The sequence below is a fragment of the Thalassophryne amazonica genome, chromosome 3, assembly GCF_902500255.1.
Source record: "Thalassophryne amazonica chromosome 3, fThaAma1.1, whole genome shotgun sequence".
Classification (NCBI taxonomy): domain Eukaryota; kingdom Metazoa; phylum Chordata; class Actinopteri; order Batrachoidiformes; family Batrachoididae; genus Thalassophryne; species Thalassophryne amazonica.
Window position 1 is genome coordinate 61067595 of NC_047105.1, and position 107674 is coordinate 61175268.

At 40.8% G+C, this 107674-nt stretch overlaps 2 protein-coding genes across 4 annotated transcripts in view; both read right to left on the reverse strand.

Moving 5' to 3' along the window:
- Positions 1–5504: 5504 nt before the first annotated feature.
- Positions 5505–98732, reverse strand: LOC117506834 (aminoacylase-1-like). Of its 2 annotated transcripts, none has more exons than XM_034166466.1 (15): positions 98675–98732; positions 48710–48850; positions 46195–46259; positions 40325–40429; positions 40134–40228; positions 39874–39950; positions 28768–28857; positions 12415–12471; positions 12246–12319; positions 12093–12142; positions 11085–11229; positions 10919–10987; positions 10667–10746; positions 5924–5984; positions 5505–5817 (listed from the first exon to the last, which is right to left on the reverse strand). In XM_034166466.1, the coding sequence occupies exons 2-15, from the start codon at positions 48834–48836 to the stop codon at positions 5653–5655; spliced, it is 1260 nt and encodes a 419-aa protein (XP_034022357.1). In that variant the 5' UTR covers positions 48837–48850; positions 98675–98732; the 3' UTR covers positions 5505–5652. The 2 variants fall into 2 exon arrangements, with proteins under 2 accessions (XP_034022357.1, XP_034022356.1); XM_034166465.1 differs by having other exon boundaries at positions 98578–98707.
- A 5544-nt stretch (positions 98733–104276) lies between these two features.
- The window catches only part of abhd14a (abhydrolase domain containing 14A), a 13713-nt gene continuing 10315 nt past the window's right edge, over positions 104277–107674 (reverse strand). For both annotated transcript variants that reach the window (XM_034166468.1, XM_034166467.1), the window contains one exon: positions 104277–104832. In XM_034166468.1, coding sequence (XP_034022359.1) covers positions 104650–104832 — 183 coding nt within the window. In that variant the 3' untranslated portion in view covers positions 104277–104649. The remainder of the gene's footprint in view (positions 104833–107674) is intronic.

The window sequence follows — 107674 nt, forward strand, 5'->3', positions numbered from 1 at the left end:
TCCAAGTCTTGAGGGTCCTGATGGTTCCCATCTCACTGTATGGTTGTAAGAATTGGACACTAACCAGTGACCTAAGGTGATGACTGGATGTCACTGGCACTAGGTTTTTTTTGGAGGATCCTTGGGTACAAAGGGTAACTTGACTAAGTTGAGGAGTATCACTTGGAACTAGCTTTGACATATTGGCTATGTGTTTCTCTGTGGATGAATCAGGACATATGTGCCTTAGTGTTGATGATCCCAGTGGCTGGAGAAGGTCAGGTGCAAACTCGTGCTTCACCTGGCTGTTTCAGATAGATGGTTGGTTTTATTGGGGTGGACCAGTTGTCTGCCTGGGTAGTTGCTATCCAGGAAACAAGGAGGCTCTGTGGTGTCATGGATGAGGTGACCCAGGACAGCAGCGAATGCTCCCAGACTTGTCTCAGCCAATGTTCACCAGAACGTAATCAGATTTTTTTTTTTTCACATTACACATTTTTTGCAGCTTATATACTCGTAGGTTCAGGTCACAGTGGCACATTGTTCACATTATACTGTCTTTGAATTTGGATACATTGTTTTTGAGTTATATTTGTTCCTGTTTTTGGGTATATATATATATATACAACCCCTGGCAAAAATTACCCAATCACCGGCCTCAGAGGATGTTCATTCAGTTGTTTAATTTTGTAGAAAAAAAGCAGATCACAGACATGACACAAAACTAAAGTCATTTCAAATGGCAACTTTCTGGCTTTAAGAAACACTATAAGAAATCAAGAAAAAAAGATTGTGGCAGTCAGTAATGGTTACTTTTTTAGACCAAGCAGAGGAAAAAAATATGGAATCACTCAATTCTGAGGAAAAAATTATGGAATCACCCTGTAAATTTTCATCCCCCAAATTAACACCTGCATCAAATCAGATCTGCTCATTGACATTGACCCTATGCCATGACATTGACCCTATGTGTCTTTTTGCAAGGAATGTTTTTGCAGTTTTTGCTCTATGGCAAGATGCATTATCATCTTGAAAAATGATTTCATCATCCCCAAACATCCTTTCAATTGTCCAAAATATCAACATAAACTTGTGCATTTATTGATGATGTAATGACAGCCATCTCCCCAGTGCCTTTACCTGACATGCAGCCCCATATCATCAATGACTGTGGAAATTTACATGCTCTCTTCAGGCAGTCATCTTTATAAATCTCATTGGAAAGGCACCAAACAAAAGTTCCAGCATCATCACCTTGCCCAATGCAGATTCGAGATTCATCACTGAATATGACTTTCATCCAGTCATCCACAGTCCACGATTGCTTTTCCTTAGCCCATTGTAACCTTGTTTTTTTCTGTTTAGGTGTTAATGATGCCTTTCGTTTAGCTTTTCTGTATGTAAATCCCATTTCCTTTAGGCGGTTTCTTACAGTTCGGTCACAGACGTTGACTCCAGTTTCCTCCCATTCGTTCCTCATTTTTGTTGTACATTTTTCGATTTTTGAGACATATTGCTTTAAGTGTAGGTCTCACTTTGCCACCAAAACAGCCCTATCCCATCAAGGTATAGACTCCACTAGACCTCTGAAGGTGTGCTATAGTTATCAACGGATCCTTTACTTCCTGTAATAAGGAAGGTGGGGTGATCAGACTTGTTTGTCCAAAACACCCCTTATCACCGTGTCAAAAATTTACCAGTTTTCCTTCCTTGGACCACTTATGATAGGTACTGACCACTAAAGACTGGGAACATTCCACAAGAGGAGCAGTTTTGGAGATGCTTTGACCGTCGTCAAGCCATCACAATTTGGCCCAAGTCCCTCAAATGCTTATGTGTCCCCATTTTTCCTGCTTCCAACACATAAACTTCCAGGACAAAATGCAAACTTGTTGCCTAATATATCCCATCCACTGACAGAGGCATTGGTCACCTGTCAGTGGTCACACTATTATGGCTGATCGGCGTGTATACACACACACACACACACACACACACACACACACACACACACACACACACACACACACACACACACACACATAGCAGTAAGTCCACCACCTGGTTGCTATGGGTAGCATATCAGTGTGATGTCAGCTCAGATAGGTTAATAGAAAACCAAGCAGGATGAAAGTGCTTTCTGATTCGTGACGTGTAGTTTCAGTATCATACCCTCAGGTCACCATAGTGAGTAATAGATGCGGCATTTTTTGGCTTATTGGCAAGATTACTCAGAAACAGCAAAATGGATTTTTATTAAACTTGAAAAGGTTAAGCCTGGCCTGGAAAAGCTTTGGAGCTGTGCAGTAAGTGCTCTCCAGAAACCATGGAAGGACATTTTTTCAAAGTTACATAACAGCGCCTACATTTTCCACTGCTAGGCATGCAGATGCTCGACAGCTGACCTGACAGGATGACGGCACCTATTTCTGCTCCCTCTGGGAGGAAGGATGTGGGTTCACCTTTTACTCATCTTCCTGACAGCCCCAAGTGCTGATACTGCTGTCATGTCCTGGGGAGAGAAAACGACTAATTACTGACTGCAGTGTCTTCCTGCCAGTTCTCCTTGGAGAGTCTCACTCTGTTAATTGGATGATAAGTCTAAAGGGAGCTTGACATTAAACGACCTTTACATCATGTAAACAGCATTACAAGTTCAAATTGAATGTCTCACTTCTCACTTCTATCTGAATAGGATGTCATTGCACAGTCTAAACCCACATCCCTCAAACAAATGTTGAATTTCTGTTCAAATAGTAGTTTGCAAACACACCTGTGTGTGGCTGAAAACTGTAAGCTGACTACAAACATCTCACTGATAAACTGTAGGCTTCATTTACAACTGGACATTTTTCTGATTCGGAAAAATTTGTCTTGACGCACACACACACACACAATAAATAAAAAATCCACTTATTTTTTATAAACATATGAAGCTTTCAAATTTAGTGCTGGACATCAGTCTATTTTTTTTTTTTTTTTTTTTAACAAACGTTGACTTATTTTAAATCAGTTGTGTACTTTTTTGTAAAATTCTTTCATTTTTAAAATCTGAAACAGTGCAGTACAAACACACACACACACACACACACACACACACACAGTATTGTAGCCTGAATTGTCCATGAGTACCAGGACCCTTCAGTTAACAAGGCTTCATACACAGGTTGATAGACCCATCTGTCTTTATGTTGTGGTCTTTTATGTAAAAAGATGCCAGTTTCTTCTTTCAGCTGCTCCCGTTAAGGGTTGCCTCAACAAATCATCCGTCTCCATCTTCCACTGTCATACCATCCATCTGCCTATCCTCCCTCACCATGTCCATAAACCACCATCTGCCCTTCCACATTCCTCTCCTTGATATGTTTTTTTAAACCAGCAATAAGTTATCCTAGTCTTCATTGCTCACTACTGCCCCTTTCCATGTCAGTCATGGCCTCTTCCCTCTACATGGTTCACCTTCTCTGACCCAAACGAACCACAATATTAATCCTTTACTTCCTTACCACCTCTTTTCCCTTCACCAACATGCCCATGGAAGTCCGCTCCAACCACCAGTCTTTCATACGCAGGTTACACTCTCCATCTCATCTAACTCACTCTAGAATCTTTCTCCATCTCACAACCTACCTGTGGGGCATATGCACTGACGACATTCATCATCACCCCTTCAATTTCCAACTTCACACTCATCTCCCTGTCAGACACTCACGTAACCTCCAACACACTCTTAATAACAGATTTCCTTTAGACTGACTCCAACACCATTTCACTTCTCACCCACACCATGATACAATAGCTCGAACCCATCTCCGATGGCCCTGGTCTTCCCTTCCAATTTTCCCCTTTTACACACAGAGTATCTACCTTTCTATTCTCCATATCAGGCGACTCTCTCCTTTACAAGTCAAACTGCCAACATTCAAAGTCCAGACTCTCATTTCCACACTTGTAACTTTCCTCCTTCCCCACTGCCTTTGGACACATTCTCCCTTCTTCACCCACCAGCAGTCCAGTTTTTGCTGGCACTGCTGAATTGCTGAGTTGAACACAACAGAAATAGTAGTGGAGGTAGAACGCCCTCATTTGGAGGCGGGGAGGGGGAGGGAGGTGCAAATCTTTTCATGTGGAGTGTTCTCATTCATGTTTGTTTGTGACCTGTATCCGGCTACAGCACTCACATCAGTCACATTCAAAAAGTTTAGATTTAAATCCTATGGAGGACCACTAGGGTGGTCCTGAAAAGCAAACTTCAACTTTTTCAATGTGCTTCATTTTTTTTTTTTTTTTTTGGTTCCTTTAGGGGTAAAAATAAAATAAATTGGGTAAAATTTCATGAGATTTGAAAAATATTAACCACTACTACCCGGCCCTTGTTTTTGTGACGTGCAAGTGACATTTTGAGTTCTGGACTGGATGCATTAGTTCATTAGCGACAGATTTTGTTACGTCGGCCTCAGATCCTATTTTTGAGGCCTTCAACATCAACATGGACTTCATCAAGGAGCCCTCAGAGTAGGAGAATGATTCCAGTTGTCACAGCATGTCCTGGATAACATTGCTGCGTCAATGATTTTGCTGAACGTGGAGTAGCACTTATCAAGGATTACAACCAGACCCTAACGAAGGATGAAAGCAGAGCCAACACCTGCTGCAAGTTGTTGAGTGGCATCGATGTCACTTCCTGGAGGCAAAGAAAATACATGTAGGAACCAAACGTCACTCGCCATGATGGTTTGTTTTCATCAAATAGGTGACATGTAATACATTATCTCTCCTGTATGGTCAGTTAAAGGAGAAAGGATTTTTTCAATTTGGATTTCATTTGTGAAAAGGTACATTACTGTGGCTGGTGTGCACTCAACCTTGCAATTTCCACCCCGCATGCTGCAGTGGTTGGAATAATCATATTGAAATAAAATTTTGCACAAAACATTTTTACATCAAGATGAACAATTTTGTCAGGAAACACTTTAAGAAAGTCATCATTTTATTTTTGGCATACTGTGGAGGACCAGCCTAGGGACCACATACGTATTTAACATCAAATGTGGCATGTTGACACCATGGAAACAACACATCTGTGTCACATGCAGGGAAACTAATCATTTTCATGTCACTTCAGCCAAGTGAACAGTGTTTAACTACATTTCTAAGATATCAGTAAGTGTGGCATCACATATTTGTCTATTCTAAAAGAAAAGAATGACCACAAAAATAATTAAATAATTTTATTTAATAAATTGGAATATACATATATATAATTATATTATATATATCTCTGGAAACTATATCAAAATAAAATTACATTTACAAAGTGGCAATCAAATGACTTGATTCAGTGGCATTTTTAAAAAAAATGAGTCTTAATGTCCTTTCGATGATAGTGGAAGTAATGTTTTCACAGTAAGTGATAATCATTTAAGACTGCATACGCACAGATGCCCTCAGTCACCAGCGTCAACATACTGCAATGAAGCTACTGCGACACGGTGAGTAACGCAAAGCTACTCCTACATCCTGAGAATTAAAAATAATCAAGAGTCCCAAAGACTAAGTGCTCAGTTTGGCAAAATGATATACATGTATTCATTTTTTTTTTCTTTGGTAATCTCTTTTCAACCTAGACAATCAGCCCAGTGAAATATGTTTAGCATTATCAATGAAGTTTGTTTAAATCTCATCAGGAAAGGCAGGAACACTGGCAAGTGCCGGGATGAGCCTGTGGTATACAGCGATGCCCTTCAGGAAGACTTTCTCGTTCAGATACTCGTTGTGATCGTGCAGCAGGATCGGCGTGCAGTTCATTGGGGAAAAGCCGATAGCAGGCAGACCCGCCTACATTCACAAAACAAATGTTAGCTTAAACAGAACTGAAGAGCACAATGAAGATTCACTGAATGTGTCTGAGGCTGTTCATGCTGTCGTCGCATCAGATACTCACAGCTCGGATAAAACGACTATCTGTGGCAGCCGGAAATATCTCTTTTTCCAAAGTCATATTCCTACAGCAGAAATATTCACATGAGATACGATCTCCATCACATCAATGTTTTCCCCTTATATTTTTGTCAGCTACAGAAAAATGGCTCAACATAAACACAGCATTCTTTAAATACTACAGTCTGCGTGGGCACATCATCATTACTGACATTAGCTGCTGAGGTGAATAACTGTAACTAAGCAAATATTTTGAACACAGCAGTAAAAACACATCAGAAAAGATGAAAACAGGTCAGCAAACATGCAGCAGTGACAATTCTGTGGCACCTATAATGTGCAAACAAATATTAAAGGAAAGAATCAGTTTTCAGCATATCAACACATGACAGAACTTTTTTATATCATTCAGTGACTAAAAACAACAGATTTTTGTTGATATGTGTTCCTGATTTATGTCACAGCAGGATGTAAGAAAATATAGCTCAGTGCCAGTAGGGGGCGCAGACCTGCCATGATTTGGCCATAGGAATTGGAAGAGCAACCAGTGACATGACAGAAAAACAGACATCTCAAAATATTAGAATATTGTGAAAAAGTTAAAAATCTTTTTTCAGGTATTTCAAAGAGAAAATTTTACATATTCTAGTTTCAGTACATTTGGATAATTATGGCCTACAGCTCAAAAATAAAAAAATAGAAAATGTGTATTTCAAAATATTAGAATATTTCAGCAGATCAGTTAAAAAAACATTTATAATGTAGACATGTCTAACTTCTGAAAAGTATGTTCATTTATGCACTCAGTATTTGGTTGTGGCTCCTTTTGAATGAATTCCTGAATCAGTGCAGTGTGGAGTGGAAGTGATCAGCCTGTGGCATTACTGAAGTGTTCTGGAAGTCCAGGTTGCTTTGCTAGCAGCCTTCAGGTCATCTGAACTGTTGAATCTGGTGTCACTAATCTTCCTCTTAATACCCCAAAGAGAATCTATGAGGGATCATCTATGGGGTCAATCAAGTACAGTAACACCATGATCAACAAACCAGTTACTAGTAGTTTTGGCAATGTGGGTAGGTTACAAAGTCCTGCTGGAAAAAATCAGCATCTCCACAAAACTTGTCAGCAGATGGATCCATGAAGTGCTCCAAATCCTCCTGGTAGACTGCTGGGTTGACTTTGGTTGACACTGCACCAAATCATCACTGACTGTGGAAACTTCACACTGAACTTCAAGCAGTTTGGATTCTGTACCTCTCCGCTCCTTCTCCAGACTCTGGGACTTTGATTTCCAAATGAAATGCTAAATTTATTTTCATCTGAAAAGAGGACTTTAGACTATTGAGCAACAGTAAAGTTCTTGTTCTCCTTAGCCCAGGTAAGACTTTTCTGACATTATCTCTGGTTCAGGAGGGGCTTGGCACCACAAACACAACACATGTAGTCCATTTCCTGGACACATCTGTGCATGTTGTTGTTGATGGACTGACGCCAGTCTCAGTCCATTCCTTCTGAAGCTTCCCCAAGTTCTAGAATCAGCTTTGCTCGACAATCCTCTCCAGCTGCAGTCGTCCCTGTTGCTTGTGCATCTTTACCGACCACACTTCTCCTCCAGTCAACTTTCCGTGACTATGCTTTGATCCAGAACTCTGAACAGCCAGAGCTTTCAGCAATGACCTTCTGTGGCTTAACCTCCCTCTGGACGGCGTCCGTGACTGTCTTCTGGACAACTATCAAGTCAGCAGTCTTCCCCATGATTGTGGTTGTGTACTGAAGCAGATTTGAGAGATTAATGGTATTCATACTGCATAAATACGTAGAGACTTGAAATAAAATATTCTAATATTTTAAGATATGCATTTTCTGTTTTTTGGGGCAGGAGGTTGTAATGATCAAAATTGTAATATGACTGAAACATGGTACTTTGGCATTTCCCATAATCCCCCTGTTGGCTCCCTGCACATCCCAGAATGCACCGCAGCGCCAGCAGAGTTCCACCGTCTCACAGCACATGTAAACAATGGAAAGCGAGGATGTGGAGGGCGTTGATTTAGCAAGTTCGCAGGCGATTATGATGCTGATATGTTGAGAGGGTTATCTGGAGGAGGTGTAGCACCTGTAATGGACTTCTGTGCCCCGATGTTGTCTTGTTGTCCATACTTCACGAGGTGTGTTCACATTGTGAGTGCTGAGCTCCTGACACCAGAACTCTGCTGAAACCGACCTCTCGCGTGAGTCACAGACCACGAGACGGCGCGAGATTCACAACTGCAAAATGGCGAATATGTAAAATTTTTGCTCTCTGAAATACCTGACAAAAATTTGTCCAAATATTTATTGTAATATAGAACATCAAATCACACTGCTAAACCTCCCTGAAAAGCACATTTTCATTCAGTTTATACTTTCCTATGTCATCACAGAAGTTACGTCTAGCTAGTTGAACATTTCCCTGCTCTGAACATTCTGGCAGCAAACACAAGAGATCTGTTGGTTCTGCTTCTTTTCTTTTTTTTTTAAAAGTCTTTAGAAAAACTAATTTAAGACATTTTAATACCAATTAAGGTCAGATTTTTGGATGAACAAATACTTTTAAGGATCTGCAGGAATCCTGGGCTTGTGTTCCTGCATTAAAATGATTTAGCAATCACAGCAAGTGTGCACCACATTGAGAAATGTAACTTCATTTACTATGTTAGTCTGATGCTCTTATAATTTCCACATTATCCTCTTTTACTTTGCATTTATCTGATGCACACTGTAACTGACTGATAGTTATGAATGGAATTGAAAGCTCGATTGCCTTGTAACTGCTTTTCTTTCTTTCCAACATTTCAATGTAATATACAGATTGTGTGAAAAAATTTTTTTAAATTTCTCACCATGAACATTAAACAGTGAATAACTGATAACAGGCAGCCAGCAGCTAAAGAAAATGTAACAACAAGAAATAAAAAAAGTTAAAATAAATTATAAAAAATAAATAAATAAAATGGGGGGGGTGGGAGGGAGCTAGGGAGGACAGGGGAATCAGCGGGCTACTTGGAGGCAGTAGCCGTGGATCTCTCAAAGAAATACAGTAAAGGATGCCACAAATTTGATTTTTTTTCTAAATACATACAGGACATTATATGTTTTACCCATTGTGCATGTGAAGGGGATGAGGAATCTTTCTACTTGAGTATCAGCTAAGGATGGGTATTGATAAGATTTTAATCGATATCGATACCATTATCGATTCCACTTATCGATCCAATTCCTTATCGATTCCCTTATCGATACCTCTTGTGAATTTTCTGTGTACTAAAAGGAGGCTTTAAAGGTTTTCTATGTGAACAACATTTTATTGAGTCTTAAAATAAATAAATAATAAGCTAATAGAAATGAGAAATTCAAGATGAGAAATTCAAGACTTTAAGCTTGGAATTTGGCAAGTTAATGTCCAGGGTCACTCTAAAAATAGCACAGAGTGGACCTGGTTTCATTTAATGCTGCAGCACTTCGGAGACTGTTAAAAAAAAAAAAAACAGAATTCCAGAAATTGACCAATGACGGACAGGACCAATACATTTGAAGGAATGTACCAGCAGCACATCTACACATTCAACAAGTTGGGGCAACATCTGGATATATGCGTGCCAACTTAACCTTGGACAAGTGCACACAATGAATAATCTTCAATGTAGTGTGAACCTGGTCAAGGGTAGAATCCCACAGTTCATTTGTAATGGTAAGATTAAGATCTTGTTCCCATTTGATTTAATAACATCTGCAGAAGGACACTGAAGATCTGAAATAAAATTGTCCAAAGCTGAAATTACACCCCTACAAGATAGCTTGAGCATTAACAAATTGTCAACAAGACTGTCTGGAGGTTTTTGAGAAAATTGTGCTGTATATAGTGCATATAGTGTTTGACCTGTTAAAAAAAAGAGTAGAGGCAATACCAAATTTGGTAGACAGTTGAGAAAAGCTTGCAAACTGTCCATGTCGATCTAAATATAAATCAGCAAAACATTTTAAAACTTTTCTGTACCAAATGTGAAAAGCTTTATCTGTCATTGAAGGAACAAATAAGTAATTTGCAGCAACTGGACTTTGAAGTGAGAAAGACTGGAGACCAAAACCTTTCCTTAAATGAGACCCAATTCTGATAGACTGATGTACTACTATATTATTACGAGGTAAAGACAAAGCAAAAGGAAGTGATGAACCTAAAGTTGCAGGTAAGGAAATCTTATTGTCCGCGTGAGACTCCATGACGACCCAGACAGGTGGTGTTGGTTCCAGGTAAAAGTGTTTCCACTACAACAGACGTACACCTGATATTTGCAGCCCAATAATAATATTCAAAGTTGACAGAGCCATACCTCCCATCATCTTAGGTCTCTGAAGAAAGCCCTCCTCAATCTTGGATGTTTACCATTCCAAATAAATTAAATAATTAAAGAATCCAGAGAGTTAAAAAAGGGATTTAGGAATCATAATGGGAAGACACTGAAACAAGTATAGAAATTTTGGAAGTAGCATAATTTTAACAGAATTAATTCTGCAGATTAAAGACACAAATAACGGGGACCATTTAGACAGTATTTGCTTGCACTCATCAAATGGGGGAGAACATTATCCTTAAACAAATGATTAAATTGTTTAGTGACACATATTCCAAGGTAACTGAAGTGAGCCGTAACTGCAGCAGAAAATGAAAGTTTTAAAAAAAGTGCCAGATTGTGCATATCATGTACTAACATTTCCTTGCAGGCACCACTGAATGCATTCCACCAAGGATCATTCTCATCTGTCGATGTCACATTCTGGTTCATGTGTTTCTGAAAAGAACAGCAGCTAATTTAGTCCATCTGACAGCAGGCATGAACAACGTTATAATTTCAATTTTTCAGTTTCAACTTATTTTCATATATATACCGGAAATCACAACAAAGTTGCCTCAAGGTGCTTCACACAAGTAAGGTCTAACCAGTTCAGTGTATTTACACCAACCTGAGCAAACTCATAAGTGATTCCTTCTCCTGCCTCCTGACACCAGCGACTGATCTGTTCTTCAAACTCCTGAAACAATAAATTTAGTGTCAAGACCGACACAGCACCATGTGAGACGGGTCACGCATACATCCTAATGTGCAGGAACAATTAAAAACTGGCCCACCTGTAGATTCACTGTGGGTGGTATTCTCAAATCAAAACTGACATCCATTTTAGGTGGGATGACATTGTACGCCACGCCACCATGCACCATGGTCATATTCACAGTGGTAACATCACCGAGAGTGAAACACTCGCTGGTATTAAGTCTGGAATTCGACACACACTTTAATACTTAAAACACACCACAAGTACAATGAAGTTATTTTCCGTGCAAGATCAAGGCTGGAAACATAGCGGGTTAAGAGACAACAAGTTCCAATATTTGGAGATTAAGAGTTTTTGTTTGAGCTGTGGAGCTGTGTTTTAGAGCACATGTCAAAGTGCAGACATTCAGATTTAATTTGTGTATATTTACCATACATTGTATATAAACTGGACAAACCCTCCATGACATCACACACAGGTTTTCCGAAGAGCGTTTCTGAAGTTCAAATCATGCGGCTCTGGGCGTCATGTTAGCAGTGCTTACTCCATCTAAGTCCAGGTAACCCATGAATGTGTAAAGAGGTGAAGTGTGGGTATGTCCAAATGTGAGCTGGTTGGGATGAATGAAATCCAAACACACCCTTATCTTAGAGTTACTGAACAAGCTAGCTAACAGGTTAAGCTTGGTTTGGGTGTTTTATGAACATGTATTTTTGTGGACTGGGCAGGGGATTTCATAATGGACAGCTTTGGAGAGGACATAAAAATATATGGCCAGCTTTTTGCCTCAGTAATCGTGGAGTAACAGCGGAGCCAAAGCCACAAAGCTACTGATACCTACTAATGGTGCTAACTTACAAATTAAATAACACAGAAATGTCACTTGAAGGAAATACTGGAGTACTGATTTCTAAGATTGCCCGTTAGTACAATTTACCACACAGTAAGACACATAATTTAATGTGGTGTCTTATTTTTGGAGTGGGGGTGGGGGGCCATTCAAGGAACTGCTAGATTTTCCATTTCATTTAACTGGACTGGAAGGCTGGGGTTCATATTTACTGGCATTTTACTCCAATCTCACCTGTGTTTTTCTTTCTCTCTGAAATCCAAGAAAGAGTTTATGACTTTGCGCTATTGAGAAGAGAAAGGTTAAAAATGGTCAGCCGTAGTCCTAATTAAAGACCATCTTCATGGGTTTTGTATTAACAATTCATAACACTAAATTTACACTTACCATTTTCTCAGCAGCAGTGTTCTCCACAAACCGAGAACCATGGCCAGGACTGCCTGGACAGTGAACTGTGATCCCTGGGTTAATAAAAATAAATAAATGTAAATCAATTATACATGAGAATAACCCTCAGGATTCCAGGGAAAGATGTGTGCTGTTACAGTTTACTCACACCAGGGGTTTCTCTCTCCATAGAAGACAGTAAAAGCCTCTGTAGGGTTGGCAAGTCCTACAGGACACACACAGATCCATAAATCACAAATTTTAACTTTAATTTGGGTAACTGTAAAAACAATACATCACAAAATGACAGATGTTAATGGTGGGACTACATGTATAAGTTTCCTGAATGGTTAATGCAGTATTTTTATTCTTTTTCAAACTAGGCCAAACCTTTTCTCCATTTGTGATTTACTTGTTTTTTTCCATAGTGCCGTAGATAAAAGAATATTTTTTATTGCAGAGGAATCCTTCAAATGGTGATCCAAGCACCAAATTTGGCACAAATACTCCCTAGACATTACTCTTTTGAAAAAGCAGTGTCCACTTGAATCTTCAATAGACAGCCAGATAGATGCTTCAATCATATTAAAAACTACACCACAGTATTTGTCTGATCATAAGGATTTTAAAATTTTTACCCCAAAACTCCATAAAATTCAGTCAGACAGTCCAAACTATACCTTGTTTGGAATCTCTGACCAGACAAATACACTGGTATAGTTTTCAATATGATTGGAGCATCTTTTCATCAATTTTGACCCCTGTGTAATTCATTAACTGACCCCTACCTGGCTGCCTATTGAAAATTCAAGTGGACACCCTACCTTTTCAAAAGGATAATGTCTAAGGTGTATTTGTGCCAAATTTGGTGCTTACATCATCATTTAAATTTTTTTTTTTCAGTTATCCTCTACACTATGTGGTATTGACAATAAACCTGACTTTTGACTTTGACTTGTTATGAACTTTGATCAGCTTTACTCCATTTGTTTGTGATTTGTATGCATCTATTTATTTGACTTTTAATGATTTTGACAAAAGCTACTTTTTAACTTCACAAATACTCATAGTGCAATTGAATACAACAATTAAGTACCGTATTTTAAGTATCGGTATATAAAGTTCTTTTTAAAAATGTAAAGCAAAGTAGTATTTAGTAGTTTTCTTTTATTTATTTATTTACTTGTATTGCTCATCCAAAAATAATCCAATCTATGACTTACGTAAAAACCATGCCTGATCTGATCCATGGCTTTTGTGATCTGTGACAACCCTAAATGCTACATAATAAGAAGACATTATTTCTAGGGATTTAAAAAATGACCTGTACAAAGTTCATGAAAATGTAGTCACAATATTAATATCAGTTAGATGCATGATGACCGGGTGCACCAGTTATGCCTCGTTTCTACATGCTGTCTGTATAACGTCTGTATTATACCCCAAACACCCTCTCCGGTTCAACCCAACACAGATGTATGAGCAAATGAGGTGTTACAATAAAAACCCACAGTGGGTTTTATGTACAGACCTGAGTTGCTATTGGAGCTGACACATGGTTGTCCAGAATCAGACAGAAAATCCTAAGTACATGTTAAACTTTTTTATCTAAATTATAAAAATCTTTAACCAATTCACCTGTGTGTGGCTCAATCTTAGAAACACACACATACTTCTACTCATACTTTTTATTCTGTCCATGGATAATGGGAGCAATGGAAATCCAGACCACATGCACAGTCACCTGTATCTGTATCCATGACGACAGGTCTTTTTGATCTATGATTTATAGTGTCATAAAGCCGTATGAAGTCGTTTACTGTTTCTGAAAGATGTTTCTGCAAGTGTAAATTTTCTTTTCTTGTTGCTGAAATCTTTTTTTTTTTATCAAACAGGGGTTCCAAGAAGCTACTGTTTACGAAACGTGACGTAACCTTGGTGGCACCCCCCCCCCCCACACACACACACATTTAATCATATGGGAACCAAGGATTAATTGCAAATCTGACAAAATATTATGAAATACAGATTTACTGTCTGATGCATTATTTTCTGGATGCAGAGTAGTGACATGAAAGCAGCTCTGTGCTCCACTCAAAGCAGCCTTGGAAGCAACACGTCTGGTTCAAAGAACAGAAACAATTTTTCTGAAATATCATAAACTGACAATGGAATGTGTGCACAGATATTCACATCAGTCAGATTATTTACACACTATTCACTTTGTGTGTTTTTAGGAATCCGCTAGCTTAGCGCAGCTACTAGCTCTTAACCGGTGTAGCATGGCGGCTTCTCCCGTCTCTCCCGCACTTTTCTGCTCTGGGTGTGAAATGTTTAGTTATTCCTCGGCCTCCTTTAGCAGTAATGGTACTTGTAATAAGTGTAGCTTATTTGTAGCTTTGGAGGCCAGGCTGGGCGAATTGGAGACTCGGCTCCGCACCTTGGAAAATCCTACAGCTAGCCAGGCCCCTGTAGGTGGTGCGGACCAAAGTAGCTTAGCCGCCGTTAGCTGTCCCGAGCAGATCCCGAGCAGCCGGGAAAGCAGGCGGGCTGGGTGACTGTGAGGAGGAAGCGTAGTCCTAAACAGAAGCCCCCTGTACACCACCAACCTGTTCACATCTCTAACCGTTTTTCCCCACTCGGCGACACACCCGCTGAGGAACAAACTCTGGTTATTGGCGACTCTCTTTTGAGAAATGTAGAGTTAGCGACGCCAGCAACCATAGTCAATTGTCTTCTGGGGGCCAGAGCAGGCGACATTGAAGGAAATTTGAAACTGCTGGCTAAGGCTAAGCATAAATTTGGTAAGATTGTAATTCACGTCAGCAGTAATGACACCCGGTTACGCCAATCGGAGGTCACTAAAATTAACATTGAATCGGTGTGTAACTTTGCAAAAACAATGTCGGACTCTGTAGTTTTCTCTGGGCCCCTCCCCAATCGGACCGGGAGTGACATGTTTAGCCGCATGTTCTTCTTGAATTGCTGGCTGTCTGAGTGGTGTCCAAAAAATGAGGTGGGCTTCATAGATAATTGGCAAAGCTTCTGGGGAAAACCTGGTCTTGTTAGGAGAGACAGCATCCATCCCACTTTGGATGGAGCAGCTCTCATTTCCAGAAATATGGCCAATTTTATTAAACCCTCCAAACCGTGACTATCCAGGGTTGGGACCAGGAAGCAGAGTTGTAGTCTTACACACCTCTCTGCAGCTTCTCTCCCCCTACCATCCCCCCAATACCCCATCCCCGTAGAGACAGTGCCTGCTCCCAGACCACCAACAACCAGTAAAAATCTATTTAAGCATAAAAATTCAAAAAGGAAAAATAATATAGCACCTTCAACTGCACCACAGACTAAAACAGTTAAATGTGGTTTATTAAACATTAGGTCTCTCTCTTCTAAGTCCCTGTTAGTAAATGATATAATAATTGATCAACATATTGATTTATTCTGCCTTACAGAAACCTGGTTACAGCAGGATGAATATGTTAGTAGTCAACACCCCCAAGTCACACGAACTGTCAGAATGCTCGTAGCACGGGCCGAGGGGGAGGATTAGCAGCAATCTTCCACTCCAGCTTATTAATTAATCAAAAACCCAGACAGAGCTTTAATTAATTTGAAAGCTTGACTCTTAGTCGTGTCCATCCAAATTGGAAGTCCCAAAAACCAGTTTTATTTGTTGTTATCTATCGTCCACCTGGTCGTTACTGTGAGTTTCTCTGTGAATTTTCAGACCTTTTGTCTGACTTAGTGCTTAGCTCAGATAAGATAATTATAATGGGCGATTTTAACATCCACATAGATGCTGAGAATGACAGCCTTAACACTGCATTTAATCTATTATTACACTCAATTGGCTTCGCTCAAAATGTAAATGAGTCCACCCACCACTTAAACCATACTTTAGAGCTTGTTCTGACTTATGGTATGGAAACGGAAGACTTAACAGTATTCCCTGAAAACCCCCTTCTGTCTGATCATTTCTTAATAACATTTACATTTACTTTAATGGACTACCCAGCAGTGGGCAATAAGTTTCATTACAGTAGAAGTCTTTCAGAAAGCGCGTAACTAAGGTTTAAGGATATGATTCCTTCTTTGTTATGTTCTCCAATGCCATATACCAACACAGTGCAGAGTAGCTACCTAAACTTTGTGAGTGAGATAGATTATCTCGTCAATAGTTTTACATCCTCATTGAGCACAACCTTGGATGCTGTAGCTCCTCTGAAAAAGAGAGCCTTAAATCAGAAGTGCCTGACTCTGTGGTATAACTCACAAACTCGCAGCTTAAAGCAGATAACCCGTAAGTTGGAGAGGAAATGGTGTCTCACTAATATAGAAGATCTTCACTTAGCCTGGAAAAAGAGTCTGTTGCTCTATAAAAAAGCCCTCCGTAAAGCTAGGACATCTTACTACTCACTAATTGAAGAAAATAAGAACAACCCCAGGTTTCTTTTCAGCACTGTAGCCAGGCTGACAAAGAGTCAGAGCTCTATTGAGCCGAGTATTCCTTTAACTAGTAATGACTTCATGACTTTCTTTGCTAATAAAATTTTAACTATTAGATAAAAAATTACTCATTACCATCCCAAAGACATATCGTTATCTTTGGCTGCTTTCAGTAATGCTGGTATTTGGTTAGACTCTTTCTCTCTGATTGTTCTGTCTGAGTTATTTCTATTAGTTACTTCCTCCAAACCATCAACATGTCTATTAGACCCCATTCCTTCCAAGCTGCTCAAGGAAGCCCTACCATTAATTAATGCTTCGATCTTAAATATGATCAATCTATCTTTATTAGTTGGCTATGTACCACAGGTTTTTAAGGTGGCAGTAATTAAACCATTACTTAAAAAGCCATCACTTGACCCAGCTATCTTAGCTAATTATAGGCCAATCTCCAACCTTCCTTTTCTCTCAAAAATTCTTGAAAGGGTAGTTGTAAAACAGCTAACTGATCATCTGCAGAGGAATGGTCTATTTGAAGAGTTTCAGTCAGATTTTAGAATTCATCATAGTACAGAAACAGCATTAGTGAAGGTTACAAATGATCTTCTTATGGCCTCAGACAGTGGACTCATCTCTGTGCTTGTCCTGTTAGACCTCAGTGCTGCTTTTGATACTGCTGACCATAAAATTTTATTACAGAGATTAGAGCATGCCATAGGTATCAAAGGCACTGCGCTGCGGTGGTTTGAATCATATTTATCTAATAGATTACAATTTGTTCATGTAAATGGGGAATCTTCTTCACAGACTAAGGTTAATTATGGAGTTCCACAAGGTTCTGTGCTAGGACCAATTTTATTCACTTTATACATGCGTCCCTTAGGCAGTATTATTAGAAAGCATTGCTTAAATTTTCATTGTTACGCAGATGATACCCAGCTTTATCTATCCATGAAGCCAGAGGACACACACCAATTAGTTAAACTGCAGGAATGTCTTACAGACATAAAGACATGGATGACCTCTAATTTCCTGCTTTTAAATTCAGATAAAGCTGAAGTTATTGTACTTGGCCCCACAAATCTTAGAAACATGGTGTCTAACCAGATCCTTACTCTGGATGGCATTACCCTGACCTCTAGTAATACTGTGAGAAATCTTGGAGTCATTTTTGATCAGGATATGTCCTTCAATGCGCATATTAAGCAAATATGTAGGACTGCTTTTTGCATTTGCGCAATATCTCTAAAATTAGAAAGGTCTTGTCTCAGAGTGATGCTGAAAAACTAATTCATGCATTTATTTCCTCTAGGCTGGACTATTGTAATTCATTATTATCAGGTTGTCCTAAACGTTCCCTGAAAAGCCTTCAGTTAATTCAAAATGCTGCAGCTAGAGTACTGACGGGGACTAGAAGGAGAGAGCATACGAGGTCTGTTAGAAAAGTATCCGACCTTTTTATTTTTTTCAAAAACCATATGGATTTGAATCACGTGTGATTGCATCAGCCAAGCTTGAACCTTTGTGCGCATGCGTGAGTTTTTTCACGCCTGTCGGTTGCGTCAATCGCCTGTGAGCAGGCTTTGTGTGAGCAGTGGTCCACCCCTCTCGTCGGATTTTTATTGCGAATAAATGTCTGAATGATTTGGAGCTTTGCTGCATCAATTTTTTCCCGAAACTGTGAGAGACCTCCAGGTGGACACCATTCGGAAAATTCTGTTGGCTTTCAGGGACGATTTTATGGGGATTACACAGATTAAGGAGTGCTCCAGCAGGTTTAAAGACCGCCCACAGCTGCTGAGAGCACGCCGCGTTCCGAGCGCCGATCGACAAGCTGAATCAACCAGATAATTTCCAACGTGAAGGCTTTGTTGATCCGGGACGTCTTCTGACTTACACAAAAATGGCAGGAGACGTGGACATCAGTACTTTTTCGGCACATTCCACTGTTACAGGAGTTTTTTTCATGGAAAGAAAAGCGGACGGATGCGCCACCGTGCCGCTCATGGCGCGGCACAAAACCACCTCCGTGTTGGTCTCACAGGATGGCTTTGAGATGGCTTTCAGACGGCTGTCGGTTTTTCAGTCGTGTGACTAACCGAGAAATTGTGGATGAGCCTGAACATGCCAGAACATGTCCTGTGAGGCTTCATCACAGTGTTGCTTTGCGCCATGCGGCTCTGCCGCGACGCGCGGAATTCCTCCGCACGTCTGTCTCAATGTGCCGAAAAAGTGCTGATGTCCACGTCTTACGCAATTCCTGTGCTAGTCAGAGGACGTCCCGGATAAAACACAGCGTCCAGTTTGGAAATGAACGGCACATTCCACTGTTACAGGAGTTTTTGTCATGGAAAGAGGAGCGGAGGAATTCCGCGCGTCGCGGCAGTGCCGCATGGCGCAAAGCAACGCCGTGATGAAGCCTCATCGCACGAAGGTTCAAGCTTGGCTGATGCAATCACACATGATTCAAATCCATATGGTTTTTGAAAAAAATAAAAAGGTCGGATACTTTTCTAACAGACCTCGTATTTCACCCATATTGGCCTCTCTTCATTGGCTTCCTGTTAATTCTAAAACAGAATTTAAAATTCTTCTTCTTACTTATAAGGTTTTGAATAATCAGGTCCCATCTTATCTTAGGGACCTCATAGTACCATATCACCCCAATAGAGTGCTTCGCTCTCAGACTGCAGGCTTACTTGTAGTTCCTAGGGTTTTTAAGAGTAGCATGGGAGGCAGAGCCTTCAGCTTTCAGGCTCCTCTCCTGTGGAACCAGCTCCCAATTCGGATCAGGGAGACAGACACCCTCTCTACTTTTAAGATTAGGCTTAAAACTTTCCTTTTTGCTAAAGCTTATACGAGTAGTTAGGGCTGGATCAGGTGACCCTGAACCATCCCTTAGTTATGCTGCTATAGACTTAGACTGCTGGGGGGGTTCCCATGATGCACTGAGTGTTTCTTTCTCTTTTTGCTCTGTATGCACCACTCTGCATTTAATCATTAGTGATTGATCCCTGCTCTCTTCCACAGCATGTCTTTTTCCTGATTCTCTCCCCTCAGCCCTAACCAGTCCCAGCAGAAGACTGCCCCTCCCTGAGCCTGGTTCTGCTGGAGGTTTCTTCCTGTTAAAAAGGAGTTTTTTCTTCCCACTGTCACCAAGTGCTTGCTCACGGGGTCGTTTTGACCGTTGGGGTTTTTCTGTAATTATTGTATGGCTTTTGCCTTACAATATAAAGCGCCTTGGGGCAACTGTTTGTTGTGATTTGGCGCTATATAAATAAAATTGATTTGATTTGATTTAATTTTAAATAATGCACTAATTCTGAAGTTTTGTAACAAACACACACAGATGCCAAAGGGATAATGGGTAAACTAGCCTCCGCTAACACTGATTGGTTGACTCATTCATTCGATGTAAAAACAAACACATTAATGTGACGTGTGTTGGTTTACATATAAATGTGCTTTTGTAAAATATGCCATTTTTTCATATGTAAAAAAAGCCATTTGCAAAAGCCAAAAGTGAAGTTGTGATTAGACAACCATCTGATATAACCTGATAATACTGCCATGAAGACTACTGGCCAGCAGAAGGCAGTAGAGACCGTGAAAACTTGCCAAAACAACTATTCCAAATAATCCATGTCTGTTACGTTTAATCTGCTTGCAATAATATGTTAGCAGTCTAAAAATTATCAGACCAAAATTTATCGGAAGATAATGGATCCGATGATGGTTTTCAACGTTATCTGAAAAGCTAATCCGATAATGAAAATGTTAGCTTCAATAATTAGCGGTTAGCAGATTAGCGGAACTGTGCCCACCACTGCTCAAGTGACATATTTGGGACATTTGCAGCATCTGTTATCTGCTGAGAGTAAAGCTGTTGACCAATGTGTCACCCCCCAAACACTACAAAGAAATAAAAACAACAGATGTTGTCTTTGCTGGACATGGCCAACTACCACAGGCATTGGATTTATGTGTATATTGTTACAGACTCTGTGTTGATTGCCCCCAACAATGTCAAGTGAATGGACACAATGCAGACTGCTTTTCAGGATCTCAAATGGGCGCTAATTTCAGCACCAGTGGTTGGACTGATTATTGTCAGCGATTCCATCTTCATTTGGGTGAATAGGCAGCCCAGTCTCACGTTTTTTTTCGTCCTCCCATCACAAAATGATTCAAATTTTCATGACTTTTTTTTTTAAAGTTCACTATTACTAACCCTACTCCTACCCCAACCCTAATCTTAACCATAACCTAACCCTACTCTTTCCCCTAACCCGAACTATAACCACCCCCGGCCCCTCCGCTGCACTTTTAAGTATGTGCAGCTGTCACGGAATGAATTACAATGAATTCATGCTGCCATGACGAAGATTTTGCACTTTTCATGACAATATGACAAACCCATAGATTAATGTATATTTCGTGCTGCTGAATCACGACAATCCGTGAGACTGGGTTGGAATAGGAGGGTGTCGTTACATGTGGAAACATAGGTCACGCCGCCATCCCGTTGTATAATTACCCTTTGAGGCTCCTTCCAATGGTCCTTGGAAAGCCTCGTAGTTCAGCCACTGTTACCACTATGATTAACAAATCATCACCCATCTTACTGGCATAAGATTGTGTATTACACATAGTTTCCTCATTTTTCTTGAAACATTCCCCTTTAAATCCAGCAACTCCACTTATGGTGGAGGGGGAGACTGATGATCATGATTTTCTTGCCATCATTGGAGTAAATACATCCCCAAGACCAGACTGGCAACATAGACCAAGAGAAAATGCAGAAATGAGTCTTGATGATTAAGAAGTGCGAAACACAGGTGCTTTACACAGGTGTCAGCCAAATTCCAGGTGACACACACGAACATCTAACACCGCTCACCTGACACGTGGAAAATGTGTGGCCATTCGCACTCTTAGCATGAAAACAGTGAGCAGGCAATCACTTTCGAGCTGGTGTGTCACACGTACCTAAACTTTGTTTAGGAACAAAGTAATTAAACACTTAAGTCAGAGAGAAAGGTTGTGACTCTCACACTCAATAACGCAGCTTAGCATATAAAGGGAAAAACACTGGCATTGATAGAAAGCCTAAACCTAAATAAAAATGTTTAGTTTCAGGTCCAAAATCACTCAAATCAGATACATGTCTGGACTCCATGGACAACGATAGCCGGCACATGTTTGTTTGAGACTCACGTTCTCCTGGGAGGCTGATAGCTCTCTGTTCTACAACCCCAATTTCAATGAAGCTGGGACATTGTGCAAAATGTAAATAAAAACAGAATACAATGATTTGCAAATCCTCTCCAACCTATATTCAATTGAATACACCACAAAGACAAGATATTTAATGTTCAAACTGATAAAATTTATTGTTTTTGTGCAAATATTTGCTCATTTTGAAATGGATGCCTGAAACACGTTTCAAAAAAGCTGGGAGAGTGGTATGTTTACCACTGTGTTACATCACCTTTCCTTCTAACAACACTCAATAAGCATTTGGGAACTGAGGACACTAATTGTGAGTGTCATGACTGGGTATAAAAGGAGCATCCCCAAAAGGCTCAGCCGTTCACAAGCAAAGATGGGGCGAGGATCACCACTTTGTGAGCAACTGCGTGAACAAAAATAGTCCAACAGTTTAAGAACAATGTTTCTCAATGTTCAACTGCAAGGAATTTAGGGATTCCATCGTCTACAGTTCATAATATAATCAGAAGATTTAGAGAATCTGGAGAACTTTCTACACGTAAGTGGCAAGGCTGAAAACCAACTCTGAATGCCCGTGACCTTTGATCCCTCAGGCGGCACTGCATTAAAAACTGACATTGTGTAAAGGACCTTACCACGTGGGCTCAGGAACATTTCAGAAAACCAATGTCACTTAACACAGTTCGTCTCTACATCTACAAGTGCAAGTTAAAACTCTACCATGCAAAGCAAAAGCCAAACATCAACAACATCCAGAAACGCCGCCGCTGTCTCTGGGGCTGAGTTCATTTGAAATGGACAGACGCAAAGTGGAAAAGTGTGCTGTGGTCTGATGAGCCCACATTTCAAACTGTTTTTGGAAATCATGGACGCCGTATCTCTGGACAAAAGAGTAAAAAGACCATCCAGATTGTTATCAGTGCAAAGTTCAAAAGCCAGCATCTGTGATGGTATGGGGTGTGTTAGTGCCCATGGCATGGGCAACTTACACATCTGTGATGGCACCATCAATGCTGAAAGGTACATCCAGGTTTTGGAGCAACACATGCTGCCATCCAAGCAACGTCTTTTTCAGGGATGTCCCTGCTTAATTCAGCAAGACAATGCCAAGCCACATTCTGCACGTGTTACAACAGCGTGGCTTCATAGTAAAGGAGTGCGGGTACTAGACTGGCCTGCCTGCAGTCCAGACCTGTCGCCCATTGAAAATGTGTGAAGCGCAAAATACGACAACGGAGACCCCGGACTGTTGAACAACTTAAGTCGTACAGAAAGAATTCCACCTACAAAGCTTCAACAATTCCTCAGTTCCCAAACGCTTATTGAGTGTTGTTAGAAGGAAAGGTGATGTAACACAATGGTAAACATACCACTGTCCCAGTTTTTTTGAAACGTGTTGCAGGCATCCATTTCAAAATGAGCAACTATTTGCACAAAACAATAACATTTATCAGTTTAAACATTAAATATCTTGTCTTTGTGGAGTATTCAATTTAATATAGGTTGAAGAGGATTTGCACATCACTGTATTCTGTTTTTATTTACACAACACCCCAACTTCAAAAATATTTTGTCTCCCACGTGAAAAAACCCCAACCTGTCACACCTGCCACTCTACGTAATAGTAATATCTATTTTTTTTTTATATTTTTTTATTTTTAATGATGAATATCATCATTACCAAAAATATGCCACTTAAAACCAGTTTTTGTAGTGTTGATGGTTCACATCACACTTACACCTTGTGAGAGATCCTTGTCTCAATTATGAGGCAGATGATGGTGAGTCCTATTGACGATGGTGCAAATGATTTTGGTACCGATCAATGTACAACCCCTGGCAAAAATTATGGAATCACCGGCCTCGGAGGATGTTCATTCAGTTGTTTAATTTTGTAGAAAAAAAGCAGATCACAGACATGACACAAAACTAAAGTCATTTCAAATGGCAACTTTCTGACTTTAAGAAACACTATAAGAAATCAGGAAAAAAAATTGTGGCAGTCAGTAACGGTTACTTTTTTAGACCAAGCAGAGGGAAAAAAATATGTAATCACTCAATTCTGAGGAAAAATTATGTAATCATGAAAAACAAAAGAACGCTCCAACACATCACTAGTATTTTGTTGCACCACCTCTGGCTTTTATAACAGCTTGCAGTCTCTGAGGCATGGACTTAATGAGTGACAAACAGTACTCTTCATCAGTCTGGCTCCAACTTTCTCTGATTGCTGTTGCCAGATCAGCTTTGCAGGTTGGAGCCGTGTCATGGACCATTTTCTTCAACTTCCACCAAAGATTTTCAATTGGATTAAGATCCGGACTATTTGCAGGCCATGACATTGACCCTATGTGTCTTTTTGCAAGGAATGTTTTCACAGTTTTTGCTCTATGGCAAGATGCATTATCAGCTTGAAAAATGATTTCATCATCCCAAAACATCCTTTCAATTGATGGGATAAGAAAAGTGTCCAAAATATCAACGTAAACTTGTGCATTTATTGATGATGTAATGACAGCCATCTCCCCAGTGCCTTTACCTGACGTGCAGCCCCATATCATCAATGACTGTGGAAATTTACATGTTCTCTTCAGGCAGTCATCTTTATAAATCTCATTGGAACAGCACCAAACAAAAGTTCCAGCATCATCACCTTGCCCAATGCAGATTCAAGATTCATCACTGAATATGACTTTCATCCAGTCATCCACAGTCCACGATTGCTTTTCCTTAGCCCATTATAACCTTGTTTTTTTCTGTTTAGGTGTTGATGGCTTTCATTTAGCTTTTCTGTATGTAAATCCCATTTCCTTTAGGCAGTTTCTTACAGTTCGGTCACAGACGTTGACTCCAGTTTCCTCCCCTTCGTTCCTCATTTGTTTTGTTGTGCATTTTAAATTTTTGAGACATATTGCTTTAAGTTTTCTGTCTTGACACTTTGATGTCTTCCTTGGTCTACCAGTATGTTTTCCTTTAACAACCTTCCCATGTTGTTTATATTTGGTCCAGAGTTTAGACACAGCTGACTGTGAACAACCAACATCTTTTGCAACATTGCGTGATGATTTACCCTCTTTTAAGAGTTTGATCATCCTCTCCTTTGTTTCAATTGACATGTCTCGTGTTGGAGCCATGATTCATGTCAGTCCACTTGGTGCAACAGCTCTCCAAGGTGTGATCACTCCTTTTTAGATGCAGACTAACGAGCAGATCTGATTTGATGCAGGTGTTAGTTTTGGGGATGAAAATTTACAGGGTGATTCCATAATTTTTTCCTCAGAATTGAGTGAGTCCATATTTTTTTCCCTCTGCTTGGTCTAAAAAAGTAACCGTTACTGACTGCCACAATTTTTTTTCTTGATTTCTTATAGTGTTTCTTAAAGCCAGAAAGTTGCCATTTGAAATGACTTTAGTTTTGTGTCATGTCTGTGATCTGCTTTTTTTCTACAAAATTAAACAACTGAATGAACATCCTCAGAGGCTGGTGATTCCATAATTTTTGCCAGGGGTTGTATTCTTGTGTATTACACAGGAAATACACCTGAGGAAGAGAGGACTGGCAGGGGTATGGTCACGGTATCGGATGAGGAGTGTGTGTGTGTGTGTGTGGGGGGGGGGGGGGGGGGGGGGGCAGCATGGCAGTTGCTACAAATGCATGGATATTTGGAAGAGAAAATGCAGGGGAGCAGAACATGACAGACCGACCCAAACCAGATCGAGACCATTGTCCAACATGACTTCCTATGAAAAAGTCATGCACATGTGCCACACGAACATATGCAAACATAGAAAGTGCTATTTAGCTTATTTACTTGTTTAAAGGTATATTGCAGGGGTGGTGGCCAAGTGGTTAATGTGCTTGGTTTCAGTGCAGAAGGTTCCGGGTTCAAATCCCACCCCTGCCACATTTCTCCATGTAATGTGGAGTTGCATCAGGAAGGGCATCCAGCGTAAAAATTGTGCCAATTCAACATACAGATCCACCTTGGATTTGCTGTGGCGACCCTGAGTACAAACAAGGGAGCAGCCGAAGGGACTTACTTACTTGTTTAAAGGTATATTCACTCATGTTACTCACAAATGAATTGGGTCTTGAATGAATAAAGATTGATGATGTTGATTTAACTGCACCTACATCTTTGCATTACATCATTGCAGCTCATTAAAACATATAATGTAATAATTTTAAGAATTATTTTCAAACCTGAGTGTATAATAAAATCATTTTATACAGTGTTTGTATTTTCAGGTGGTGTAATCTTGCATGATGGAATGTTGTTCATTAAATCTCAAATATTAAAACTTAATGATATGATTTCATTCAAGACTCTTCAATTAATGCACAAAGTGAAAAATAAACAAGTGCTATTTAGAATTCAAGAATATTTTACTGAGAGAGAAGGAAAATATAATTTACGGGGCTTGAATCATTTTAAAATTGCTGGTGCTTGGACGACCAGGAAAGGTTTCTCCATGTGTGGCCCTAGATTATGGAATAACCTGACGGATAAACTCAAACGATGTCCAAATATCAATCAGTTTACAACTCAATATAAAAAAATTGATGTTTTCAAGTACGATGAGTTTTGTGTTGTCAGTTATAATTGTGAACTTGTACAGTAACATTCATTTGTGTATGTGTATATATATATATATATATATATATATATATATATATATATATATATATATATATATATATGTGTGTGTGTGTGTGTGTGTGTGTAATTACGTATGTATGTGTAGGTGTATGTTGGTGTGTGTATACATGTATACTGTATATGTATGTAAATATGTATGTCGACAAAGATATGGTGTTCACTTGATATGTTTATGATAATGGGATTTGAGTTTGTGTTGTTAAATGTGTTTGTAGCATGGCCCAAGCAGAGGGTCACCCCTTAGAGTCTGGTCTTCTTGAGGTTCCTTCCTCAATACATCTGAGGGAGTTTTTCCTTACCACTGTCGCCTGTGTGCTTGCTCTGGGGGTTGGTAATGTGTATATATGTATGTAAGTATGTATATGGGTGATTCTTAGACTACGGGCACTTATTATGTCCTTTGATCATATTGTATGAAAAACAGAAAAAAGGGGAAATTTCACACTTTTATAGTTATCTTTACAATGAAAGTGTTTTAAGAAATTTGTTCTAGTAGTCTATGATGACTTTTTCACCTTTTTTCAGCATCAGTATATGCAAATATTGCCGTTTTGTGCTTGTCCCACACCCAGACTTTTGAACTTCAATGATAAAAATGAATGGTAAAAAAATGTTTTTTTCTAATGTTTTAAAATATCTCTGAATAAAATATCAGTAAAATAATCAAAACATAATTTGGGTATTCAATGTCATACAACTGTTGTGATTTTTTTTAAACAAAATGTAGTTGTCCCACACTATTGCCGTAATTTCCACCACAACACTGTAATGTCCCTTTAAACAGTTTGTATGAAAGATTGTTTGGGTAGTTTCTATGGAGATAAACAGTGACATCAGAGCACATGTATATAGCGCCAAATCACAACAAACAGTTGCCCCAAGGCGCTTGATATTGTAAGGCAATGGTGTGGTGGAAATTACATTTACAAGGCTAATAGTGCCCATAGTTAAAGAATCACCCATATATGGGTGGGCGTTTATAAGCTTTGCTTCTGCTCACCCCCTTTTTGGTCACACATGTCACTGTGGAATTGTCTTGTGCATCAGTTTTTGTTATTGATGAGTTATGTGCCAAATAAATAAGTTCAAGTTGTACACTCACTGTCATTGTACAGTCATTGTACTCCTTTTACTTTTTTGTCACGTGAGGGTAAGAGGTTACAGTTCTTTTGTTCCATTGCTAGACTGGCTAAAAGGTAGAGGAGGTGTTTGCTCTATACCTACTGGCTCGAGGTCTTCGGGGTACATACTCACAAATAGTGGTATTGGTAAGATGTGAAGCATTAGTATTTGTTAGTCTAGAGGAGGTGTTTATGTACCTTGAACGTGCTGTGAGGCAAGGGAAAGTGTATGTGTGACACTTGCAAACGATGCAGAGAGAACCACTCTTGATGTTTTCTATACTTTTGCATGACTTATGTTTTCTTACACCATTTTGAATGATTTTGATATTTTGTTTAACAGACTACGGGCCAAGTAATTACTTATGCTGGATTAATACCTTGGGTTGGATTACTTCAATTACTTACGTATTTGGCTTTTGTTAATTGGTTATTGTTTTAGTTGACATATCAGTAGTGGTAGTGTTGATCTCACGGATAAAAGGAGGGGTCAAAAAAGGAGGGACCTGTAGGGGACAAATTGATGTTTTCCTCTTGTCGTCAGGGCAGGGTGTAGCTGCTCAGGATCATCCCCCTCCTTGTTGATATAACAGTTTGTGTTCCTCCAACTTACGACTAAACATCAAATCATGACCCTGACTGGCTAACGGTCGTTTGTATTACGATTTTATTTTGTTGTGGCAGAGGTCCTTAAAATGAGTCTCTGAGAATGGAACGGCAGAAGGCTTGGGCGATACATTGCATACTGTGTCTTTTCTAGGGCTTCTCCAGATGCATCTGTTTTTGCTTCGATCAAAACTAAATCTCTCTGCATCGATATGTTTGACTCATGAATGCTCCATCGTCGCCCTCATTTTATGCTGACATTCATCACACAAATTCCACAACAAGCATGATGATTAAATATTTTTGCTTAAGTTATGTATATGAAGTTTAACATTACTTGCATGATAATTTTTCATAACAACGTAACACTTGTCCAAAGCTATGTTAACTGAACAATGGGTCGACAGTATTCAATCATTAATTCAAAAGAAAAAGTTATTTATTTACCTTCATCAAGTGCAAAGCCGACGTTTAACTTTTGGAACTCTGGGTAATTCACAAATGCTTCCATTCCCTTGTGGCCTCCAACCTCTTCATCTATGAATAAAACATATTTAAACTCTTCATCTATGAATAAAACATATTTAAACTTCATGTTTCATCAATTTTATTTCCAAAATCTTTCTTTGTGAAAGTTTTAACAGTAGAAAAACATACAACTGTTGTTAAGCAAGTGTGTACTTTTAGAGAACAGAATGCTTTTCGGCATTCATTACAGACACAGAGCTGGACCTCCCTATATGCTAACTACACACGTTGCATAGGACAAATGAAGAAAGACCCCACCTCACACTCATGTCATATCCAACGTCAATGACTTATGTCAGAATAATGTCAACTTTGATGCCAGAATGAAGATCAACTATCATTCGGGCCATAAGAAAAGTGGAGGGGTGGGCTCAAGGAGAGTGAATTTTGAGAACAGCAGTCAGGTAAACATATTCTTTCCTATCCATGTTTGACGTCTGCAAGTATAACAGTACTGTTAAAACAGTTAAAACAGGCCCATTATCACAACAAAGAATTACTGCAGAAGTTAAAACATCATTGTTCTGCTTGATTGATTTTAAGTTGTTACACAGCTGATGTGAGCTAAAAATACTCTTTGCTTTAAACAACAAGAGTGCTCCGAGAGCACAATATGCCTCGCTGGCAAATGCTGTTTTGTTAGAAGTGCTTGCTTCATTCAGATACCATTTCAAGGACTTGTACCATTTTCACAAAATTCATCCTAAATACAGTTGTATGCAAACGTTTGGGCACCTCTGATAATTTTCATGATTTTCCTTTATAAATCATTGGTTGTCTGGATCAGAAATTTCAGTTAAATATATCATATAGCAGATGACCACACTGATATTTGAGAAGTGAAATGAAGTTTCTAGTATTTACAGAAAGTGTGCAATAATTATTTAAACAAAATTGGGCAGGTGCATAAATTTGGGAACCCTTGTCATTTTATTAATTTGAATACATTTAGCACTAATTATTGGAACACAAAATTGGCTTGGTAAGCTCATTGACCCTTGACCTCCTTACACAGGTGAATCCAATCATGAGAAAGGGTATTTAAGGTGGCCATTTGCAAATTTTCCACTCTTTGCATCTCTTCTAATGAGTGGCAACATGGGACCCTTTGGAATAAGGTGCTGTGGACTGATGAAAATAAAATTGAGTTATTTGGACATAAGGGGCGGTATGCATACACCTACAGTAAAATTTGGAGGTGGTTCCATCATGCGGTGGGGCTGTGTGGCCAGTGCAGGTACTGGGACTCTTATTAAAGTTGAGGGTCACATGGATTCCAGTCAATATCAGCAGTGTCTTGAGAACAATGTTTATGAATCAGTAACAAAGTTGAAGTTGCGCGGGGCTGGATCCTTCAACAAGACGATGACCCGAAACGGGCTGTCCATGCTCGGAAACCAACAAACCTGACTGCACTGGAGATGTTTTGTAAAGAAGAATAGTCCAAAATACCTTCAGCCAGAATCCAGACTCTCATTGGAAGCTATAGGAAGTGTTTATAGAGCCTGTTATTATTGCAAAAGGAGGATCTACTAAATACTGATGTATTTTTTCTTTTGGGGTGTCTCATTTTATGTACCTGCCTAATTTTGTTTAAAGAATTATTGCACACTTTCTGTAAATCCTATAAACTTCATTTCACTTCTCAAATATCACTGTGTTTGTCTGCTATATGATATATTTAACTGAAATTTCTGATCCAGACAACCAATGATTTATAAAGGAAAATCATGGAGATCATCAGGCGTGCCCAAATCTTTGCATACAACTGTATTTGGGGAGTTGATTTCAGAATGCAGGCACCAGCTCATGAAAGTGGTAGTGTCTAGGCTTGTTAATCAAGGGCAGTGACTGGCACTGGCAGTGATTTGTACCAAGTTACATGAAATTTAATCTAAAAGTGTGAGAGTTGGTTTCAGAATGCAAGCAGCCAAGCATGAAACTGAGTCTACCTTTGTTAATCAAGGTCCATAACTCTGGTAAAATAAGCCCAACTCAAACGAGATTACAATATGTCTATCAGAAGTTGATTTCAGCATGGTTACACCCTTTTTGGGATGGACAGACAAACGGACAGAAACTGCAGTGACATAATCACCCTTGGGTTCCTTTGAATCCTATCCCCTACCTGGGGATAAAGAAACTAGGCAACAGTGAGGTGAACATGGAAATTCTCCACTTTGGATCATGTTTCAGTAAGTAAAGCATGTTCGGGGTGGATCCACATGGGGGGAACTAGGGGTTTGCTCTGGTAAAGATTGAAGTGCTGCTAGATTACTTTATACTTTGGACCAAAATACGAATTCTTTAAATATTATGTTCTGTGTAATTATGTCTGAGTCCCTTCAAACAACACATACTACAAACTTTTTTTTTATTTTAACATAATTTATAACAAAAATTCATTCTTAAAAACAATCTGAAATACTACAAATAATTTGAAAAGCCCCTAAAGAGAAATAAGAGCTGATTATCAACTCTAAACGTCACTCAAATATCTTTGATTTGTACCAAGTGGCTTGTGATCATTTCTCTAGGCCCCACTACATCAAAAATATTTTGTCTCAAATGTTAAAATGTTAGTGGTCAGATCACTGCTCACACATGGTTTCAACTTTTCAACACAACGTTTATGACTGTAAAATTAATGAAATTGGGTTGCATTGTATTCACTATATGAAATCGTTGCGTGAATACGTTTTTATGTCTACCTATGAGGGTCAGCTGAAAAGGTCTGCCTCCAACAGTTTTTTCCAATAAGCAATATATTGAAGTGAAGCTGGTATAAAAAAAATAAACCTTTACCTATTGACTATCGCTTCAGTAAAGTCAGGGAATAACCCTGTTGTGTCTGATGATTTGCGGGCGTTAATGCGGGATTTTATGGCCAGATATTGAGTTTTGAGTAAAACCGCTATTTAATCCAACATTAATGTCTGCAAATCATCAGATACAAGGGGGTTATCCCCATTCTAATCCAATTCCAATCCTTCCCACAAAGGGTGTGGACGGCTCATCAAAGCTTACTGTGGCAACAGCATCTTCGTGTCAAACTGGAAATTCTGTGAGCAGAATCCACATCACTACTTTCGTATGGTAGCTTAAGTTAATACATTTGTATCGTTGCTCTGCCAGTTGTTTTCTTTTCTTTCTTCCTTCTTCTTCTTCATGTTTAATGGTGGTTGGCAACCTCTCGCTCTCATCTGACAGCGCCATTATTGACATCTGCATAGCAACGAATGCGGACAGGGTGCAGAGTAATACATTAAATGTGAAATGGTTTTAATATTTTGCCACCCTTTTACGCGATATTTTGTGGTTTGAAATCTCACACGATTAACCAATCAGATTTGCGGAAAAAATGCAATTGGATTAGAATTTTGCTCAACATGCACATTAGTCGCTAAAAAATGCCAAGGTACACGGACATGCGTTTAAAACAATGTGGTGCTACTAAATCCCTCATGGCGGAAGGTTGTGCACCCATGAACATTCGTCAGACATTAAGTATTGTCTATGGTGATGCCTGTATGGATGTCAGTATAGTCAGGAGATGGGTAAGGAGGTTGAAGGGTGAAAATTCAAAGTCATCCCTTCAGCGGAAAAAGTGTTGATGACCTTTCTTTTGGGAGGGGACTACGATGGCACAGTCCTCACACAGAATCTTTGGAACACAGGAACAATGTCAATCTGTCACTCTTCAAGCAGGTTCATCCTGGAAAGGATGCAATTCTTCAGCATGACAATGCTAACCCACAGATGAGCAAACAAACACAGGACACATTGCAGTGGTTCAAATTTTACAAGGTCTTACCACAACCACTACCTCACCAAGGGATGAAAGAGAGATGGGCTCAAACTGCTCGAGCACAGCAGAATGTGCATGAGTAACAGACAGCTCAACATTACATTTATGCTCAGCATTCTGTCTGACTGATGAGACATTATCAAAGAAAAATTGAAGAAACTGCTCACAGGTCATAGTGGTAGCATCCATCGAAACAGAGGTACATGGGTTTACAACTGAGTTTATAGTGTGAAATAAAACTCTGGGACAATGACAACTGCTGGAAGTAATATAATACCGATCTTGAGCTTTTGCCTCCTTCACAGCCTTCTGATAGTAAGTTACACTGTCCCTCAGAATACTCAGAGACACTAGTGTGTCCTTTATTCACCTTCTTTCTGCCTGTCTGCAGCGTTGCCTGAGCGCACTCATGGCATTTAACCAGAGGTCGTAACTTGATTGAGTGTATTTGCAGCGAAAAGAGACAACAGAGTCCAGAATCACTGCGCATGTGGAGTGGAAAGAAGAGAGGATGTTTCTGGTTAGTAATACAGAAACCAGTCCATTCATGGCATAACACAGAGTCCATGAAGGCAGCAGCAAATTCGCCCGCTGTCGAGGAGGTGTCGAGGTGACCAAGCGACAGTGAGAGGAGGGAACAAGTGGCTTACCAGCAGATGGAGGAACAGTAAATTAAAAAAATAACAGGGAAGTGATCTGAAATAGCAATGTCTGATATGTCCTTAGGGGACAAACCGAGCCCATAAGAAATGACGATCCACTGATCCAAAAGAGTTTAAAAGCATTTTAAAAGTCAACAGCCAGCTGATTAGACGGACAACATACATGAATATTAAAATCACCACAGACCAGTTTGTCATAATTTTGGATAAAATGAATGAATGATTTATTCAGCATATAAAACACCTTATCAAAAAAAGAAAAGATTTTAGAGTAATATATATATATATACAATATATATATATATATATATATACACACACACACACACACACACACACACACACACACACACACACACACACACACACACACACACACACACACACACCTAATACATACTCATAACAGCAAATACAAAAAGAACAAAGCACACACCGTTGAGATTGATCAATGAACGGAATTTTCTCATCACAACAAAATAAATAAAAATGCACAATCCAAAAGAAATAATACCAAATCAATAAACTTAATTGTCCATACTGTAACGAGAGATTATATTATTATTAGAAAGTCTTTTAAAGCTGACTAGAGTACCGCATAATTTCATATATTCAGGACAGATGTTCCAAATGTTTACACCTTTTACAGAAACACAGTGACTTTCTACAGTAGTTCGAGTCTTTAATTTAGCAAATAATGTTCCTCTCAAATTAAAACTGGAATCCTTCATTTAATTGGCATTTAAAGTTATCGTTGAAGACAGCGGCCAGACCACTGCCACGTCTTGATGCTCGCTGGGAGCTGAAGCATGAACAGCTGGAGGGAGGAGCTCAGAAAAGGTGCTTTTTTCACCTGGTTTTAGCCAAGGCTCCATGAACAGGAGAAAGTCCAGAGCACAAGTGGAGAAAAAGCCATTCAGGATGAAAGACTTATTTGCAAGTGATCTGGTGTTGATGTGTGCCACACGAACAGAGTGCCCGTCAGTCTGCTGGGAGATATAACTGAGTGGGGGGAGGGTCTCCCGCACGCAGTCCTGTCCGCAGATCATCACAGGCCGGCAATGAGGAAGTGGAACCCAGCGTCGTTCGGGCCGGAGCCACCGATAGCTAAATGTCAGGGAATACCACACATCATAGCAGTCATATGGCGTGAAGAATCCGGCCAATAAATGTCCAGGAACATGTGTAAAGGATGAAGCCAGGTATGCTCTGAGCCGAACATGGACTCTTCCTCTCTTCCTACGTCTTCTGTGGTGATGACTCTGAGGTAACAGGCAAAGCGCCTGGCAAGTAAGCAGGTACAGAGAAAGGCAAAGGTGCCATCTTTGACTGTCTGCCAGAGCCAAGGACAGTCAGGTTTTCCACAAAAACGTGAATGTTGATGAGTCTGGCAATCATATACCAGGGGTGGTGACACATTCTGTACAAGTAGCAGAATCAGGAAAAACAATAACAAACTCAGTGAGTGTAGACGGCAAGCCACATACAATGGCACCATCTTGCTACTCCTCCTAAAACCATCCCCAAGTATTCACGGCCTTTGCCATAAAGCTCAAAATTAAGCTCAGGTGCATTCTGTTTCCACTGATCATCCTTGAGATGTTTCTACAGCTTAATGTGAGTCCACCTTGGGTAAATTCAGTTGACCAGACATGATTTAGAAAGGCACACACCTGTCTACATATAAGGTCCCACAGTTAACAGTGCATGTCAGAGCACAAACCAAGCATGAAGTCTAATGAATTGTCTGTAGGCGTCTGAGACAGGATTATCTAAAGACACAAATCTGGTGAAGGGTACAGAAACATTTTTGCTGCTTTGAAAGTCCCAAATGAGTACAGTGGCCTCCATCATCCATAAATGGAAGAGGTTCAAATCCACCAGGACTCTTCCTAGAGCTGGCCGCTCACCTAGCGAATGCAGAAGCACCTGAGTCAAAAGGTGATCAAGAACCTGATGATCACTCTGTCAGACCTCCAGCATTCCTCTGTGGAGAGAGGAGAACCTTCCAGAAGGACAATCATCTCTGCAGTAATCCACCAATCAGGCCCGTATGACAGAGTGGTTAGACGGAAGCCACTTCTCAGTAAAAGGCACATGGCACCCCGTCTGGAGTTTTCCAAAAGGAACGTGAAGGACTCTCAGACCATGAGAAACAAAATTCTCTGGTCTGATGAGACAAAGACTGAACACTTTGGTGTGAATGCCATGTGTCACATTTGGCAGAAATCAGGCACCATCCCTGCAGTGAAGCATGGTGGTGGCAGCATCATGCTGTGGGGATGTTTTTCAGCGGCAGGAACTGGGAGACTAGTCAAGATTGAGGGAAAGATGAATGCAGCAATGTACAGAGACATCCTGGAAGAAAACCTGCTCCAGAGCGCTCTTGACGTCAGACTGGGGCGACGATTCATCTTTCAGCAAGACAATGACCCTAAACACACAGCCAAGATATCAAAGGAGTGGCTTCAGGACCACTCTGTGAATGTCCTTGTCCAGACCTGAATCCGACTGAACATCTCTTGAGAGATCTGAAAATGGGTGTGTACAGACACTCCACATCCAACCTGACAGAGCTTGAGAGGTGATGCAAAGAGGAATGAGCAAAACTACCCAAAGATAGGTGCACCAAGCTTCTGGCATCATATTCAAGAAGACTTCAGGCTGTAAATGCTGCCAAAGGTGCATCAACAAGGTATTGAACAAAGGGTGTGAATACAAATTTACCAAAATTTCAAATACTTTTTTCATGTTGTCATTATGGGGTTCTGTGAGTAGAATTTTGAGGGGAAAAAAATAATTTATTCAATTTTTGAATCAGGCTGCAACATAACAAAATGTGGAAAAAATGAAGTGCTGTGAATACTTTCCGGATACGCTGACGGCGTGGGTGTGCGTGTATATATATATATATATATATATATATATATATATATAAAATAAAATCACAACATCCAGCCAGCATGGTATACACGTACAGTTCCTAAAATGCCGCCATAAAAACATTTAAAAGCAGTCACACTGGCCAAGGGAGTTTTCCTCTCGATCCCTCATAATTGAAATAAACTCCCCCAGAGAGATCAGTTCTGACAATTTCAGTTCAGTCTAAGTTATTCCATGTGGAATGAACAGCATATTTAAAAGACTTTTGTTGTGAAAGTGTCGTGACACGGACCCACAACAGGGGGCGGTAATGAACGGACAATGCGTGAACACTGAATCCAACAGAGGTAACGGGTATCGGTTGCGAACCGTGATCTCGTTCAGCCCTCTGTAATCAATGCATGGACGGAGTCCGCCGTCCTTCTTGCCCACAAAAAAGAAACCAGCACCCATCGGGGAGGTGGAGTTCCGGATCAACCCGGCAGCTAATGAGTCCCGGATGTAGGTCTCCATCGATTCGCGCTCGGGGCGTGAGAGGTTGTACAGTTTGCTGGACGGAAACTCAGCACCCAGGATCAAATCAATGGCACAATCATACGGTCGATGCGGGGGAAGCGTGAGTGCCAGATCCTTGCTAAAGACGTCAGCAAGGTCGTGGTACTCAGCCGGCACCGCCGCCAGATTGGGGGGGACTAAAACCTCCTCCTTAGCTGTCACACCGGGTGGAACCGAGGATCCTAAACACTCCCGGTGGCAGGTTTCGCTCCACTGAACCACAACCCCAGACGGCCAATCAATCCGGGGATTGTGTTTTAACACCCATGGAAAACCCAAAATCACTCGGGAGGTAGAAGGTGTTACATAAAACACAATCTCCTCCCTGTGATTCCCAGACACCACCAATGTCACTGGCTGTGTCTGGTGTGTGATTAGTGGAAGAAGGGTGGCATCTAGTGCCCGCACCGACAATGGTGACGGTAAGGCCACTAGAGGGAGCCCAACCTCCTTTGCCCATCTGCTATCCAGCAGATTCCCCTCCGACCCCGTGTCCACAAGTGCTGGGGCGTGAAGGGTTAGATCCCCACTCAGGATCGTGACTGGGATTCGTGCAGATTGTCGGGGTTTCCCCACGTGGGTGTTGTGACCCACCCTTAGCCCAGTCCCTAAGGACGAGTGCTGCTGTTTTGACCGTTTGGGGCATTCTCTCTGTGTGTGCTCGGTAGAGCTGCAGAGAAAACACTCTCCACGGATCAGCCTCCTTTGTCTCTGATCTGATCATTTTTTGGCCCTGCTCATTTCCATAGCAACGTCAGCAGGGGGAGCTGTTGTCACGTGGAGAGCCCTGGCAGTGGAGCGTGGGGAAGTCGGCTTCCTTTCAGACCCGGGAGGAAGAGGGACGGCTTGTACCTGACCACGCCCCTCGTCTCGCTGCCGTCGGTGTTCCGTTAATCGGTTGTCTAACCGTATAACCAGGTCGATAAGCCCATCTAAATCCCACAGCTCGTCCTTCGCCACCAGGTGCTCCTTAAGGACCAGAGACAGTCCGTTTACAAAGGCGGCGCGGAGCGCAACAGCATTCCAGCCGGCTCGCGCTGCCGCAATGCGGAAGTCGACTGCATACTTCGCTGCGCTCCGACGACCCTGCCGTATCGACAGCAGCACACTTGAAGCGGTCTCGCCTCTATGAGGGTGGTCGAACACCTGTCGGAACTCCCTCACAAACTCAGTATAAACCGTTAGGAGCCGTGAATTCTGCTCCCAAAGCGCCGTAGCCCAGGCGCGTGCCTCTCCTCGAAGCAAATTTATAACGTAAGCCACCCGGCTAGCGTCTGACGCGTACATGACGGGACGCTGTGAAAAGACGAGCGAGCACTGCATCAAGAAGTCCGCGCACGTCTCCACACAGCCTCCGTACGGCTCCGGAGGGCTTATGTATGCTTCAGGGGATGGTGGGGGGGTTCGTTGAACGACCAGCGGAATGTGTTTCTGGCACACGGTCAGCAGGAGGAGGTGCTGCAGCAGCGCCCTGAGCACGCGCTTCCACCTGGGCGGTGAGAGCCTCCATCCTACGATTGAGAACACTGCTCAGCTCACCCAACACGCCTCCTGCTGGCGCCTGTGCACCTCGCTCTTCCATTGGCTGTTCAAGCGATGGGTGACGCCCCTCGGGATCCATGACGCTGGCCGAGAAATCCTGTTGTGAAAGTGTCGTGACACGGACCCACAACAGGGGGCGGTAATGAACGGACAATGGATAAGCCAAAAGTAACAATTTAATGTTGTGAATCGCACAACGACGTACAGACAATAACAATATGGTGGACTGTCAATCATACACCAGGTGACGTGTGGGCAGGCTCGACGATAGAAGACGCCTGGCGAGAGAAGAGCTGGATCCCCACACAGCTTCCACCACCAACGGAGCTGAAGAACACCGGAGCCGCCAAGCCCTGCGCCCCAGGTGGTCGCTGTCTTCAGCAGTCAGACCCGGTACTGCTGGCAGAAAACAGAGAGTCCAGATGAGTGTGAGGTCGCACACTCAGTAATCCCACAGTCTGTATTCAGTAAAGGAGGGAGAACCTCCACCTCCAATCACACACTCGTGCAGCTCCTGTCTAACCACTTATCTGATTGGAGTGTGAAGCGAAGCCGTCGCTGATCACACCAAACGCCAATCCCACAGATAAGGCAGACACCACAGGATAACGGCTGCAAAAGAAGTTCAGATTATTACTCAACGATTTGAGTCAGCAGAGAAAATTACCTGAATGGTAGCTGATTTCTCGGCGAGGAGGTGGAGTTGCAGTCCGGCCTTTATGGTGATGGTGATGATGATGAATGAGTGACAGCTGGTGCTGAGAATGAGTGACAGCTGTAACTCCCAGTGGCTCTGGCGCCCTCGTGCTTGAAGCCCGCACTCCAAGCAGGGCGCCATCTGGTGGTGGTGGGCCAGCAGTACCTCCTCTTCAGCGGCCCACACAACAACTTTTTTTCCATGTTCTGTTTGCACTCTTGGGACCACCATCAGTAGAATAGAATGAGAGCGAAGACCATATTGATTTTGGGTTCTACACATGTAGGCAGACAGATAAGGAGGAACTATGGCAAGAATAGTTTATATATATATATATATATATATATATATATATATATAAAGGTAAACCAATGAGAGAGCCTGCGTACATAGAGAGATGGCCAGTTAGCAATAGCATACAAAATACAATATGTGCGATTTTCACAACCAGTTATAAAATGCAGGGCTTAGTGGTACACAGCATCTAATTTGTTAAAATTAGAATAAAAAAAAAGAAAGTGCTTACTGTAGTCAACCTATATGTTGTAATTTTTTTTGAAGTATCTGGTCAAGCAGAGTGTAGGCATGGCACCTTTTTAAAATTATTGGCTTAACACCGGTATTGCTAAAACCCAAATGATACCCAACTCGAATGTTTATACATCACTGTGTTCTGTACAGGTGTATTTATTCTTAGGCCAACAGATGAAGTAAGCTATTATAAAGTAGGGCAGACTGTAGTGGAAGCACAGGGGTATCTGGTGATTGTGCATCAATCGCAAATGATTTACATGTCTCATGAGTAGAATAGGAGAGCCCCATCGCAGAATTTTGCTTTGGGCCCCAAGAAACACAGAAATGATTAACGGCCATTTTACCTGGGACAAACATTAAATGCACAGTGCGCATCAGTTTCCTTCCTTCTGCCTTCAGTCTTCTGATTGCCTGGATGTACCTATATAAAACAAAAGTTGTGTGACAGAAAACAGATGAGACTCTGAGCTGACAGCATGCAGGAGAAGTGGCTGGATGTTAAAACAGCTTTTTCCTCAAAGAACATAGTTAAATGTTAACTGCACAATAGCACCAGAGCAAAGACCCTGTTAATAAGACAAGGTTGCAAAACAGTTATACCCACTGTATTGTTATACATTTCATGTCCTGTGATCCACGGGCAAAAATGTTGCCCTCTGCATCTTTGAAAGCACTGAAAGCATCATACTTCCAATGTTCCTGGGGAAGAGATTGATATCAAATCTGTTTTTTTTTCTTGTCTATTACAAGTAAAAAAAAATGGATTTCAAAACCAGAAACAGAGAGTCCCCATACCTGAAAAACAGGCACGACATCTGTGTGGGAATTCAATAAAATGGATTTCAGTGATGGTTTTGTCCCTTCCCAGGTCATGATTGACACAACTCTGTCTGGACAAATCTAAACAGAGAAACAGCATCACTCAAGAGCTCACTTGAATCGACCGACTTTGCTGTGCGTAGGTTAGCAACAAATATCAAATATTCATTGGCAGGACTTAGTCCTGTTCAGATTTACTGGCAACCCCTGTATTTTAAGTGGACATTAGGGCTGTTCATGTTATACAATGAAAAATAATACTTGTGAGAGACTTTGGGCCACATGTTGTTTTTGTTCCACTTGGGGTTTTATAGGTGCAGACCAAATCTGAACTCAATCAGACAAAATTTAGAGGTCCCTCAGAGTGACACATTTTCCTCTCCCTCCACTGTCAAGGCAACGTCACTCTAACGGGAGTAGACTCTGATAACATTATTTTTCTTTTACAGGTACATGTGATGGCTTCTAATTGCAAAAAGTGGTGGTTGATTGGTCACCCAGAGGAAAACATTACTGAAATTACTGGATTACTACATTGCTTGTTTGGGGAAAATTGTTGCTTTGCAGGGGACCCCTAAACAATGTCCGATGACAATAAAATTTGGCACAGATCTTTTATTTTATTAGTGGAACAAGAATAAAATGTGGCCCAAAAGATTTTGTGACATTTGACATTTTGAACAGGTCTAGTGGACATTTTAAAATATGCTCATAAATAAATGCAAATACATTTTGTATCATGAAAACATTTTTTTCAATAGCCCAAAGTTACTGAGCAGCAAAAACAAAACAAAATGCTTTCAAAAAGTGAAATTAAAAATACTGACATAAGATGTATGCTGGACACAGTTATTGGCAACCTTTGATGATATGCTGTAAAATTATTGCACTAGTGAGGGAACCCACCAAGACACCCATGTGAACTCTGAAAGAATTATAGGCTTCTGTGGCATAAAGCTTCATGGTGGAGTGACAAACAGAAGGTCTTTCTTAAAAGAAAATATGAAAATTCTGCTACAGTTTGCCAGATGGCACACTGGAAACTGAGGCATAGATTTGATCTGTTTTCTTAAATGAAAATCCACCTCTCTCCCACTCTAACATGAAGGTATACTTAAGTTATACTTCTTCCAATTCCTTGTCAGACATGTTAAAATGGACATATGTGTAGTGTGTGTATTCATATGTGTGTTTGTACACAGTAACCTTTGTTGAGTAAAATATACTCTGTCGAGATAACATTTGGTCCCAGTCTAAATAGAGTAAAATACACTCCATTATAGAGTGAAATCAGTTCTACCTTCTTGTGAATTCAAGTGTTTCTACTCCAATAAGAGTTGATTTTACACTGTGATAGATTTGATTTAGCACTGTGATATTTAACTCTATTTGGACTGGGACCACATGTTATCCCAGCAGAGTGTCTATATTACATGTGCTTAGTATGGATATATAGATAAGGTATAAACACTGGGAAAATATTTATTTAGTTTACTGTTGATTACCTTTAATTTATCTTATTTAATTTGTAAATGTCGATTCACAAAAAGGAAAAATGTAAAAAGGAAAAAAAAAAAAATCACTTGAAATGGGTTATATGTATATGCTTAAACATGTGTATGTGCATATATGAAAAGGTATAGGAGTATGTGTATATGTAAATATGTTTATATGTAGGTAGGTACAGTTGTATGTAAATGTTTGGGCACCCGTGATGATTTTCCTTTATAAATGATTGGTTGTTTGGATCAGCAATTTCAGTTAAATATATCATAGAGCAGAAAAACACAGTGATATTTGAGAGGTGAAATGAAGTTTATAGGATTTACAGAAAGTGTGCAATAATTCTTAAAACAAAATTAGGCAGGTGTATATATTTGGACACTCCAACAGAAAAAAATACATCAATATTTAGTAGATACTCTGTGCAAAAATAACAGCCTCTAAACACTTCCTATAGCTTCCAATGAGAGTCTGGATTCTGGCTAAAGGTACTTTGGACCATTCTTCTTTACAAAACATCTCAGGTTTGTTGGTTTCCGAGCATGGACAGCCCGCTTAAAATTACACCACAGATTTTCAATAATATTCAGGTCTGGAGACTGAGATGGCCATTCCAGTACGGTGTACTTGTTCCTCTGCATGAATGCCTTAGTAGATTTTGAGCAGTGTTTAGGGTCGTCGCCTTGTTGAAAGATCCAGCCCCAGCTCAACTTCAACTTTGTAACTGATTCTGGAACATTGTTCTCAAGAATCTTCTGACATCGACTGGAATCCATGTGACTCTCAACTTTAACAAGATTCCCAGTACCTGCACTGGCCACACAGCATGAAGGAATCACCTCCAAATTTTACTGCAAGTTTTTTTCTTGGAATGCATATCACCCCTTGTTATGTCCAAATAACTCAATTTTATTTTTATCAGTCCACAGCACCTTATTCCAAAATGAAGCTGGCTTGTCCAAATGTGCTTTAGCATACCTCAAGCGACTCTGTTTTTGGCATGTATGCAGAAAAGGGTTCTCTGCATTACTCTCTCATCCAGCATCTCCTTGTGCAAAGTGTGCTGTATAGTTGAACGATGCACAGAGACACTATCTGCAGCAAGATAATGCTATAGGTCTTTGGAGCAGGTCTGTGGGTTGACTACGAGTATGACTGTACTCACCATCCTTTGCTTCAGCTTATCTGAGATATTTCTTGGTCTGCCACTTCAGGCCTTAACTAGTACTGTGCCTGTGCACACTACAGCATAGAAGATGATGCTGGAGACCACAGAGTGATAAACATCTGCAACATATTTCTGCAGACATTGAAAGATCTGAGCCTCCTGAGGAAGTACAGTCGGCTCTGACCTTTCCAGTTTGTTGTCTATGTGGACACCCAGGTACTTGTAGTAGTCCATAATGTCCACCTCTGTTCCATTGATGGTAACTGGTTTCAAACGGGTCTTCCGTCTTCTGAAGTCCACCAACAGCTCTATCATCATACAACCCCTGGCAATAATTATGGAATCACCGGCCTCGGAGGATGTTCATTCAGTTGTTTAATTTTGTAGGAAAAAAGCAGATCACAGACATGACACAAAACTAAAGTCATTTCAAATGGCAACTTTCTGGCTTTAAGAAACACTATAAGAAATCAGAAAAAAAAAATTGTGGCAGTCAGTAATGGTTACTTTTTTAGACCAAGCAGAGGGAAAAAAATATGGACTCACTCAATTCTGAGAAATAAATTATGGAATCACCCTGTAAATTTTCATCCCCAAAACTAACACCTGCATCAAATCAGATCTGCTCATTAGTCTGCATCTAAAAAGGAGTAATCACACCTTGGAGAGCTGTTGCACCAAGTGGACTGACATGAATCATGGCTCCAACACGAGAGATGTCAATTGAAACAAAGGAGAGGATTATCAAACTCTTAAAAGAGGGTAAATCATCACGCAATGTTGCAAAAGATGTTGGTTGTTCACAGTCAGCTGTGTCTAAACTCTGGACCAAATACAAACATGGGAAGGTTGTTAAAGGCAAACATACTGGTAGACCAAGGAAGACATCAAAGCGTCAAGACAGAAAACTTAAAGCAATATGTCTCAAAAATCGAAAATGCACAACAAAACAAATGAGGAACGAATGGGAGGAAACTGGAGTCAACGGCTGTGACCGAACTGTAAGAAACTGCCTAAAGGAAATGGGATTTACATACAGAAAAGCTAAACGAAAGCCTTCATTAACACCTAAACAGAAAAAAAACAAGGTTACAATGGGCTAAGAAAAAGCAATCATGGACTGTGGATGACTGGATGAAAGTCATTCAGTGATGAATCTCGAATCTGCATTGGGCAAGGTGATGATGTTGGAACTTTTGTTTGGTGCCGTTCCAATGAGATTTATAAAGATGACTGCCTGAAGAGAACATGTAAATTTCCACAGTCATTGATGATATGGGGCTGCATGTCAGGTAAAGGCACTGGGGAGATGGCTGTCATTACATCATCAATAAATGCACAAGTTTACGTTGATATTTTGGACACTTTCCTTATCCCATCAATTGAAAGGATGTTTGGGGATGATGAAATCATTTTTCAAGATGATAATGCATCTTGCCATAGAGCAAAAACTGTGAAAACATTCCTTGCAAAAAGACACATAGGGTCAACGTCATGGCCTGCAAATAGTCCGGATCTTAATCCAATTGAAAATCTTTGGTGGAAGTTGAAGAAAATGGTCCATGACAAACCTCCAACCTGCAAAGCTGATCTGGCAACAGCAATCAGAGAAAGTTGGAGCCAGATTGATGAAGAGTACTGTTTGTCACTCATTAAGTCCATGCCTCAGAGACTGCAAGCTGTTATAAAAGCCAGAGGTGGTGCAACAAAATACTAGTGATGTGTTGGAGCGTTCTTTTGTTTTTCATGATTCCATAATTTTTTCCTCAGAATTGAGTGATTCCATATTTTTTTTCCCTCTGCTTGGTCTAAAAAAGTAACCGTTACTGACTGCCACAATTTTTTTTCCCCTGATTTCTTATAGTGTTTCTTAAAGCCAGAAAGTTGCCATTTGAAATGACTTTAGTTTTGTGTCATGTCTGTGATCTGCTTTTTTTTCTACAAAATTAAACAACTGAATGAACATCCTCCGAGGCCGGTGATTCCATAATTATTGCCAGGGGTTGTAGTACTGTGCCTGCGGTCTTCCATTTCCTCACTATGTTCCTCACAGTGGAAACTGACAGCAGAAATCTCTCACATAGAATTTTGTATCCTTCCCCTAAACTATGATGTTGAACAGTCTTTGTTTTCAGGTCATTTGAGAGTTGTTTAGAGGCTCCCATGTTGCTACTCATTAGAATAGATGCAAAAAGGAGAAACATTTTTAAATGGCCACCCTAAATACCCTTTCTCATGATTGGATTCACCTGTGTAAGGTGGTCAAGGGTCAATGAGCTTACCAAACCAATTTTGTGTTCCAATAATTAGTGCTAAATGTATTCAAATCAATAAAATGACGTGTGCCCAAATTTATGCAACTGCCCAATTTTGTTTAATTATTGCACACTTTCTGTAAATCCTATAAACTTCATTTCACTTTTCAAATATCAATGTGTTCGTCTGCTATATGATATATTTAACTGAAATTTCTGATACAGACAAGCAATGATTTATAAAGGAAAATCATGAAAATTATCACGGGTGTCCAAACTTTTGCACACAACTGTATGTATGTGTATAGAATAGATATATTAAAATCTCTTTGGTGTTAAAGATATGTTGATGTGGGTGCATTTATAATGTTTTGTTCATGTGGTTTTTGACATGTCTGGAATAAATAAATAAATAAATAAATAAAAGCTATAACTGTTGATGCAACAGACAAAGGCTGCACTGTGTGCAGTTTCTCTAATGACAAGCACAGATGTTTACAACACTTTCAGAGTTGTCATGGATGTTTTGATGGCTTCCAGCCTCCTTGCACAGTCGCTAGTTTTTGAAAACTGCCTACTCCAGACAGATGCACCATACTGGTTGCATTACTTCATGACTGACATGAATAAAATCCAAGGCTTATTCTGTGACTTAGAAATGTTCATGTATCTATCACCAGAGCTGTCCAAAGACAACCTGGTGTGAAAGTGATCATTTACTGTAAAATCAGCAAAACGTGTTGATAACAGCATCCAGCATATATTTTATGTCAGTATTTTTAAATTTTATTTTATGAAAGCATTTTATTTTTTGTTGTTGCTCAATAACTTTGGACTGTATGTGATAAAGGTGCCGATAATTCTGACAAGGACTATACAGGCCATACACGTTAAGCATAATAACAATCACAAGAATTTACCTCATGCGTTTTCATAGGTAACTCAAGCTCCTTTGCCATTCTGTTCAGGAACCCAAGAGCACCATCTAAAAGCAATGAGCACATAGCAAACAGCAAACTATTAGACACTGAAACACCATTGACAAATAATAGATAAATTAAATATAGTTAAACTCGCCTAAACAGTCATCGTATAAAACAGATATTCACACTCACTGGACAAAAGCAAAAAGTCCCAGTGCTTTTGTATAGTTTTCCATGTAATAAACACTGTATTTAACAGATTTTTACTCACATCGGACATCTCCTCATTGTCACCTCCTCTCTCCCCTGTACATTCATTCTCATGTAGATACATACACACACCACCTGTAAATATTTTTTTATTTTAAGTGTGTTTCTTTACCTTTATTTTTTTATTTATTTATTTATTTTTAACCGTTATTATTTAAGTGTTTTATTTATGTGTGTGCTGATTTATTTATTATGTGCCTTGCCGGGAGTGTGCAAAATTTCGTTATGCCTGCATAATGACAATAAAGATCTTGATTGATTGACTGATTGCTTGATAAACGTATTGCCCCATTGTAATGTATTCCATTAAAAACCCCTCGCATGTACCGGACAGAGCAGTCAGGACGTGCCCAGAAACAGAAGTACGAAATGAATTTCAGCACTGATACTTGCTGATTCGAAGAAAGTGGGTACCATATTTCCTTGATTCAAAGACCAGCATTTATTTTTTTCAAACTGTGCTCAGATATGGGACGTAAACAAGGCAGGGTGTAATTCAAGGCCGGTGATTATTAACAAAATGCTGCTTGCTGCCTGTACTGTAATACAGTGTTAAGTTTCACACATATCCCTGGGCGTAACGAACCAAACCATTTTAAAGCAGAGGCCTCTGCTTGGCTCTCCGGAGCCTGACATACACCTGCTAAATGACGCAGACCGCAAAGGGCTGTGATTTGTAATTTTTACATTTTCACTCCTTCTTCTCCCATCATATTTTAAAAGTTTTTGCAGTGCGCACACCGATTAGAATTTGATCATGGATCAAATACGCTTGGCAGAAAAGTCCGCAAATATAACCAACTTTACAACAGAGTCGGAAAAACATGCTCAAATGACCTGCAATTCATGGAGAAAATTATACGTACCATATCATTGGTTTGGAGGTTGATGACTGTATAAAGAAGTGGAGCTCATTGAGGGAAAAATCTATCCAGAAAAATCCACTGTTCCTCCTGTAAACTGCATAAAGACGCGACTGAGAACTTTAAAAGGGTCACGCGAATGTCAACGTCATTGCATGGCCACAAAGTTACAGAGATGCAGAAGCATAAATTAGGCTTTAGGATTTTAAGGTACCACTATGCGGCAGACTTAGGAAAAAAAAAAGACTGACTCATCCCAATGTAATCTTTTTAAAGCACATAATGTCCGGCGCTTATTTAAGGCAGGCGTTTATTTTTTTCAGACCAAGTTTTGACCCGATCATTAAATGAGGCAGGTCCCAATTCAAGTTCAGGCTTTAATCAAGGAAATACGTAAGCCCAAGACTGTATGGCTGCAGACCTGCAGACTCCAGCAGCCAGCTGAGCTCAGTTCAGACATATGGAATAACATCCATGCCGTTAATGTCTGAAAGGAAATGCTTTTGACAAAAACTACAGATTTTTTTCTATCTATGTCCAGAGATCAAGGATCCACCTATTGAGTCTATTTATGTCCAGAGATCAAGGATCCAGTGACCAAGTTCATATTTATTTACTTTAAGACTCAATAAAATGTTGCTGACATCAAAAACCTGTAAAGCCTACTTGTAGCACACAGAAGATTCACAGGAGGTATCAGTAAGGGAATCAATAAGGAATCGGATTGATAAGCGGAATCGATAATGGTATCGATATTTAAAATGCGATAAGCTGCAATTTACGTATGATGACTAGTCGACTAATCACAAAAATAATCTAGTTGATTATCAAAATAGTAGTTTGTGGCAGCTCTACCGCTCGATAGGAGGAATTAAATATCAGAAATTGCTGGGGGGGTTTTTATGGTGTGTGTGTTGTTTTCTTTTTCTCCACAGCAGTGGCACGATGTGGTGCCACACGTTCCAGCTGCTCGCACTGTGATCGTGCACGCCTGTCCAACCGTGTGTCCCTCCCGACAGCAGGTGGAATGTTTTGCGGTTCCCCATTTCGCTTTTTGTTTGCGGATTTTTGGCCGGTTCTTGCTTCTTTCGCCCAACTTCTGTTTTATGTATGAAGAGGCCCTTATAATGGCCCAGTGTCTGCAGTAGCATGCAACTCTGTGTCCAATTTTCACACCACACATAGAAAAAAATAATCTGAGATATCAAGAATAATTTGCCTGCCCAGAGTTACATGGAGGTGGGCCAGGATGTTACAAAACATGACCCCCCCCCCCCCGCATAAAAAGGTTCATCTTACTTAGGCCATCAATAAGTAACATATGACATTTTCTGTAGGCAATGATTGTCTTTTTTTTCCTCTTCTTTAAACAATCTCACCATAGTCAGGTTGCGGGTGGACGGTTTTGACACGAAGGTACTCTCGAAACAGACTGACGGAGGGATCTTCTCCCTCAGATGAGGTCTGCCCACCTTCAATGTTTTTACCATCGTTGTCAGGCAACATGGTATGAATCCCACCTTTGAAGGAAAAAACAAAATTGTTCCAGTTTCAAAAAAATAGACAAGTATAGGATGTTGGGTGTAAAAACAGCTTTTCAAAATGGCTTTAATTCTAGGGCATACTGTCGCATTAAAAAACATTTTTCCAAGTTGATTATAAAAATGGTGTCCAAAAATAAAACATTGTTATACCCCTACTGCTTCAGGACTGTTTAGTTTTTAAATTTCAATGCCAGTAAATGAGTATCCAACACCATGAATCTACTGATATTGAATATCTGGCCAATAGCATAAGATAAACTTGCGTTGGCTGATGTTCACTAAGTCATTCTAGATTTTATACTTAATACAACTCAGTCAATGCAAATAATAAAACAATAAAAAAAACATTATGCTGGGTTGTGGGTAAAATTAAAGATATACTGGAGAATATTATTCCATTATGTGCACATTTTGTACTATTTGTGATCTGTTTTGATTATTATTTATTTACTAAAATCCATGCCACAGAGAACAGAATTTCAAAATGAAAAATGAAAATCACTTATTTTGACAAATGACAGTGTACTTACAACACACAACCAAAGTTGTGGACCTAATTTTAAACACGGCTTAGTTATAAATTTTCAAAGTCAGTTTTCTTGTGCTGTAACTAATGATTATTTTTATGATTAATCATTTTATTATTTTCTCAATTAGTGTGTTAGGTCCATAAAATGCAAAAATGGGGGGGGGGGGGGGGGGGGGGCTTTAGAAAATGTGAAAAATGTCAGTTATCCAGAGCCCAAGATGACAGTTTAAAATGTCATGGGTGGTAATAAATTATGCAAAGTTTCTATAATGAGTTGGAATGTTGTGTGAGTCCAGAATGTTTTTAGAACCCTAGACCTCAACAGTTTTTAGAGAAATAACTCAACCCTTTTATTTCCTGTTAATAATGCAATTTTTAATGTTAATTTAGTGTCTTAATGTATTTATAAACTGTTTAGGTTCTTGATATCATATGGATACTATTATTATTATCATTATTATTATCATCAGCATCATTATTATTTTTTTAATTATTCTACTTTGTCATTTTTTAAATGAACCACAATGGAAATAAGTGTTTTCACTTTCTTGTGTCATCTATGTAAAATGCATTTACAATTATATTATGTACTTACATTGAACTTACTACATAAAATCACTCATGCATGCATACAGATACACAGATGCCACTTCACTTTTTATGTATAGATGATTTAACGCCCCCTGCTGGAGTGGCGTGTGAGTCCAGAATGTAATTATCAACATCCATTGTTCATTGTGTTGTCAGCTAATAAACGTAGTTTCTCCAAAATATTAGTCCTATCAACATACCGTTTTGGTGGCGTTCATCCTTGACCCAAAATACATAAGCTTACCAGATGACAAATGTCAGCTCTCCACAGTTTGTCCATAATCAAAATTATACACACGCAGGCATGCACACACACAGAGGCCACTTGGCTTTAAATATATTGTGGCGAGCTGCGCAGAAGAACGAAGACCAAGCCAGAGCTTTTAGTCTTTTCAGCATTCTGCCCTAAGCAGGTGCTTTTATTTTTACAGACCCACATACAGAGATGGTGGTGAAATAAATAAATGGACTGCATTTATTTCCATCTGCATCAGATGCTCAAAGTGCTTTACAATAATGCCTCACATTCACCCTGATGTGAGGGTGCTGCCATACAAGGCGCTCACTACACACTGGGAGCAATAGGGGATTAAAGGCCTTGCCCAAGGGTCCTTAATGATTTTCTAGTCAGGCTGGGATTTGAACCGAGGATCTTCTGGTCTCAAGTCCAATGCCTTACCCACAAGACCATCACCTGTCCCTACCTAACTGCTATGTCTACTTGACATACAACTTAAATACTGTCATTCCAGAAGTGCTGACCGCTGGGAAAACAAAAATCAACAAACAAAAACATGCAGCATCTTCTTCCTGTTTGTGGCATGAAGTGATCCAGAAAAAAAAAATTAAAACAAAAAACAGAATCAGAGGGTCAGAGTGGAAAATACTTCTCATCAGCAATTGGTCCAGAACAGACAAGTCAGCTTCAAAATGTAAGTTTCACTTTAAGGCAGCCATGTGGCACATGATTGAAAGGCGGTAAATGATTCCTATTCTGGTTTCAACCTTCAATTTGATGGAAGACACCAAATGCACTACACGTCCGACTAATGGTTACGGCGACACTTAGCTAAACTGACTAAACCAATTGAACTACAAAAACACAATAAATCAATAACACTAACAACAGTTACACTAACATGAACCACAATAACAACACAAACCCCCGAACTCCCATGGTGCTTTGCAGCACAACGCCCATTGTTCACTGTTGTTAGGTAATATCCCTAATTTCTCCAACAATATTAGTCCTGTCAACACCTCGGTTTCACAGCGTTCATCCTTGACCCAAAATACATAAGCACACCAAAATGGCAAATGTCAGCTCTCCCCAGTTTCTCCATGATGAAAGATACATACATGCATGCATGCATACACGTACACAGAGGCCACTTGGCTATTAATATATGTGACAATGGCCCTTGTACATGTAACATAAAAGGACTACATGCATGTGGGAGGTTTCCATTATTTTATAACTGCTCTCCATCACATTTGTCTGTTATAGCAGAAACTGATTTGCAGCTCGGTATCTGAAGCAGGTATTAGCAGAGTCTGACTCTTATGAAGCATTGCTTCATTTCACTTCACTTACAACAGAGTGCAGTGTCAGATTAGTTTCAGTGGTGGGCACAGTTCCGCTAATCCGCTAACTGCTAATTATCAAAGATAATATTTTCATTATATGATTAGCTTTTCAGATAACTTTGAAACCCATCATCAGACCAATTATCTTCAGATAAGTTTTAGTCTGATAATTTTTAGACCGCTAACATATTTTTGCAGATGTGGTAAACAAAGCTTAACAGTTACAAACATTTATGAAGTCTAAAATCAGTTGAGTACCTACCTGTTAAATGTTTTGTAGTAGATGCGCAGTTCTATCCTCTGCAAACAGAGGAGAGCTGGTTCTAGAAGAAACCACTCTATCCTCTGCAGGCAAAGGAGAACTGGTCACAGAAAAGAAAAAAGCTCATTTCTTTTGTGGACATGCTATGCCCAGTGCATTATGGGTAATCTCAGTACAATTCACCACAGACTGATTGATTGATAAGAAATTAACGACACTACCACCACATAAGTGTCATATAAGTGCCAAACAGTTGCCAAATATTCACCTGGAACATTAAACACAAAATACACCACAATATCCATCAGCATAGGTTAAACAGCAGGTTATCAGTAGTTTAGGAATGTGACTACTTCACCGGGATAATTCCACCTTTACGACAGATGAAGCAGGTTCGTTAGCGTACAAAAGGTGCGTTTCCCCCTACACGGGCCTGATGGTCGAAAGTCTCCTCCGAAAAACTAGGCAACTGGAATAAAATACCTTGCCCAAAGATATAACTGGTGTGAATGGGAATCGAACAGTTTCCAACTTAAAACCTAATAAAAAGATTAATCTCTTAAAGAAAACTGACATTGTGTGATCGTGAAACATCTCTAAATAACGTCTTAAGATCAGGAACGTCATAAACGTTCACACAAATATGAGCAAAACCAACACATTCAAGCAGGACATGTTTCACTGTAAGTACGCAGTTACATGGAATACAAAAAGGTGGGTTGTCTGCTGCAAGTAAATACATGTGTCAACTGTCAAGTGTGAATGACCTATATGAGCGACACAATGCCTTCCCTCCGCTTGGCTAGTGGTAAACGAGTAAGCGAGCCAACGACTGGTTGATGTTGATGAAGTTTATTATTGGGATGTAGATCCCATAATGTTTGCCATGTTTCTAAAATAATTGTTAATCTTTGGCTTTAGATCTGTGTAGGGTATGTGTACGAAGTCTGTTAGAAAAGTATCAGACCTTTGGCCGGGGAAAAACAGACACGGATTATCAGGAATTTTGTTTTGGCAAGTTTTCACGGTCTTTACTGCCATCTACTGGCCAGTAGTGTTCATGGCAGTATTCGCCCTAAGTGCTGACCATCTGGGCACCAGTAGATGGCAGTGTTCTATTTATTTTGACACTGGTTATATCAGACGGGTATCTAATTACAACTTGGCTTTTTTTTTTTTTTACAAATAAAAAAATGGCGTATTTTACAAAAGCAAATTTATATGTAAACACCAACACACACCTCACATTAACGTGTTGGTTTTTACATAGAATGAATGAGTCAATCAATCAGTGTTAGAGGAGGCACATTTTACCCATAATCCCTTTGGCATCTGTCTGTTACAAAACTTCATAATTAGTGCATTATTTAACATTAAAAGATATATGTTACATTTTAACTTTGTACAAAAGACAGAATTGACATTAATGGAGTTATTCTATCAGCATTAATTTTATTTATAAATCAAAACCTTGAGTCAGCACTAGGGATGGGTATCGAGCAGTGGTGGGCACAGATAATCAAAAAATTAACTTCGATAACAGATAATCAGATAACTGAAAAGTTATCTTTGATAAAGTTAAAACGATAAACCACCCAAAAATGTACTGGAAGTTACAGATAACGATAATCGATTGTCTCCGGTACACTTGTAACTACTAACAAGCTGATTTAGAGTTTTAACACCACGATCACTTCTGGAAGCATCAAAGGCAACGACAGACCCAACAATGAGTCAGCACTTCTGTCTTTGAGCGTCCTGCCCCCTGCTGGAAGCTCTAGTTTACTACATGGCTTCCAGCACAAAAGCAAGCTGAGAGGAGCCACCAAGCTCAACTCTCTACTCCACAATGCTGCTGTCAGGCGGAGGTCTCAGAAAATAAAGCAATGCTGAGTTATGGTTTGATGTATAAATAAAATGAATACTGATAGAATAACTCCAATAATGTCAATTCTGTCATTTGTACAAAGTTAAAATATAACATATCTTTTAATGTTGAATAATGCACTAATTCTGACGTTTTGTAACAAACACAGACAGATCGCAAAGGATTCTGGGTAAAATGTGCCTCCGCTAACACTGATTGGTTGACTCATTCATTATGTAAACCAACACGTTAATGGGAGGTGTGTCAGTGTTTACAGATAAATGTGCTTTTGTAAAATATTCCATTTTTATTTGTAAAAAAGGTATTTTCCAAAAAAAAAAAAAAAAAAAGAGCCACGTTGTAATTAGACAACTGTCTGATATAACCGGTGTCAAAAATAAATAGAACACTGCCATGATCTACTGGTGCCAGAAGTTCAGTACTTAAGCTGGGTTTAGACTGTGCGAGTTTTGGCCCTTTTTCAGCTGATTTTTCATTTGTGCGAGAATTTTTTTTGGATCGCACCAAGTTTCAGGTTAATCGTGCGTCCTGCATCATTTAGTATACATGGAATAACAAGCTACATTAACATCTCACGACCACCTCCTGATCAGCGATCATATGGTCAGATGAAAATCAAACCTGCTTGATATTCTGGTCGCTGTCGTGAGGGTATCCCACTGCTGAAGCGCTACAAGCATCCAAACCTCTCGCACTGTAGGGGTGTGCAAAATAATCGTCATGATGATGCATCGCGATACTAATTTTCGCGATCTACTGCATCAATTCTTGATGCCAAGTATCGATTATTAATTTAAAAAATTAATAAATAAAATTGTATGAATGGTTGGCGAACATCAGCCAAAAACAAGTGGAATACAACTTCCAGTCCAGTAGATGTCGCCGTGGAGGTGTTGACGCCCGCTGCCTTCGTGCCAACAGCATTTCCAGCCATGGGATATTGCGACATGTCTCTTAAAAACACAACATGGAAGAAACAGAGAAAATCCGTCCGCCTCCGTCAAATTTTAAATCTGATTTTGGGCGCATTTTGGCTTCAAAAACAAAGAAGGTAAACAAGAAATCGACATGACAAACGCACTTTGCAGACACTGTAACATGGCAATGAAATACTGTGGGAACACAACAAACTTAAAGGCACACATGCGGAGGCGCCATCCAGAAAAACAGCAAGAGCAGCCAGCACCGCAACCAATGATAAGACAAACAACCTTTGATTGCAAACTAGCCCCTTTATCTACACGTGCCAAGAAAATCACCGAGTCGATTGCTGAGTTTATTTGCCAGGATGTACGGCCGTACAGAGTGGTAGAGAACAGTGGGTTAAAAAAAATGATAAGCACACTCGAGCCTCGCTATGTGATCCTGAGCCGAAAACAATTCACAGAAGTAATGGTCCCACAGATGTATGAAGAGGTAAAGCTACAAGTTAAAAAATCCCTTGCCTCCGCAGAAAGTGTTGCCGTAACATGCGATGGGTGGACTTCGCGAGCCACGGAGTCATACCTCACCATAACATCGCACCACACTGACGAGGGCTGGGAATTAGTTTCCCATGTGCTGCAAACCAGGGCTTTGTTTGAGTCCCACACCAGCACCAACATTGCCCAGGTGCTGAGAGCGGCAATGGAAGAATGGGAGTTAACTAACAAAGACCCTGCAATAGTAACGGACAACGCATCGAATATGACCATCGCTGCACAGCTGGCCAAAATGCCACGTTTCAGGTGTTTTGCTCACACACTGAATTTGGCATCCCAGCGTGCCCTGAAACTCCCCACTGTCACTAGATTGCTAGGGAGAGTAAGACGGGTGACAACTTTTTTCAGACGCAGCACTGTTGTGTCCCACGTACTGCATGAGAAGCAAACTTTGCTGAACCTTCCTCGTCATAAATTGATTACCGCGCGCACGACATGCTGGAGCACTTTTTAGAGCAACAGCCTGCCATCCACGCTGCGCTCCTGTCTGCCGAAATACGCAAGTCTGAGAAGGAAATCTGCACACTCACCGAGTCTGACATAACAACTGCTGAGGAGGCTGTCACTACCATGAAACCTATGAAAGTAGCTACACTCGCAATATCAGAGGAGGCCAGTCCAACGCTATCTATTGTAGCACCACTCCATTCCCAACTCGTCCATGAGCTCCAAGACAATCCGAGTGATTCCACCTTGACAAGGGAACTTAAAACCACAATGTGCCAGGATCTTATCAAGAGATACTTGATAAGATCCTGGCTCTTTGACTCTTTCTCTTTTTGCTCTGTATGCACCACTCTGCATTTAATCATTAGTGATTGATCTCTGCTCCCCTCCACAGCAGTCTTTTTCCTGGTTCTCTCCCTCACCTCCAACCAGTCCCAGCAGAAGACTGCCCCTCCCTGAGCCTGGTTCTGTTGGAGGTTTCTTCCTGTTAAAAGGGAGTTTTTCCTTCCCACTGTCGCCAAGTGCTTGCTCACAGGGGGTCGTTTTGACCGTTGGGGTTTTTACGTAATTATTGTATGGCCTTGCCTTACAATATAAAGCGCCTTGGGGCAACTGTTTGTTGTGATTTGGCGCTATATAAATAAAATTGATTGATTGATTGATACTTAAACAAAAAGGAGGCTCTGTATAAAGCCTAGGCTCTTGATTCCTGTTTTAAGGCCTTACCTTTCCTTTCCTTTACAATGGAGTAACTGCAGAAGCTGCCAGGACCAAGTGGGCATTACAGGTAACATTAACAACAATACAGTTAAAATTAATTTTAAAAATATAAATTCATATCTTCACAGTTTAAAAAGCATAAATAAGTAATAAATAAATATTTATAACTAAATTCATGAATAAATAAATCCATCGTAGGTAAATGCAGTTGTCATTGGAAATGTTATTGTGCAAGATAAAATCATTCACAATTCTGAAGATTGTGTTGATTTACTGTTTTCCAGGAAAGCACAAGTGGACTTCAGGCAGAATCAATGGAGGATGGCAGCCAAAACCCTGACCAAGAAGACATGTCTGCTATATGTTCATCAAAAACATCCAAACGCTGTTCTCTAGCTGACCTACTTGGACAGACATATGCAGCAGGTTAGTTTAAAAATATGTTACCACAACATGCTGAAAGAAATATTCAAAGTAAGTGTCCTGTTTCCTAATTTGAGGATGCTCCACAAACTATACATGCATATCGCATTTAAATATAATGTAATGTAACAAATAATATTATGATGATGATGATGATAATTTAATGTACTGAGTAATATATATATTTTTTATTTTGATTATTGCCTTGTCCTCCCATACTCCAGGTGCTGCAAAGATGATAATAATTATAGTGGGCGATTTTAACATCCACACACATGCTGAGAATGACAGCCTCAACACTGCATTTAATCTATTGTTAGACTCGATTGGCTTTGCTCAAAATGTAAATAAGTCCACCCACCACTTTAATCATACCTTAGATCTTGTTCTGACTTATGGTATGGAAATTGAAGACTTAACAGTATTCCCTGAAAACCCCCTTCTGTCTGATCATTTCTTAATAACATTTATATTTACTCTGATGGACTACCCAGCAGTGGGGAATAAGTTTCATTACAGTAGAAGTCTTTCAGAAAGCGCTGTAACTAGGTTTAAGGATATGATTCCTTCTTTATGTTCTCCAATGCCATATACCAACACAGGGCAGAGTAGCTACCTAAACTCTGTGAGTGAGATAGATTATCTCGTCAATAGTTTTATATCCTCATTGAGGACAACTTTGGATGCTGTAGCTCCTCTGAAAAAGAGAGCCTTAAATCAGAAGTGCCTGACTCCGTGATATAACTCACAAACTCGCAGCTTAAAGCAGATAACCCGTAAGTTGGAGAGGAAATGGCGTCTCACTAATATAGAAGATCTTCACTTAGCCTGGAAAAAGAGTCTGTTGCTCTATAAAAAAGCCCTCCGTAAAGCTAGGACATCTTACTACTCATCACTAATTGAAGAAAATAAGAACAACCCCAGGTTTCTTTTCAGCACTGTAGCCAGGCTGACAAAGAGTCAGAGCTCTATTGAGCCGAGTATTCCTTTAACTTTAACTAGTAATGACTTCATGACTTTCTTTGCTAATAAAATTTTAACTATTAGAGAAAAAATTACTCATAACCATCCCAAAGACATATCATTCTCTTTGGCTGCTTTCAGTGATGCCGGTATTTGGTTAGACTCTTTCTCTCAGATTGTTCTGTCTGAGTTATTTTCATTAGTTACTTCCTCCAAACCATCAACATGTCTATTAGACCCCATTCCTATCAGGCTGCTCAAGGAAGCCCTACCATTAATTAATGCTTCGATCTTAAATATGATCAATCTGTCTTTATTAGTTGGCTATGTACCACAGGCTTTTAAGGTGGCAGTAATTAAACCATTACTTAAAAAGCCATCACTTGACCCAGCTATCTTAGCTAATTATAGGCCAATCTCCAACCTTCCTTTTCTCTCAAAAATTCTTGAAAGGGTAGTTGTAAAACAGCTAACTGATCATCTGCAGAGGAATGGTCTATTTGAAGAGTTTCAGTCAGGGTTTAGAATTCATCATAGTACAGAAACAGCATTAGTGAAGGTTACAAATGATCTTCTTATGGCCTCAGACAGTGGACTCATCTCTGTGCTTGTTCTGTTAGACCTCAGTGCTGCTTTTGAAACTGTTGACCATAAAATTTTATTACAGAGATTAGAGCATGCCATAGGTATTGAAGGCACTGCGCTGCGGTGGTTTGAATCATATTTATCTAATAGATTACAATTTGTTCATGTAAATGGGGAATCTTCTTCACAGACTAAGGTTAATTATGGAGTTCCACAAGGTTCTGTGCTAGGACCAATTTTATTCACTTTATGCATGCTTCCCTTAGGCAGTATTATTAGACAGCATTGCTTAAATTTTCATTGTTACGCAGATGATACTCAGCTTTATCTATCCATGAAGCCAGAGGACACACACCAATTAGCTAAACTGCAGGATTGTCTTACAGACATAAAGACATGGATGACCTCTAATTTCCTGCTTTTAAACTCAGATAAAACTGAAGTTATTGTACTTGGCCCCACAAATCTTAGAAACATGGTGTCTAACCAGATCCTTACTCTGGATGGCATTACCCTGACCTCTAGTAATACTGTGAGAAATCTTGGAGTCATTTTTGATCAGGATATGTCATTCAATGCGCATATTAAACAAATATGTAGGACTGCTTTTTTGCATTTGCGCAATATCTCTAAAATTAGAAAGGTCTTGTCTCAGAGTGATGCTGAAAAACTAATTCATGCATTTATTTCCTCTAGGCTGGACTATTGTAATTCATTATTATCAGATTGTCCTAAACGTTCCCTGAAAAGCCTTCAGTTAATTCAAAATGCTGCAGCTAGAGTACTGACAGGGACTAGAAGGAGAGAGCATATCTCACCCATATTGGCCTCTCTTCATTGGCTTCCTGTTAATTCTAGAATAGAATTTAAAATTCTTCTTCTTACTTATAAGGTTTTGAATAATCAGGTCTCATCTTATCTTAGGGACCTCATAGTACCATATCACCCCAATAGAGCGCTTCGCTCTCAGACTGCAGGCTTACTTGTAGTTCCTAGGGTCTGTAAGAGTAGAATGGGAGGCAGAGCCTTCAGCTTTCAGGCTCCTCTCCTCTGGAACCAGCTCCCAATTCGGATCAGGGAGACAGACACCCTCTCTACTTTTAAGATTAGGCTTAAAACTTTCCTTTTTGCTAAAGCTTATAGTTAGGGCTGGATCAGGTGACCCTGAACCATCCCTTAGTTATGCTGCTATAGACTTAGACTGCTGGGGGGTTCCCATGATGCACTGAGTGTTTCTTTCTCTTTTTGCTCTGTATGCACCACTCTGCATTTAATCATTAGTGATTGATCTCTGCTCCCCTCCACAGCATGTCTTTTTCCTGGTTCTCTCCCTCAGCCCCAACCAGTCCCAGCAGAAGACTGCCCCTCCCTGAGGCTGGTACTGCTGGAGGTTTCTTCCTGTTAAAAGGGAGTTTTTCCTTCCCACTGTCGCCAAGTGCTTGCTCACAGGGGGTCATTTTGACAGTTGGGGTTTTTCCGTAATTATTGTATGGCTTTGGCTTACAATATGAAGCGCCTTGGGGCAACTGTTTGTTGTGATTTGGCGCTATATAAATGAAATTGATTTGATTTGATTTAGCAAAGTGATGGAGTGTGCGCTGCTCAGTAGTCGGCAGAGACCGCTGCTCCACTTCTTTTAGCTCCGGGTGATGGCGTAGCATGTGGGCTTGCGGATTTGAAGTGTTTCCAAAGTACTTGACTTTCATTTTGCAGATTTTGCACACTGCATAAGTCATGTCAAGCTCCTTCTTACGCAGCAAATAATAAAATCCAAAATGCGCTCAAACATTTGCCTTCAGCAAAGACAGTGCTGGCTGAATTAGCTCTTCATCCGCCATGCTAAGCTGCAGCTCACGAATGTTTGAAGCACGCCGGACCCTCCCCTTGTGGGGATGCTGTAGTACAGAAGCCGTTGCCTGACGAACAGTACACGCAGTGAGTAAGAAAGAAAATGTTTTTAAAAATGCTTTTAAAAAAATCGATTCTTGGACATTTTGGATTGATTCAGAATCTTAAATAAGAATCGCGTTTCGGACGTGAATTGATTTTTTTTCCGGCACCCCTCCCTAGTCATCACATAGCTTCTATGAGGAGTACAAAGATGGCCGATGGCTGGCTGGAAAGTCCGCAGAGTTAACTTTTCAGCAAAAAAAAAAAAAGTATGTTTCTATCTCATATCATTAAAAAGTTATTTATAATTTAGTAAAGCTTGATCTTAGCCATCATAGACAATGACGTCGGCCCCAGAGAGTTAAATAAAATGACACCTCTTTCCAAATGTTGTAATACAAACAAACTGCAATCAATGAAAACATTTTTTCCTCCCAAAATGAGATGTCCTGCGCTGACGTGCAGCAGCCGGCTGACCTCAGCTCAGATGTATGGAGGGATATTCACGCCAAAATGTTTGAAAGGAAATGCTTTTAACAAAAACTACAGATTTTGTTTATTTTTATTTATGTCCAAAGATCAAAGATCCAGTGACCAGTTTAAAATGTTGTTGACATAGAAAAACCTGTAAAGCCTACTTCTAGGACACAGAAAATTCACAAGAGGTATCGATAAGGGAATTGATAAGGAATCGGATCGATAAGTGGAGTCGATAATGGGATCGATAGATAAAATCTTATCAATACCCATCCCTAGTCAGCACTGCTTTATTTTTCCAAGACTTCCGCGTCACAGCGACACTACTATTGAGTAGAGAGTTGAGCTTCGCTGCTCCTCTCAACTGCTTCTCTTCTGGAAGCTATGTAGTAAACAGGATCTTCCAGCACTGAGCAGGACGCTCAAAGACAGAAGTGCTGATTCATTGTTTGGATCTGTGGTCACCTTTGATGCTACCAGAACTTATTGTGGTGTTAAAACTCAAAATCAGCTTGTTAGTAGTTGCAAATGTACCACTGGAAGTTATTGGTTAGCTGTAGCTCCCGATAAATTTTTGTGTGGTTTATCGGTTTAGCTTTATAAAAGATAACTTTTCAGTTAGCTGATTATCTATTATCGAAGCTAACTTTTTGGTTAGCTGTGCCCACCACTGATCGGTTTTGTGTCAAAGCTGAAAAGCCGTGAAATCTTCATTATGAATCGCTTGTATTGATTCAATGAAAATTTTACATTCTATTGTGATAGGACACAATATGTGTCCTATCACCTTGCTGATGATATTTCAATTGTACCTTTCCTTTCCTTTTCCATAATATGTCTGAGCTAATGGATTGTCTTGCAAGTGTAAAGTCCTGGCTAACTAAAAACGGTCTTCAGTTGAATTGTAAAAAGTCTGACACTCTGATTATTGCTTTGATTGTGAACCACCTTGGTTCTCTGGGGCTCCTCTGTTCAGTTGAGCATCAGAAATCTTGGTGTTTGGTTTGATCAGTCATTGGCTGAATCTCAATTCTACCCCTTGGCCCTTCCCCTTACCCCTTCCCACCCATTTTGCACAGGCACGAGAGACAGAGGGGTGTCTCAATTCTCTTTTTGGAGCGAGGCAGAGGGGTAGGTGGAGGGCTACAAACCCCTCCAAACGGAGTGAATCTGGATGCACACTTCGTTTGGAGGGGTAGGAGGAGCTTACCGCTGTCTCCAAAGAAAGAAACATGGCACCCAGAGCCGCACAAATGAAAGCAGCTTTCATTACAAATTACGCTGTTTAGAAAGTTATAACTTGCCAAAAACTTTATAGGCAATTGCTTATGACAGCAACGTGTATGCTGCTGGATGCATGTTGCATATATTATCGTTCTGAAGAATATCTTCGCTCATGCGCAGAGGTGTTATAATGCATATACACACGACCACTACGATAAGACACTTTTATATCTCACAATGGAGAAAATCATGATAAAGGATAAGCACGTTCATTTTTAAGTTCATAAATCTTTGGATAATATCGATCCCTGCTGTTGGATTTCAAGGTCTGTAACGCGTGTGTATTTTGTAAACAAACAGGGAGCCCTGAGCACACTCGACTTCTATTGAGCTTTCAGGCAGAAAATGAGGAGTTTAAGTTTAAGTTTAAGTTTCATCAATGGGAGTAAGTTGGAAAATATATACACACATGTATGTGTAACACATAACCTGATGTCCTATACATGCATTCCACACAGACTGATATATTTCAAGTGTTTAATTACTAATTAATTAATTAATTAATTACTAATGAATCAATGATTAATCAATTAATTAATTATTACTATTATTAATGACTAGTTATTATCAGTATTATTAACATTATTAATTAATTATTAATACTATTAATTATTATTATAAATAAGAATTAATTAAATGAATTATTAATACCACAAAATTCTCTGACATAACTGCGATGTGTTGAAGAAATCTAAGACTTCTTTTACTTCTTTGCATTTACGCAGAAAGATGAGAAAATAAAAAGAGCAAACAGGCTACTGCAATAAGTTTCGCTTCGGTTGCCATGTTAACAAACAGTGAAGACGGCAATTTGAGACGGGCAGTTTTTGTTTTCCCCCTAAGGCGGAGGGGTGTCTCAGTTCATAGGGCTAGAGGCATACCCCTTCACCTTATCCCTTGTTTTAAAGGGGTAGGCGTAGGGGTTGGGGTAGGGCCAAGGGGAAAGTGAACAAAAGAGAACTGAGATTGGGCGATTGTCTCTAGATAGCCATTCTAGACTCTTGGTCAAAAACTGTTTTTACCACTTGAGAAACATTGTCAAGTTGAGGCCAATTCTGTCAAACTCATCAGGAAGTTGTGATTTATGCTTTTGTTTCTTCTCGTTTAGATGACTGCAACTCGCTTTTTACTTGTTTTAACAAATCTTAAATTGTCTTTAAATAGTTCAAAATGCTGCAGCGAGACTTAACAAGATGTAGCAGACGGACACACATAACCCCTGTTCTATCCTCCCTGCACTGGCTTCCCATCAAATTTCGTATTGATTTTAAAATTTTGGTTTTGACTCTTAGAGCCTTGCGTGGTCAGGCTCCCAAATATGTGTTAGGCTGCGTTCACACCGGGCGCGACGTGAGCGACAGCAGCGACAGGTTGCCATGTAATCCCTATGGAACGACGCGTTTTGGCGCCAAGTCACGCAGCGCGACGCGATGGACGTGAGTGAAGCGATTTTGAGCGATTGGCGCGTTTCTCCAATGCTCTGCTACTCCATGACTGGACGGCCTGAGTGGGGAAGTTTCAACGTTTTCTCTCTCATGGAGCATCACATCTTTCCAGAATGGATTAGATCAACTTTTGGTTGATTGAAGAAGGAATAAACTCTTATGTGGATTATTTCCTGAAGGATTACAACATCACAAGGATCGTGGTCAGCTAACAACTAAAGGCTGATGAAGAGGAGACCAAGTTCATCGAACTGGGGATTTTAACATCAAAAAATCTCCTTCCCTCACTCCTAGAAAAATTGTTGAGAAGTTAATCCAGTCCAGTCAGAGTAAGATCAGATAGCATTATTGAATCAAAAACAAAAATCTCTGCCAATTATTATTCTGATTATATTTGAATTACTGTTGTGAAATTATTATCATATAACGATTTTGATTATGTTGTCAGCACTTGCAAAACCTGCAATAAATTTCCAAGCATGCAGTTAAAGTGTTAAGGCTCGGACATTGGATTTATTGATTCTTCTTAAGGTGTAAAAGTTAAAGTTTTTTGGGTGTATAACATCAAAAAGTGCTCTAAAAGGTTAGTCTGGTTTTTAACGAAATTGACGCATCCTGGGGACTCGCTGTACGAGTCACTAAATTTAAAATCTAGCAACATTCCAAGAGCCCTGATCCATAAGAGGAGAGCTGCCGTTAACGGGCGTGGCCGGCTCGTATCCTGGTTCCAGAAGGAGGCTATTCGACCGGGGTGCGAGATCAGCGTCAGCGGGGTGGACGTCCGGATGGAGGCAGTGAGCGGCTAGACGAATCTCCTCGCCACCAGCTTAAACAGCCTTTGTGCAGCCCCGCCGGGTAATACCCGCGGAGACACGAAGGTCGGACCCCAGAGACGGAGAGCTGGTCTTATATAAAGCGGGATCTGACACGTGGCGCCCGAACAGGGACTTGACGAAGTGAAGTCGGGTCCGAGGAAGAATCCTGGCCAAAGGAGAGTCTTTTGCCATTGGAAAGGTGGAGAGCCCCTGAGTAGATCGCCAAGGGAGACGGTGTTGTGGAGAGTGTCGGCTGATGGCCTGTATAGGTCCAGCAATGGCTTGAAACACATCTGTTTTCCAGAGGTGTGGAAAATTTGGAGGCGACCACCAGGAGGACGACGTAAAGACAACAGGAGTAAGCATCCCAGGGAGCTGGGATCAAGGACGAGAAGCAGACGTGTCATTGCTGGATCGTCTGAACTGGGACGAGAAGTAGACGTGTCACTACTGGATCGTCTAAACTGGGACGAGAAGCAGACGGAGATAGCCTGCTGGATCGTCACGAAACGACGAGGAAGGGAAGCAGACGAGGGAGCCTGCTGGATCGGATCGTCAAAGAGAGCAGGTATGAGAGTATACCGTGCAAAATGGTGATCTACAAGAGAGAGTAGGATCATCAACCCGTGAGGTTCCTGAGGGGAGAAGCGGGAAAAGGAGCAGCTGATTTGGAGTTAACCTCCGGAACTAGCGCTGAATAGCCAAGTAGTCTGTCACTCATCCCTGACTCAAGGCGCCAAGAGAGGCTTTGAGAGGCAGACGACTCGAGACGACAAGGACCATAGCTGAAGTCAAGGAGACGACAGTGGTGGAATCGACAATCTCAGCAACCAAGAGAATAAAGAAAGGATAATCATTACAAAACAGTAAGGTTAGTGTAAAAATAAGCAGTAAAAATATGGCTGAAAAAGAGTCAGGACCTGTAGCAACCCCTGGATCCGAACCAGACGGGGGAAAAGAAGTGAATATTCAACCACACAGAGTAGTATTGTATGGACGAGGATATGATTTTTGGGCAGAAACAGTTCAGAAATATGTCAGGGATCAAAGTGTAGAACCTGATGAAGAAAGATTCAAAGAAGCTATGGTAGAAACTGTACTCCAATTAGGGATATATTATCCAGGTCAGCATAAAGAGGGGCAGATCCTGGCCGTTTTGGAGAGCCCACCAGTCCCAAAATTCAAGGCGGGGACCAGAGATTGGCTTAAGTGGTGGTGCAAACTTCTCGAAGAAAGGTGGACAAGAGGACAAATCACCACCTTAATAAGTCCTGAGAAAAGTTATGACCCCGTAGTAAAAATGACAGCTGGTTTGTTGGGGGTAGAGACGGTCCTGGTTGATGTTAAGGCAAAATCAGCGTCCGTGTATGCCGAATTTAAGTCCATGGCAGAACGACTAAAAGGGGTAGGAAGAATGCTTAAGGAACAATATCCTACAATAGAAGATGGGAATGGAAGTCAGATCCTCAACACTGGAGATGAGAGCAAAACAGATTCCCAGGCCAACTCTGATAGTCTTATTGTCTTCACAAATCCCAAATTGAAAATTGCCAACCGAAAATTCCGAGCAAGCCTCAAGGAGAAGGCAGGCAAAGAGTACGAAGAGGAGATTAATCAATCAATCAATCAATTTTATTTATATAGCGCCAAATCACAACAAACAGTTGCCCCAAGGCGCTTTATATTGTAAGGCAAGGCCATACAATAATTACAGAAAAACCCCAACTGTCAAAACGACCCCCTATGAGCAAGCACTTGGCGACAGTGGGAAGGAAAAACTCCCTTTTAACAGGAAGAAACCTCCAGCAGAACCAGGCTCAGGGAGGGGCAGTCTTCTGCTGGGACTGGTTGGGGCTGAGGGAGAGAACCAGGAAAAAGACATGCTGTGGAGGGGAGCAGAGATCAATCACTAATGATTAAATGCAGAGCGGTGCATACAGAGCAAAAACAGAAACAAACACTCAGTGCATCATGGGAACCCCCCAGCAGTCTAAGTCTATAGCAGCATAACTAAGGGATGGTTCAGGGTCACCTGATCCAGCCCTAACTATAAGCTTTAGCAAAAAGGAAAGTTTTAAGCCTAATCTTAAAAGTAGAGAGGGTGTCTGTCTCCCTGATCTGAATTGGGAGCTGGTTCCACAGGAGAGGAGCCTGAAAGCTGAAGGCTCTGCCTCCCATTCTACTCTTACAAACCCTAGGAACTACAAGTAAGCCTGCAGTCTGAGAGCGAAGCGCTCTATTGGGGTGATATGGTACTATGAGGTTCCTAAGATAAGATGGGACCTGATTATTCAAAACCTTATAAGTAAGAAGAATTTTAAATTCTATTCTAGAATTAACAGGAAGCCAATGAAGAGAGGCCAATATGGGTGAGATATGCTCTCTCCTTCTAGTCCCCATTAGTACTCTAGCTGCAGCATTTTGAATTAACTGAAGGCTTTTCAGAGAACTTTTAGGACAACCTGATAATAATGAATTACAATAGTCCAGCCTAGAGGAAATAAATGCATGAATTAGTTTTTCAGCATCACTCTGAGACAAGACCTTTCTAATTTTAGAGATATTGCGTAAATGCAAAAGAGCAGTCCTACATATTTGTTTAATATGCGCATTGAATGACATATCCTGATCAAAAATGACTCCAAGATTTCTCACAGTATTACTAGAGGTCAGGGTAATGCCATCCAGAGTAAGGATCTGGTTAGACACCATGTTTCTAAGATTTGTGGGGCCAAGTACAATAACTTCAGTTTTATCTGAGTTTAAAAGCAGGAAATTAGGGGTCATCCATGTCTTTATGGCTGTAAGACAATCTAATTGGTGTGTGTCCTCTGGCTTCATGGATAGATAAAGCTGGGTATCATCTGTGTAACAAATGAAAATTTAAGCAATGCCGTCTAATAATACTGCCTAAGGGAAGCATGTATAAAGTGAATAAAATTGGTTCTAGCACAGAACCTTGTGGAACTCCATAATTAACCTTAGTCTGTGAAGAAGATTCCCCATTTACATGAACAAATTGTAATCTATTAGATAAATATGATTCAAACCACCGCAGCGCAGTGCCTTTAATACCTATGGCATTAAAGAACATAAAAGGGAGAAATCTGGAGGGAAAATCGATGGTGATAACAAGCGCACCACGAATGAATTATCATGCACTCATACATGTGCCCTTTGAAAGCTACCCAGGGACAGAAAATTCAATCGAATACACGGAGAAAATGTTGAAAGCTCTGGGAATAGCTATCGATATGGCCAAAGAACGCCAACATCGGCGAGTGGTGATATGTGTGGACGGATTACGATCTGGACATATCAATCAATCAATCAATCAATCAACTTTTTTCTTGTATAGCGCCAAATCACAACAAACAGTTGCCCCAAGGCGCTCCACATTGCAAGGCAAGGCCATACAATAATTATGAAACACAGTCTACGTCTAAAGCAACATAACCAAGGGATGGTCCAGGGTCACCCGATCCAGCCCTAACTATAAGCCTTAGCGAAAAGGAAAGTTTTAAGCCTAATCTTAAAAGTAGAGAGGGTATCTGTCTCCCTGATCTGAATTGGGAGCTGGTTCCACAGGAGAGGAGCCTGAAAGCTGAAGGCTCTGCATCCCATTCTACTCTTACAAACCCTAGGAACTACAAGTAAGCCCGCAGTCTGAGAGCGAAGCGCTCTAATGGGGTAATATGGTACTATGAGGTCCCTAAGATAAGATGGGACCTGATTATTCAAAACCTTATAAGTAAGAAGAAGAATTTTAAATTCTATTCTAGCATTAACAGGAAGCCAATGAAGGGAGGCCAACACGGGTGAGATATGCTCTCTCCTGCTAGTCCCCGTCAGTACTCTAGCTGCAGCATTCTGAACCAACTGAAGGCTTTTTAGGGAACTTTTAGGACAACCTGATAATAATGAATTACAATAGTCCAGCCTAGAGGAAACAAATGCATGAATTAGTTTTTCAGCATCACTCTGAGACAAGACCTTTCTGATTTTAGAGATATTGCGTAAATGCAAAAAGGCAGTCCTACATATTTGTTTAATATGCGCTTTGAATGACATATCCTGATCAAAAATAACTCCAAGATTTCTCACAGTATTACTAGAGATCAGGGAAATGCCATCCAGAGTAACGATCTGGTTAGACACCATGCTTCTAAGATTTGTGGGGCCAAGTACAATAACTTCAGTTTTATCTGAGTTTAAAAGCAGGAAATTAGAGGTCATCCATGTCTTTATGTCTGTAAGACAATCCTGCAGTTTAGCTAATTGGTGCGTATCCTCTGGCTTCATGGATAGATAAAGCTGGGTATCATCTGCGTAACAATGAAAATTTAAGCAATACCGTCTAATAATACTGCCCAAGGGAAGCATGTATAAAGTGAATAAAATTGGTCCTAGCACAGAACCTTGTGGAACTCCATAATTAACTTTAGTCTGTGAAGAAGATTCCCCATTTACATGAACAAACTGTAATCTATTAGACAAATATGATTCAAACCACCGCAGCGCAATGCCTTTAATACCTATGACATGCTCTAATCTCTGTAATAAAATTTTATGGTCAACAGTATCAAAAGCAGCACTGAGGTCCAACAGAACAAGCACAGAGATAAGTCCACTGTCCAAAGCCATAAGAAGATCATTTGTAACCTTCACTAATGCTGTTTCTGTACTATGATGAATTCTAAAACCTGACTGAAACTCTTCAAATAGACCATTCCTCTGCAGGTGATCAGTTAGCTGTTTTACAACTACCCTCTCAAGAATCTTTGAGAGAAAAGGAAGGTTGGAGATTGGCCTATAATTAGCTAAGATAGCTGGGTCAAGTGATGGCTTTTTAAGTAATGGTTTAATTACTGCCACCTTAAAGGCCTGTGGTACATAACCTACTAACAAAGATAGATTGATCATATTTAAGATTGAAGCATTAAATAATGGTAGGACTTCCTTGAGCAGCCTGGCAGGAATGGGGTCTAATAAGCATGTTGATGGTTTGGATGAAGTAACTAATGAAAATAACTCAGACAGAACAATCGGAGAGAAAGAGTCTAACCAAATACCGGCATCACTGAAAGCAGCCAAAGATAACGATACATCTTTGGGATGGTTATGAGTAATTTTTTCTCTAATAGTCAAAATTTTGTTAGCAAAGAAAGTCATGAAGTCATTACTAGTTAAAGTTAATGGAATACTCAGCTCAATAGAGCTCTGACTCTTTGTCAGCCTGGCTACAGTGCTGAAAAGAAACCTGGGGTTGTTCTTATTTTCTTCAATTAGTGATGAGTAGAAAGATGTCCTAGCTTCACGAAGGGCTTTCTTATAGAGCAACAAACTCTTTTTCCAGGCTAAGTGAAGATCTTCTAAATTAGTGAGACGCCATTTCCTCTCCAACTTACGGGTTATCTGCTTTAAGCTACGAGTTTGTGAGTTATACCACGGAGTCAGACACTTCTGATTTAAAGCTCTCTTTTTCAGAGGAGCTACAGCATCCAAAGTTGTCTTCAATGAGGATGTAAAACTATTGACAAGATACTCTAACTCCCTTACAGAGTTTAGGTAGCTACTCTGCTCTGTGTTGGTATATGACATTAGAGAACATAAAGAAGGAATCATATCCTTAAACCTAGTTACAGCGCTTTCTGAAAGACTTCTAGTGTAATGAAACTTATTCCCCACTGCAGGGTAGTCCATCAGGGTAAATGTAAATGTTATTAAAAAATGATCAGACAAAAGGGAGTTTTCAGGGAATACTGTTAAGTCTTCTATTTCCATACCATAAGTCAGAACAAGATCTAAAATATGATTAAAGTGGTGGGTGGACTCATTTACTTTTTGAGCAAAGCCAATAGAGTCTAATAATAGATTAAATGCAGTGTTGAGGCTGTCATTTTCAGCATCTGTGTGGATGTTAAAATCGCCCACTATAATTATCTTATCTGAGCTAAGCACTAAGTCAGACAAAAGGTCTGAAAATTCACAGAGAAACTCACAGTAACGACCAGGTGGACGATAGATAATAACAAATAAAACTGGTTTTTGGGACTTCCAATTTGGATGGACAAGACTAAGAGACAAGCTTTCAAATGAATTAAAGCTCTGTCTAGGTTTTTGATTAATTAATAAGCTGGAATGGAAGATTGCTGCTAATCCTCCGCCCCGGCCCGTGCTACGAGCATTCTGACAGTTAGTGTGACTCAGGGGTGTTGACTCATTTAAACTAACATATTCATCCTGCTGTAACCAAGTTTCTGTTAGGCAGAATAAATCAATACGTTGATCAATTATTATATCATTTACCAACAGGGACTTAGAAGAAAGAGACCTAATGTTTAATAGACCACATTTAACTGTTTTAGTCTGTGGTGCAATTGAAGGTGCTATATTATTTTTTCTTTTTGAATTTTTATGCTTAAATAGATTTTTGCTAGTTATTGGTGGTCTGGGAGCAGGCACCGTCTCTACGGGGATGGGGTAATAGGGGGATGGCAGGGGGAGAGAAGCTGCAGAGAGGTGTATAAGACCACAGCTCTGCCTCCTGGTCCCAACGCTAGACAGTCACAGTTTGGAGGATCCCAAAAAATTGGCCAGATTTCTAGAAATGAGAGCTGCTCCCTCTAAAGTGGGATGGATGCCGTCTCTCCTAACAAGACCAGGTTTTCCCCAGAAGTTTTGCCAATTATCAATGAAGCCCACCTCATTTTTTGGACACCACTCAGACAGCCAGCAATTCAAGGAGAACATGCGGCTAAACATGTCACTCCCGGTCTGATTGGGGAGGGGCCCAGAGAAAACAACAGAGTCCGACATTGTTTTTGCAAAGTTACACACCGATTCAATATTAATTTTAGTGACCTCCGATTGGCGTAACCGAGTGTCATTACTGCCGACGTGAATTACAATCTTACCAAATTTACGCTTAGCCTTAGCCAGCAATTTCAAATGTCCTTCGATGTCGCCTGCTCTGGCCCCCGGAAGACAATTGACAATGGTTGCTGGTGTCGCTAACTTCACATTTCTCAAAACAGAGTCGCCAATAACCAGAGTTTGATCCTCGGCGAGTGTATCGTCGAGTGGGGAAAAACGGTTAGAGATGTGAACGGGTTGACGGTGTACACGGGGCTTCTGTTTAGGGCTACGCTTCCTCCTCACAGTCACCCAGTCAGCCTGCCTTCCCGACTGCACGGGGTCCGCCAGGGGGGAACTAACGGCGGCTAAGCTACCTTGGTCCGCACCGACTACAGGGGCCTGGCTAGCTGTAGAATTTTCCACGGTGCGGAGCCGAGCCTCCAATTCGCCCAGCCTGGCCTCCAAAGCTACGAATAAGCTGCACTTATTACATGTACCGTTACTGCTAAAAGAGGCCGAGGAATAACTAAACATTTCACACCCAGAGCAGAAAAGCACGGGAGAGACAGGAGAAGCCGCCATGGTAAAACGGCCAAGAGCCAGTAGCTACGCTAAGCCAGCGGATTCCCAAACAGGGAATCCGACACTAGACAGGCTGTGGAGCAGCACAGGTAACGCACGACAACAGTGCTAAAATAAAATAAAAATCCACTAGACAGGCTGTGGAGCAGCACAGGTAACGCACAACAACAGTGCTAAAAAATAAAATAAAATAAAAATAAAAATCCACTGGACAGGCTGTGGAGCAGCACAGGCAACGCACGACAACAGTGCTAAAACAAAATAAAAATCCACTAGACAGGCTGTGGAGCAGCACAGGTAACGCACGACAACAGTGCTAAAATAAAATAAAAATCCACTAGACAGGCTGTGGAGCAGCACAGGTAACGCACAACAACAGTGCTAAAAAATAAAATAAAATAAAAATAAAAATCCACTGGACAGGCTGTGGAGCAGCACAGGTAACGCACAACAACAGTGCTAAAAAATAAAATAAAATAAAAATCCACTGGACAGGCTGTCGAGCAGCACAGGCAACGCACGACAACAGTGCTAAAACAAAATAAAAATCCACTAGACAGGCTGTGGAGCAGCACAGGTAACGCACGACAACAGTGCTAAAACAAAATAGAAATCCACTAGACAGGCTGTGGAGCAGCACAGGTAACGCACAACAACAGTGCTAAAACAAAATAAAAATCCACTAGACAGGCTGTGGAGCAGCACAGGTAACGCACAACAACAGTGCTAAAACAAAATAAAAATCCACTAGACAGGCTGTGGAGCAGCACAGGTAACGCACAACAACAGTGCTAAAAAATAAAATAAAATAAAAATAAAAATCCACTGGACAGGCTGTGAGCAGCACAGGCAACGCACGACAACAGTGCTAAAACAAAATAAAAATCCACTAGACAGGCTGTGGAGCAGCACAGGTAACGCACGACAACAGCGCTAAATAAAAATCCACTGGACAGGCTGTGGAGCAGCACAGGTAACGCACGACAACAGTGGTAAAAAATAAAATAAAAATCCACTGGACAGGCTGTGGAGCAGCACAGGTAACGCACGACAACAGTGCTAAAAATAAATAAATAAATAAATAAATAAATAAAATTAAATAATAAAATAAAAATCCACTGGACAGGCTGTGGAGCAGCACAGGTAACACACGACAACAGTGGTAAAAAATAAAATAAAAATCCACTAGACAGGCTGTGGAGCAGCACAGGTAACACACGACAACAGTGCCAAAAAAAATAAAATCAAAATCAAAATCCACTGGACAGGCTGTGGAGCAGCACAGGTAACGCACGACAACAGTGCTAAAAAAAAAAAAAATAAAATAAATAAATAAATAAATAAATAAATAAAATAAAATAATAAAATAAAAATCCACTGGACAGGCTGTGGAGCAGCACAGGTAACACACGACAACAGTGGTAAAAAATAAAATAAAAATCCACTAGACAGGCTGTGGAGCAGCACAGGTAACACACGACAACAGTGCCAAAAAAAATAAAATAAAAATCCACTGGACAGGCTGTGGAGCAGCACAGGTACGACAACAGTGCTAAAAAATAAAATAAAAATCCACTGGCCAGGCTGTGGAGCAGCACAGGTAACACACGACAACAGTGCTAAAATAAAATAAAAATCCACTGAACAGGCTGTGGAGCAGCACAGGTACGACAACAGTGCTAAAAAATAAAATAAAAATCCACTGGCCAGGCTGTGGAGCAGCACAGGTAACACACGACAACAGTGCTAAAATAAAATAAAAATCCACTGGACAGGCTGTGGAGCAGCACGACAACAGTGCTAAAAAATAAAATAAAAATAAAAACGAAAGCGTTAGCAAGCTAGTTAGCTTGCCAACGCTGATGAAGGTTAGCTGATAAAAGAGCTCCGTCGCGATGCTTCGACCGTTAGAGGTCTTCTTTAGGCGTTGGAGCACGGTGAAAAAGTAAAAAAAAAAAGTAAAAAAGTCTTGAAAAAGACTGTTAATTCAAAGAACTCAAACAGCTCAGTTCAAACAGCTAACAGATACAGCAGAACACCGCTGTGCTCCGGCATATGACATGGGAAGAGGCAGAAAAGGTTGCCATGGCAGCCGTGAACCTACACATGCGTACCCCAGGAGTATGGGGATCAATGAGAGAGATTGTGGTGGTCACTAGCAATGAGCATGAGCAAAATCGAGTGAGAAGGGCACTTGAAGCGGTGAACCTAGGACCAAATAGAGCAGGTCCAAAGAAAGGTGCAGTTGGAGCAAGTGGAGTGGCAACCAGTCCCCCGTTAGTGATGCAGCCCATTCCCATGGCGACAAGTGAGAAAAGATCAGCACATACTGTGGGAGTGCAGCAGTTAAGGATTAAAACCCCATGACCAACATTAAAACAAGTTGCAAGTGGGCTCCAGACCATCATACACCCGACAGGCTCCCAATCTCGGATGAAAGAGCCTTTCCAGGCTCCTCCACCAGATAATGGAGAAGAGGATCCTATATTCATTCCTTTACCAGTCGGAATTACTGAAGCAACTGGGACACCCCGAAAGCCAGAACAGAACGGGGACCCACAACCACAAGACCTATGTCCTCCCCATGAATCTGATATGGATGAGGACCAGGAAAGAGAGTCTGAAGAGGAGATCAATCCACAAGACTCAGAAGAGGATGAACCGCTATCTGTGGTAGGAGAAAGAGAAGTCTCGCGTCCAGAGCTACGAACTGGACGTTACAGAGGAAGAAAGAAAGAAGTTGGGGTGTATAATGTGCGGGTAGCCTCTGAGAGAATTGCAAGAGATGTCAGAGTCAACCCAGTTGAGACCAGAGATAAGCGACAAACCTATGCTCCAGAAGTTGGACAAACTGGGTATGACATCCCAGAAGAGTGGATAGAGCGACAAGATGAAAAGAAAACTCTCGAGGTAACAGCTACTGTTGGAGAGTGGGCTAATATACTAATGTGGCCTTTCTATTCTACGTTAACTGCCTGTAAAGAGTTAACAAATAACTTCAGAGTCGCCTATTTAGGCGTTGCCCATGATGTGATGTTGAGAAAACTAAAAACAGCAGCTTTACGCTGGTCACGGCAAGTGTTGAGAGAAACCAATGAAGAAAATCTGGATGACGAGGGAGAAACGATTCCACCATAGTTAGGATTACAAGCAAGCCTCCCAAATCAGAACTTTCCTGCTGGATCTAGAGGGCAAAGACTGCCAGCAATTCAAGCTGAAATTCAAGCAGACGGCAGGGAATTCCGTGAATTCAAGAAATTAAAGATGCTGGTGAGAGAGAAGGAACCAAAAGAAGATTTAAAGGACTATTTGAAAGAAGTGTGGCCTCTTATTGACAGAGCTTCGAACAGTGAAGAGGGTAAATCTATGTGGCTAGCCCAAGTTACCAGTCAACCCATCAGTCGGGGTGAACCAGCACGAAACCATTATGCCAGGTTAGTGTTGGAAGATCCCAACGATGAAGATTCCCATATTGCTCGAGCTAAAGCTGGATTAGACAAAGGTCAAACATTGGTTCAAGTTTGGCATGGGCTGAAACAGACGATTTTGCCACAACGCTATGTTAGGGCACTGAGAGAGGTCACTAAAGGAAGAAGAGGAGAGATAACTTTTGTAAAAATGCCCATAGACGGTACTACAGTCCCACAAATGGATGCGGTGGTAAAAAGCTGGGATTTGGAGCAGCAGTTCTATGAAGAAAAGAGAGCACCCCGAAATCAGGACAAAAACCGGGGGGAGTGGAGAAAAGAAATTCAGTGCCTAAACAACCACCTCCTCAGTCACATCAAACACCACAGAGGAATAATCAAAGACCTCCAGCTGGACAATGGAGCTCTCGGCCGAGAGGTCCACCACCTCCACCACCACAATCGCGACCTACACCTGCACCCCGTGGTGGTGGCTATCTCCCTAAAGAGGAGTATGACAAATTAACTCCAGAGCAAAGGAAAGCCCTCCAGGAAGTCCGCCAAGCTACAGCGGCGGCTGGAGGGCAACAGAAGTAATGGCTTTGCAGGAGCGGGTCATGCTAGACCATGCCTACTGGGAAGGGGACGATATCTACACTGATGTGGATGGAGAACCGTACCTGGTGGACACGGGAGCGGAGGTGTCCATGACCCGCAGAAACCTCGTTACCATAGGATACCTATTGATCCAGTATGCAAATGGGGCAACAGAGAGAACACCATTTGGAATATGGAAGGGGATAGTTTGGTTAAAAGGCCCCTTTAATTTGATATCAGTCCGAGATTTGAAAGAATTGCATCGGCCCAAAAGACTTCGAACTCTAATAAGACGACGAGTGAAAAAATTACAAGCAAGAGTTGTACGAATGGGTATAACTCCAACTGGAAAGAGTCCAGTAAGCTGGTACAAAGAAGTGGATGTACCGGCTGTCACAGAAGAAAAAATTGAAGAAAGTGATTTCTCTGAAGCAGGGAAAGAAAAATTGAGGGAAATTATCTCCGGAGCTAATGTGGCACGATTTAAAAATGATTGTGGAGATCTGGGGACTAAACACATTCATGTCATCGAAGGAGGAGTACATCCACCAGTGAGACAATATCCCTTGAATCCTGGAGCGGTTGAAGAAATGGATAAAATAGTGAAAGAATTGGAAGCTTTGGGGATCATTCGAGTGGAATTGAATCTGATCACTAACAGCCCCATCCAAGCAGTTAAGAAGCCGGAGTCGGCAGGAGGAGGCTGGAGACCCGTAATCAACTTCAAGGCTCTCAATCGACGAACAATAGCCAATAGAGCAAGTTTGATAAATCCCCAAGGAGCACTGAAAACGCTCCAAATTAAGAAATACAAATCATGCATTGATCTGGCAAATGGATTCTTTTCCCTGCGATTAGCAAAACAGTCACAAGGGAAAACAGCATTCACACATAAAGGGAAAAGCTATGTGTGGCAACGACTCCCGCAGGGATACAGAAATTCACCAAATGTGTTCCAAGCAGCAGTAATGGAAATATTGAAAGATCTGGGAGTAACAGTCTATATCGATGATGTGTTTATCGCAGATGATGATGAAAATGAACACCTAATGCGGCTGCAAAAGGTGATACAGAAGCTCACAGAAGCTGGGTTAAAACTCAACCTGAAGAAATGTCAGTTTGGACAATTCAAGGTTAACTATTTGGGATTCCAGGTATCATCAGACTTGGGACTCTCAGAAGGATACCGAGAAAAATTGAGTCAGATTAAACCACCTCAATCTGAGAATGACTTACAGAAAATATTGGGACTGTGTAACTATGTGAGAGATCACGTTCCACACTATCAGAAATATGCAAAGCCCCTTTATGCTCGTCTTAAGAAGAAACCTGATGGACAAGAGCAAAAGCAATGGATTTGGACAGCTACAGATCAGGACTGCTTGGAAAAGCTAAAGAAAGCCATTCAAGACGCAGTTAGGCTGGAGCCGCGTAGTCTGACTACTCGTCTGTTAGCCGAAATAAGCTGTGAAGAAGAGGATTCGGTGGTAAAAGTGAGCAATGAAGGAGGGGGTATGGTAACATTGTGGAGTTATACTCTGTCTTCGATTGAGAGAAAAGAAAAAAGAAAAAGAACTGGCAGTCCTGGCTAGATATTGGAGTGCGTTAAAAGAACTTGCACAAGGACAGGGAATAAAAGTCATCACTCAAAGCCAAGTCCACCGGTTCCTAAGAAAAGGAACAATTGAGAGTACTAAAGCCACAAATGCCAGATGGGGAAGGTGGGAGGACATCCTGCTAGACCCTGAGCTGGAAATCGGGCCAAACCAGTCGGCGACAAAAAAGTTACCGAAGGAGACGCAACTCCCTGTGGAGCCATACGACTGGACTATGTACACGGATGGATCAAAGAAAGGTACAGACAATGTAGCTCATTGGGGCTATATTCTGAAGTATCAAGATAAGGAGAAATATCGTCGGAAAGGTCAAACGCCAGGGAGTGCCCAAGCTGGAGAAGTTACAGCAATACTAGAAGGACTCTTGGAGTTAAACAAGAGGAAAGTAAAAAGGGCTAAAGTGGTTACAGACAGTCATTACTGCGCACAAGCCCTGAAAGAGGACTTATCCATTTGGGAAGAAAATGGATTCAAGGGAGCTAAGGGGAAGCCTGTAGCTCATATGGACTTGTGGAGGAAAATAGCCGAGTTGAGGCTAACAATGGACTTAGATGTGGTACATCAGGAAGCCCATGTAAAAGAAGGAGCACATTGGAGCGGGAACGAAGAAGTGGACCGCTATGTGCGGCTGAGAAAAGTCGTCGTTGTCGGGATCGAGAAGTGGGAACAGACACCCAAGGGAAGGGTAGTTCCAAAAGAGTCCGTGAAAGAAGTGGTGCTGGCCGTACATGAAGCGCTTGGCCATGCAGGCACCATCCCCACACGGAAGGAGCTGGAGAAGCTGCAACTTTGGATTCCGAGAAACCAAGTCTGCCGAGTTCTCAAAGACTGTGAAGTATGTGGTCGATACAATGCAGGACGACGAGGACAAAGGGTGGATGGTTTCACCATAAAGAGTACTGTTCCATGGGGATCAGTATGCATGGATGTTGCCGGGCCCATGGGGGTGACTGGTAAGAAAGGAGAAAAGTATCTGTTGGTGCTTGTGGACTCTATGTCAGGCTATGTGACTGTTAAGCCTGTGAGAAAAGCCAACGGCAGCAGTGTGATCAGCGTCGCATCACGTCGCATTGCCCTCCTCCCCAAGTTGAAAAATCTGAACTTTTTCGTCTCGTCGCGCCACGATGACCAATCAGGGACTGAATATGTAGTGACGTGGAGATGTCTGGAGTTTGACTGAAGATGTGAACATGTCCTGTATCTGGTAGCATCCCGTGAGCAGAACTTATGTCTCTTTTGTCCTTTATTTCACAATTATGACAGAGTTTTTGGAGCGAGCAGCAGCCCCACAGCAGCGGGGAGCGGAGTTTCTTTTTCTTTTCATCCTACGTGCGCGTGCGAGCAAATCATCCATGGAGATTATTTTACTTATTAACTACACAGATGTATAATAAAGCAAATGGTGACTGGTTTCTAAACACAATTATGACAGAGTTTTTTGGGAAAGAGCGAGGAGCAGCCCTGCAGGAAGCAGCGGAGTTTCTTTCTTTTTATTACGTGCGCGCGCAAGCGAATCGTCTGTGGAGAATAGTTTTATTAATTAACTACACAGGTGTATAATAAAACAAATGGTGACTGGTTTCTAAACACAATTATGACAGAGGTTTTGGGGGAAGAACGAGCTGCAGGCCCGCAGCAGGCAGCAGAGTTTCTTTTTTTTTGTGCACGTGAACGGGACAGGAGGTCCTCAAACTGGGTCCTGCAGAGGCGGAAGGGCCGCTGAAAGCGGCCGTCATCCAGACGCAGCTCCTGCAGCAAATAATGATACTGCCTGAATTGGGAACGTCTCATGACGTTTGTCAGCTTTCCACAACAACTCACTCCGTGTGATCAAGGTCCGTCATGTTAACTTGACTGACAACAGGAGCTGGCGAGCGGAATGGAAGCACCTCCTATTTGATGACGCACCGGGGCGAATTCTCGCAGCAAAAGCAGAGCGACACACCGGGCGAAGGAGGCGCGTCCGTCGCCACGCGACCCCCGCGAATTTGTAGCGTCTGATCACGCCCAGTGTGAACATGGCATTAGATATGTTGAGTCCCTACAGCTCAGGTCGCTCCTTTCGGTCCGCGGACTAGAACCTCCTCACCGTCAAGAAGACCCACTTTAAAACCAGAGGAGACTTATCCTTTCAAGATGTGGCTCCTAAAGTATGGAATAATGTCCCTCTGTCCCTTCGTGTGATCGTCTGTTGATTCTTTTAAAAGGCAGTTGAAGACATTTTTGTTTAGTCAATCTTTTAGTTGATTGTTCTCTTAAACAATGCTTTTTAACATGGTTGTGTATTTTGTTTACCTTTTGTGAAGCACTTTGTGATTTCTATCTGTGAAAGGTGCAATATAATTAAAGTTTCTTCTTCAAATTTCCTGTTTTTCCTCAATAGCTTTTTCAATCGTCATCCTATCTCCGGGGAAATTTTAATCTGGGGACATAATCTCTCCTTTCACGACCTTTGTTTTTGGGGGAAAATCTCAACATTAGGGGTAAATAAGGTGCCAGAGGCAAAAATTTCTTGTTTTTCAATTAATTTGTCTCTGGGGAAATTTCTTTATTTTAATCTGGGGACATATCCTCTCCTTTCACAACCTTTCTTTTTGGGGAAAAATCTGAACATTAGGGGTAACTAAGGTGCCAAAGGCCCAAATTTCCTGTTTATCCTCAATAGCTTTTTCAATTGCCATCCCATCTCTGGAGAAATTGCTTTATGCTAATCTGGGGACATATTCTCTCCTTTCACGACCTTTGTTTTTGGGGGAAAATTCCAACATTAGGGGTAAATAAGGTGCCAGAGGCAAAAATTTCTTGTTTTTCCTCAATAGGTTTTTCAATTAATTTGTCTCTGGGGAAATTTCTTTATTTTAATCTGGGGACATATCCTCTCACAACCTTAAAAAAAAAAAATATATAATAATAATCCCAACTTTATAGGCAAATAAGGTGCCAGAGGCCCAGATTTCCTGAGCACAAATGAAAGTTTTAGCAGCACAAATCTGCATAAACGAAGCACTAACCATTCAGTGTGTTTGCTTGTATTTTTTTTTATGTGGATGGGGGTCACCTTCACAGAGCTGATTTCCTGTTTTTCCTCAATAGTTTTTCAATTTTCATCCTATCTCTGGGAACATTGCTTTATTTTAATCTGGGGAATATCCTCTCCTTTCACAACCTCTCTTTTTGGGGAATAATCCCAACATTAGGGGTAAATAATGTGCCAGAGGCCCAAATTTCCTGTTTTTCCTCAATAGCTTTTTCAATCCAAGGGGAAATTGCTTTATTTTAACCTGGACACATATTCTCTCCTTTCACAACCTTTGTTTTAGGGGAAAATCCCATCATTAGGGGCAAATAAGGAGCCAGGGGCCCAGATTTTCATCCTATTTCTGGGGAAGTTGCTTTATTTTTTTTTTATTTTTTTTTACAATTATTATCCCACAAAGGTAATAGATACAGAACATATGCATATCGCTTCAATTTATACACTCATCTCCAAACTACAAAAATTATTGTCAGCAAATACACTGACATATTGGAACCACTATTCCCATCTTCTCCCACCCAAGCACCCACCCACCCACAGGTTCATAGGTTATGATGTACACATGGCCAGCAAGAAACCAACATACATACATATAAATTAGATTAAGAATAAAAAAAAAAAAAAGAAATAATACAATAACATAAATAAAAACCTAAACTAAGGAAGAAATAAGTAAATTAAAATAAGAATCAATCAAATAAATAATTAAATGGGTCACTGCTCCAATCAATCATGTGTCATTTCCGCCTCACTGTCAAGGGGTTCCTGCAATGAGCCGTAAAAGTCTAGAAAAGGCCTCCATGTTTTAAGAAAGGATTGAGAGGAGCCTCTAAGTGTATATTAATTTTTTTCTAGTTTTAAGAAATACATACTATCCTTAACCCAACGAGAGAAAGATGGAGGAGCTTGTTTCCACCTGAAAAGGATTAAGCATCTCGCCAGGAGTGTGGTAAAGGCTACAACTACATGTGCTTTAGCGGGTAAGACAGCCCGAGATGCCTCTGGAGTTAGACCAAAAAGGGGACAGACTGGCTCAGGATCTAACTGGGTTCCAAACATCACACTAAAGGCTTTAAAAATGCTTAACCAAAAGTTGGAGAGGTTCGGGCACAGCCAGAACATGTGCATTAGGTCTGCTGGTTGAGCTCTACACCGGGGGCATAATGGGTTAACATTCGGCCTGACCTTGGTAAAGTGAGCTCTATGCACCACCTTCAGTTGGATTAAACTGTGCTTAGCAGACGTAGATGATGTGTGTATTAGTTTTAAGATGGCGTCCCATTGATCATCTCTGAAAACTATTCCAAGATTGGAATCCCAAGCCTGGATGAGATCATAAATCTGGGTTACAAGTCCTCTCTGGTCTGATTTAATTTCCAGAATGTATTCGATGTGTGATTTTTTTTTTTTTTTTGGGGGGGGGGGGGGGGGGGGGGGCTTATGTGGAAATGAATTTAATGTCTTTTGTACGAAGCTCCTTACCTGTAAGTAATGACCTGACAGGAGAGAGGGCAGAAGGCCCCTGAAACAAGTTTTTTAATAACTGTTCCACTTACAGAGGCTTGTGTTAAAGTCAATTTCTTTCATATGGTTCTGATATCTCGGTACATATACGAGGGCTGTCAATAAAGTAACGGTCCTTTTTATTTTTTTCAAAAACTATATGGATTTCATTCATATGTTTTTATGTCAGACATGCTTGAACCCTCGTGCGCATGCGTGAGTTTTTCCACGCCTGTCGGTGACGTCATTTGCTTGTGAGCACTCCTTGTGGGAGGAGTCGTCCAGCCCCTCGTCGGAATTTCTTTGTCTGAGAAGTTGCTGAGAGACTGGCGCTTTGTTTGATCAAAATTTTTTCTAAACCTGTGAGACACATCGAAGTGGACACGGTTCGAAAAATTAAGCTGGTTTTCAGTGAAAATTTTAACGGCTGATGAGAGATTTTGAGGTGATTCTGTCGCTTTAAGGACTTCCCACGGTGCGAGACGTCGCTCAGCGCTCTCAGCCGCCGTCGTCAGCCTGTTCAAGCTGAAAACCTCCACATTTCAGGCTCTATTGATCCAGGACGTCGTGAGAGAACAGAGAAGTTTCAGAAGAAGTCGGTTTCAGCATTTTATCCGGATATTCCACTGTTAAAGGAGATTTTTTTAATGAAAGACGTGCGGACGGGTCCGCGCGACGCTCCGCCACAGGAAAAACACCTCTGTTGAAAGCCTTAAGGACAAGTTGGAACATGTCCTGCTGTTAAACAATTTCTCATATACTCACTCCACTGAAAGCCATCAAAAGCCGCCTGGATTTTACAAATGGTTATCAACACGGAGGTGTAATCTCCTTTAACAGTGGAATATCCGGATAAAATGCTGAAACCGACTTCTTCTGAAACTTCTCTGTTCTCTCACGACGTCCTGGATCAATAGAGCCTGAAATGTGGAGGTTTTCAGCTTGAACAGGCTGACGACGGCGCCTGAGAGCGCTGAGCGACGTCTCGCATCGTGGGAAGTCCTTAAAGCGACAGAATCACCTCAAAATCTCTCATCAGCCGTTAAAATTTTCACTGAAAACCAGCTTAATTTTTCGAACCGTGTCCACTTCGATGTGTCTCACAGGTTTAGAAAAAATTTTGATCAAACAAAGCGCCAGTCTCTCAGCAACTTCTCAGACAAAGGAATTCCGACGAGGGGCTGGACGACTCCTCCCACAAGGAGTGCTCACAGGCGAATGACGTCACCGACAGGCGTGGAAAAACTCACGCATGCGCACGAGGGTTCAAGCATGTCTGACGTAAAAACATATGAATGAAATCCATATAGTTTTTGAAAAAAATAAAAAGGACCGTTGCTTTATTGACAGACCTCGTATTATAGTCCAGATATACAGATATTTTAGTACATATGCATTTTTGAATTTGTTACATACACAAGTGCAGTTTTATTCTTTTAGATGTGTTCTGTCGAGGTGAAGTGCATCGTGATAAACAGAAGATCACAAACCGTGTATTTGGAAGGGGTAGTAACATACTACGCCAGTATGCTAGCCATACGAAAGGGAAAATAAGTGTGTCTTATGTCTGAACTTGAAAGTCTCTCTACAGAATTTGACAGTTTTATTGATGCAGGGAGATCATTCCACAGAACAGGGGCACGATAAGAGAAAGCTCTGTGACCTGCAGACTTTTTAATCACCCTAGGAACAAAGCAGTCTTGCACCCTGAGAACGCAGAGCCCGGGCTGGTACGTAGGGTTTAAGTAGGTCATCTAAGTAGGGAGGTGCCAGTCCGTGAACAATTTTATAGGTTAATAGCAGAAGAAAAAAAAACAAAAAAAAACATGCTGTGCAATAATGTAAATTGTTGCTATACAGACTGTACCTGTGGCCTATCATTCGGCAAATACAAAGACAAGCATTTAAAATATATATATATATATATATACATACACACACACACACACACACACACACACACACACACACACACACACACACACACACACACACACACACACACACACACACACACACACACACACACACACACACACACACAGTAGTGTTCAGAATAATAGTAGTGCTATGTGACTACAACCACTGGCAAAAATTATGGAATCACCGGCCTTGGAGGATGTTCATTCAGTTGTTTAATTTTGTAGAAAAAAAGCAAATCACAGACATGACACAAAACTAAAGTCATTTCAAATGGCAACTTTCAGGCTTTAAGAAACACTATAAGAAATCAGGAAAAAAAAATTGTGGCAGTCAGTAATGGTTACTTTTTTAGACCAAGCAGAGGGAAAAAAAAATATGGACTCACTCAATTCTGAGGAATAAATTATGGAATCATGAAAAACAAAAGAGCGCTCCAACACATCACTTGTATTTTGTTGCACCACCTCTGGCTTTTATAACAGCTTGCAGTCTCTGAGGCATGGACTTAATGAGTGACAAACAGTACTCTTCATCAATCTGGCTCCAACTTTCTCTGACTGCTGTTGCCAGATCAGCTTTGCAGGTTGGAGCCTTGTCATGGACCATTTTCTTCAACTTCCACCAAAGATTTTCAATTGGATTAAGATCCGGACTATTTGCAGGCCATGACATTGACCCTATGTGTCTTTTTGCAAGGAATGTTTTCACAGTTTTGCTCTATGGCAAGATGCATTATCATCTTGAAAAATGATTTCATCATCCCCAAACATCCTTTCAATTGATGGGAACGTAAATTTGTGCATTTATTGATGATGTTGAGATGCCATCTCCCCAGTGCCTTTACCTGACATGCAGTCCCATATCATCAATGACTGTGGAAATTTACATGTTCTCTTCAGGCAGTCATCTTTATAAATCTCATTGGAACAGCACCAAACAAAAGTTCCAGCATCATCACCTTGCCCAATGCAGATTCGAGATTCATCACTGAATATGTCTTTCAGCCAGTCATCCACAGTCCACGATTGCTTTTCCTTACCCATTGTAACCTTGTTTTTTTCTGTTTAGGTGTTAATGATGGCTTTCATTTAGCTTTTCTGTATGTAAATCCCATTTCCTTTAGGCGGTTTCTTACAGTTCGGTCACAGACGTTGACTCCAGATTCCTCCCATTTGTTCCTCATTTGTTTTGTTGTGCACTTTCGATTTTTGAGACATATTGCTTTAAGTTTTCTGTCTTGACGCCTTGATGTCTTCCTTGGTCTACCAGTGTGTTTGCCTTTAACAACCTTCCCATGTTGTTTGTATTTGGTCCAGAGTTTAGACACAGCTGACTGTGAACAACCAACATCTTTTGCAACATTGCGTGATGATTTACCCTCTTTTAAGAGTTTGATCATTCTCTCCTTTGTTTCAATTGACATCTCTCATGTTGGAGCCATGATTCATGTCAGTCCACTTGGTGCAACAGCTCTCCAAGGTGTGATCACTCCTTTTTAGATGAAGACTAACGAGCAGATCTGATTTGATGCAGGTGTTAATTTTGGGGATGAAAATTTACAGGGTGATTCCATAATTTATTCCTCAGAATTGAGTGAGTCCATATATTTTTCCCTCTGCTTGGTCTAAAAAAGTAACCGTTACTGACTGCCACAATTTTTTTTCCTGAGTTCTTATAGTGTTTCTTAAAGCCAGAAAGTTGCCATTTGAAATGACTTTAGTTTTGTGTCATGTCTGTGATCTGTTTTTTTCCCTACAAAATTAAACAACTGAATGAACATCCTCCGAGGCCGGTGATTCCATAATTATTGCCAGGGGTTGTAGAAAGATTAATCCAGGTTTTGAGTATATTTCTTATTGTTACATGGGAAACAAGGTACCAGTAGATTCAATAGATTTTCACAAATCCAACAAGACCAAGCATTCATGATATGCACACTCTTCTTCTTCTTCGTCTTTCGGCTGTTCCCGTTAGGGGTCGCCACAGCAGATCAATCGTTTCCACCTCACCCTGTCCTCTGTATCTTCCTCTGTCACACCAACCACCTGCATGTCCTCTCTCAGCACATCCATGAACCTCCTCTTTGGTCTCCCTCTTCTCCTCCTGCCTGGTGGCTCCATCCTCAGCATCCTTCTCCCTATATACCCTGGGTCCCTCCTCTGCACATGTCCAAACCATCTCAATCTCGCCTCTCTGACTTTGTCTCCAAACTGTCCCACCTGAGCTGTCCCTCTGATATGTTCATTCCTAATCTTGTCCATTCTTGTCACTCCCAAAGAGAATCTCAACATCTTCAGCTCTGCTACCTCCAGCTCTGGCTCCTGTCTTTTTGTTAGTGCCACTGTCTCTAAACCATACAACATAGCTGGTCTCACTACTGTTTTGTAAACTTTCCCCTTCATTCTTGCTGATATTCTTTGGTCACAAATCACTCCTGCCACCTTTCTCCACCCACTCCACCCTGCCTGCACTCTCTTCTTCACCTCTCTACCACACTCTCCATTACTTTGAACAGTTGACCCCAAATATTTAAACTCATCTACTTTCACCACTTCTACTCCTTGTAACTGCACTATTCCACTGGGCTCCCTCTCATTCACACACATGTACTCAGTCTTGCTTCTACTGACTTTCATTCCCCTTCTCTCCAAAGCATATCTCCACTTCTCCAGATTAGACTCAACTTGCTCTCTACTCTCACTACAGATCACAATGTCATCTGCAAACATCATAGTCCATGGGGACTCCTGTCTGATCTCATCTGTCAACCTGTCCATCACCACTGCAAACAAGAAAGGACTCAGAGCTGATCCTTGGTGTAATCCCACCTCCACCTTGAATGAGTCTGTCATTCCGACTGCGCATCTCACCGCTGTCACACTATTCTTGTACATGTCCTGCACTACCCTAACGTACTTCTCTGCCACTCCAGACTTCCTCATACAATGCCACAACTCTTCTCTTGGCACCCTATCATAAGCTTTTTCTAAGTCCACAAACACACAATGTAACTCTTTCTGTCCTTCTCTGTACTTTTCCAACAGTATTCTCAGAGCAAACATTGCATCTGTAGTGCTCTTTCTCGGCATGAAACCATATTGCTGCTCACACATCTTCACCTGTTTTCTAAGCCTAGCTTCTACTACTCTTTCCCATACCTTCATGCTGTGGCTGATCAGCTTTATGCCTCTGTAGTTACTGCAGCTCTGCACATCACCCTTGTTCTTGAAAATAGGAACGAGCACACTTCGTCTCCACTCCTCAGGCATCCTCTCACTTTCCAAGATTTTATTAAACAATCTGGTTAGAAACTCTACTGCCATCTCTCCTAGACATTTCCATGCCTCCATTGGAATGTCATCTGGACCAACTGCCTTTCCACTCTTCATCCTCTTCATAGCAGCCCTCACTTCTTCCTTGCTAATCTCTTTTACTTCCTGATTTACTCTCACTACATCATCCAGCCTTTTCTCTCGCTCATTTTCTTTATTCATCAACTCTTCAAAATATTCCCTCCACCTTCTCAGCACACACTCCTCACTTGTCAGCACATTACCATGTGCATCTTTTACCACCCTAACCTGCTGCACATCCTTTCCAGCTCTGTCCCTTTGTCTGGCCAATCGGTACAAGTCCTTTTCTCCTTCCTTACTATTCAACTTCTTGAATATGCATTTTCCTTTGCTTTTGCCACTTCTCTTCTCGCCTTACGCTGCATCTCCTTGTACTCCTGTCTACTTTCTTCATCTCTCCGACTATCCCAAAACTTTTTCGCCAATCTCTTTCTCCTTATGCTTTCCTGGACCTCTTCATTCCACCACCAAGTCTCCTTGTCTTCCTTCCACTGTCCAGATGTCATACCCAGTACTGCCCTAGCTGTCTCCCTCACCACATCTGCAGTACTTTTCCAGTTGTCCAAAATTGCTTCCCCTCCAACTAGTGCTTCTCTCACCTGCTCGCTAAATTTCACACAACAGTCTTCCTCCTTCAGCTTCCACCATCTGATCCTTTGTTGAGCTCTCACTCTCTTCTTCTTCTTTAACTCTAAATCATACAAACATCCTACAAACAACCACCCTATGCTGTCTAGTGACACTCTCTCCTGCTACCACCTTACAGTCTGTGATTTCTTTTAGCTTGCATCTCCTATAAAGAATGTAGTCCACCTGTGTGCACCTTCCTCCACTCTTATATGTTACCCTGTGCTCCTCCCTTTTCTTAAAGTAGGTATTCACCACAGCCATTTCCATCCTTTTTGCAAAATCAACTACCATCTGTCCTTCCCCATTCCTAGCCTTGATACCATATCTACCCATTACTTCCTCATCACCTCTGTTCCCTTCACCAACATGCCCATTGAAGTCTGCTCCTATCACCACTCTTTCATGCTTGGGCACACTCTCCACCACCTCATCTAACACACTCCAGAAATCTTCTTTCTCCTTCATCTCACAACCTACCTGTGGGGCATATGCACTGATGATATTCATCATCACCCCTTCAATTTCCAACTTCACACTCATCACCCTGTCAGACACTCGTTTAACCTCCAACACACTTTTAACATACTCTTCCTTTAAAATGACCCCAACACCATTTCTCTTCCTGTCCTCACCATGGTACAACAACTTGTACCCACCGCCGATGCTCCTGTTCTTACTTCCCTTCCACTTGGTCTCTTGCACACACAATATGTCTACCTTTCTCCTCTCCATCATATCAGCCAGCTCGCTCCCTTTACCAGTCATACTACCAACATTCAAAGTCCCCACTCTCATTTCCACCCTTCTAGTTTTCTTCTTCTCCCGCTGTTCGTGGCAACGTTTTCCTCCTCTTCTTCGTCGTCTTCACCCAGCAGTAGCCCAATTTCCACCAGCACCCTGTTGGGCAATAGCACCGGTGGCGGACGTTGTTAACCCGGGCCGCGACCGATCCGGTATGGGAATTCGATTCTGAGTCTGCATAGTTGGGTTGGCTTGTTTTACGCCGGATGCCCTTCCTGACGCAACCCTCCTCATTTATCCGGGCTTGAGACCGGCACTCAGAATGTACTGGCTGCACACTCCATGTGGCTGAGTTATGATATGCACACTCTTAAGGCTATGAAATTGGGCTATTAGTAAAAAAAAAAAAAAAAAAAAAAAAAAAAATGTAGAAAAGGGGGTGTTCACAATAATAGTAGCATCTGCTGTTGACGCTACAAACTCAAAACTATTATGTTCAAACTGCTTTTTTAGCAATCCTGTGAATCACTAAACTAGTATTTAGCTGTATAACCACAGTTTTTCATGATTTCTTCACATCTGCGAGGCATTAATTTTGTTGGTTTGGAAACAAGATTTTGCTTGTTTACTAGTGTGCTTGGGGTCATTGTCTTGTTGAAACACCCATTTCAAGGGCATGTCCTCTTGGTATGCGATATATAGGCACAACACCATAGTAGGAGAAATATGCCCATATCATGATGCTTGCACCACCATGCTTCACTGTCTTCACTGTGAACTGTGGCTTGAATTCAGAGTTTGGGGGTCGTCTCACAAACTGTCTGCGGCCCTTGGACCCAAAAAGAATAATTTTACTCTCATCAGTCCACAAAATATTCCTCCATTTCTCTTTAGGCCAGTTGATGTGTTCTTTGGCAAATTGTAATCTCTTCTGCACGTCTTTTATTTAACAGAGGGACTTTGCGGGGGATTCTTGCAAATAAATTAGCTTCACACAGGTGTCTTCTAACTGTCACAGCACTTACAGGTAACTCCAGACTGTCTCTGATCATCCTGGAGCTGATCAATGGGTGAGCCTTTGCCATTCTGGTTATTCTTCTATCCATTTTGATGGTTTTCCATTTTCTTCCATGCATCTCTGTTTTTTTTTTGTCCATTTTAAAGCAGTGGAGATCACTGGAGATCATTGTAGATGAACAGCCTATAATTTTTGCACCTGCGTATAGGTTTTCCCCTCTCCAATCAACTTTTTAATCAAACTACGCTGTTCTTCTGAACAATGTCTTGAACGTCCCATTTTCCTCAGGCTTTCAAAGAGAAAAGCATGTTCAACAGGTGCTGGCTTCATCCTTAAATAGGGGACACCTGATTCACACCTGTTTGTTCCACAACAACAGCAGCTGCTACTATTATTGTGAACACCCCCTTTTCTACTTTTTTTTTACTAATAGCCCAATTTCATAGCCTTAAGAGTGTGCATATCATGAATGCTTGGTCTTGTTGGATTTGTGAGAATCTACTAAATCTACTGGTACCTTGTTTCCCATGTAACAATAAGAAATATACTCAAAACCTGGATTAATCTTTAGTCACATAGCACTACTATTATTCTGAACAGTACTGTATGTAAAAAAAAAAAAAATCTAATTGCATTGCAAGAATACTTGTCAGGAAGCGAAGCAAAATTCAGAATTTGCTGCCATTTCTAGTGTGCTCTGCAGTCAAATTTCATCAATATTTTATCGGCGCGTTTGTCATTCTGACGGAACACGTCACAGCTGCCAGGCCAGCTAGAGGATTGAAACTTGACATGTGATATTATGACAGTCTATGCATGATCCGCTGATTTATTTTCAGTGAGCCGATCAATTTCACCATTTTCAGTTTTCCGTTTCTTCAAAATATGGCTACGTGGTCTACAGGGGTCACTCTTGAAATGTGGTATGATGACAGGGCTGAGGATGCTCCACATATTCTCAGGGGTCCGATTTCACCATTTTCACCAATTTCACCATTTTCAGTAATTCCACTATTTTGTCCATTTTTTCAAAATATGGCTATATTTGTCATACACGTATTGGCACTTAATAACATACATAATAACTTTTATTATATTAACATGGTCTACAGGAGTCATTCTTAAAATGTGGTATGATGACGGGTTAAGGATGATCTGAACATTCTCAAAGGTCAGATTAATTTCACCATTTTCACTGATTTTGGTAATTTTCCAGATTTTTCAAAATATGGTTATATTTGTCTCACATGTATTAGCACATATTAATATATGCGACAACTTTTGAATATATTAACATGGTCTACAGGAGCCATTCTTAAAATGTTGTACGATGATGGGCTGAGGATGATCAGCACATTCTCAGGGGTCACATTAATTTCACCATTTTCAGCAATTGCGGTCATTTTCCTGGTTTTGGAAGACATGGCTATATTTGTCTGACACGTATTGGCACATAATAACATGTGACAACTTTTGAATATATGGTCTGCAATGGTCACTCTTTAGATGTGATAAAATAACGGTGTATGGATAATCCACACATATGCAAAGGTCCCATCAATTTTACACTTTTCAATGCTTTCACACAATTTCCCATCACTTGAAAATAAAGTCACATTCATGTGAAACATATTGGCACTCAATATAAAAAGCAACAACTTTAAATGATATTTGCATGGTTGGCAGGGGTCACACATGATGATAAGGTCTATAGATGATCCTCAAATATCCAGGGATCCAGTAAATTTGACCATTTTCACCGTTTTCGCCCAAATCTCAGTTACTTAAAAAATAGTCACATCTTCTAAAACATGATACCACTTTATATAGAAGGCAACAATTTTTAATTATACACCCATGGTCTACGGGAGGGTATTTTTAAATTTCAAGGAGCAGAGACTCTATTCCGAGCTCCCCAGAGATGACCAAACTCCCCACCTTATCTCTAAGGGAGACACCAGCCACCCTCCTCAGGAAACCCATTTTACCCACTTGTAATTGCAGTCTAGTTAATTTCAGTCATAACACAACCCTCATGACCACAGGTGAGAGTAGGAACGAAGACTGACCAGTAGATTGAGAGCTTCACCTTTTGGCTCAGCTCCCTTTTGATCACAACAGTACGATAGAGATAGACAAGGGCCGATAACCGGTTTCACGGTATACCGCGGTATCAAAAACACTAAAATTTTCCATTATACCGTCCCTACGGTATGAGCGGGTTTCTGTGTAGGCTCTCAGTTATGAGCGGGTTATGAGAATTTTTGACAGGCAGAGTGGAGGCGCCCGCTCCCGCCCTTCCCCCTGGCGCACACCTGTCTCTGTTTACCAACAGGCAGCTAACGTTAGCTAGCTCTGCATAATGGCTGAAGAAGGCAAAGCCTGCACTGAACTTTTCCCTCCGTCTTAAAGGACCAAGTCTGCTTTTTCATTTTATTTTCTGTGGAATAGCCATTCAAGCCAAAAACGGTGGCAACAAAACACTGTAGCTATGGCCTGTGTTGGACGCAGAGCGATTCGAGACACCCGCAAAGGATTACATGGAAGGAGTCAACTTTATCCCATCTTTGAAACCACTGAGAAGTACAAGCGGTGGACTCGAGTCGTGCTTGTGGTCGACCAGATTTCTCTCACAAACATGTCAAGAAAGACAAATGCATCTATTCCAAGCACTTTGTTGGTGAAGTTGGGACAATATTGAGCATCCGGAGTTCTGGACCTTATTCCAGCCACGTTTCCCATGGGGCAGAAGCTACACGTCTAAAAGAGTGACTATTATTTTGGTATTTTCTCTAAAGTTATCAGTGGTCTAGTGCTCGTAGCGATAGACATCGCGTCAATTAGTGCGCCTGAATCACGCGTGCTTCACATGCATAGCCATAATGTTGTTAAAGCACATTTTAAAGCTCTATATAATACCGTGAAACCACAGTATTAGGTGGTGCCCCACGGCCCGCCAAAGCACCTTGGTGCCAACCAAAAGTCCTTCTCCATGGTTGCTCCGAAATTCTCCCACACCCGCTGCTTTTCCTCCCCCACAGCAGAGGCTGCTGCCTTTTGGGCCTGTCGGTACCTTGCAACTGCCTTTCCCCAGAGATAGGATGCAAAACAGGAAATTTTAGTCTATGGCACCTTATTAACCCATAAAGCTGGGATTTTTCCCCAAAAACAAAGGTTGTGAAAGGAGAGGATGTGTCCCCAGATTAAAATAAAGCAATTTCCCATGGGATAGGATGACAACTGAAAAAGCTATTGAGGAAGACAGGAAATTTTGGCCTCTGGCACCTTATTTACCCATAAAGTTGGGATTTTTCCCCAAAAAGAAAGGTTGTGAAAGGAGAAGATATGTCCCCAGAATAAAATAAAGCTACGTATTTCCCCAGAGGTAGGATGAAAATTGAAAAACCTACGGGGAAAAACTGAAACATTTGGGTCCATGTTGCATAATTGCCAATGATGTTAGGATTTTTCCCAAAATGAAAGACTGTGAAAGGAGAGGATATGCCCCCACATTAAAATAAAGCAATTTCCCCAGAGACAGCGTGAAAATTGAAAAAGCTATTGAGGAAAAACAGCACCTTATTCACCCCTAATGTTGAGATTTTTCCCCAAAAGGAAAGGTTGTGAAAGTGTAAACATTTTATATATAAAAAAAGTGCTAACATTTTATTGTTTTTTTCAAACTTTGTAGAACAAACACAAACACCAAACTCTTATGAAGAAGGAAAAAATACACAAACATGCAGGAAAAACTGAACAATGCAGGCTGATTTGACTCATGATTTTTGAAAATAATAAGAGGTAACTTACTTTGAAATAAATTAAACACATAGCTGCAGCCTAATAACTTTGAAAAATAACAAAAATCAGCAGCTTGTATTTTTACTCTGACTAGAGTTCATTTCATCTTTTTTTCTCCTCCTCCATCACGTTTTGTGCTTGAAAATAAAACAACTACATTAAGCCATCTAAAATAAGTATCTTTGGAAAATAACAGCCTGTTAAAGTTCAGAGTTCTCACCCACTTTATGGGATTTCTGCTTCTGAACATCACTGCAGAGTTTCTTCACATCAGGTTTTTTAACGTGTGTGATTTTTATAACGCTCATTCATATATTCTCATTTTTTAATGAATTTTGACCATTTATTTCATCTCATAATTTCAGTATAACTGTCACCAACACGCACACATGGTGTGAAGAGGACGTACCGTCAGAACAGTCCAGGTAAAAATAAAGGCAGCACCACAGTTTTGTTTATTTTCTTAACATGTTGCTTCACTCTGTTATGAACCTGCGCGCGCTCTCCATGCACTGACTGAAGCGGCTCATACCCCTCCTCCCCTCCCTCTTTGCAGCCAGCCGACTCACAAACACACAGACGGCTCCAGCGATCAGACCCTGTCCTAATTTTAGACAGCTTTAAGCAAAGCCCCCGCTATTTTTTCAGCCGTCTTTTTCAAAAATTGACCACCCAAATGATGGTCGGATGGCTCGCTGCCTAAAACCTTAGTTCCTGCTCCCGTCTGCTCCTGTTAACTTTTTATCCTGTACTGTCCCAATCACGTGATAAATAGTAAAGTTGACTCCCATCCCGTGGGAATCCCACAGGAATCCCGAAAAAATGTCAGCCTCTAATGTGAAGCTTTGTCAGATGACTGGAAGAATGAATAAAGTACTATGGCTTACACTTGCTTTGAGAATTTATATTTATATTTACGGGCAAAAATAGCGCAAGCACAACTGAAAAATTGGTTCTGAGATGTGACTTCATGAGACTATTCTTCAGGGTCCATTAGCCAATAAAATAAAATCAAGTTGGCTCCTGGAAAATCTCACTGGCTCCAACTTTTTTCCAAAAACACCTTCTTTACTGTCAGCATTTCTGGTCCCACTGTTGGATCCAACCATTTTTGGTCCAGCTGGAGGCCTGAATCTGTGATATAGATGATCATTTGAATTGCTAATTGTCTCATTTCAGGAGAATCCTATGGCAAACATCAAGAAAGTCGATTGTGTATTAATGCCACCATGTGCCAACACCCTCAAAAAGACATTGCTCGAGCACAACTGATCAGTATCATATGGGGGAAAAACTGGCTCATCACAGCCAGGAAATGACTTGGATCCCCTGGACTATGGATGGAAAGAGAAGAATGGGTGCTATGTTCCAATTTGGTTTGAGGGACCAGCCCTGCCTGACGATCTTTTTGAGAAAGTGGAACAAGAGGATGACAGAACGCCTGAAGATCCTGGGAATGACCAGCAAACGCAAGATACTGAATATGAGGAAGCAGACGATTCTATTTCAGAGCCGTCTTGGAGTGACGACAGTGACAGCGAAACAGATATGTAGACAAGACATTGTGGTGCTGAGAGTTGACGCAATGACTCAATCCAGAAGAACTGTTTAGGATGTGAAAAATGTTTGTTTTAAAAAAGTGAACATGAATAACAATTAACACTTAAAACATGCTTCAGTTTTGCATCATGCACAATAAATGTTTGAATGTGTCCAATTTTACATGAAAATTCATGTAGCTGTCAATAGATGTGTGGCTCACCACTCGGCAGAAAGTCAGCACTCATGAAGAACATACACCGTACTTCTGATTAATTGAAAAGAGGGCAAGGGTCAGACTTAAGTCCAAAAAACTAAATATGTTGCATTTTATCTATTTGATATGCATGTTCATCCCCAATTGGTTTCATCCTGGTGCATGACATAACCTTTATCCAAGCACAGTTGTAAACGAGCAAGTCTGTCTGTTTAACATACAATATGATAATTTTAACGTGGTTATTGGCTTTATAGACATTTGTTCAGGTTTGGTCGCAAGGGTCCGATTTTGGAGGTATTCGTCGGGCAATACACAGCAGACATTCTGAATGTCAGGGGGTTTTCGATTGTCTGTGGGATGTACTTGTTCATTTTAATTTTGATTGATGTGGTATCTCCAATGTTTGATCTGGGCAAATTTTTTTTTTTAACCTTTTATGGGAGGCCTGGCGGGCCAGAAACAGCAGAAATTTTGTCTGGCAGGAGCTATTCTATAACGTACTTGATGTTTATGTTCATTTACAGTTGGTTTTGTATGGTACTTTTGACATTTGTTCTGGCCTAATTCTACTGAACTTGTCCCAAGGGTCCATTTTGGGGGTGTCTGGCAGGCCATATGCAGCAGACATTTTGTCTGTCAGGTGGTTTTCTATTGTCTGTGGGATGTACTTGTTCATTTTCATTTTGACTGATGTGGTATCTCCAATGTTTGATCTGGGCCAAATTTTTGGACCATTTTTTGGCATCTGGCAGGCCTGAAACAACTAAAATTTTGTCTGGCAGGGGCCATTCCACACTCCTTATCATAAACTTATACATATCCAAAATATTAAATGTGATATAAACAATGTTTGATCCATCCCATAATTGCAGGCTTCTGTGGGGTCCCTGGGGGCCACATACAGCAGGTGCACCCCGACAGACATCCATATCTGCACGATTCGTACCCTCCCAAACGCTCATGTACTTGGATATTGGTACCTGGTTCGTTTGACCAAAATGCTCTGGGCTGCTAAATAGGCTTGAACCCTGGCTCTATGTTGGTAGTGAAAGGTAAGTATATTGCCACAGATTAAAATGAAGATATTTCACGGGCGTTCTGATGAAAATAGGAAAAGCTATCGGAAAAAAAGACTAGGAAAGTTGGGCCCAGGTTGCATATTTGCCTGCATTGCAAAGGGTCTGAAATGTGACTGCGTGGGCACAGAACCAAACCTCTGTCATGAAAACGGGAAAAGCTTTTGTAAAATTATAAATACAACCCCATTTCCAATGAAGTTGGGAGGTTGTGTAAAATGTAAATAAAAACAGAATACAATGATTTGCAAATCCTCTTCAACCTATATTCAACTGAATACATCACAAAGACAAGATATTTAATGTTCAAACTGATAAACTTTTTTGTTTTTGTGCAAATATTTACTCATTTTGAAATGGATGCCTGCAACAGGTTTCAAAAAAAGCTGGCAGTGGTATGTTTACCAGTGTGTTACATCACGTTTCCTTCTAACAACACTCAATAAGTGTTTGGGAACTGAAGACACCAATTGTGAGTGTCATGATTGGGTATAAAAGGATCATCCTCAAAAAGCTCAGCCGTTCACAAGCAAAGATGGGACGAGTCCAACAATTTAAGAACAATGTTTCTCAACGTTCAATTGCAAGGAATTTAGGGATTCCATCATCTACAGTCCATAATATATTCAGAAGATTCAGAGAATCTGGAGAACTTTCTACACGTAAGCTACTTGTTGAAAACCAACATTGAATGCCTGTGACCTTCGATCCCTCAGACGGCACTGCATTAAAAACCGACATCATTGTGTAAAGGATCTTACCACGTAGGCTCAGGAACACTTCAGAAAACCATTGTCAGTTAACACAATTCATCACTACATGTACCAGTGCAAGTTAAAACTCTACCATGCAAAGCGAACACCAAACATCAACATCCAGAAATGCCGCCACCTTCTCTGGGCCCGAGCTCATTTGAAATGGACAGACACAAAGTGGAAAAGCGTGCTGTGGTCTGATGAGTCCATGCTTCAAATTGTTTTTGGAAATCATGGATGTCATGTCCTCTGGACAAAAGAGGGAAAAGACCATCCAGTTTGTTACCAGCACAAAGTTCAAAAGCCAGCATCTGTGATGGTATGGGGGTGTGTTAGTGCACATGGCATGGGCAACTTACACATCTGTGATGGCACCATCAATGCTGAAAGGTACATCCAGGTTTTGGAGCAATACATGCTGCCATCCAAGCAACGTCTTTTTCAGGGACATCCCCGCTTATTTCAGCAAGACGATGCCAAGCCACATTCTGCACGTGTTACAACAGCGTGGCTTCGTAGTCAAAGAGTTCGGGTACGAGACTGGCCTGCCTGTAGTCCAGACCTGTCACCCATTGAAAATGTGTGGCGCATTATGAAGCACAAAATACAACAACAGAGTTGAAAACCTGAAGTCGTACATGAAGCAAGCACGGGAAAGAAATCCACGTACAAAGCTTCAACAATTAGTGTCCTCAGTTCCCAAACGCTTACTGTTGTTAGAAGGAAAGGTGATGTAACACAGTAGTAAACATACCACTGCCCCAGTTTTTTTGAAACGTGTTGCAGGCAGCCATTTCAAAATGAGCAAATATTTGCACAAAAACAATAAAGTGTATCAGTCTGAACATTAAATACCTTGTCTTTGTGGGGTATTCAATTGAATACAGGTTGAAGAGGATTTGCAAATCATTGTATTCTGTTTTTATTTACATTTTACACAATGTCCCAACTTCACTGGAACTGGGGTTGTAAAATGACCTCCAAAAGAAATACTGTATTGCCAATATTAAAATGAGGTTTCCTTAAAATGATAAATTAAAAAAGGTCATTCCATACTTATGAATTCATATAAAATACATACTCGGGCTGTAACATAGATATTTCATTTCCATTGAAGAAAAATATCTTCTGGGCCAAGCTTAATATTTCTACATTCCAATAAGAATTTTTTTTATTAAATGGTGGGGTTTTTCAACTTTGTTTTTCCATTTTAAATACAGCACATGCTTATTTATTGGGCACTGAATAAAATAGTTAAAACATATTAAAGAAAAATACTAGCTCATTGTAACATTTCCACTTTTTGTAGTCACGTACTTTTTTGACAGTCCCTAGATTTGCCACTGGCTGAATATCGAATTTCAATCTAACTTCACCGCGGTCCTCCCAGGCCACCCATGTTTTTGTTCGTCTATCAAGAAAAAGTCATTTAATTTGTACTTTAATATGAGTAATTGCATATGATCTCGTTGCACTGTACAGATTGCTTAATTTGAAAAAAATAATTTATAAATGGGCAATTTCTGATGTTCTAAATCTTCATTAAAAAACAGCGTGTGTTCTGGCTGGGAAACAACAGCTTTACGCAACACTGCTCACTAATTTACAGCCGTGTGCTAGCTTAAGGTAGCAACTGTTATTAAATTTATATTTACGGTACCTGTCCAGGTATCGCTGTGGCACAATTTATGAATCTCCATCTGCGTTAGCAAACTGTGTTGATAACTAAAAAGGAAGAAATGGTTTTGAGTAGTCACGTTCTGAAATCAACCTGCACTCGGTCACCTGACAAATGCCGCTTCCGCCTTTTGCTGCATTTCAAAGTAAAGGTCTTGATCGAAATGTAAAAAAAATAAACAAATAAATAAATAATGAACGTCCCTATGGAATGAATCAAAGATGTTTGAAACATTACCACGGTACCAATACTGGTGCATGAATTGTGACTAAACCATTCTCGAAGTTGGGCATTACCCTGGCGCCTTCTAGTGGCCATTTTTTTAATCGCTGATAACATTGCCGAACTCAGTACAAATACGTTAATTTGTCGCTTTTTAAAGGGGTCAGATTCGTCATTTAAGTCAATTTAATGTACAGTGGTTCATTTCAGGTCAGCTTGGTGTATAAGTCTCATCGTTCCAGGCAACGATAGCTATGCTAGCTGTTAGAAACAAGTTAAGATCGAAGAGCACTCCGAGTGGCCAGTGGCGGAAGTACGAATTCTTACCTTCGGATTGGTCACTTCGCCGGAAGTGACGTACGCCAACCTCGAGAATTGTCAAAAAATTCAATTTTTACTATAATTCTGAATTTAAAAAATAATTTCACATTAAAATGTTCACATATACGTAATATACAAACATCTCCAGTTTCCAGTTTCATCATTCGAGGAAAAAAGCTTGAGCAAAAGTGCTCAGAGATGCTACTCACATTTCAATGTACATATGCAGAGAAAGTGTTATATGGACTTTTTAAACAGTCACGCTCTTCAGCAAAGTATGTGAACGCATTTCCATTTAACCTTGACCGCTAACAATCCTAAATCAGATTTATTTTCCTTACAGGCCTCTGGGCACTAGTGTTTATCTTCAGATTCCATAGCATGAATAGAATAAGAATCACTGATTAACCCTGGAGAGGACGCCAATCTGACATTTCCTCAGCTGAGCCTGGTAGCATTTACAGCAGAGTGGCAATGTTGATTAAGTGTCCTCTCTGAGGACACACCCGTTGCATGAGTGGAATTCAAACCCAGGTCTAAATACTGGCAGGCCAAGTGCTTAGCTACTGAGCTACTTGCTCTGTAAGCCACATTGGCAGCACAGTGGCTTAGTGGTTAGCACTGTTGCCTCCCAGCAAGGAGGTCATGGGATCTATTCACACTTGTCCCCTTTCTGTGTGGAGTTTGTATGTTCTCCCCATGTTTGTGTGGGTTTCCTCCCACATTTAAAGACCTACAGTTTAGGTGAACTGGAAACTTTATAATCGCCCAGGTCTCCTTTGCAAAAGAGATCTCGATCTCAATGGGACTAACCTGGTTAAATAATCAAAAAAAATTGTTAATAAAACAACCTGCATTAAGGCTAAATAAGCCGCTCCATCTTTGTTATGGTCATTGTGTATGTTATGTGATGCCAATGCAAGACACACAGGTCCCTAACCTGCATCTGGTCAGGTCATGGAGTATGTCCTGGTGACATGCATCGCTGCATCCACACTACAGAAAAACACCATGGATCCTTAACGGCAAGTACATTGACCATCTCCACATGCCACATCCACATGAAATGTGGGTGTTCTCATGGTCTTACAGTTCTTCAGCTGCTGGAATGCTCAACATTGAGGCACCCAGGCTCATTCCCAGACAAATACACCACATGGCCAAACTGAAATCGATGGGGGAAAGCCATGTGGAACCTCATCTCTAGAACAGATGGAATCACAGAAGAGCACCGACGGTCTTCTATTTGGAGACTGGTGACTAAGTACTGTGCTGAGGGGTCACCACCTCTACAGTGGCCTCCAATGTAGGTAGGCATCTGGAACACTGATCATCTTCTGACAACTGTATTTGTCATTCTTAAGTCAAAGATTCAGAGTTGAATAGGCAGCAGTTTTGAGTTACTTGTGGAAATTTTGTGGACCAGCTCATTGACCGACTCCATTGATACTATGCTCGACTATCCCAGGAAACCAGATTCATTCACTTCACAAATAAATCCTGTTTGTGAATTAGACTGGCTGTGCCAGGCTAATGGTTGGCCAGATAACTGCGGGAAATGTCATGCTCACATACAAGGCAATTACAAGAGTACTTACTATATGCCTTTTGCAGCATCACTAAATTTGCCAACTCTCACTGTTCCATGTAAAACTGTTTCACTAGATGGGTTGATCAGGTGTGCTCAGCCATCAAGAGTTGGGAGACATCTGATCAAATTAAAATTTCAGGTTTGCATGTTAAATTCTCAGGAAGACGTGTAAAGATTTTTTTTTAAATGCATGTAGCAAGCAATGATCAACCATCAGTTGCAGTATTACCATACACTACATCCTGACAGACACTTGTTCTTTGTACATCAACACATTTTATGCTCATTTTCAAGAAAGCAGTCAAAGTTCCTTTGATGGGACACTTCAATAAAATTATTTATATAACACCAGGCCAGATTGTCACCATGCTCACAAAAACATAAAAAAGGCAGTATTTCTTTGCATTGGAGCTTTATGAGGATTACTGTGACATTCCAAGATTTTTTTCAGGCTACACCCAACTGTTTAAAAGTTTAATGAAAATGGATTCAGAAGATCTTTAATAACTATGAGCACCCACTCTGCCAAGTGTGAGCCTGATCCTGCCAACTCTCAGAAGCTAAGCAGAGTGGGTCCTGGTTAGTATGTGGACTGAAGACCAGGGGTGGTGTGTATGTGCTTCTCCAGGTAAAATAGGTGGTCCCAGGAAGGTCATCTGGTGTAGAACTTGTGCAAAATCCCAATGAGGAGCTACGCTGGATCCCTTGTGGTGACCCCAAGCAGCTTCAAGGTAAACACCATCTTTAATAACAGAGAAAACACAGGTTGATGAAAGCATAAGTGTAAATTCACCAGGTACAGCCTCAAAATATGCTATATAATTCAGCAAATAAGTTAACATTTTAACTGTTTATTGCAGGTTGTACTAATGCAGTACAGATGTGCTTGTTTTACTCCTCACATTGTGAGTGAGTGTGCTGCTGTTAGGTCAGGGGTAAATAATATGGGCCTGATCAACCCTGGAGGTGTATATACTTCAAATAACTTACTTTTTTCCACAGCAATAAAAACAGTGGTTTATGCTGCTAAGATGGAAGATAAGGAATGGCAACCAAACATCCCAGAGAGCAGTGAAGAGACTTTGGTGTTTCATCCTATACCAAGTTGTAATTATTTAACAACCACTTGTGCTGAACAGAAATGATCAGCCTGACACTGACACAGTGTGTGTGTGTGTGTTTCATCCTTGAGAGTACTCAAGAGTCCCCCAGAAAGAGCAACTTAGTATAGCTATTATTTGCAAAATGTGTTGCAAATGAGTGTGAAGTATATATCACATGGTGATAAGTACAGCTATGTTTTGTCTCAAAGGCCACATTTACAGTATCAGACACTGGACCTGAGAACATAATGCAACAATTAAGCATAAATCTGCATTTGCCTGATATGATTTGCCTTTTCAGATATAGTTAAAATTACTAAAAAAATAAATAAATCTATCATGTTGTAACTCTGCAATTAAGTGACCATTTGAGCCCAAAGAGCAACTTTTCTTATGTACTGTGATATAACAGAGCTGACCTGTCCAACACTGCTATCTGCTGGACATGTCTTTACTTGTCACAGGTAATTAATTACATGCATGATGGAAATTAGGAGCACATGTACTATTCTACAAATGAACTCCAAAGCTGCTGCTATCAAAGTACTCAAAAAAGCTCAAACCTAAAAGAGCCACATTTTAATGAAAGCCGTCTCATTTTTTAACACGATTGTCCAAACATATCACACATTACTTCACAGTATAAATATGAAATAATTTTATTTTTTATATGCTTCATACTATTTTACACAATTTTATTAGTGTTTGCTTTTGTGAGTAGAGTGGATTTCATTTGTGGCAGAAAGGGTCACCAAACAAAGGTCAATCTTTTCCACAGCTTTAATTATATTAAAACATTTGTTGTTAGCAATCAAGCCTCTGAGTGCTCTACTTACCTTGGACGATTTGGTATGAGAAATCCATGTTGCTGAACTGCTGAAAAGGAAATACCAGTACATAGGTACTAAATTCAAACTGCATTTTTCAGAACATTAAAGAGTACGTGGTGTAGCTAGTAAGACACACGGACTCACACATTAATATACTCATGCTTAAACATTTGTTAATTTCTTATTTTCCATTTTTAACCCTAATTTATGTGAATGCACAGGACAACTACTGAATTTAATTATACCCTGTACAACGGCACTAAAAGAAATTCTATGATTATTTACAACATATATTGCTGGTGATGTTAAATTTCCATGGGGATAAATTATCGCATGCAACGTGTTGTAAAGAAACTGACCTAAGTTAACTTCTGATGCAGGATCGATACTGTATAAACTGATATACTGAAGAACCAGAGATTCAATAATAAAAAATAAAAAAAAAACACAGTAAGTCCCTTCGACTGCTAACTTTTGCACTCAGTGCTGCAACAGCAAATCTGAAGTTGATCTGCTTGTTGAATTGGCACAAGTTTTTTTTAATTTTTTTTTTTTATACCAGATGCCCTTCCTGATGCAACTCCACATTACATGGAGAAATGCAGCAGAGGTGGGGTTTGAACCGGGAACCTTCCGCACTGAAGCCAAGTGCACCAGCCACTTGCTACTCATATTTTTTCCAAATACTGATTCACTCATTTAAAGAGGCTTGATTACAAAACAGGTTGCTAGTGTGAATTTTTGTAACTCATAACTGTGGCCTTTTTCAAAATGGTGTGCATGTCACACAAACAACGTAACAATCAAAGGAGAGTGAGCATGCAGAAGCATGATTGCTAACAATGACTATTTGCACAAGACCATTCTGATATTTACCCAACTGAGACAACAATGAATAAGACACCACCATGTAAATTGCAGTTTCGCTGTTACCTTAAAATGAATAACATCATACTTCAAGTAAACAACAATCCATTTAAGACGTGGAGTATTCCAGTGTTAGACTGATTCAGGTGCGTAGACATCTACAATGCACTTCAATAATCTATGACGTTCCGTTGGAGTTATCACAGCATTCTGTGGCACATAAGGCATAGACCACAAAGCATTAATCTAACTATGCCAACATGTAAAATGAAGGAATAATCCATAACCAACTCATGGATACACCATAATCAAAATATCTTATTTAGAATTAAACCAATAGTTAGATTATTGCTCTCCATGTTAATGTAGTCATCTAAATATGACCAAACACGTAAAAAGTTATCTTATCCTTTAATACCTAAAAACATGTTAAATGTAAAGCCCAAACAAAACCCAAAGCAACACCTTTGAAACATTAGCTACAACATTTTCATATTTACAGCAACATGCACTTCACCTGCAGAAATGTAACAGCATACCAAACATTTGAAGTTTTCACATGCAAAGAGACACAGGAAATGAAACTTGAAGCTCGCTAGACAGAAGTCATCTCTTTGTGGCATTATAGGTACACTTATTGTTGAACATTTTAAATAAAAGGTCAGAATTTAACCCCTTACTTCATCTTTAGACAATTTTCTGCCTTTGTCCCTCTAATCTTCTCTTGCACTTCTGTGTGATAGTTTATGGGTAATGCAGAGCTGAGAAACACGATTTAAGCCTGTAGTGGGTTTACTGCTGCATGTCATTAAATATATATATGCTACACAGCTACTCTGTAGCCTTCTCAATAAATAATGTTTCAGATTTACTTTTCTCTTCTTATTCAAAGGCTTCATGGGAAAGTGAAAGGTGCATCGAAATTATCTACAAAATTGTACATACCTTTCTTCCATTGCCTGAAAATTGTCATATCTATGCCTGTTGCTTTAGCTGATGAGAATGTGGCAATTATACCGAACTTCATATTTTACAGTAAAAGGCATCATTATCACACTGTAGCAGCCTTTTTCCTACATTCCACCATACGTTCCCCTTTCCTTTGTTACCATCTTTCTGCTCATTTCAGTTTGTTGAGGAAGTCGATCAATACATGGTGAAATTCTTTGGGTTTGTCCATGTAGCAGGCGTGACGGGCATCTTCTAACTTCACCACTGAGTGATGAGGAAGTTGTATGAGGTTCTTGTGGGACTGAGCACCCAGATTTGTGTCCAGGGCTCCAAACACAATCAAAGTAGGAGTCTGCAGAGCACAAACAGGGAGAGTGCATTATATTGTTTTAGTGACGGTGCTGGAATTTTTAGTCTACAATTACTTTGGCAATAAATGGAAAATGATGATTAATCCTAAACTTAAAAAAAAAAAAATCAAATCTGCTCCTTTTCTATGTAATGTGAGATCGATACTGATAAGTGCATCAAAGATATTTTGAAGTCATCACGTTTGGCTTTCAGAAACTAGTGACCTTTACTGTATTATATTGTTTTCTTGACAATTTATCATAAAAATCAATGAGCAGATTAACTGATCATGAAAATTTTAATCTTTGGACACTATCAGTTGAACTATTTTTATCTTTAAAAAATAGAAAAAGAAAAACGACAAAAATTGCAGTGTAAGACAAGGCCTCAAGATGACACTTTAAAACCAGCAGCAATGCTTCACATTTATAGAGGATTTGCACCGATGTTACAGATCAAAGGTCGAGCATCAACCTCCTCCATGTTGCTGATCAATCACTGTGTGGCCTGACGTTGGGTGTTCAAATAAGGGATATTCACTGCCCTGTTTTTAATGATCCGAGACCCGATCCCATCCTGCTTTTAAATTTACTGGTGGGATCACTGATTTACTACATAGGGTTGAGCTGTACAAAAGACCTGCCCTGAGCGGATCGCAGCCCTACCATCTTGGAAGGTTGAAGCGCTGCAGCAGTCTCGCACTGTCAGTGGAAAATGCACGCTCTGCGCTTGTAATCACTGTCGATTCTCTGGCTGACATCTCCGCCGTTATTTACATATAGGACGTGAAAACTTGTGCATAGGTCAATTCAGATACAGTGGGGAAAATAAGTATTTGACCCCGTGTCGGTTTTGCAGGTTTTCCCACCTACAAAGAATGGAGAGGTCTGTAATTTTTAATCATAGGTACACTTCAACTGTGAGAGACAAAATCTAAAAAAAAAAAAAAACAGTAAATCAAATTGTATGATTTTTAAATAATTCATTTGCATTTTATTGCATAAAATAAGTATTTGACCACCTAAAAAACAGAGCTTAACAATTGGTACAGAAACATTTGTCTGCCATTACAGAGGTCAAACGTTTCCTGTAGTTCTTGACCAAGTTTTCACACACTGCAACAGGGATTTTGGTCCACTCCTCCATACAGATCTTCTCCAAATCTTTCAGGTTTGGAGTTTCAGCTCCCTCCAAAGACTTTCTATTGAGTTCAGGTCTGGAGACTGGCCAGGCCACTCCAGGACCTTGAAATGCTTCTTACGTAGCCCCTTTAGTTGCCCTGGCTGTCTGTTTGGGGTCACTGTCATGCTGGAAGACCCAGCCATGACCCATCTTCAATGCTCTTACTGAGGGAAGGAGGTTGTTTGCCAAAATCTCGCAATACATGACCCCATCCATCCTCCCTTCAATACGATGCAGTCGTCCTGTCCCCTTTGCAGAAGAGCAACCTCAGAGTATGATGTTTCCACCCCCATGCTTCACGGTTGGGATGGTTTTCTTGGGGTTGTTCTCATCCTCTAAACATGGTAAGTGGAGCTGATTCCAAAAAGCTCTATTTTGTCTCATCTGACCACATGACCTTCTCCCATGCCTCCTCTGCATCATCCAGATGGTGACTGGTGAACTTCAAACGGGCCTGGACATGTGCTGGCTTGAGCAGGGGGACCTTGCTACCCTGCAGGATTTTAAACCATGACAGCATCATGTGTTACTAATGTAATCTTTGTGACTGTGGTCCCAGCTCTCTTCAGGTAACTGACCAGGTCCTCCTGTGTAGGTCTGAGCATTCACAGAATCATCCTTATCCCACAAAGTGAGATCTTGCATGGGATCCCAGACCGAGGGAGACTGACAGTCATCTTGTGTATTCTGTCTCTCACAGTTGAAGTGTACCTACGATAAAAATTACAGACCTCTCCATTCTTTGTAGGTAGGAAATCCTGCACATCTGACAGGGGGTCAAATACTTATTTTCCCCACTGTATGTAGATTCAATTTTTGAAGTCAGATTTATCATAACTGTTGACCCTTTCTCCCTATAAGGCTGCGAATGGAGCGTAAACTCATGTCATCAGTCAACTCTCTGGCTGATTCCTCTTTTTTTTTTCCCCTCTGTGCTTTGACAGCGAAGGATTAGAACGAAATCATCCCACGCTGGACCGCAGACCCCAGCCAACCGCACCCACCGCCCACTGACGAAGGGCAACCACACAGAGTGCGTGGGTGCCGGAGTCCCCGCCCACCCGGCAGCCGCTCTCAAGCACCCGACCGCCAAGATCTCGAATTGGCCGGCAGCGCCACTCATGAGCTCCTCATTGTTGCGGACAGCCAGCTGCAGGTGACAGGGAATGATACTAGTCTTCCCACTGTCCCGAGCAGCGCTGCCGGCCAGCTCGAGGATCCCAGCGGCCAGACACTCGAACACAACCGCCAGGCAAACGGGGGGGTTCCAGCATGCACACGCCCCGGACTTGAATCTATGTATCTGAATTGACCTAAGCACAAGTTTTCACACCTTAAATGTAAATAACGGCAGAGAAGTCGACCAGAGAATGAACAGTGATTACAAGCGCAGAGCATGCATTTTCCACTGACAGCTGCAGCGCTTCAACCTTCCAAGACGGGCGGGTCAGCGTTCCAGGTCACGTGACCAAAATACTTGTCTATTATGGGATGTCTATGGGAGGAATCAGATAGCACACCCTGTTAGCAGGAATCATGTGTGTCGCAGAAGAAACAATATAAGTCTGAGAGTTTTTATACACACACACACACACACATACACACATACACACATACATACACACATACACACACACATACACACATACATACACACACAC

What these genes read in the sequence shown, in the direction of transcription:
- LOC117506834 (XM_034166465.1), bottom strand. Translation starts at nt 98,617, where the DNA reads ATGGAGATTCATAAATTGTGCCACAGCGATACCTGGACAG. An exon ending in ATGAAATGTATAACAATACA is followed by an intron (nt 39,951 to 40,133) that starts GTGGGTATAACT and finishes TGTTTTATATAG; the next exon opens with GTACATCCAGGCAATCAGAA. An exon ending in TCACTTATGAGTTTGCTCAG is followed by an intron (nt 10,747 to 10,918) that starts GTTGGTGTAAAT and finishes TGTTCTTTTCAG; the next exon opens with AAACACATGAACCAGAATGT.